The sequence below is a fragment of the Vicugna pacos genome, unplaced genomic scaffold, assembly GCF_048564905.1.
Source record: "Vicugna pacos unplaced genomic scaffold, VicPac4 scaffold_20, whole genome shotgun sequence".
NCBI classification, from domain to species: Eukaryota; Metazoa; Chordata; class Mammalia; order Artiodactyla; family Camelidae; genus Vicugna; species Vicugna pacos.
The window spans coordinates 23,944,303-24,088,481 of record NW_027328741.1 but is presented as its reverse complement, the minus strand read 5'-3'; positions in this window follow the sequence as shown (position 1 = coordinate 24,088,481).

Here is a 144,179-nt window from a genome sequence, read left to right as displayed (position 1 = left end):
CCAATACACATGTAATTTACATTGTTTACATAACCATGGAATTCCGTATTACGAACATGTTTCATGCATCAAGAATTCCTCAAACATGAATTTGCGAGTTGCGAACATGCGCATGACTGATGTTTCAACCACCAAACATGTTACCTATGCACTTTGAAATATTTACTTTCACTTGGATGCTTCTTCCTATCACCAGTGTCAAGAATCACACTTTGATCCCAGAAAATCTCTCTTGGAGCGAATTCTACCCTAGAGATATGTTATTTGAATAGATTCCATCTACATGATATTCCGTGTTCCTTAAATGCTACATACATGACGTATTTGACAAACATGTATTCCTGAGTTGAGTGCATGTGCATTACTAATCTTTCACAAGCTGTCCCTAACACCAGTTTCGAATTCGTGCTTTTTTCACAGAAAAATTATTCTGGGGTGATTTCCACCTAACAGATATGTAATTTACATTAATTCCAACAACATGGCATTCCCGGGTTCCGTACATGCAACATGTATGAAGGATTCGGAAATCATGCGTTTCTGACTTGTGAGCATGTAGATTAGTGTCCTTTCATCCACCGAAACAGGCGTATATAGACTTAGAAATATTTACTGTGACTTCATAGGTTTTTCCTATCTCCAGGTTCTAAATTCGGACATTTGGCACCAGAAAACACTCTTTGAGCGTATTCTCACCAATACAAATGTAATTTACATTGTTTATATAACCAAGGCATTCCTTATTACGAACATGTTTCATGCATCATGGATTCTTCAAACATGATTTTCTCAGTTGTGAACATGCGTATGACTGATGTTCCAAACTCCAAACAAGATACCAAAGCACTCTGAAACATTTATTTTGACTTCATAGCTTATTCCTAACACCAGTTTCAAGAATCACACTTTGATCCCACAAAAACCCTCTTGGAGCTAATTCTACCCTAGAGATATGTAATTTGAATAGATTCCATCTACATGATATTCCGTGTTCCGTACATGCTACATACATGACGGATTCGACAAACATGCATTCCTGAGTTGAGGGTATCTGGATTACAAATCTTTCAACCTCTATAAAAGGAATATTTTCATCTAGACACGTGAACACATTTTCACAAGCTTTCCCTAGCACCAGTTTGGAATTCGTGCTTTTTTCACAGAAAAATAATTCTGGAGCGATTTCCACCTAACAGATATGTAATTTACATGAATTCCATCAACATGGCATTCCGGGTTCCGTACATGCTACATGCATGAGAGATACGAAAACATGAGACTCTGAGTTGTGAGCATGAGGATTATTGAACTTTCATCCACCATACAAGGCATATATACACTTAGAATTATTTACTCTGACTTCATAGGTTTTTTCTATCACAGGTTCTAAAATCTGACATTTGACACCAGAAAAATCTCTTTGAGCGAATTCTCACCAATACACATGTAATTTACATTGTTTACATAACCATGGAATTCCGTATAACGATTATGTTTCATGCATCACGAATTCCTCAAACATGCATTTCTGAGTTGTGAAAATCCGCATGACTGATGTTCCAAACACCAAACAAGTTACCTATGCACTCTGAAATATTTACTTTGACTTGGTAGCATCTTCCTATCACCAGTTTCAAGAATCACACTTTGATCCCACAAAAACCCTCTTAGAGCGAATTCTACCCTAGAGATATGTAATTTGAATAGATTCCATCTACAAGGTATTCCGTGTTTTGTGCATGCTACATATATGACGGATTCGACAAACATACATTCCTGAGTTGAGGTCATCTGGATTACCAATCTTTCATCCTCTATAAAAGGAATATTTTCAACTAGACTCGTGTACACTTTTTCACAAGCTTTACCTAAAACCAGTTTCGAATTCGTGCTTTTTTCACAGAAAAATAGTTCTCGAGCGATTTCAAACTAACAGATATGTAATTTACATGAATTCCAACAACATGGCATTCCGGGTTCCGTACATGCTACATATATGACGGATTTGGCAATCATGCATTTCTGACTTGTGAGCATGTGGATTACTGACCTTCATACTCCGAACACGGCGAATATAAACTTAGACATATTTACTCTGCTTCATAGATTTTTCCTATCAAAAGGTTCTAAAATCGTACATTTGGCACCAGAAAACACTCTTGGAGCGAAATCTCACCAATACACATGTAATTTACATTGTTTACCTAACCATGGCATTCCGTATTACGAACATGTCCATGCAACATGGATTCTTCCAACATGAATTTCTGAGTTGTGAACATGCGCATGACTGATGTTTCAACTACCGAACAAGTTACTTATTCTCTCTGAAATATTTACTTTGACTTTGTAGCTTCTTCCTATCACCAGTTTCAAGAATCACACTTTGATCCCAGAAAAAAACTCTTGGAGCGAATTCTAACCTAGAGATATGTAATTTGAATACATTCCATCTACATGATATTCCGTTTTCATTACATGCTACATACATGACTGATTTGACAAACATGCATTCCTCAGTTGAGAGCATGTGGATTACTAATCTTTCATCCTCTATAAAAGGAATATTTTCATCTAGACACGTGTACAAATTTTGACAAGCTTTCCCTAATATCAGGTTCGAATTCGTGCATTTTTCCAGAAAAATTGTTCTCGAGCGATTTCCACCTAACAGATGTGTAATTTACATGAATTCCAACAACATGGCATTCCGGGTTCCGTACATGCTTCATATGTGACGGATTTGGCAATCATGTGTTTCTGGATTGTGAGCATGTGGATTACTGACCTTTCATCCACAAAACAAGGTGTATATAGGCTTAGAAATATTTACTCGGACTTCATAGTTTTTTCTATCACCAGGTTCTAAAATCGGACATTTGGCACCAGAAAACACTCTTTGAGCGAAATCTCACCAATACACATGTAATTTGCATTGTTTACATAACCATGGATTTCCGTATTACGAACATGTTTCATGCGTCACGGATTCATCAAACATGCATTTCTGAGTTGTGAACATGCGCATGACTGATGTTTCAACCACCAAACATGTTATATATGCACTATGAAATATTTACTTTGACTTCGTAGTTTCTTCCTATCACCAGTTTCAAGAATCACACTTTGATCCCAGAAAAAACCTCTTGGAGCGCATTCTACCCTAGAGATATGTAATTTGAAAAGATTCCATCTACATGATATTCCGTATTCATTACAAGCTACATAAATGACGGATTTGACAAACATGCATTCCTGAGTTGAGAGCATGTGGATTACTAATGTTTCACCCTCTATAAATGGAATATTATCATCTAGACTCGTGTACACATTGTCACAAGCTTTCCCTAAAACCAGTTTCGAATTCGTGCTTTTTTCACAGAAAAATAGTTCTGGAGCGATTTCAAACTAACAGATATGTAATTTACATGAATTCCAACAACATGGCATTCCGGGCTCAGTACATGCTACATATAATATGGATTTGGCAATCATGCGTTTCTGACTTGTGAGCATGTGGATTACTGACCTTTCATCCTCCGAACAAGGCGAATATAATCTTAGACATATTTACTCTGACTTCATAGGTTTTTCCTATCACCAGGTTCTGAAATCGGACATTTGGCTCCAGAAAACACTCTTTGAGCGAATTCTCACCAATACACATGTAATTTACATTGTTTACATAACCATGGCATTCCGTATTACGAACATATCCATGCGTCATGGATTCCTCAAACATGAATTTCTGAGTTGTGAACATGAGCATGAGTGATGTTTCAACTACCAAACAAGTTACCTATGCACTCTGAAATATTTACTTTGACTTTGTAGCTTCTTCCTATCACCAGTTACAAGAATCAAGCTTTGATCCCACAAATACCCTCTTGGAGCGAATTCTTCCTTAGAGATATATAATTTGATTACATTACATCTACATAATATTCCGTGTTCCGTACATGCTTCATACATGACGGATTCGACAAACATGCCTTCCTGAGTTGAGGGCAACTGGATTACTAATCTTTCAACCTTTATAAAAGGAATATTTTCATCTAGACCCCTGTACACATTTTAACATGCTTTCCCTAACACCAGGTTCGAATTCGTGCATTTTTCACAGAAAAATTGTTTTGGAGCGATTTCCACGTAATAGGTAGGTAATTTTCATGAATTCCATCAACATGGCATTCCGGATCCCGTACATGCTACATGCATGACGGATCCGGCAATCATGAGTTTCTGACTTGTGAGTATGTGGATTAATGACCTTACATCCACCAAACAAGGCGTATATACACTAAGAATTATTTACTCTGACTTCATAGATTTATCTATCACCAGGTTCTTAAATCGGACATTTGGCACCAGAAAACACTCTTTGAGCGAAATCTCACCAATAAACATGTAATTTGCATTGTTTACATAACCATGGCATTCCGTATTACGAACATGATTCATGCGTCACGGATTCCTCAAACATGCATTTCTGAGTTGTGAACATGCGCATGACTGATGTTTCAACCGCCAAACAATTTACCTATGCACTCTGAAATATTTACTTTGACTTTGTAGCTTCTTCCTATCACCAGTGTCAAGAATCACACTTTGACCCCGAAAATACACTCTTGGAGCGAATTCTACCCTAGAGATATGTAATTTGAATAGATTCCATCTACATGATATTCCGTGTTCCGTACATGCTACATACATGACGGATTTGACAAACATGCATTTTCAGTTGAGAGCATGTGGATTACTAATCATTCATCCTCTCTAAAAGGAATATATTCATCTTGACACGTTTACACATTTTAACAAGCTTTCCCTAACACCAAGTTCGAATTCGTGCATTTTTCGCAGAAAAATAGTTCTGGAGCGATTTCCACCCAACAGATGTGTAATTTACATGAATTCCAACAACATGGCATTCCGGGTTCCGTATATGCTACATGCATGACGGATTCGGCAATCATGCGCTTTTGACTTGTGAGCATGTGGATTACTGAGCTTTCATCCACCAAACAAGGCGTATATTGGCTTAGAAATATTTACTCGGACTTCATAGTTTTTTTCTATAACCAGGTCCTAAAATAGGACATTAGGTACCAGAAAAACTCTTTGAGCGAATTCTCAACAATATACATGTAATTTACATTGTCTACATATCCATGGCATTCCGTATTCCGAACATGATTCATGCATCATGGATTACTCAAACATGCATTTCTGAGTTGTGAACATGCGCATGACTGATGTTTCAACCACCAAACTAGTTACCTATGCACTTTGAATTATTTACTTTGACTTCGTAGCATCTTCCTATCACCAGTTTCAAGAATCACAATTTGACCCCAGAAAAAACTTCTTGGAGTGAAATCTACCCTAGTGATATGAAATTTGAATAGATTCCATCAACATGGCATTCCGGTTTCTGTACATATTTCATGCATGACGGATTCGACAAACATGGATTTCTGAGTTGTTAACATGTGCATGACTGATGTTTCAACCTCCAAACAAGTTTCCTATGCGCTTTGAATTATTTACTTTGACTTCGTAATTTCTTCCTATCACCAGTTTCAAGAATCACACTTTGACCCCAGAAAAACCCTCTTGAGCGAATTCTACCCAAGAGATATGTAATTTGAATAGATTACATCAACATGATATTCATTGTTCCATACATGCTACAGGCATGATGGATTCGACAAACATGCATTCCTGAGTTGAGAGCATGTGGATTCCTGATCTTTCATTCTCTATAAATGGAATGTTTTCATCTAGACACGTGTACTCATTTTCACAAGCTATCCCTAACACCAGTTTCGAATTCTTGCTTTTTTCATAGAAAAATTCTTCTAGAGCGATTTCCACCTAACAGATATGTAATTTACATGAATTCCGTCAACATGGCATTCCGGGTTCCGTACATGTTATATGCATGACGGATTCAGCAAACATGCGTTTCTGAGTTGTGAGCATGAGGATTAGTGATCTTTCATCCACCAACAAGGCATATAAACACTTAGGAATATTTACTCTGACATCATAGTTTTTTCCTATCAGCAGGTCTTAAAATAGGACATTAGGCACCAGAAAAACTCTTTGAGTGAATTCTCAACAATACACATGTAATTTTCATTGTTTAAATAACCTTGGCATTCCGTATTCCGAACATGTTTCATGCATCACGGATTCTTCAAACATGCATTTCTGAGTTGTGAACACGCGAATGACTCATATTTCAAACACCAAACAAGTTACCTATGCACTTTGAAATATTTACTTGGACTTCGTAGCTTCTTTCTATCACCAGTTTCAAGAATCAAACTTTAATCTCAGAAAAACACTCTTGGTACGAATTCTATCCTAGAGATATATAATTTAAATAGCTTCCATCAACATGAGATTCCGTGCTCAGTACATGCTACATGCATGACGGATTTGACAAACATGCATTCCTGAGTTGAGAGCATTTTCATTACTGATCTTTCATCCTGTATAAAAGGAAAATTTTTATCTAGACACGTGTACACATTTTCACAAGCTTTCGCTAACACCAGTGTCGAATTCTTGCATTTTTCACAGAGAAATACTTCTGGAGCGATTCCAATGAAATAGATATGTAATTTACATGAATTCCATCAAGATGGCATTCCGGGTTACATAAATGCTACATGCATGACAGATACGAAAACTTGAGTCTCTAAGTTGGGAGCATGTGGATTATTGAACTTTCATCCACCATACAACGCATAAATATACTGAGAAATATTTACTCTGACTTTATAGGTTTTTTCTATCACCAGGTTCTAAAATCGGACATTTGACACTAGGAAACACTCTTTGAGCGAATTCTCACCAATACACATGTAATTTACATTGTTTACATAACCATGGAATTCCGTATTACGAACATGTTTCATGCATCAAGAATTCCTCAAACATGAATTTGCGAGTTGCGAACATGCGCATGACTGATGTTTCAACCATCAAACATGTTACCTATGCACTTTGAAATATTTACTTTCACTTGGATGCTTCTTCCTATCACCAGTGTCAAGAATCACACTTTGATCCCAGAAAATCTCTCTTGGAGCGAATTCTACCCTAGAGATATGTTATTAGAATAGATTCCATCTCCATGATATTCCGTGTTCCGTACATGCTACATACATGACGTATTTGACAAACATGCATTCCTGAGTTGAGTGCATATGCATTACTAATCTTTCACAAGCTTTCCCTAACACCAGTTTCGAATTCGTGCTTTTTTCACAGAAAAAGTATTCTGGGGTGATTTCCACCTAACAGATATGTAATTTACATTAATTCCAACAACATGGCATTCCCGGGTTCCGTACATGCTACATGTATGAAGGATTCGGAAATCATGCATTTCTGACTTGTGAGCATGTAGATTAGTGACCTTTCATCCACCGAAACAGGCGTATATAGACTTAGAAATATTTACTGTGACTTCATAGTTTTTTCCTATCTCCAGGTTCTAAATTCGGACATTTGGCACCAGAAAACACTCTTTGAGCGTATTCTCACCAATAAAATTGTAATCTACATTGTTTATATAACCATGGCATTCCGTATTACGAACATGTTTCATGCATCATGGATTCTTCTAACATGAATTTCTCAGTTGTGAACATGCGTATGACTGATGTTCCAACCACCAAACAAGATACCAAAGCACTCTGAAACATTTACTTTGACTTCATAGCTTATTCCTAACACCAGTTTCAAGAATCACACTTTGATCCCACAAAAACCCTCTTGGAGCTAATTCTACCCTAGAGATATGTAATTTGAATAGATTCCATCTACATGATATTCCGTGTTCCGTACATGATACATACATGACGGATTCGACAAACATGCACTCCTGAGTTGAGGGTATCTGGATTACAAATCTTTCATTCTCTATAAAAGGAATATTTTCATCTAGACACGTGAACACATTTTCACAAGCTTTCCCTAGCACCAGTTTGGAATTCGTGCTTTTTTCACAGAAAAATAATTCTGGAGCGATTTCCACCTAACAGATATGTAATTTACATGAATTCCATCAACATGGCATTCTGGGTTCCGTACATGCTACATGCATGAGAGATACGAAAACATGAGTCTCTGAGTTGTGAGCATGAGGATTATTGAACTTTCATCCACCATACAAGGCATATATACACTTAGAATTATTTACTCTGACTTCATAGGTTTTTTCTATCACCAGGTTCTAAAATCTGACATTAGACACCAGAAAAATCTCTTTGAGCGAATTCTCACCAATACACATGTAATTTACATTGTTTACATAACCATGGAATTCCGTATAGCGATTATGTTTCATGCATCACGAATTCCACAAACATGCATTTTTGAGTTGTGAACATCCGCATGACTGATGTTTCAACCACCAAAGAAGTTACCTATGCACTCTAAAATATTTACTTTGACTTGGTAGATTCTTCCTATCACCAGTTTCAAGAATCACACTTTGATCCCACAAAAACCATCTTAGAGCGAATTCTACCCTAGAGATATTTAATTTGAATAGATTCCATCTACATGATATTCCGTATTCATTACATGCTACATACATGACGGATTTGACAAACATGCATTCCTGAATTGAGAGCATGTGGATTACTAATCTTTCATCCTCTATCAATGGAATATTACATCTAGACTCGTGTTCACATTTTCACAAGCTTTCCCTAAAACCAGTTTCGAATTCTTGCTTTTTTCACAGAAATATACTTCTGGAGCGATTTCCACCTAACAGATATGTAATTTACATGTATTCCAACAACATGGCATTCCGGGTTCCGTACATGCTGCATATATGACGTATTTGGCAATCATGCGTTTCTGACTTGTGAGCATGTGGATTATTGACCTTCATACTCCGAACACGGCGAATATAAACTTAGACATATTTTCTCTGACTTCATAAGTTTTTCCTATCACCAGGTTCTAAAATCGGAAATTTGGTACCAGAAAAAGCTCTTTGAGCGATTTCTCACCAGTACACATATAATTTAAATTGTTTACATAACCATGGCATTCCGTATTACGAACATATCCATGCATCATGGATTCCTCAAACATGAATTTCTGAGTTGTGAACATGCGCATGACTGATGTTTCTACTACCAAACAAGTTACCTATGCACTCTGAAATATTTACTTTGACTTTGTAGCTTCTTCCTATCACCAGTTACAAGAATCACACTTTGATCCCAGAAAAACCCGCTTGGAGCGAATTCTAACCTAGAGATATGTAATTTGAATACATTCCATCTACATGATAATCCGTTTTCATTAAATGCTACATACATGACTGATTTGACAAACATGCATTCCTGAGTTGAGAGCATGTGGATAACTAATCTTTCATCCTCTATAAAAGGAATATTTTCATCTAGACACGTGTACACGTTTTCACAAGCTTTCCCTAACACCAAGTTCGAATTCAAGCATTTTTCACAGAAAAATTGTTCTTGAGCGATTTCCAACTAACAGATGTGTAATTTACATGAATTCCAACAACATGGCATTCCGGGTTCCGTACATGCTGCATGTATGACGGATTTGGCAATCATGTGTTTCTGACTTGTGAGCATGTGGATTACTGACCTTTCATCCTCCGAACAAGGTGAATATAAACTTAGACATATTTACTCTGACTTCATAGGTTTTTCCTATCACCAGGTTCTAAAATTGGACATTTGGCAGTAGAAAACTCTCTTTGAGCGAAATCTAAAAAAACACATGTAATTGACCTTGTTTACATAACCATGGCATTCCGTATTACGAACATGTCCATGCATCACGGATTCCTCAAACATGAATTTCTGAGTTGTGAACATGCGCATGACTGATGTTTCTACTACCAAACAAGTTACCTATGCACTCTGAAATATTTACTTTGACTTTGTAGCTTCTTCCTATCACCAGTTACAAGAATCACACTTTGATCCCAGAAAAACCCTCTTGGAGCGAATTCTTCCATAGTGATATCTAATTTGAATAGATTACATCTACATAATATTCCGTGTTCCGTACATGCTACATACATGATGGATTCGAGAAACATGCATTCCTGAGTTGAGGACATCTGGATTACTAACCTTTCATCCTCTATAAAAGGAATAATTTCATCTACACACGTGTACACATTTTAACTAGCTTTCCCTAACACCAGGTTCGAATTCGTGCATTTTTCACAGAAAAATTGTTCTGGTGCGATTTCCACGTAATAGGTATGTAATTTACATGAATTCCATCAACATGGCATTCCGGGTTCCGTACATGCTACATGCATGACGGATTCGGCAATCATGCGTTTCTGACTTGTGAGCATGTGGATTACTGACCTTTCATTCACCAAACAAGGCGTATATACACTAAGAATTATTTACTCTGACTTCATAGTTTCTTCTATCATCAGGTTCTAAAATCGGACATTTGGCACCAAAAAACACTCTTTGAGCGAATTCTCACAAATACACATGTAATTTACATTGTTTACATAACCATGGCATTCCGTATTACGAACATGATTCATGCATCACGGATTCCTCAAACTTAAATTTCTGAGTTGTGAACATGCGCCTGACTGAAATTTCAAACACCAAACAACTTACCTATGCACTTTGATATATTTATTTTGACTTCGTAGTTTCTGCCTATCACCAGTTTTAAGAATCACAGTTTGATCCCCAAAAAACCCTCTTGGAGCGAATTCTACCCTAGAGATTTGTAATTTGAATAGATTCAATCTACATTACTTTCCGTGTTCCTTACATGCTTCATACATGACGGATTTGACAAACATGCATTCCTGAGTTGAGAGCATGTGGATTATTAATCTTTCATCCTCTATAAAAGGAATGTTTTCATCTAGACACGTGTACAGATTTTCACTATCTTTCCCTAACACCAGTTTCGAATTCGTGGTTTTTTCACAGAAAAATAGTTCTGGAGCGATTTCACCTATCAGGTATTTAATTTGAATGAATTCCATCAACATGTCATTCCGTGTTCCGTACATGCTACATTTATGACGGATTCGGCAATCATAAGTTTCTAGATTGTGAGCATGTGGATTACTGACCTTTCATCCACCAAACAAGGTGTATATAGGCTTAGAAATATTTACTCGGACTTCATAGTTTTTTCTATCACCAGGTTCTAAAATCGGACATTTGGCACCAGAAAACACTCTTTGAGCGAAATCTCACCAATACACATGTAATTTGCATTGTTTACATAACCATGGCATTCCGTATTACGAACATGTTTCATGCGTCACGGATTCCTCAAACATGAATTTTTGAGTTGTGAACATGCGCATGACTGATGTTTCAACTAGCAAACATGTTATATATGCACTCTGAAATATTATTTTGACTTCATAGCTTCTTCCTATCACCAGTTACAAGAATCACACGGTGATCCCACAAAAACACTCCTGGAGCGAAATCTTCCTTAGGGATATATAATTTGATTACATTATATCTACATAATATTCCGTGTTCCGTACATGCTTCATACATGACGGATTCGACAAACATGCATTCCTGAGTTTAGGGCATCTGGATTACTAATCTTTCATCCTCTATAAATGGAATATTTTCATCCAGACACGTGTACAAGTTTTCACAAGCTTTCCATAACACCAAGTTTGAATTCATGCATTTTTCACAGAAAAAATTTCTCGAGCGATTTCCACCTAACAGATGTGTAATTTACATGAATTCCAACAACATGGCATTCCGTGTTCCGTACATGCTACATATGTGACGGATTTGGCAATCATGAGTTTCTGACTTGTGAGCATGTGGATTACTGACCTTTCATCCTCCGAACAAGGCAAATATATACTTAGACATATTTACTCTGACTTCATAGGATTTCCTATCACCAGGTTCTAAAATCGTACATTTGGCTCCAGAAAACACTCTTTGAGCGAATTCTCACCAATACACATGTAATTTACATTGTTTACATAACCATGGCATTCCGTATTACGAACATATACATGCATCATGGATTCCTCAAACATGAATTTCTGAGTTGTGAACATGCGCATGACTGATGTTTCAACTACCATCAAGTTACCTATGCACTCTGAAATATTTACTTTGACTTTGTAGCTTCTTCCTATCACCAGTTACAAGAATCACACTTTGATCCCACAAAAACCCTCTTGAGCAAATACTTCCTTAGGGATATGTAATTTGATTACATTACATCTACATAATATTCCGTGTTCCGAACATGCTACATACATGACGGATTCGACAAACATGCATTCCTGAGTTTAGGGCATCTGGATTACTAATCTTTCAACCTCTATAAAAGGAATATTTTCATCTAGACACGTGTACACATTTTAACAAGCTTTCCCTAACACCAGTTGCGAATTCGTGCATTTTTCACAGAAAAATTGTTCTGGAGCGATTTCCACCTTACAGATGTGTAATTTACATGAATTCCAACAACATGGCATTACGGGTTCCGTACATGCTACATGTATGACGGATTCGGCAATCATACATTTCTGGCTTGTGAGCATGTGGATTACTGACCTTTCATCCACCAAACAAGGCGTATATAGGCTTTGAAATATTTACACGGACTTCATAGTTTTTGCTATCACCAGGTTCTAAAATCGGACATTTGGCACCATAAAACACTCTTTGAGCGAAATCTCACCAATACACATGTAATTTGCACTGTTTACATAAACATGACATTCCGTATTACGAACATGTTTCATGCATCACGGATTCCTCAAACATGCATTTCTGAGTTGTGAATATGCACCTGACTGAAGTTTCAACCACCAAACAAGTTACCAATGCACTTGAAATATGTACTTTGACTTCGTAACTTCTTCCTATCACCAGTTTCAAGAATCACACTTTGGTCCCAAAAAAACCCTCTTGGAGCGAATTCTAACCTAGAGATATGTAATTTGAATAGATTCCATCTACATGATATTCCGTGTTCATTACATGCTTCATACATGATGGATTTGACAAACATGCATTACTGAGTTGAGAGCATGTGGATTAATAATCTTTCATCCTCTATAAAAGGAATATTATCATCTAGACTCGTGTACACATTTTCACAAGCTTTCCCTAAAACCAGTTTCGAATTCGTGCATTTTTCACAGAAAAATATTTCGGGAGCGATTTCAAACTAACAGATATGTAATTTACATGAATTCCAACAACATGGCATTCCGGGTTCCATACATGCTACATGTATGACAGATTTTGCAATCACGCGTTTTTGACTTGTGAGCATGTGGATTACTTACCTTTCATCCTCCGAACAAGGTGAATATAAACTTAGACATATTTACTCTGACTTCATAGGTTTTTCCTATCACCAGGTTCTAAAATCGGACATTTGGCTCCAGAAAACACTCTTTGAGCGAATTCTCACCAATACACATGTAATGTACATTGTTTACATAACCATGGCATTCCGTATTACGAACATGTCCATGCATCAGGATTCCTCAAACATGAATTTCTGAGTTGTGAACATGCGCATGACTGATGTTTCTACTACCAAACATGTTACTTATGCACTCTGAAATATTTAGTTTGACTTTGTAGCTTCTTCCTATCACCAGTTACAAGAATCACACTTTGATCACACAAAAACCCTCTTGGAGCGAATTCTTCCATAGTGATATCTAATTTGAATAGATTACATCTACATAATATTCCGTGTTCCGTACATGCTACATACATGATTGATATGAGAAACATGCATTCCTGAGTTGAGGACATCTGGATTACTAACCTTTCATCCTCTATAAAAGGAATAATTTCATCTAGACACGTGTACACATTTTAACAAGCTTTCCCTAACACCAGGTTCGAATTCGTGCATTATTCACAGAAAAATTGTTCTGGTGCGATTTCCACGTAATAGGTATGTAATTTACATGAATTCCATCAGCATGGCATTCCGGGTTCCGTACATGATACATGCATGACGGATTCGGCAATCATGAGTTTCTGACTTGTGAGCATGTGGATTACTGACCTTTCATCCACCAAACAAGGCGTATATACACTAAGAATTATTTACTCTGACTTCATAGATTCTTCTATCATCAGGTTCTAAAATCGGACATTTGGCACCAAAAAACACTCTTTGAGCGAATTCTCACAAATACACATGTAATTTACATTGTTTACATAACCATGGCATTCCGTATTATGAACATGATTCATGCATCACGGATTCCTCAAACTTGAATTTCTGAGTTGTGAACATGCGCCTGACTGAAGTTTCAAACACCAAACAACTTACCTATGCACTTTGATATATTTATTTTGACTTCGTAGTTTCTGCCTATCACCAGTTTTAAGAATCACACTTTGATCCCCAAAAAACCCTCTTGGAGCGAATTCTACCCTAGAGATTTGTAATTTGAATAGATTCAATCTACATTATATTCCGTGTTCCTTACATGCTTCATACATGACGGATTTGACAAACATGCATTCCTGAGTTGAGAGCATGTGGATTATTAATCTTTCATCCTCTATAAAAGGAATATTTTCATCTAGACACGTGTACACATTTTCACTATCTTTCCCTAACACCAGTTTCGAATTCGTGGTTTTTTCACAGAAAAATAGTTCTGGAGCGATTTCACCTAACAGATATTTAATTTGAATGAATTCCATCAACATGGCATTCCGTGTTCCGTACATGCTACATTTATGACGGATTCGGCAATCATAAGTTTCTAGATTGTGAGCATGTGGATTACTGACCTTTCATCCACCAAACAAGGTGTATATACGCTTAGAAATATTTACTCGGACTTCATAGTTTTTTCTATCACCAAGTTCTAAAATCGGACATTTGGCACCAGAAAACACTCTTTGAGCGAAATCTCACCAATACACATGTAATTTGCATTGTTTACATAACCATGGCATTCCGTATTACGAACATGTTTCATGCGTCACGGATTCCTCAAACATGAATTTTTGAGTTGTGAACATGCGCATGACTGATGTTTCAACTAGCAAACATGTTATATATGCACTCTGAAATATTATTTTGACTTCATAGCTTCTTCCTATCACCAGTTACAAGAATCACACGGTGATCCCACAAAAACACTCCTGGAGCGAAATCTTCCTTAGGGATATATAATTTGATTACATTATATCTACATAATATTCCGTGTTCCGTACATGCTTCATACATGACGGATTCGACAAACATGCATTCCTGAGTTTAGGGCATCTGGATTACTAATCTTTCATCCTCTATAAATGGAATATTTTCATCCAGACACGTGTACAAGTTTTCACAAGCTTTCCATAACACCAAGTTCGAATTCATGCATTTTTCACAGAAAAAATTTCTCGAGAGATTTCCACCTAACAGATGTGTAATTTACATGAATTCCAACAACATGGCATTCCGGGTTCCATACATGCTACATGTATGACGGATTTGGCAATCACGAGTTTCTGACTTGTGAGCATGTGGATTACTGACCTTTCATCCTCTGAACAAAGCATATATAGACTTAGACATATTTACTCTGACTTCATAGGTTTTTACTATCTCCAGGTTCTAAAATCGGACATTTGGCTCCAGAAAACACTCTTTGAGCGAATTCTAACCAATACACATGTAATGTACATTGTTTACATAACCATAGCATTCCGTATTACGAACATGTTCATGCATCATGTATTCCTCAAACATGAATTTCTAAGTTGTGAACATGCGCATGACTGATGTTTCAGCCACCAAACTAGTTACCAATGCACTTGAAATATTCACTTTGACTTCGTAGCTTCTTCCTATCACCAGTTTCAAGAATCACACTTTGATCCCAGAAAAACCCGCTTGGAGCGAATTATAACCTAGAGATATGAAATTTGAATACATTCCATCTACATGATAATCCGTTTTCATTAAATGCTACATACATGACTGATTTGACAAACATGCATTCCTGAGTTGAGAGCATGTGGATTACTAATCTTTCATCCTCTATAAAAGGAATATTTTCATCTAGACACGTGTACACGTTTTCACAGGCTTTCCCTAACACCAAGTTCGAATTCATGCATTTTTCACAGAAAAACTGTTCTCGAGCGATTTCCACCTAACAGATGTGTAATTTACATGAATTCCAACAACATGGCATTCCGGGTTCCGTACATGCTGCATATATGACGGATTTGGCAATCATGCGTTTCTGACTTGTGAGCATGTGGATTACTGACCTTTCATCCTCCGAACAAGGTGAATATAAACTTAGACATATTTACTCTGACTTCATAGGTTTTTCCTATCACCAGGTTCTAAAATCGGACATTTGGCAGTAGAAAACTCTCTTTGAGCGAAATCTAAAAAAACACATGTAATTGACATTGTTTACATAACCATGGCATTCCGTATTACGAACATGTCCATGCATCACGGATTCCTCAAACATGAATTTCTGAGTTGTGAACATGCGCATGACTGATGTTTCAACTACCAAACAAGTTATCTATGCACTCTGAAATATTTACTTTGACTTCGTAGATTCCTCCTATCACCAGTTACAAGAATCACACTTTGATCCCACAAAAACCCTCTTGGAGCGAATTCTTCATTAGGGATATGTAATTTGATTACATTACATCTACATAATATTACGTGTTCCGTAAATGCTACATACATGATGGATTTGACAAACATGAATTCCTGAGTTGAGGACATCTGGATTACTAATCTTTCGTCCTCTATATAAGGAATATTTTCATCTAGACACGTGTACACATTTTAAAAAGCTTTTCCTAACAACAGGTTCGAATTCGTGCATTTTTCACAGAAAAATTGTTCTGGAACGATTTCCACCTAACAGATGTGTAATTTACATGAATTCCAACAACATGGCATTCCGGGTTCCATACATGCTACATGTATGACGGATTTGGCAATCACGAGTTTCTGACTTGTGAGCATGTGGATTACTGACCTTTCATCCTCTGAACAAAGCATATATAGACTTAGACATATTTACTCTGACTTCATAGGTTTTTACTATCTCCAGGTTCTAAAATCGGACATTTGGCTCCAGAAAACACTCTTTGAGCGAATTCTAACCAATACACATGTAATGTACATTGTTTACATAACCATAGCATTCCGTATTACGAACATGTTCATGCATCATGTATTCCTCAAACATGAATTTCTAAGTTGTGAACATGCGCATGACTGATGTTTCAGCCACCAAACTAGTTACCAATGCACTTGAAATATTCACTTTGACTTCGTAGCTTCTTCCTATCACCAGTTTCAAGAATCACACTTTGATCCCAGAAAAACCCGCTTGGAGCGAATTATAACCTAGAGATATGAAATTTGAATACATTCCATCTACATGATAATCCGTTTTCATTAAATGCTACATACATGACTGATTTGACAAACATGCATTCCTGAGTTGAGAGCATGTGGATTACTAATCTTTCATCCTCTATAAAAGGAATATTTTCATCTAGACACGTGTACACGTTTTCACAGGCTTTCCCTAACACCAAGTTCGAATTCATGCATTTTTCACAGAAAAACTGTTCTCGAGCGATTTCCACCTAACAGATGTGTAATTTACATGAATTCCAACAACATGGCATTCCGGGTTCCGTACATGCTGCATATATGACGGATTTGGCAATCATGCGTTTCTGACTTGTGAGCATGTGGATTACTGACCTTTCATCCTCCGAACAAGGTGAATATAAACTTAGACATATTTACTCTGACTTCATAGGTTTTTCCTATCACCAGGTTCTAAAATCGGACATTTGGCAGTAGAAAACTCTCTTTGAGCGAAATCTAAAAAAACACATGTAATTGACATTGTTTACATAACCATGGCATTCCGTATTACGAACATGTCCATGCATCACGGATTCCTCAAACATGAATTTCTGAGTTGTGAACATGCGCATGACTGATGTTTCAACTACCAAACAAGTTATCTATGCACTCTGAAATATTTACTTTGACTTCGTAGATTCCTCCTATCACCAGTTACAAGAATCACACTTTGATCCCACAAAAACCCTCTTGGAGCGAATTCTTCATTAGGGATATGTAATTTGATTACATTACATCTACATAATATTACGTGTTCCGTAAATGCTACATACATGATGGATTTGACAAACATGAATTCCTGAGTTGAGGACATCTGGATTACTAATCTTTCGTCCTCTATATAAGGAATATTTTCATCTAGACACGTGTACACATTTTAAAAAGCTTTTCCTAACAACAGGTTCGAATTCGTGCATTTTTCACAGAAAAATTGTTCTGGAGCGATTTCCACATAATAGGTATGTAATTTACATGAATTCCATCAACATGGCATTCCGGGTTCCGTACATGCTACATGCATGACGGAATCGGCAATCATGCGTTTCTGACTTGTGAGCATGTGGATTACTGACCTTTCATCCACCAAACAAGGCATACATAGGCTTTGAAATATTTACAAGGACTTCATTGATTTTGCTATCACCAGGTTCTAAAATCGGACATTTGGCACCAGAAAACACTCTTTGAGCGAAATCTCACCAATACACATGTAATTTGCATTGTTTACATAACCATGACATTCCGTATTACGAACATGTTTCATGCATCACGGATTCCTCAAACATGCATTTCTGAGTTGTGAATATGCGCCTGACTGAAGTTTCAACCACCAAACAAGTTAACAATGCACTTGAAATATTTACTTTGACTTCGTAACTTCTTCCTATCACCACATTCAAGAATCACACTTTAGTCCCAAAAAAACCCTCTTGGAGCGAATTCTAACCTAGAGATATGTAATTTGAATAGATTCAATCTACATGATATTCCGTGTTCATTACATGCTTCATACATGACGGATTTGACAAACATGCATTCCTGAGTTGAGAGCATGTGGATTAATAATCTTTCATCCTCTATAAAAGGAATATTATCATCTAGACTCGTGTACACATTTTCACAAGCTTTCCCTAAAACCAGTTTCGAATTCGTGCTTTTTTCACAGAAAAATATTTCTGGAGCGATTTCAAACTAACAGATATCTAATTTACATGAATTCCAACAACATGGCTTTCCGGGTTCCATACATGCTACATGTATGACGGATTTGGCAATCACGCGTTTCTGACTTGTGAGCATGTGGATTACTGACCTTTCATCCTCTGAACAAAGCATATATAGACTTAGACATATTTACTCTGACTTCATAGGTTTTTACTATCACCAGGTTCTAAAATCGGACATTTGGCTCCAGAAAACACTCTTTGAGCGAATTCTAACCAATACACATGTAATGTACATTGTTTACATAACCATAGCATTCCGTATTACGAACATGTTCATGCATCATGTATTCCTCAAACATGAATTTCTGAGTTGTGAACATGCGCATGACTGATGTTTCAACCACCAAACTAGTTACCAATGCACTTGAAATATTTACTTTGACTTCGTAGCTTCTTCCTATCACCAGTATCAAGAATCACACTTTGAACCCACAAAAACCTTCTTGGAGCGAATTCTAACCTAGAGATATGTAATTTGAATAGATTACATCTAAATAATATTTCGTGTTCCGTACATGCTACATACATGACGGATTCGACAAACATGCCTTCCTTAGTTGAGGGCAACTGGATTACTAATCTTTCATCCTGTATAAAAGGAATATTTTCATCTAGACCCCTGTACACATTTTAACATGCTTTACCTAACACCAGGTTCGAATTCGTGCATTTTTGACAGAAAAATTGTTCTGGAGCGATTTCCACATAATAGGTAGGTAATTTTCATGAATTCCATCAACATGGCATTCCGGATTCCGTACATGCTACATGCATGACGGATCCGGCAATCATGAGTTTCTGTCTTGTGAGTATGTGGATAACTGACCTTACATCCAACAAACAAGGCGTATATACACTAAGAAATATTTACTCTGACTTCATAGTTTTATCTATCTCCAGGTTCTTAAATCGGACATTTGGCACCAGAAAACACTCTTTGAGCGAAATCTCACCAATACACATGTAATTTACATTGTTTACATAACCATGGCATTCCGTATTACGAACATGATTCATGCATCATGGATTACTCAAACTTGAATTTCTGAGTTGTGAACATGCGCATGACTGATATTTCAAACACCAAACAAGTTACCTCTGCACTCTGAAATATTTATTTTGACTTCGTAGCTTCTTCCTATCACCAGTTTCAAGAATCACACTTTGATCCCAGAAAAACCCGCTTGGAGCGAATTATAACCTAGAGATATGTAATTTGAATACATTCCATCTACATGATAATCCGTTTTCATTAAATGCTACATACATGACTGATTTGGCAAACATGCATTCCTGAGTTGAGAGCATGTGGATTACTAATCTTTCATCCTCTATAAAAGGAATATTTTCATCTAGACACGTGTACACGTTTTCACAGGCTTTCCCTAACACCAAGTTCGAATTCATGCATTTTTCACAGAAAAACTGTTCTCGAGCGATTTCCACCTAACAGATGTGTAATTTACATGAATTCCAACAACATGGCATTCCGGGTTCCGTACATGCTGCATATATGACGGATTTGGCAATCATGCGTTTCTGACTTGTGAGCATGTGGATTACTGACCTTTCATCCTCCGAACAAGGTGAATATAAACTTAGACATATTTACTCTGACTTCATAGGTTTTTCCTATCACCAGGTTCTAAAATCGGACATTTGGCAGTAGAAAACTCTCTTTGAGCGAAATCTAAAAAAACACATGTAATTGACATTGTTTACATAACCATGGCATTCCGTATTACGAACATGTCCATGCATCACGGATTCCTCAAACATGAATTTCTGAGTTGTGAACATGCGCATGACTGATGTTTCAACTACCAAACAAGTTATCTATGCACTCTGAAATATTTACTTTGACTTCGTGGATTCCTCCTATCACCAGTTACAAGAATCACACTTTGATCCCACAAAAACCCTCTTGGAGCGAATTCTTCCTTAGGGATATGTAATTTGATTACATTACATCTACATAATATTACGTGTTCCGTAAATGCTACATACATGATGGATTTGACAAACATGAATTCCTGAGTTGAGGACATCTGGATTACTAATCTTTCGTCCTCTATATAAGGAATATTTTCATCTAGACACGTGTACACATTTTAAAAAGCTTTTCCTAACACCAGGTTCGAATTCGTGCATTTTTCACAGAAAAATTGTTCTGGAGCGATTTCCACATAATAGGTATGTAATTTACATGAATTCCATCAACATGGCATTCCGGGTTAGGTACATGCTACATGCATGACGGAATCGGCAATCATGCGTTTCTGACTTGTGAGCATGTGGATTACTGACCTTTCATCCACCAAACAGGGCGTATATACACTAAGAAATATTTACTCTGACTTCATAGATTTTTCTATCACCAGGTTCTAAAATCGGACATTTGGCACCAAAAAACACTCTTTGAGCCAATTCTCACAAATACACATGTAATTTACATTGTTTACATAACCATGGCATTCCGTATTACGAACATGATTCATGCATCACGGATTCCACAAACTTGAATTTCTGAGTTGTGAACATGCACCTGACTGAAGTTTCAAACACCAAACTAGTTACCTATGCACTTTATATATTAATTTTTACTTCGTATATTCTGCCTATCACCAGTTTCAACAATCACACTTTGATCCCAAAAAAACCCTCTTGGAGCGAATTCTACCCTAGAGATATGTAATTGGAATAGATCCCATCTACATGATATTTCGTTTTCCTTACATGCTACATACATGACGGATTTGACAAACATGCATTTTGAGTTGAGAGCATGTGGATTACTAATCTTTCATCCTCTATAAAAGGAATATTTTCATCTAGACACGTGTACACATTTTCACAAGCTTTCCCTAACACCAAGTTCGTATTCATGCATTTTTCACAGAAAAATAGTTCTCGAGCGATTTCCACCTAACAGATGTGTAATTTACATTAGTTCCAACAACATGGCATTCCGGGTTCCGTACATGCTACATGTATGACGGATTCGGCAATCATACGTTTCTAGATTGTGAGCATGTGGATTACTGACCTTTCATCCACCAAACAAGGTGTATATAGGCTTAGAAATATTTACTCAGACTTCATAGTTTTTTCTATCACCAGGTTCTAAAATCGGACATTTGGCACCAGTAAACACTCTTTGAGCTAAATCTCACCAATACACATGTAATTTGCATTGTTTATATAACCATGGCATTCCGTATTACGAACATGTTTCATGCGTCACGGATTCATCAAACATGCATTTCTGAGTTGTGAACATGCGCATGACTGATGTTTCAACCGCCAAATAATTTACCTATGCAATCTGAAATATTTACTTTGACTTTGTAGCTTCTTCCTATCACCAGTTTCAAGAATCACACTTTGATCCCAGAAAAAAACTCTTGGAGCGAATTCTAACCTAGAAATATGTAATTTGAATACATTCCATCTACATGATATTCCGTTTTCATTACATGCTACATACATGACTGATTTGACAAACATGCATTCCTGAGTTGAGAGCATGTGGATTACTAATCTTTCATCCTCCATAAAAGGAATAATTTCATCTAGACACGTGTACAAATTTTGACAAGCTTTCCCTAATATCAGGTTCGAATTCGTGCATTTTTCCAGAAAAATTGTTCTCGAGCGATTTCCACCTAAAAGATGTGTAATTTACATGAATTCCAACAACATGGCATTCCGGGTTCCGTACATGCTTCATATGTGACGGATTTGACAATCATGAGATTCTGGATTGTGAGCATGTGGATTACTGACCTTTCATCCACAAAACAAGGTGTATATAGGCTTAGAAATATTTACTCGGACTTCATAGTTTTTTCTATCACCAGGTTCTAAAATCGGACATTTGGCACCAGAAAACACTCTTTGAGTGAAATCTCACCAATAAACATGTAATTTGCATTGTTTACATAACCATGGCTTTCCGTATTACGAACATGTTTCATGCGTCACGGATTCATCAAACATGCATTTCTGAGTTGTGAACATGCGCATGACTGATGTTTCAACCACCAAACATGTTATATATGCACTATGAAATATTTACTTTGACTTCGTAGTTTCTTCCTATCACCAGTTTCAAGAATCACACTTTGATCCCAGAAAAAACCTCTTGGAGCGAATTCTACGCTAGAGATATGTAATTTGAAAAGATTCCATCTACATGATATTCCGTATTCATTACAAGCTACATACATGACGGATTTGACAAACATGCATTCCTGAGTTGAGAGCATGTGGATTACTAATGTTTCACCCTCTATAAATGGAATATTATCATCTAGACTCGTGTACACATTGTCACAAGCTTTCCCTAAAACCAGTTTCGAATTCGTGCTTTTTTCACAGAAAAATAGTTCTGGAGCGATTTCACCTAACAGATATTTAATTTGAATGAATTCCATCAACATGGCATTCCGTGTTCCGTACATGCTACATTTATGACGGATTCGGCAATCATAAGTTTCTAGATTGTGAGCATGTGGATTACTGACCTTTAATCCACCAAACAAGGTGTAGATATGCTTAGAAATATTTACTCGGACTTCATAGTTTTTTCTATCACCAGGTTCTAAAATCGGACATTTGGCACCAGAAAACACTCTTTGAGCGAAATCTCACCAATACTCATGTAATTTGCATTGTTTACATAACCATGGCATTCCATATTACGAACATGTTTCATGCGTCACGGATTCCTCAAACATGAATTTTTGAGTTGTGAACATGCACATGACTGATGTTTCAACTAGCAAACATGTTATATATGCACTCTGAAATATTATTTTGACTTCATAGCTTCTTCCTATCACCAGTTACAAGAATCACACGGTGATCCCACAAAAACACTCCTGGAGCGAAATCTTCCTTAGGGACATATAATTTGATTACATTATATCTACATAATATTCCGTGTTCCGTACATGCTTCATAAATGACGGATTCGACAAACATGCATTCCTGAGTTTAGGGCATCTGGATTACTAATATTTCAACCTCTATAAATGGAATATTTTCATCCAGACACGTGTACACGTTTTCACAAGCTTTCCATAACACCAAGTTCGAATTCATGCATCTTTCACAGAAAAAATTTCTCGAGCGATTTCCACCTAACAGATGTGTAATTTACATGAATTCCAACAACATGGCATTCCGGGTTCCGTACATGCTACATATGTGACGGATTTGGCAATCATGAGTTTCTGACTTGTGAGCATGTGGATTACTGACCTTTCATCCTCCGAACAAGGCGAATATATACTTAGACATATTTACTCTGCCTTCATAGGTTTTTCCTATCACCAGGTTCTAAAATCGGACATTTGGCAGTAGAAAACTCTCTTTGAGCGAAATCTAAAAAAACACATGTAATTGACATTGTTTACATAACCATGGCATTCCGTATTACGAACATGTCCATGCATCACGGATTCCTCAAACATGAATTTCTGAGTTGTGAACATGCGCATGACTGATGTTTCAACTACCAAACAAGTTATCTATGCACTCTGAAATATTTACTTTGACTTCATAGCTTATACCTATCACCAGTTTCAAGAATCACACTTTGATCCCAGAAAAACCCTCTTGGAGCGAATTCTAACCTAGAGATATGTAATTTGAATAGATTCCATCTACATGATATTCCGTGTTCATTACATGCTTCATACATGACGGATTTGACAAACATGCATTCCTGAGTTGAGAGCATGTGGATTAATAATCTTTCATCCTCTATAAAAGGAATATTATCATCTAGACTCGTGTACACATTTTCACAAGCTTTCCCTAAAACCAGTTTCGAATTCGTGCTTTTTTCACAGAAAAATATTTCTGGAGCGAATTCAAACTAACAGATATGTAATTTACATGAATTCCAACAACATGGCATTCCGGGTTCCATACATGCTACATGTATGACGGATTTGGTAATCACGCGTTTCTGACTTGTGAGCATGTGGATTACTGACCTTTCATCCTCTGAACAAAGCGTATATAGACTTAGACATATTTACTCTGACTTCATAGGTTTTTCCTGTCACCAGGTTCTAAAATCGGACATTTGGCTCCAGAAAACACTCTTTGAGCGAATTCTCACCAATACACATGTAATGTACATTGTTTACATAACCATAGCATTCCGTATTACGAACATGTTCATGCATCATGTATTCCTCAAACATGAATTTCTGAGTTGTGAACATGCGCATGACTGATGTTTCAACCACCAAACTAGTTACCAATGCACTTGAAATATTTACTTTGACTTCGTAGCTTCTTCCTATCACCAGTATCAAGAATCACACTTTGAACCCACAAAAACCTTCTTGGAGCGAATTCTTACCTAGAGATATGTAATTTGAATAGATTACATCTAAATAATATTTCGTGTTCCGTACATGCTACATACATGACGGATTCGACAAACATGCCTTCCTTAGTTGAGGGCAACAGGATTACTAATCTTTCATCCTGTATAAAAGGAATATTTTCATCTAGACCCCTGTACACATTTTAACATGCTTTACCTAACACCAGGTTCGAATTCGTGCATTTTTGACAGAAAAATTGTTCTGGAGCGATTTCCACATAATAGGTAGGTAATTTTCATGAATTCCATCAACATGGCATTCCGGACTCCGTACATGCTACATGCATGACGGATCCGGCAATCATGAGTTTCTGTCTTGTGAGTATGTGGATTACTGACCTTACACCCACCAAACAAGGCGTATATACAGTAAGAAATATTTACTCTGACTTCATAGATTTATCTATCACCAGGTTATTAAATCGGACATTTGGCACCAGAAAACACTCTTTGAGCGAAATCTCACTAATACACATGTAATTTACATTGTTTACATAACCATGGCATTCCGTATTACGAACATGATTCATGCATCATGGATTACTCAAACTTGAATTTCTGAGTTGTGAACATGCGCATGACTGATATTTCAAACACCAAACAAGTTACCTCTGCACTCTGAAATATTTATTTTGACTTCGTAGCTTCTTCCTATCACCAGTTTCAAGAATCACACTTTGATCCCAGAAAAACCCGCTTGGAGCGAATTATAACCTAGAGATATTTAATTTGAATACATTCCATCTACATGATAATCCGTTTTCATTAAATGCTACATACATGACTGATTTGACAAACATGCATTCCTGAGTTGAGAGCATGTGGATTACTAATCTTTCATCCTCTATAAAAGGAATATTTTCATCTAGACACGTGTACACGATTTCACAAGCTTTCCCTAACACCAAGTTCGAATTCATGCATTTTTCACAGAAAAATTGTTCTCGAGCGATTTCCACCTAACAGATGTGTAATTTACATGAATTCCAACAACATGGCATTCCGGGTTCCGTACATGCTGCATATATGACGGATTTGGCAATCATGCGTTTCTGACTTGTGAGCATGTGGATTACTGACCTTTCATCCTCCGAACAAGGTGAATATAAACTTAGACATATTTACTCTGACTTCATAGGTTTTTCCTATCACCAGGTTCTAAAATCGGACATTTGGCAGTAGAAAACTCTCTTTGAGCGAAATCTAAAAAAACACATGTAATTGACATTGTTTACATAACCATGGCATTCCGTATTACGAACATGTCCATGCATCACGGATTCCTCAAACATGAATTTCTGAGTTGTGAACATGCGCATGACTGATGTTTCAACTACCAAACAAGTTATCTATGCACTCTGAAATATTTACTTTAACTTCGTAGCTTCCTCCTATCACCAGTTACAAGAATCACACTTTGATCCCACAAAAACCCTCTTGGAGCGAATTCTTCCTTTGGGATATGTAATTTGATTACATTACATCTACATAATATTACGTGTTCCGTAAATGCTACATACATGATGGAATTGACAAACATGAATTCCTGAGTTGAGGACATCTGGATTACTAATCTTTCGTCCTCTATATAAGGAATTTTTTCATCTAGACACGTGTACACATTTTAACAAGCTTTTCCTAACACCAGGTTCGAATTCGTGCATTTTTCACAGAAAAATTGTTCTGGAGCGATTTCCACATAATAGGTATGTAATTTACATGAATTCCATCAACATGGCATTCTGGGTTCCGTACATGCTACATGCATGACGGATTCAGCAATCATGCGTTTCTGACTTGTGAGCATGTGGATTACTGACCTTTCATCCACCAAACAGGGCGTATATAAACTAAGAAATATTTACTCTGACTTCATAGATTTTTCTATCACCAGGTTCTAAAATCGGACATTTGGCACCAAAAAACACTCTTTGAGCGAATTCTCACAAATACACATGTAATTTACATTGTTTACATAACCATGGCATTCCGTATTACGAACATGATTCATGCATCACGGATTCCACAAACTTGAATTTCTGAGTTGTGAACATGCGCCTGACTGAAGTTTCAAACACCAAACTAGTTACCTATGCACTTTATATATTAATTTTGACTTCGTATATTCTGCCTATCATCAGTTTCAACAATCACACTTTGATCCCACAAAAACCCTCTTGGAGTGAATTCTACCCTAGAGATATGTAATTGGAATAGATCCCATCTACATGATATTTCGTTTTCCTTACATGCTACATACATGACGGATTTGACAAACATGCATTTTGAGTTGAGAGCATGTGGATTACTAATCTTTCATCCTCTATAAAAGGAATATTTTCATCTAAACATGTGTACACATTTTCACAAGCTTTCCCTAACACCAAGTTCGTATTCATGCATTTTTCACAGAAAAATAATTCTCGAGCGATTTCCACCTAACAGATGTGTAATTTACATGAGTTCCAACAACATGGCATTCCGGGTTCCGTACATGCTACATGTATGACGGATTCGGCAATCATACGTTTCTAGATTGTGAGCATGTGGATTACTGACCTTTCATCCACCAAACAAGGTGTATATAGGCTTAGAAATATTTACTCAGACTTCATAGATTTTTCTATCACCAGGTTCTAAAATCGGACATTTGGCACCAGAAAACACTCTTTGAGCTAAATCTCACCAATACACATGTAATTTGCATTGTTTACATAACCATGGCATTCCGAATTACGAACATGTTTCATGCGTCACGGATTCATCAAACATGCATTTCTGAGTTGTGAACATGCGCATGACTGATGTTTCAACCACCAAACATGTTATATATGCAATCTGAAATATTTACATTCACTTCGTAGCTTCTTCCTATCACCAGTTTCAAGAATCATACTTTGATCCCAGAAAAACCCTCTTGGAGCGAATTCTACCCTAGAGATATGTAATTTGAATAGATTCCATCTACATGATATTCCGTGTTCATTACAAGCTACATACATGACGGATTTGACAAACATGCATTCCTGATTTGAGAGCATGTGGTTTACTAATCTTTCATCCTCTATAAAAGGAATATTATCATCTAGAATCGTGTACACATTTTCACAAGCTTTCCCTAAAACTAGTTTCGAATTCGTGCTTTTTCCACAGAAATATTGTTCTGGAGCGATTTCAAACTAACAGGTATGTAATTTACATTAATTCCAACAACATGGCATTCCGGCTTCCGTACATGCTACATATATGACGGAATTGGCAATCATGAGTTTCTGACTTGTGAGCATGGGGATTACTGACCTTTCATTCTCCGAACAAGGCGAATATATACTTAGAAATATTTACTCTGACTTCATAGGTTTTCCTATTACCAGGTTCTAAAATCGGACAAATTTCCTCCAGAAAACACTCTTTGAGCGAATTCTCACCAATACATATGTAATTGACATTGTTTACATAACCATGGCATTCCGTATTACGAACATGTCAATGCATCATGGATTCCTCAAACATGAATTTCTGAGTTGTGAACATGCGCATGACTGATGTTTCAACCACCAAACAAGTTACTTATTCTCTCTGAAATATTTATTTTGACTTTGTAGCTTCTTCCTTTCACCAGTTACAAGAATCACTCTTGATCTCAAAAAACCCTCTTGGAGCGAATTCTAACCTAGTGATGTGTAATTTGAATAGATTCCATCTACATGATATTCCGTGTTCCTTACATGCTACATACATGACTGATTTGACAAACATGCATTTTGAGTTGAGAGAATGTGGATTACTAATCTTTCAACCTCTATAAAAGGAATATTTTCATCTAGACACGTGTACACATTTTCACAAGCTTTCCCTAACACCAAGTTCGAATTCATGCATGTTTCACAAAAAAATTGTTCTCGAGCGATTTCAACCTAACAGATGTGTAATTTACATGAATTCCAACAACATGGCATTCCGGGTTCCGTACATGCTACATGTATGACGGATTTGGCAGTCATGCGTTTCTGACTTGTGAGCATGTGGATTACTGACCTTTCATCCTCCGAACAAGGCGTATATAGACTTAGACTTATTTACTCTGACTTCATAGGTTTTTCCTATCACCAGGTTCTAAAATCGGACATTTGGCACCAGAAAAAACTCTTTGAGCGAAATCTCACCAATACACATGTAATTTGCTTTGTTTATATAACCATGGCATTCCTTACTACGAACATGTTTCATGCATCACGGATTCCTCAAACATGAATTTCTGAGTTGTGTACATGCGCATGACTGATGTTTCAACAACCAAACAAGTTACCTATGCACTCTGAAATATTTACTTTGACTTCGTAGCTTCTTCCTATCAACAGCTTCAAGAATCAGTTTTGATCCCAGAAAAACCCTCTTGGAGCGAATTCTACCCTCGAGATATGTAATTTGAATACATTCCTTCTACATGATATTCCGTGTTCATTACATGCTACATACATGACGGATTTGACAAACATGCATTCCTGAGTTGAGAGGATGTGGATTACTAATCTTTCATCCTCTATAAAAGGAATATTTTCATCTAGACTCGTGCACACATTTTCACAAGCTTTCCCTAAAACCAGTTTCGAATTCGTGCTTTTTTCACAGAAAAATAGTTCTGGAGCGATTTCAACCTTACAGATTTGTAATTTACATGAATTCCAACAACATGGCATTCCGGGTTCCGTACATGCTACATGTATGACGGATTTGGCAATCATGCGTTTCAGACTTGTGAGCATGTGGATTACTGACCTTTCATCCTCCGAAAAAGGCGCATATAGACTTAGACATATTTACTCTGACTTCATAGGTTTTTCCTATCACCAGGTTCTAAAATCGGACATTTGGCAACAGAAAACTCTCTTTGAGCGAAATCTCACCAATACACTTGTAATTTGCATTGTTTACATAACCATGGCATTCCGTACTACGAACATGTTTCATGCATCACGGATTCCTCAAACATGCATTTCTGAGTTGTGAACATGCGCATGACTGATGTTTCAAACACCAAACAAGTTACCTATGCTCTCTGAAATATTTACTTTGACTTCGTAACTTCTTCCTATCACCAGTTTCAATAATCACACTTTGATCCCAGAAAAACCCTCTTGGAGCGAATTCTAACCTAGAGATATGTAATTTGAATAGATTCCATCTACATGATATTCCGTTTTCATTACATACTATATACATGACTGATTTGACATACATGCATTCCTTAGTTGAGACCATGTGGTTACTAATCTTTCATTCTCTATAAAAGGAATATTTTCATCTAGACACGTGTACACATTTTCACAAACTTTCCCTAACACCAAGTTCGAATTCATGCATTTTTCACAGAAAGATTGTTCTCGAGCGATTTCCACCTAACAGATGTGTAATTTACATGAATTCCAACAACATGGCATTCCGGGTTCCGTACATGCTACATGCATGACGGATTCAGCAATCATGCGTTTCTGACTTGTGAGCATGTGGATTACTGACCTTTCATCCACCAAACAGGGCGTATATACACTAAGAAATATTTACCCTGACTTCATAGATTTTTCTATCACCAGGTTGTAAAATCGGACACTTGGCACCAAAAAACACTGTTTGAGCGAATTCTCACAAATACACATGTAATTTACATTGTTTACATAACCATGGCATTCCGGATTACGATCATGATTCATGCATCACAGATTCCTCAAACTTGAATTTCTGAGTTGTGAACATGCGTCTGACTGAAGTTTCAAACACCAAACAAGTTACAAATCCACTTTGATATATTTATTTTGACTTCATAGATTCTGCCTATCACCAGTTTCAAGAATCACACTTGATCTCAAAAAACCCTCTTGGAGCGAATTCTAACCTAGTGATGTGTAATTTGAATAGATTCCATCTACATGATATTCCGGGTTCCTTACATGCTACATACATGACGGATTTGACAAACATGCATTTTGAGTTGAGAGAATGTGGATTACTAAACTTTCAACCTCTATAAAAGGAATATTTTCATCTAGACACGTGTACACATTTTCACAAGCTTTCCCTAACACCAAGTTCGAATTCATGCATGTTTCACAAAAAAATTGTTCTCGAGCGATTTCCACCTAACAGATGTGTAATTTACATGAATTCCAACAACATGGCATTCCGGGTTCCGGAAATGCTACATGAATGACGGATTGACATTCATGCATTTCTGACTTGTGAGCATGTGGATTACTGACCTTTCATCCCTCGAACAAAGCGTATATAGACTTAGATTTATTTAGTCTGACTTCATAGGTTTTTCTTATCACCAGTTTCTATAATCGGACATTTGTCACCAGAAAACAATGTTTGAGCGAATTCTCACCAATACATATGTAATTTACATTGTTTACATAACCATGGCATTCCGTATTTTGAACATGTTTCATGCATCATGGATTACTCAAAGAAGAATTTCTGAGTTGTAAATATGCGCTTGACAGATGTTTCAACCACCAAACATGTTACCTATGGACTCTGATATATTTACTTTGACTTCGTAGCTTCTTCCTATCACCAGTTTCAAGAATCACACTTTGATCCCACAAAAACCTTCATGGAGTGAATACTTGCCTAGAGATATGTAATTTGAATTGTTTACAACTACATAATATTCCGTGTTCCGTACATGCTACATACATGAAGGATTCGACAAACATGCATTCCTGAGTTGAGGGCATCTGGATTACTAATATTTCATCCTCTATATAAGGAATATTTTCATCTAGACACGTGTACACATTTTCACAAGCTTTCCCTAAAACCGGTTTCGAATCCGTGCTTTTATCACAGAAAAATTGTCCTGGAGCGATTTCCACGTAATACGTATGTAATTTACATGAATTCCATCAACATGGCATTCCGGGTTCCGTACATGCTTCATGCATGACGGATTTGGCAATCATGCGTTTCTGACTTGTGAGCATGTGGATTACTGACCTTTCATCCACCAAAAAAGGCGTATATACACTAAGAAATATTTACTGTGACTTCATAGAATTTTCTATCACCAGGTTCTAAAATCGGACATTTGGCACCAAAAAACACTCTTTGAGCGAATTCTCACAAATATACATGTAATTTACATAGTTTACATAACCATGGCATTCCTAACAGACATGTAATTTACATGTATTCCAACAACATGGCATTCCGGGTCCCGTACATGTTACATGTATGACCGATTTGGCAATCATGCGTTTCTGACTTGTGAGCTTGTGGATTACAGACCTTTCACCCTCCGAACAAGGCGTATATAGACTTAGAAACATTTACTCTGACTTCATAGGATTTTCCTATCACCAGGTTCTAAAATCGGACATTTGGCACCAGAAAACACTCTTTGAGCGAATTCTCACCAATACACATGTAATTTACATTGTTTACATAACCATGACATTCCGTATTACGAACATGTTTCATGCGTCACGGATTCCACAAACATGCTTTCTGAGTTGTGATCATGCGCATGACTGATGTTTCAACCACCAAACTAGTTACCTATGCACTCTGAAATATTTACTTTGACTTCGTAGCTTCTTCCTATCACCAGTTTCAAGAATCACACTTTGATCCCAGAAAAACCCTCTTGGAGCGAATTCTACCCTAGAGATATGTAATTTGAATAGATTCCATCTACATGATATTCCGTTTTCATTACATGCTACATAAATGACGGATTTGACAAACATGCATTCCTGAGTTGAGAGCATGTGGATTACTAATCCTTCATCCTCTATAAAAGGAATATTTTCATCTAGACACTTGTACATAGTTTCACAAGCTTTCCCTACCACAAAGTTCGAATTCGTGCATTTTTCAGAGAAAAATAGATCTGGAACAATTTTCACCTAACAGATATGTAATTTACATGAATACCAACAACGTGGCATTCCGGGTTCCGTACATGCTATATGTATGACGGATTTGGCAATCATGCGTTTCTGACTTGTGAGCATGTGGATTACAGACCTTTCATCCTCCGAACAAGACGTATATAGACTTAGATATATTTAATCTGACTTCATAGGTTTTTCCTATCACCAGGTTCTAAAATCGGACATTTGGCACCAGAAAACTCTCTTTGAGCGAAATCTCACCAATACACATGTAATTTGCATTGTTTACATAACCATGGCATTCCTTATTACGAACATGTTTCATGCATCACGGATTCTTCAAACATGCATTACTGAGTTGTGAACATGTGCATGACTGATTTTTCAAACACCAAACAATTTACCTATGCACTTTGAAATATTTATTTTGACTTCGCAGATTCTTCCTAACACCAGATTCAAGAATCACACGGTGATCCCAGAAAAACTCTCTTGGAGCGAATTCTTCCCTAGAGATATGTAATTTGAATAGATTCCATCTACATGAAATTCCGTGTTCTGTACATGCTACATATATGACGGATTTGACAAATGTACATTCCTGAGTTGAGGTCATCTGGATTACTAATCTTTCCTCCTCTATAAACATAATAAATTCATCTAGACACGTGTACACATTTTCACAAGCTTTCCCTAAAACCAGGTTCGAATTCGTGCATTTTTCCCAAAAAAATATTTCTGGAGCGATTTCCACCTAATAAGTATGTAATTTACATGAATCCATCAACATGGCATTCCGGGTTCCGTACATGATACATGCATGACGGATTCGGCAAACATGCATTTCTGACTTTTGAGCATGTGGATTACTGACCTTTCATCCACCAAACAATGCGTATATACACTTAGAATTATTTACTCTGACTTCATAGATTTTTCTATCACCAGGTTCTAAAATCGGACAACTGGCACCTGAAAACACTCTTTGAGAGAATTCTCACAAATACACATGCAATTTACATTGTTTACATAACCATGGCATTCCGTATTACGAACATGTTTCATGCATCACGGATTCTTCAAACTTGAATTTCTGAGTTGTGAACATGCGCATGACTGATGTTTCAACCACCAAACAAGTTACCTATGCACTCTGAAATATTTACTTTGACTTCGTAGCTTCTGCCTATCACCAGTTTCAAGAATCAAACTTTGATCCCACAAAAACCATCTTGGAGCCAATTCTACCCTAGAGATATGTAATTTGAATAGATCCCATCTACATGATATTCCGTGTTCCGTACTTGCTACATATATTACGGATTTGACAAATATAAATTCCTGAGTTGAGTTCATCTGGATTACTAATCTTTCATCCTCTATAAACGTAATAAATTCATCTAGACACGTGTACACATTTTCACAAGCTTTTCCTAAAACCAGGTTCGAATTCGTGCATTTTTTCCAAAAAAATATTTCTGGAGCGATTTCCACGTAATAGGTATGTAATTTACATGAAACCATTAACATGGCATTCCGTGTTCCGTACATGATACATGCATGACGGATTCGGCAATCATACGTTTCTAGATTGTGAGCATGTGGATTACTGACCTTTCATCCACCAAACAAGGCGTATATTCACTTAGAAATATTTTATCTGACTTCATAGGTTTTTCCTACCACCAGGTTCTAAAATCCGACATTTGGCACCAGAAAACACTCTTTGAGCGAAATCTCACCAATACACATGTAATTTGCATTGTTTACATAACCATGGCATTCCATATTTCGAACATGTTTCATGCATCACGGATTCCTCAAACATGCATTTCTGAGTTGTGAACATGCGCATGACTGATGTTTCAACCACCAAACAAGATACCTATGCACTCTGAAATATTTACTTTGACTTGGTAGCTTCTTTCTATCACCAGTTTCAAGAATCACAGTTTGATCCCAGAAAATCCCTCTTGGAGAGAATTCTACCCTAGAGATATGTAATTTGAATAGATTCCATCTACATGATATTCCATGTTCCTTACATGCTACATACATGACGGATTTGACAAACATGCATTTTGAGTTGAGAGCATGTGGATTACTATCTTTCGTCTTCTATAAAAGGAATATTTTCATCTACACACGTGTACACATTTTCACAAGCTTTCCCTAAATCCAGTTTCGAATCCGTGCTTTTTTCACAGAAAAATAGTTGTGGAGCGATTTAAACCTAACAGATGTGTAATTTACATGAATTCCAACAACATGGAATTCCGGGTTCCGTACAATCTAAATGTATGACGGATTCGGCAATCATGCGTTTCTGACTTGTGAGCATGTGGATTACTGACCTTTCATCCACCAAACAAGGCGTATATACACTAAGAAGTATTTACCCTGACTTCATAGATTTTTCTATCACCAGGTTCTAAAATCGGTCATTTGGCACCGAAAACACTCTTTGAGCGAATTCTCACAAATACACATGTAATTTACATTGTTTACATAACCATGGCATTCCATATTACGAACATGATTCATGCATCCCGGATTCCTCAAACTTGAATTTCTGAGTTGTGAACATGCGCCTGACTGAAGTTTCAAACACCAAACAAGTTACCTATGCCCTTTCATATATTTATTTTGACTTCGTAGTTTCTGCCTATCACCAATTTCAAGAATCACACTTTGATGCCAAAAAAACACTCTTGGAGCGAATTCTACCCCAGTGATATGTAATTTGAATAGATTACATCTACATAATATTCCATTTTCCGTACATGCTACATACATGACGGATTCGACAAACATGATTTTCTGAGTTGAGGGCATCTGGATTACTAATCTTTCATTCTCTATAAAAGGAATATTTTCATTTAGATACGTGTACATATTTTCTCAAGCTTTCCCTACCACAAAGTTATAATTCGTGCATTTTTCACAGAAAAATACTTCTGGAGCAATTTTCTCCTAACAGATATGTAATTTACATGAATTCCAACAACATGGCATTCCGGGTTCCGTAGATGCTAAATGTATGTTGGATTCGGCAATCATACGTTTCTGGATTGTGAGCATGTGGATTACTGACCTTTCATCCACCAAACAAGGCGTATATTCACTAAGAAATATTTAATCTGAGTTCATAGATTTTTCCTATCACCAGGTTCTAAAATCTGACATTTGGCACCAGAAAACACTCTTTGAGTAAAATCTCACCAATACATATATAATTTGCATTGTTTAATAACCATGACATTCCGTATTACGAACAAGTTTCATGCATTACGGATTCCTCAAACATGCATTTCTGAGTTGTGAACATGCGCATGACTGATATTTCAAACACCAAACAAGTTACCTATGCACTCTGAAATATTTATTTTGACTTTGTAGCTTCTTCCTATCACCAGTTACAAGAATCACAATTTGATCCCACTAAAACCATCTTGGAGCGAATTATTCCTTAGAGAAATGTAATTAGATTACATTACATCTACATAATATTCCGTGTTCTGTAAATGGTACATACATGATGGATTCGACAAACATGCATTCCTGAGTTGAGGGCATCTGGATTACTAATCTTTCATCCTCTATAAAAGGAATATTTTCATCTAGACACGGGTACACATTTCAAAAAGCTTTCCCTAACACCAGGTTCGAATTCGTGCATTTTTCACAGAAAAATTGTTCTGGAGTGATTTCCAGGTAATAGGTATGTAATTTACATGAATTCCATCAACATGGCATTCCGGGTTCCGTACATGCTACATCCATGACGGATTCGGCAATCATGCGTTTCTGACTTGTGAGCATGTGGATTACTGACCTTTCATCCACCAAACAAGGCGTATATACACTAAGAAACATTTACTCTGACTTCATAGATTTTTCTGTCACCAGGTTCTAAAATCGAACATTTGGCACCAAAAAACACTCTTTGAGCGAATTCTCACAAATACACATGTAATTTACATTGTTTACATAACCATGGCATTCCGTATTACGAACATGATTCATGCATCCCGGATTCCTCAAACTTGAATTTCTGAGTTGTGAACATGTGCCTGACTGAAGTTTCAAACACCCAACAAGTTACATATTCACTTTAATATATTTATTTTGACTTCGTAGTTTCTGCCTATCACCAGTTTCAAGAATCACACTTTGATCCCCAAAAAACCCTCTTGGAGCCAATTTTTCCCTAGAGATATGTAATTTGAATAGATTCCATCTAGATTATATTCCGTGTTGGGTACATGCTACATACATGACGGATTTGACAAACATGCATTTTGAGTTGAGAGCATGTGGATTACTAATCTTTCATCGTCTATAAAAGGAATATTTTCATCTAGACACGTGTACACATTTTCACAAGCTTTCCCTAACACCAAGTTCGAATTCATGCATTTTTCACAGGAAAATTTTTCTGGAGCGATATAAACCTAACAATGTGTAATTTACATGAATTCCTAGAACATGGATGTCCGGGTTCCGTACATGCTACATGTATGACAGATTCGGCAATCATACGTTTCTAGATTGTGAGCATGTGGATTACTGACCTTTCATCCACCAAACAAGGCGTATATTCACTTAGAAATATTTTATCTGACTTCATAGATTTTTCCTACCACCAGGATCTAAAATCCGACATTTGGCACCAGAAAACACTCTTTGAGCGATATCTCACCAATACACATGTAATTTGCATTGTTTACATAACCATGGCATTCCATATTTTGAACATGTTTCATGCATCACGGATTCCTCAAACATAAATTTCTGAGTTGTGAACATGCGCCTGACTGATGTTTCAACCACCAAACAAGTTACCTATGCACTTATATATAATTATTTTGACTTTGTAATTTCTGCCTATCACCAGTTTCAAGAATCATACTTTGATCCCAAAAAAACCCTCTTGGAGCGAAATCTACCCTAGAGATATGTAATTTGAATAGATTCCATCTACATGATATTCCGTGTTCCTTACATGCTCCATATATGACGGATTTGACAAACATGCATTTTGAGTTGAGAGCATGTGGATTACTAATCTTTCGTCCTCTATAAAAGGAATATTTTCATCTAGACACGTGTACACATTTTCACAAGCTTTCCCTAAATCCAGTTTCGAATCCTTGCTTTTTTCACAGAAAAATAGTTCTGGAGCGATTTCCACCTAAAAGATATGTAATTTACATGAATTCCAACAACATGGCATTCCGGGTTCCGTACATGCTACATATATGATGGATTTGGCAATCATGCATTTCTGACTTGTGAGCATGTGGATTACTGACCTTTCATCCTCTGAACAAGGCAAATATAAACTTAGAAATATTTACTCTGACTTCATAGGTTTTTCCTGTCACCAGGTTCTAAAATCCGACATTTGGCACCAGAAAACACTCTTTGAGCGAAATCTCACCAATACACATGTAATTTGCATTGTTAAAATAACCATGGCATACCATATTACGTACATGTTTCATTCATCACGGATTCCTCAAACTTGCATTTCTGAGTTGTGAACATGTGCATGACTTATGTTTCAACCACCAAAAATTTACCTATGCACTTTGAAATATTTATTTTGACTTCGCAGATTCTTCCTAACACCAGATTCAAGAATCACACGGTGATCCCACAAAAACCCTCTTGGTGCGAATTCTACCCCAGAGATATGTAATTTGAATAGATTACATCTACATAATATTCCGTGTTCCGTACATGCTAAATACATGACGGATTCGACAAACATTATTTTCTGAATTGAGGGCATCTGGATTACTAATTTTTCATCCTCTATAAAAGGAATATTTTCATCTAGACACGTGTACAAATTTTCACAAACTTTCCCTACCACAAAGTTCGAATTCATGCATTTTTCACAGAAAAATTTTTCTGGAGCGATTTAAACCTAACAGATGTGTAATTTACATGAATTCCAACAACATGGCATTCCGGGTTCCGTACATGCTACATGTATGACGGATTAGGCAATCATGCGTTTCTGACATGTGAACATGTGGATTACTGACCTTTCATTTACCAAACAAGGCGTATATAGGCTTAGAATTATTTACTCTGACTTCAAAGTTTTTTCTATCACCAGGTTCTAAAATCGGACATTTGGCCCCAGTAAAACACTCTTTGAGCGAAATCTCAACAATACACATGTAATTTGCATTGTTAACATAACCATGGCATTCCGTATCACGAACATGTTTCATGCGTCATGGATTCCTCAAACATGCATTTCTGAGTTGTGAACATGCGCATGACTGATGTTTCAACCACCAAACATGTTATATATGCACTTTAAAATATTTACTTTGACTTCGTAGATTCTTCCTATCACCAGTTTCAAGAATCACACTTTGATCCCAGAAAAACCCTCTTGGAGCGAATTCTACCCTAGAGATATGTAATTGGAATACATTCCATCTACATGATATTCCGTTTTCCTTACATGCTACATTCATGACGGATTTGACAAACATGCATTCCTGAGTTGAGGGCATGTTGATTACTAATCTTTCATCCTCTATAAAAGGAATATTATCATCTAGACTCGTGTACACATTTTCCTAATCTTTCCCTAAAACCAGTTTCGAATTCGTGCTTTTTTCACAGAAAAATAGTTCTGGAGCGATTTCACCTAACAGATATGTAATTTACATGAATTCCAACACCATGGCATTCCGGGTTCCGTACATACTAAATGTATGACGGATTCGGCAATCATGCATTTCTGACTTGTGAGCATGTGGATTACTGACCTTTCATCCACCAAATAAGGCGTATATAGGCTTAGAAATATTTACTCGGACTTCATAGTTTTTTTCTAACACCAGGTTATAAAATCGGACTTTTGGCACCAGAAAACACTCTTTGAGCGAAATCTCACCAATACACATGTAATTTGCATTGTTAACATAACCATGGCATTCCATATTACGAACATGTTTCATGCATCACGGATTCCTCAAACATGCATTTCTGAGTTATGAACATGCGCATGACTGATGTTTCAACCACCAAACAATTTACCTATGCACTTTGAAATATTTATTTTGACTTCGCAGATTCTTCCTAACACCAGATTGAAGAATCACACGGTGATCCCACAAAAACCCTCTTGGAGCGAATTCTACCCCAGAGATATGTAATTTGAATAGATTACATCTACATAATATTCCGTGTACCGTACATGCTACATAAATGACGGATTCGACAAACATGATTTTCTGAATTGAGGACATCTGGATTACTATATTTCATCCTCTATAAAAGGAATATTTTCATCTAGACACGTGTACACATTTTCACAAGCTTCCCCTACCACAATGTTCGAATTCGTGCATTTTTCACAGAAAAATATTTCTGGAACAATTTTCACCTAACAGATATGTAATTTACATGAATTCCAACAAAATGGCATTCCGGGTTCCGGAAATGCTACATGTATGATGGATTGGCATTCATGCATTTCTGATTTGTGAGCATGTGGATTACTGACCTTTCATCCCTCGAACAATGCGTATATAGACTTAGATTTATTTAGTATGACTTCATAGGTTTTTCCTATCACCAGGTTCTAAAATCAGACATTTGTCACCAGAAAACACTGTTTGAGCGAATTCTCACCAATACACATGTAATTTACATTGTTTACATAACCATGGCATTCCGTATTTTGAACATGTTTCATGCATCATGGATTACTCAAAGAAGAATTTCTGAGTTGTAAACATGCGCTTGACAGATGTTTCAACCACTAAACATGTTACCTATGGACTTTGATATATTTATTTTGACTTCGTAGCTTCTTCCTCTCACCAGATTCAAGAATCAAACTTTGATCCCACAAAAACACTCATGGAGCGAATTCTTGCCTAGAGATATTTAATTTGAATAGATTCCATCTACATGATATTCCGTGTTCCTTACATGCTACATACATGACGGATTTGACAAACATGCATTTTGAGTTGAGAGCATGTGGATTACTAATCTTTCATCCTGTATAAAAGGAATATTTTCATCTAGACACGTGTACACATTTTCACAAGCTTTCCCTAACACCAAGTTCGAATTCATGCATTTTTCACAGAAAAATTTTTCTGGAGCGATTTAAACCTAACAATGTGTAATTTACATGAATTCCTAGAACATGGATGTCCGGGTTCCGTACATGCTACATGTATGACAGATTCGGCAATCATACGTTTCTAGATTGTGAGCATGTGGATTACTGACCTTTCATCCACCAAACAAGGCGTATATTCACTTAGAAATATTTTATCTGACTTCATAGGTTTTTCCTACCACCAGGTTCTAAAATCCGACATTTGGCACCAGAAAACACTCTTTGAGCGAAATCTCACCAATACACATGTAATTTGCATTGTTTACATAACCATGGCATTCCATATTTCGAACATGTTTCATGCATCACGGATTCCTCAAACATGCATTTCTGAGTTGTGAACATGCGCATGACTGATGTTTCAACCACCAAACAAGGTACGTATTCACTCTGAAATATTTACTTTGACTTCGCAGCTTCTTTCTATCACCAGTTTCAAGAATCACAGTTTGATCCCAGAAAATCCCTCTTGGAGAGTATTCTACCCTAGAGATATGTAATTTGAATAGATTCCATCTACATGATATTCCGTGTTCCGTACATGCTACATACATGACGGATTCGACAAACATGCATTCCTGAGTTGAGGTCATCTGGATTACTAATCTTTCATCCTCTATAAAAGGAAAATATTCATCTAGACACGTGTACACATTTTCACAAGCTTTCCCTAAAACCGGTTTCGAATCCGTGCTTTTCTCACAGAAAAGTTGTTCTGGAGCGATTTCCACGTAATAGTTATGTAATTTACATGAATTCCATAAACATGGTATTCCGGGTTCCGTACATGCTACATCCATGACGGATTCGGCAATCATGCGTTTCTGACTTGTGAGCATGTGGATTACTGACCTTTCATCCACCAAACAAGGCGTATATACACTAAGAAATATTTACTATGACTTCATAGATTTTTCTATCACAAGGTTCTAAAATCGAATATTTGGAACCAAAAAACACTCTTTGAGAGAATTCTCACAATTACACATGTAATTTACATTGTTTACATAACCATGGCATTCTGTATTACGAACATGATTCATGCATCCCGGATTCCTCAAACTTGAATTTCTGAGTTGTGAACATGTGCCTGTCTGAAGTTTCAAACACCCAACAAGTTACCTATGCACTTTGATATATTTATTTTGACTTCGTAGTTTCTGTCTATCACCAGTTTCAAGAATCACACTTTAATCCCAAAAAAACCCTCTTGGAACGAATTCTACCCTAGAGATATGTAATTTGAATAGATTCCATCTACATGATATTCCGTGTTCCTTACATGCTTCATACATGACGGATTTGACAAACATGCATTTTGAGTTGAGAGCATGTGGATTAATAATTTTTCATCCTCTATAAAAGGAATATTTTCATCTAGACACGTGTACACATTTTCACAAGCTTTCCCTAAATCCAGTTTCGAATCCGTGCTTTTTTCACAGAAAAATTGTTCTGGAGCGATTTCCACCTAACAGATATGTAATTTACATGAATTCCTACAACATGGCATTCCGGGTTCCGTACATGCTACATATATGACGGATTCGGCAATCATGCATTTCTGACTTGTGAGCATGTAGATTACTGACCTTTCATCCTCTAAACAAGGCAAATATAAACTTAGACATATTTACTCTGACTTCATAGGTTTTTCCTTTCACAATGTTCTAAAATCGGACATTTGGCACCAGAAAACACTCTTTGAGCGAAATCTCACCAATGCACATGTAATTTGCATTGTTAACATAACCATGGCATTCCGTATTACGTACATTTTTCATTCATCATGGATTCCTCAAAAATGCATATTTCTGAGTTGTGAACATGCGCATGACTGATGTTTCAAACACCAAACAAGATACCTATGCACTCTGAAATATTTACTTTGACTTCGTAGCTTCTTCCTATGACCAGTTTCAAGAATCACACTTTGATCTCAGAAAAACACTCTTGGAGCAAATTCTACCCTAGAGATATGTAATTTGAATAGATTCCATCTACATGATATTCCGTGTTCATTACTTGCTACATACATGACGGATTTGACAAACATGCATTCTTGAGTTGAGAGCATGTGGATTACTAATCTTTCATCCTCTATAAAAGGAATATTTTCATCTAGACTCGTGTACACATTTTCACAAGCTTTCCCTAAAACCAGTTTCGTATTCGTGATTTTTTCACAGGAAAATATTTCTGGAGCGATTTCCACCTAACAGATATGTAATTTACATGAATTCCAACAACATGGCATTCCGGGTTCCGTACCTGGTACATGTATGACGGATTCGGTAATCATGCGTTTCTGACTTGTGATCATGTGGATTACTGACCTTTCAAACTTCCGAACAAGGCGAACATAAACTTAGACATATTTACTCTGACTTCATAAGTTTTTCCTATCACCAGGTTCTAAAATCAGACATTTGTCTCCAAAAAACTCTCTTTGAGCGAAATCTCACCAATACACATGTAATTTACATTGTTACATAACCATGGCATTCCGTACTACGAACATGTTTCATGCATCACGGATTCCTCAAACATGAATTTCTGAGTTGTGAACATGCGTATGACTGATTTTTCAACCACTAAACAAGTTACCTATGCACTCTGAAATATTTACTTTGACGTCATAGTTTCTTCCTATCACCAGTTTCAAGAATCACACTTTGATCCGAGAAAAACATTCTTGGAGCGAATTCTACCCTAGAGATATGTAATTTGAATATATTCCATCTACATTATATTCCGTGTTCATTTCATGCTACATACATGAATGATTTGACAAACATACATTCCTGAGTTGAGAGCATGTGGATTACTAATCTTTCATCCTCTATAAAAGGAATATTTTCATCTAGACTCGTGTACACATTTTCACAAGCTTTCCCTAAAACCAGTTTCGAATTCGTGCTTTTTTCACAGAAAAATAGTTCTGGAGCAATTTCAACCTAACAGATATGTAATTTACATGAATTCCAACAACATGTCATTCCGGGTTCCGTACATTCTACATATATGACGGATTTGGCAATCATGCGTTTCTGACTTATGAGCATGTGGATTACTGACCTTTCATCCTCCGAACAAGGCGAATATAATCTTAGACATATTTACTCTGACTTCATAGGTTTTTCCTATCACCAGTTTCTAAAATCGGACATTAGGCACCAGAAAACGCTCGTTGAGCGAATTCTCACCAATACACATGTAATTTACATTGTTTACATAACCATGGCATTCCGTATTACGAACATGTCCATACATCATGGATTCCAAACATGAATTTCTGAGTTGTGAACATGCGCCTGACTGAAGTTTCAAACACCAAACAAGTTACCTATGCACTTTGATATATTTATGTTGACATCGTTGTTTCTGCCTATCACCAGTTTCAAGAATCACACTTTGATCCCAAAAAAAACCCTCTTGGAGCGAATTCTCCCATAGAGATATGTAATTTGAATATATTCCATCTACATGATATTCAGTGTTCCTTACATGCTACATACATGACGGATTTGACAAACATTCATTTTGAGTTGAGAGCATGTGGATTACTATCTTTCGTCCTCTAGAAAAGGAATATTTTCATCTAGACACGTGTACAAATTTTCACAAGATTTCCCTACCACAAAGTTCGAATTCGTGCATTTTTCACAGAAAAATAGTTCTGGAGCAATTTTCACCTAACACATATATAATTTACATGAATTCCAACAACATGGCATTCCGGGTTCCGTACATGCTAAATGTATGACGGATTCGGCAATCATGCGTTTCTGACTTGTGAGCATGTGGATTACTGACCTTTCATCCACCAAACAAGGCGTATATACAGTTAGAAATATTTACACTGACTTCATAGGTTTTTCTATCATCAGGTTCTAAAATCGGACATTTGGCACCAAAAACACTCTTTCAGCTAAATCTAACCAATACACATGTAATTTGCATTGTTTACATAACCATGGCATTCCGTATTACGAACATGTTTCATGCGTCACGGATTCCTCAAACATGCATTTCTGAGATGTGAACATGCGCATGACTGAGGTTTCAACCACCAAACATGTTATATATGCACTCTGAAATATTTACTTTGACTTCGTAGCTTCTTCCTATCACCAGGTTCAAGAATCACACTTTGATCCCAGAAAAACCCTCTTGGAGCGAATTCTACCCTAGACATATGTAATTTGAATACATTCCATCTACATGATATTCCGTGTTCATTACATGCTACATACATGGCGGATTTGACAAACATGCATTCCTGAGTTGAGAGCATGTGGATTACTAATCTTTCATCCTCTAAAAAATGAATATTATCATCTAGACTCGTGTACACATTTTCACAAGCTTTCCCTAACACCAGTTACGAATTCGAGGTTTTTTCACAGAAAAATTGTTCTGGAGCGATTTCCACGTAATAGGTATGTAATTTACATGAATTCCATCAACATGGCATTCCGGGTTCCTTACATGCTACATGCATGACGGATTCGGCAATCATGCGTTTCTGACTTGTGAGCATGTGGATTACTGACCTTTCATCCACCAAACAAGGCGTAAATAGACTTAGAAATATTTACTCTGACTTCATAGATTTTTCTATCACAAGGTTCTAAAATCGAATATTTGGAACCAAAAAACACTCTTTGAGAGAATTCTCACAATTACACATGTAATTTACATTGTTTACATAACCATGGCATTCTGTATTACGAACATGTTTCATGCATCACGGATTCCTCAAACTTGAATTTCTGAGTTGTGAACAAGTGCCTGTCTGAAGTTTCAAACACCCAACAAGTTACCTATGCACTTTGATATATTTATTTTGACTTCGTAGTTTCTGTCTATCACCAGTTTCAAGAATCACACTTTAATCCCAAAAAAACCCTCTTGGAACGAATTCTACCCTAGAGATATGTAATTTGAATAGATTCCATCTACATGATATTCCGTGTTCCTTACATGCTACATACATGGCGGATTTGACAAACATGCATTTTGAGTTGAGAGCATGTGGATTAATAATTTTTCATCCTCTATAAAAGGAATATTTTCATCTAGACACGTGTACACATTTTCACAAGCTTTCCCTAAATCCAGTTTCGAATCCGTGCTTTTTTCACAGAAAAATTGTTCTGGAGCGATTTCCACCTAACAGATATGTAATTTACATGAATTCCTACAACATGGCATTCCGGGTTCCGTACATGCTACATATATGACGGATTCGGCAATCATGCATTTCTGACTTGTGAGCATGTAGATTACTGACCTTTCATCCTCTAAACAAGGCAAATATAAACTTAGACATATTTACTCTGACTTCATAGGTTTTTCCTTTCACAATGTTCTAAAATCGGACATTTGGCACCAGAAAACACTCTTTGAGCGAAATCTCACCAATGCACATGTAATTTGCATTGTTAACATAACCATGGCATTCCGTATTACGTACATTTTTCATTCATCATGGATTCCTCAAAAATGCATATTTCTGAGTTGTGAACATGCGCATGACTGATGTTTCAAACACCAAACAAGATACCTATGCACTCTGAAATATTTACTTTGACTTCGTAGCTTCTTCCTATGACCAGTTTCAAGAATCACACTTTGATCTCAGAAAAACACTCTTGGAGCAAATTCTACCCTAGAGATATGTAATTTGAATAGATTCCATCTACATGATATTCCGTGTTCATTACTTGCTACATACATGACGGATTTGACAAACATGCATTCTTGAGTTGAGAGCATGTGGATTACTAATCTTTCATCCTCTATAAAAGGAATATTTTCATCTAGACTCGTGTACACATTTTCACAAGCTTTCCCTAAAACCAGTTTCGTATTCGTGATTTTTTCACAGGAAAATATTTCTGGAGCGATTTCCACCTAACAGATATGTAATTTACATGAATTCCAACAACATGGCATTCCGGGTTCCGTACCTGGTACATGTATGACGGATTCGGTAATCATGCGTTTCTGACTTGTGATCATGTGGATTACTGACCTTTCAAACTTCCGAACAAGGCGAACATAAACTTAGACATATTTACTCTGACTTCATAAGTTTTTCCTATCACCAGGTTCTAAAATCAGACATTTGTCTCCAAAAAACTCTCTTTGAGCGAAATCTCACCAATACACATGTAATTTACATTGTTACATAACCATGGCATTCCGTACTACGAACATGTTTCATGCATCACGGATTCCTCAAACATGAATTTCTGAGTTGTGAACATGCGTATGACTGATTTTTCAACCACTAAACAAGTTACCTATGCACTCTGAAATATTTACTTTGACGTCATAGTTTCTTCCTATCACCAGTTTCAAGAATCACACTTTGATCCGAGAAAAACATTCTTGGAGCGAATTCTACCCTAGAGATATGTAATTTGAATATATTCCATCTACATTATATTCCGTGTTCATTTCATGCTACATACATGAATGATTTGACAAACATACATTCCTGAGTTGAGAGCATGTGGATTACTAATCTTTCATCCTCTATAAAAGGAATATTTTCATCTAGACTCGTGTACACATTTTCACAAGCTTTCCCTAAAACCAGTTTCGAATTCGTGCTTTTTTCACAGAAAAATAGTTCTGGAGCAATTTCAACCTAACAGATATGTAATTTACATGAATTCCAACAACATGTCATTCCGGGTTCCGTACATTCTACATATATGACGGATTTGGCAATCATGCGTTTCTGACTTATGAGCATGTGGATTACTGACCTTTCATCCTCCGAACAAGGCGAATATAATCTTAGACATATTTACTCTGACTTCATAGGTTTTTCCTATCACCAGTTTCTAAAATCGGACATTAGACACCAGAAAACGCTCGTTGAGCGAATTCTCACCAATACACATGTAATTTACATTGTTTACATAACCATGGCATTCCGTATTACGAACATGTCCATACATCATGGATTCCAAACATGAATTTCTGAGTTGTGAACATGCGCCTGACTGAAGTTTCAAACACCAAACAAGTTACCTATGCACTTTGATATATTTATGTTGACATCGTTGTTTCTGCCTATCACCAGTTTCAAGAATCACACTTTGATCCCAAAAAAAACCCTCTTGGAGCGAATTCTCCCATAGAGATATGTAATTTGAATATATTCCATCTACATGATATTCAGTGTTCCTTACATGCTACATACATGACGGATTTGACAAACATTCATTTTGAGTTGAGAGCATGTGGATTACTATCTTTCGTCCTCTAGAAAAGGAATATTTTCATCTAGACACGTGTACAAATTTTCACAAGATTTCCCTACCACAAAGTTCGAATTCGTGCATTTTTCACAGAAAAATAGTTCTGGAGCAATTTTCACCTAACACATATATAATTTACATGAATTCCAACAACATGGCATTCCGGGTTCCGTACATGCTAAATGTATGACGGATTCGGCAATCATGCGTTTCTGACTTGTGAGCATGTGGATTACTGACCTTTCATCCACCAAACAAGGCGTATATACAGTTAGAAATATTTACACTGACTTCATAGGTTTTTCTATCATCAGGTTCTAAAATCGGACATTTGGCACCAGAAAACACTCTTTGAGCTAAATCTACCCAATACACATGTAATTTGCATTGTTTACATAACCATGGCATTCCGTATTACGAACATGTTTCATGCGTCACGGATTCCTCAAACATGCATTTCTGAGATGTGAACATGCGCATGACTGAGGTTTCAACCACCAAACATGTTATATATGCACTCTGAAATATTTACTTTGACTTCGTAGCTTCTTCCTATCACCAGGTTCAAGAATCACACTTTGATCCCAGAAAAACCCTCTTGGAGCGAATTCTACCCTAGACATATGTAATTTGAATACATTCCATCTACATGATATTCCGTGTTCATTACATGCTACATACATGGCGGATTTGACAAACATGCATTCCTGAGTTGAGAGCATGTGGATTACTAATCTTTCATCCTCTAAAAAATGAATATTATCATCTAGACTCGTGTACACATTTTCACAAGCTTTCCCTAACACCAGTTACGAATTCGAGGTTTTTTCACAGAAAAATTGTTCTGGAGCGATTTCCACGTAATAGGTATGTAATTTACATGAATTCCATCAACATGGCATTCCGGGTTCCTTACATGCTACATGCATGACGGATTCGGCAATCATGCGTTTCTGACTTGTGAGCATGTGGATTACTGACCTTTCATCCACCAAACAAGGCGTATATACACTAAGAAATATTTACACTTTCTTCATAGGTTTTTCTATCACCAGGTTCTAAAATCGGACATTTGGCACCAAAAAACACTCTTTGAGCGAAATCTCACCAATACACATGTAATTTGCATTGTTTACATAACCATGGCATTCCGTATTACGAACATGATTCATGCATCACGGATTCCTTAAACATGCATTTCTGAGTTGTGAACATGCGCATGACTGATGTTTCAACCACCAAACAAGTAACCTATGCACTCTGAAATATTTACTTTGACTTCGTAGCTTCTTCCTATCACCAGTTTCAAGAATCACACTTTGATCCCAGAAAAACCCTCTTGGAGCAAATTCTACCCTAGAGATATGTAATTTGAATACATTCCATCTACATGATATTCCGTGTTCATTACATGCTACATACATGGCGGATTTGACAAACATGCATTTTGAGTTGTGAGCGTGTGGAATACTATCTTTCGTCCTCTAGAAAAGAATATTTTCATCTAGACACGTGTACACATTTTCAAAGCTTTCCCTACCACAAAGTTCGAATTCGTGCATTTTTCACAGAAAAATAGTTCTGGAGCAATTTTCACCTAACAGATATGTAATTTACATGAATTCCAACAACATGGCTTTCAGGGTTCCGTACCTGCTACATGTATGACGGATTTCTCAATCATGCGTTTCTAACTTGTGAGCATGTGGATTACTGACCTTTCATCCTCCGAACAAGGCGTATATAGACTTAGACTTATTTACTCTGACTTCATAGGTTTTTCCTATCACCAGGTTCTTAAATCGGATATTTGGCACCAGAAAACTCCCTTTGAGCGTAATCTCACCAATGCACATATAATTTGCATTGTTTACATAACCATGCCATTCCGTATTACGAACATGTTTCATGCATCACGGATTTCTCAAACATGCATTTCTGAGTTGTGAACAAGCACCTGACTAAAGTTTCAAACACCAGACATGTTACCTATGCACTTTGATAAATTTATTTTGACTTCGTAGTTTCTGCCTAGCACCAGTTTCAACAATCACACTTTGATCCCAAAAAAAACCCTCTTGTAGCGAATTCTACCCTAGAGATATGTAATTTGAATAGATTCCATCTACATGATATTCCGTGTTCCCTACATGCTACATACATGACGGATATGACAAACATGCATTTTGAGTTGAGAGCATGTGGATTACTAATCTTTCATCCTCTATAAAAGGAATATTTTCATCTACACACGTGTACACGTTTTCACAAGCTTTCCCTAACACCAAGTTCGAATTCATGCATTTTTGACAGAAAGATTGTTCTCGAGCGATTTCCACCTAACAGATGTTTAATTTACTTGAATTCCAACAACATGGCATTCCGGGTTCCGTACATGCTACATGTATGACGGATTCGGCAATCATACGTTTCTAGATTGTGAGCATGTGGATTACTGACCTTTCATCCACCAAACAAGGTGTATATAGGCTTAGAAATATTTACTCAGACTTCATAGATTTTTCTATCACCAGGTTCTAAAATCGGACATTTGGCACCAGAAAACACTCTTTGAGCTAAATCTCACCAATACACATGTAATTTGCATTGTTTACATAACCATGGCATTCCGAATTACGAACATGTTTCATGCGTCACGGATTCATCAAACATGCATTTCTGAGTTGTGAACATGCGCATGACTGATGTTTCAACCACCAAACATGTTATATATGCAATCTGAAATATTTATATTCACTTCGTAGCTTCTTCCTATCACCAGTTTCAAGAATCATACTTTGATCCCAGAAAAACCCTCTTGGAGCGAATTCTACCCTAGATATATGTAATTTGAATAGATTCCATCTACATGATATTCCGTGTTCATTACAAGCTACATACATGACGGATTTGACAAACATGCATTCCTGATTTGAGAGCATGTGGTTTACTAATCTTTCATCCTCTATAAAAGGAATATTATCATCTAGAATCGTGTACACATTTTCACAAGCTTTCCCTAAAACTAGTTTCGAATTCGTGCTTTTTCCACAGAAATATTGTTCTGGAGCGATTTCAAACTAACAGGTATGTAATTTACATTAATTCCAACAACATGGCATTCCGGCTTCCGTACATGCTACATATATGACGGAATTGGCAATCATGAGTTTCTGACGTGTGAGCATGGGGATTACTGACCTTTCATTCTCCGAACAAGGCGAATATATACTTAGAAATATTTACTCTGACTTCATAGGTTTTCCTATTACCAGGTTCTAAAATCGGACAAATTTCCTCCAGAAAACACTCTTTGAGCGAATTCTCACCAATACATATGTAATTGACATTGTTTACATAACCATGGCATTCCGTATTACGAACATGTCAATGCATCATGGATTCCTCAAACATGAATTTCTGAGTTGTGAACATGCGCATGACTGATGTTTCAACCACCAAACAAGTTACTTATTCTCTCTGAAATATTTATTTTGACTTTGTAGCTTCTTCCTTTCACCAGTTACAAGAATCACTCTTGATCTCAAAAAACCCTCTTGGAGCGAATTCTAACCTAGTGATGTGTAATTTGAATAGATTCCATCTACATGATATTCCGTGTTCCTTACATGCTACATACATGACTGATTTGACAAACATGCATTTTGAGTTGAGAGAATGTGGATTACTAATCTTTCAACCTCTATAAAAGGAATATTTTCATCTAGACACGTGTACACATTTTCACAAGCTTTCCCTAACACCAAGTTCGAATTCATGCATGTTTCACAAAAAAATTGTTCTCGAGCGATTTCAACCTAACAGATGTGTAATTTACATGAATTCCAACAACATGGCATTCCGGGTTCCGTACATGCTACATGTATGACGGATTTGGCAGTCATGCGTTTCTGACTTGTGTGCATGTGGATTACTGACCTTTCATCCTCCGAACAAGGCGTATATAGACTTAGACTTATTTACTCTGACTTCATAGGTTTTTCCTATCACCAGGTTCTAAAATCGGACATTTGGCACCAGAAAAAACTCTTTGAGCGAAATCTCACCAATACACATGTAATTTGCTTTGTTTATATAACCATGGCATTCCTTACTACGAACATGTTTCATGCATCACGGATTCCTCAAACATGAATTTCTGAGTTGTGGACATGCGCATGACTGATGTTTCAACAACCAAACAAGTTACCTATGCACTCTGAAATATTTACTTTGACTTCGTAGCTTCTTCCTATCAACAGCTTCAAGAATCAGTTTTGATCCCAGAAAAACCCTCTTGGAGCGAATTCTACCCTCGAGATATGTAATTTGAATACATTCCATCTACATGATATTCCGTGTTCATTACATGCTACATACATGACGGATTTGACAAACATGCATTCCTGAGTTGAGAGGATGTGGATTACTAATCTTTCATCCTCTATAAAAGGAATATTTTCATCTAGACTCGTGCACACATTTTCACAAGCTTTCCCTAAAACCAGTTTCGAATTCGTGCTTTTTTCACAGAAAAATAGTTCTGGAGCGATTTCAACCTTACAGATTTGTAATTTACATGAATTCCAACAACATGGCATTCCGGGTTCCGTACATGCTACATGTATGACGGATTTGGCAATCATGCGTTTCAGACTTGTGAGCATGTGGATTACTGACCTTTCATCCTCCGAAAAAGGCGCATATAGACTTAGACATATTTACTCTGACTTCATAGGTTTTTCCTATCACCAGGTTCTAAAATCGGACATTTGGCAACAGAAAACTCTCTTTGAGCGAAATCTCACCAATACACTTGTAATTTGCATTGTTTACATAACCATGGCATTCCGTACTACGAACATGTTTCATGCATCACGGATTCCTCAAACATGCATTTCTGAGTTGTGAACATGCGCATGACTGATGTTTCAAACACCAAACAAGTTACCTATGCTCTCTGAAATATTTACTTTGACTTCGTAGCTTCTTCCTATCACCAGTTTCAATAATCACACTTTGATCCCAGAAAAACCCTCTTGGAGCGAATTCTAACCTAGAGATATGTAATTTGAATAGATTCCATCTACATGATATTCCGTTTTCATTACATACTACATACATGACTGATTTGACATACATGCATTCCTTAGTTGAGACCATGTGGTTACTAATCTTTCATTCTCTATAAAAGGAATATTTTCATCTAGACACGTGTACACATTTTCACAAACTTTCCCTAACACCAAGTTCGAATTCATGCATTTTTCACAGAAAGATTGTTCTCGAGCGATTTCCACCTAACAGATGTGTAATTTACATGAATTCCAACAACATGGCATTCCGGGTTCCGTACATGCTACATGCATGACGGATTCAGCAATCATGCGTTTCTGACTTGTGAGCATGTGGATTACTGACCTTTCATCCACCAAACAGGGCGTATATACACTAAGAAATATTTACACTGACTTCATAGATTTTTCTATCACCAGGTTCTAAAATCGGACATTTGGCACCAAAAAACACTCTTTGAGCGAATTCTCACAAATACACATGTAATTTACATTGTTTACATAACCATGGCATTCCGTATTACGAACATGATTCATGCATCACGGATTCCACAAACTTGAATTTCTGAGTTGTGAACATGCGCCTGACTGAAGTTTCAAACACCAAACTAGTTACCTATGCACTTTATATATTAATTTTGACTTCGTATATTCTGCCTATCATCAGTTTCAACAATCACACTTTGATCCCACAAAAACCCTCTTGGAGTGAATTCTACCCTAGAGATATGTAATTGGAATAGATCCCATCTACATGATATTTCGTTTTCCTTACATGCTACATACATGACCGATTTGACAAACATGCATTTTGAGTTGAGAGCATGTGGATTACTAATCTTTCATCCTCTATAAAAGGAATATTTTCATCTAAACATGTGTACACATTTTCACAAGCTTTCCCTAACACCAAGTTCGTATTCATGCATTTTTCACAGAAAAATAATTCTCGAGCGATTTCCACCTAACAGATGTGTAATTTACATGAGTTCCAACAACATGGCATTCCGGGTTCCGTACATGCTACATGTATGACGGATTCGGCAATCATACGTTTCTAGATTGTGAGCATGTGGATTACTGACCTTTCATCCACCAAACAAGGTGTATATAGGCTTAGAAATATTTACTCAGACTTCATAGATTTTTCTATCACCAGGTTCTAAATTCGGACATTTGGCACCAGAAAACACTCTTTGAGCTAAATCTCACCAATACACATGTAATTTGCATTGTTTACATAACCATGGCATTCCGAATTACGAACATGTTTCATGCGTCACGGATTCATCAAACATGCATTTCTGAGTTGTGAACATGCGCATGACTGATGTTTCAACCACCAAACATGTTATATATGCAATCTGAAATATTTACATTCACTTCGTAGCTTCTTCCTATCACCAGTTTCAAGAATCATACTTTGATCCCAGAAAAACCCTTTTGGAGCGAATTCTACCCTAGAGATATGTAATTTGAATAGATTCCATCTACATGATATTCCGTGTTCATTACAAGCTACATACATGACGGATTTGACAAACATGCATTCCTGATTTGAGAGCATGTGGTTTACTAATCTTTCATCCTCTATAAAAGGAATATTATCATCTAGAATCGTGTACACATTTTCACAAGCTTTCCCTAAAACTAGTTTCGAATTCGTGCTTTTTCCACAGAAATATTGTTCTGGAGCGATTTCAAACTAACAGGTATGTAATTTACATTAATTCCAACAACATGGCATTCCGGCTTCCGTACATGCTACATATATGACGGAATTGGCAATCATGAGTTTCTGACTTGTGAGCATGGGGATTACTGACCTTTCATTCTCCGAACAAGGCGAATATATACTTAGAAATATTTACTCTGACTTCATAGGTTTTCCTATTACCAGGTTCTAAAATCGGACAAATTTCCTCCAGAAAACACTCTTTGAGCGAATTCTCACCAATACATATGTAATTGACATTGTTTACATAACCATGGCATTCCGTATTACGAACATGTCAATGCATCATGGATTCCTCAAACATGAATTTCTGAGTTGTGAACATGCGCATGACTGATGTTTCAACCACCAAACAAGTTACTTATTCTCTCTGAAATATTTATTTTGACTTTGTAGCTTCTTCCTATCACCAGTTACAAGAATCACACTTGATCTCAAAAAACCCTCTTGGAGTGAATTCTAACCTAGTGATGTGTAATTTGAATAGATTCCATCTACATGATATTCCGTGTTCCTTACATGCTACATACATGACTGATTTGACAAACATGCATTTTGAGTTGAGAGAATGTGGATTACTAATCTTTCAACCTCTATAAAAGGAATATTTTCATCTAGACACGTGTACACATTTTCACAAGCTTTCCCTAACACCAAGTTCGAATTCATGCATGTTTCACAAAAAAATTGTTCTCGAGCGATTTCAACCTAACAGATGTGTAATTTACATGAATTCCAACAACATGGCATTCCGGGTTCCGTACATGCTACATGTATGACGGATTTGGCAGTCATGCGTTTCTGACTTGTGAGCATGTGGATTACTGACCTTTCATCCTCCGAACAAGGCGTATATAGACTTAGACTTATTTACTCTGACTTCATAGGTTTTTCCTATCACCAGGTTCTAAAATCGGACATTTGGCACCAGAAAACACTCTTTGAGCGAAATCTCACCAATACACATGTAATTTGCTTTGTTTATATAACCATGGCATTCCTTACTACGAACATGTTTCATGCATCACGGATTCCTCAAACATGAATTTCTGAGTTGTGGACATGCGCATGACTGATGTTTCAACAACCAAACAAGTTACCTATGCACTCTGAAATATTTACTTTGACTTCGTAGCTTCTTCCTATCAACAGCTTCAAGAATCAGTTTTGATCCCAGAAAAACCCTCTTGGAGCAAATTCTACCCTCGAGATATGTAATTTGAATACATTCCATCTACATGATATTCCGTGTTCATTACATGCTTCATACATGACGGATTTGACAAACATGCATTCCTGAGTTGAGAGGATGTGGATTAATAATCTTTCATCCTCTATAAAAGGAATATTTTCATCTAGACTCGTGCACACATTTTCACAAGCTTTCCCTAAAACCAGTTTCGAATTCGTGCTTTTTTCACAGAAAAATAGTTCTGGAGCGATTTCAACCTTACAGATTTGTAATTTACATGAATTCCAACAACATGGCATTCCGGGTTCCGTACATGCTACATGTATGACGGATTTGGCAATCATGCGTTTCAGACTTGTGAGCATGTGGATTACTGACCTTTCATCCTCCGAAAAAGGCGCATATAGACTTAGACATATTTACTCTGACTTCATAGGTTTTTCCTATCACCAGGTTCTAAAATCGGACATTTGGCAACAGAAAACTCTCTTTGAGCGAAATCTCACCAATACACTTGTAATTTGCATTGTTTACATAACCATGGCATTCCGTACTACGAACATGTTTCATGCATCACGGATTCCTCAAACATGCATTTCTGAGTTGTGAACATGCGCATGACTGATGTTTCAAACACCAAACAAGTTACCTATGCTCTCTGAAATATTTACTTTGACTTCGTAGCTTCTTCCTATCACCAGTTTCAATAATCACACTTTGATCCCAGAAAAACCCTCTTGGAGCGAATTCTAACCTAGAGATATGTAATTTGAATAGATTCCATCTACATGATATTCCGTTTTCATTACATACTACATACATGACTGATTTGACATACATGCATTCCTTAGTTGAGACCATGTGGTTACTAATCTTTCATTCTCTATAAAAGGAATATTTTCATCTAGACACGTGTACACATTTTCACAAACTTTCCCTAACACCAAGTTCGAATTCATGCATTTTTCACAGAAAGATTGTTCTCGAGCGATTTCCACCTAACAGATGTGTAATTTACATGAATTCCAACAACATGGCATTCCGGGTTCCGTACATGCTACATGCATGACGGATTCAGCAATCATGCGTTTCTGACTTGTGAGCATGTGGATTACTGACCTTTCATCCACCAAACAAGGCGTATATACACTAAGAAATATTTACCCTGACTTCATAGATTTTTCTATCACCAGGTTGTAAAATCGGACACTTGGCACCAAAAAACACTGTTTGAGCGAATTCTCACAAATACACATGTAATTTACATTGTTTACATAACCATGGCATTCCGGATTACGATCATGATTCATGCATCACAAATTCCTCAAACTTGAATTTCTGAGTTGTGAACATGCGTCTGACTGAAGTTTCAAACACCAAACAAGTTACAAATCCACTTTGATATATTTATTTTGACTTCATAGATTCTGCCTATCACCAGTTTCAAGAATCACACTTGATCTCAAAAAACCCTCTTGGAGCGAATTCTAACCTAGTGATGTGTAATTTGAATAGATTCCATCTACATGATATTCCGGGTTCCTTACATGCTACATACATGACGGATTTGACAAACATGCATTTTGAGTTGAGAGAATGTGGATTACTAAACTTTCAACCTCTATAAAAGGAATATTTTCATCTAGACACGTGTACACATTTTCACAAGCTTTCCCTAACACCAAGTTCGAATTCATGCATGTTTCACAAAAAAATTGTTCTCGAGCGATTTCCACCTAACAGATGTGTAATTTACATGAATTCCAACAACATGGCATTCCGGGTTCCGGAAATGCTACATGAATGACGGATTGACATTCATGCATTTCTGACTTGTGAGCATGTGGATTACTGACCTTTCATCCCTCGAACAAAGCGTATATAGACTTAGATTTATTTAGTCTGACTTCATAGGTTTTTCTTATCACCAGTTTCTATAATCGGACATTTGTCACCAGAAAACAATGTTTGAGCGAATTCTCACCAATACATATGTAATTTACATTGTTTACATAACCATGGCATTCCGTATTTTGAACATGTTTCATGCATCATGGATTACTCAAAGAAGAATTTCTGAGTTGTAAATATGCGCTTGACAGATGTTTCAACCACCAAACATGTTACCTATGGACTCTGATATATTTACTTTGACTTCGTAGCTTCTTCCTATCACCAGTTTCAAGAATCACACTTTGATCCCACAAAAACCTTCATGGAGTGAATACTTGCCTAGAGATATGTAATTTGAATTGTTTACAACTACATAATATTCCGTGTTCCGTACATGCTACATACATGAAGGATTCGACAAACATGCATTCCTGAGTTGAGGGCATCTGGATTACTAATATTTCATCCTCTATAAAAGGAATATTTTCATCTAGACACGTGTACACATTTTCACAAGCTTTCCCTAAAACCGGTTTCGAATCCGTGCTTTTATCACAGAAAAATTGTCCTGGAGCGATTTCCACGTAATACGTATGTAATTTACATGAATTCCATCAACATGGCATTCCGGGTTCCGTACATGCTTCATGCATGACGGATTTGGCAATCATGCGTTTCTGACTTGTGAGCATGTGGATTACTGACCTTTCATCCACCAAAAAAGGCGTATATACACTAAGAAATATTTACTGTGACTTCATAGAATTTTCTATCACCAGGTTCTAAAATCGGACATTTGGCACCAAAAAACACTCTTTGAGCGAATTCTCACAAATATACATGTAATTTACATAGTTTACATAACCATGGCATTCCTAACAGACATGTAATTTACATGTATTCCAACAACATGGCATTCCGGGTCCCGTACATGTTACATGTATGACCGATTTGGCAATCATGCGTTTCTGACTTGTGAGCTTGTGGATTACAGACCTTTCACCCTCCGAACAAGGCGTATATAGACTTAGAAACATTTACTCTGACTTCATAGGATTTTCCTATCACCAGGTTCTAAAATCGGACATTTGGCACCAGAAAACACTCTTTGAGCGAATTCTCACCAATACACATGTAATTTACATTGTTTACATAACCATGACATTCCGTATTACGAACATGTTTCATGCGTCACGGATTCCACAAACATGCTTTCTGAGTTGTGATCATGCGCATGACTGATGTTTCAACCACCAAACTAGTTACCTATGCACTCTGAAATATTTACTTTGACTTCGTAGCTTCTTCCTATCACCAGTTTCAAGAATCACACTTTGATCCCAGAAAAACCCTCTTGGAGCGAATTCTACCCTAGAGATATGTAATTTGAATAGATTCCATCTACATGATATTCCGTTTTCATTACATGCTACATAAATGACGGATTTGACAAACATGAATTCCTGAGTTGAGAGCATGTGGATTACTAATCCTTCATCCTCTATAAAAGGAATATTTTCATCTAGACACTTGTACATAGTTTCACAAGCTTTCCCTACCACAAAGTTCGAATTCGTGCATTTTTCAGAGAAAAATAGATCTGGAACAATTTTCACCTAACAGATATGTAATTTACATGAATACCAACAACGTGGCATTCCGGGTTCCGTACATGCTATATGTATGACGGATTTGGCAATCTTGCGTTTCTGACTTGTGAGCATGTGGATTACAGACCTTTCATCCTCCGAACAAGACGTATATAGACTTAGATATATTTAATCTGACTTCATAGGTTTTTCCTATCACCAGGTTCTAAAATCGGACATTTGGCACCAGAAAACTCTCTTTGAGCGAAATCTCACCAATACACATGTAATTTGCATTGTTTACATAACCATGGCATTCCTTATTACGAACATGTTTCATGCATCACGGATTCTTCAAACATGCATTTCTGAGTTGTGAACATGTGCATGACTGATGTTTCAAACACCAAACAATTTACCTATGCACTTTGAAATATTTATTTTGACTTCGCAGATTCTTCCTAACACCAGATTCAAGAATCACACGGTGATCCCAGAAAAACTCTCTTGGAGCGAATTCTTCCCTAGAGATATGTAATTTGAATAGATTCCATCTACATGAAATTCCGTGTTCTGTACATGCTACATATATGACGGATTTGACAAATGTACATTCCTGAGTTGAGGTCATCTGGATTACTAATCTTTCCTCCTCTATAAACGTAATAAATTCATCTAGACACGTGTACACATTTTCACAAGCTTTCCCTAAAACCAGGTTCGAATTCGTGCATTTTTCCCAAAAAAATATTTCTGGAGCGATTTCCACCTAATAAGTATGTAATTTACATGAATCCATCAACATGGCATTCCGGGTTCCGTACATGATACATGCATGACGGATTCGGCAAACATGCATTTCTGACTTGTGAGCATGTGGATTACTGACCTTTCATCCACCAAACAATGCGTATATACACTTAGAATTATTTACTCTGACTTCATAGATTTTTCTATCACCAGGTTCTAAAATCGGACAACTGGCACCTGAAAACACTCTTTGAGAGAATTCTCACAAATACACATGCAATTTACATTGTTTACATAACCATGGCATTCCGTATTACGAACATGTTTCATGCATCACGGATTCTTCAAACTTGAATTTCTGAGTTGTGAACATGCGCATGACTGATGTTTCAACCACCAAACAAGTTACCTATGCACTCTGAAATATTTACTTTGACTTCGTAGCTTCTGCCTATCACCAGTTTCAAGAATCAAACTTTGATCCCACAAAAACCATCTTGGAGCCAATTCTACCCTAGAGATATGTAATTTGAATAGATCCCATCTACATGATATTCCGTGTTCCGTACTTGCTACATATATTACGGATTTGACAAATATAAATTCCTGAGTTGAGTTCATCTGGATTACTAATCTTTCATCCTCTATAAACGTAATAAATTCATCTAGACACGTGTACACATTTTCACAAGCTTTTCCTAAAACCAGGTTCGAATTCGTGCATTTTTTCCAAAAAAATATTTCTGGAGCGATTTCCACGTAATAGGTATGTAATTTACATGAAACCATCAACATGGCATTCCGTGTTCCGTACATGATACATGCATGACGGATTCGGCAATCATACGTTTCTAGATTGTGAGCATGTGGATTACTGACCTTTCATCCACCAAACAAGGCGTATATTCACTTAGAAATATTTTATCTGACTTCATAGGTTTTTCCTACAACCAGGTTCTAAAATCCGACATTTGGCACCAGAAAACACTCTTTGAGCGAAATCTCACCAATACACATGTAATTTGCATTGTTTACATAACCATGGCATTCCATATTTCGAACATGTTTCATGCATCACGGATTCCTCAAACATGCATTTCTGAGTTGTGAACATGCGCATGACTGATGTTTCAACCACCAAACAAGATACCTATGCACTCTGAAATATTTACTTTGACTTGGTAGCTTCTTTCTATCACCAGTTTCAAGAATCACAGTTTGATCCCAGAAAATCCCTCTTGGAGAGAATTCTACCCTAGAGATATGTAATTTGAATAGATTCCATCTACATGATATTCCATGTTCCTTACATGCTACATACATGACGGATTTGACAAACATGCATTTTGAGTTGAGAGCATGTGGATTACTATCTTTCGTCTTCTATAAAAGGAATATTTTCATCTACACACGTGTACACATTTTCACAAGCTTTCCCTAAATCCAGTTTCGAATCCGTGCTTTTTTCACAGAAAAATAGTTGTGGAGCGATTTAAACCTAACAGATGTGTAATTTACATGAATTCCAACAACATGGAATTCCGGGTTCCGTACAATCTAAATGTATGACGGATTCGGCAATCATGCGTTTCTGACTTGTGAGCATGTGGATTACTGACCTTTCATCCACCAAACAAGGCGTATATACACTAAGAAGTATTTACCCTGACTTCATAGATTTTTCTATCACCAGGTTCTAAAATCGGTCATTTGGCACCGAAAACACTCTTTGAGCGAATTCTCACAAATACACATGTAATTTACATTGTTTACATAACCATGGCATTCCATATTACGAACATGATTCATGCATCCCGGATTCCTCAAACTTGAATTTCTGAGTTGTGAACATGCGCCTGACTGAAGTTTCAAACACCAAACTAGTTACCTATGCCCTTTCATATATTTATTTTGACTTCGTAGTTTCTGCCTATCACCAATTTCAAGAATCACACTTTGATGCCAAAAAAACACTCTTGGAGCGAATTCTACCCCAGTGATATGTAATTTGAATAGATTACATCTACATAATATTCCATTTTCCGTACATGCTACATACATGACGGATTCGACAAACATGATTTTCTGAGTTGAGGGCATCTGGATTACTAATCTTTCATTCTCTATAAAAGGAATATTTTCATTTAGATACGTGTACATATTTTCTCAAGCTTTCCCTACCACAAAGTTATAATTCGTGCATTTTTCACAGAAAAATACTTCTGGAGCAATTTTCTCCTAACAGATATGTAATTTACATGAATTCCAACAACATGGCATTCCGGGTTCCGTAGATGCTAAATGTATGTTGGATTCGGCAATCATACGTTTCTGGATTGTGAGCATGTGGATTACTGACCTTTCATCCACCAAACAAGGCGTATATTCACTAAGAAATATTTAATCTGAGTTCATAGATTTTTCCTATCACCAGGTTCTAAAATCTGACATTTGGCACCAGAAAACACTCTTTGAGCAAAATCTCACCAATACATATATAATTTGCATTGTTTAATAACCATGACATTCCGTATTACGAACAAGTTTCATGCATTACGGATTCCTCAAACATGCATTTCTGAGTTGTGAACATGCGCATGACTGATATTTCAAACACCAAACAAGTTACCTATGCACTCTGAAATATATATTTTGACTTTGTAGCTTCTTCCTATCACCAGTTACAAGAATCACAATTTGATCCCACTAAAACCATCTTGGAGCGAATTATTCCTTAGAGAAATGTAATTAGATTACATTACATCTACATAATATTCCGTGTTCTGTAAATGGTACATACATGATGGATTCGACAAACATGCATTCCTGAGTTGAGGGCATCTGGATTACTAATCTTTCATCCTCTATAAAAGGAATATTTTCATCTAGACACGGGTACACATTTCAAAAAGCTTTCCCTAACACCAGGTTCGAATTCGTGCATTTTTCACAGAAAAATTGTTCTGGAGTGATTTCCAGGTAATAGGTATGTAATTTACATGAATTCCATCAACATGGCATTCCGGGTTCCGTACATGCTACATCCATGACGGATTCGGCAATCATGCGTTTCTGACTTGTGAGCATGTGGATTACTGACCTTTCATCCACCAAACAAGGCGTATATACACTAAGAAACATTTACTCTGACTTCATAGATTTTTCTGTCACCAGGTTCTAAAATCGAACATTTGGCACCAAAAAACACTCTTTGAGCGAATTCTCACAAATACACATGTAATTTACATTGTTTACATAACCATGGCATTCCGTATTACGAACATGATTCATGCATCCCGGATTCCTCAAACTTGAATTTCTGAGTTGTGAACATGTGCCTGACTGAAGTTTCAAACACCCAACAAGTTACATATTCACTTTAATATATTTATTTTGACTTCGTAGTTTCTGACTATCACCAGTTTCAAGAATCACACTTTGATCCCCAAAAAACCCTCTTGGAGCCAATTTTTCCCTAGAGATATGTAATTTGAATAGATTCCATCTAGATTATATTCCGTGTTGGGTACATGCTACATACATGACGGATTTGACAAACATGCATTTTGAGTTGAGAGCATGTGGATTACTAATCTTTCATCGTCTATAAAAGGAATATTTTCATCTAGACACGTGTACACATTTTCACAAGCTTTCCCTAACACCAAGTTCGAATTCATGCATTTTTCACAGAAAAATTTTTCTGGAGCGATATAAACCTAACAATGTGTAATTTACATGAATTCCTAGAACATGGATGTCCGGGTTCCGTACATGCTACATGTATGACAGATTCGGCAATCATACGTTTCTAGATTGTGAGCATGTGGATTACTGACCTTTCATCCACCAAACAAGGCGTATATTCACTTAGAAATATTTTATCTGACTTCATAGATTTTTCCTACCACCAGGATCTAAAATCCGACATTTGGCACCAGAAAACACTCTTTGAGCGAAATCTCACCAATACACATGTAATTTGCATTGTTTACATAACCATGGCATTCCATATTTTGAACATGTTTCATGCATCACGGATTCCTCAAACATAAATTTCTGAGTTGTGAACATGCGCCTGACTGATGTTTCAACCACCAAACAAGTTACCTATGCACTTATATATAATTATTTTGACTTTGTAATTTCTGCCTATCACCAGTTTCAAGAATCATACTTTGATCCCAAAAAAACCCTCTTGGAGCGAAATCTACCCTAGAGATATGTAATTTGAATAGATTCCATCTACATGATATTCCGTGTTCCTTACATGCTCCATATATGACGGATTTGACAAACATGCATTTTGAGTTGAGAGCATGTGGATTACTAATCTTTCGTCCTCTATAAAAGGAATATTTTCATCTAGACACGTGTACACATTTTCACAAGCTTTCCCTAAATCCAGTTTCGAATCCTTGCTTTTTTCACAGAAAAATAGTTCTGGAGCGATTTCCACCTAAAAGATATGTAATTTACATGAATTCCAACAACATGGCATTCCGGGTTCCGTACATGCTACATATATGACGGATTTGGCAATCATGCATTTCTGACTTGTGAGCATGTGGATTACTGACCTTTCATCCTCTGAACAAGGCAAATATAAACTTAGAAATATTTACTCTGACTTCATAGGTTTTTCCTGTCACCAGGTTCTAAAATCCGACATTTGGCACCAGAAAACACTCTTTGAGCGAAATCTCACCAATACACATGTAATTTGCATTGTTAAAATAACCATGGCATACCATATTACGTACATGTTTCATTCATCACGGATTCCTCAAACTTGCATTTCTGAGTTGTGAACATGCGCATGACTTATGTTTCAACCACCAAAAATTTACCTATGCACTTTGAAATATTTATTTTGACTTCGCAGATTCTTCCTAACACCAGATTCAAGAATCACACGGTGATCCCACAAAAACCCTCTTGGTGCGAATTCTACCCCAGAGATATGTAATTTGAATAGATTACATCTACATAATATTCCGTGTTCCGTACATGCTAAATACATGACGGATTCGACAAACATGATTTTCTGAATTGAGGGCATCTGGATTACTAATTTTTCATCCTCTATAAAAGGAATATTTTCATCTAGACACGTGTACAAATTTTCACAAACTTTCCCTACCACAAAGTTCGAATTCATGCATTTTTCACAGAAAAATTTTTCTGGAGCGATTTAAACCTAACAGATGTGTAATTTACATGAATTCCAACAACATGGCATTCCGGGTTCCGTACATGCTACATGTATGACGGATTAGGCAATCATGCGTTTCTGACTTGTGAGCATGTGGATTACTGACCTTTCATTTACCAAACAAGGCGTATATAGGCTTAGAATTATTTACTCTGACTTCAAAGTTTTTTCTATCACCAGGTTCTAAAATCGGACATTTGGCCCCAGTAAAACACTCTTTGAGCGAAATCTCAACAATACACATGTAATTTGCATTGTTAACATAACCATGGCATTCCGTATCACGAACATGTTTCATGCGTCATGGATTCCTCAAACATGCATTTCTGAGTTGTGAACATGCGCATGACTGATGTTTCAACCACCAAACATGTTATATATGCACTTTAAAATATTTACTTTGACTTCGTAGATTCTTCCTATCACCAGTTTCAAGAATCACACTTTGATCCCAGAAAAACCCTCTTGGAGCGAATTCTACCCTAGAGAAATGTAATTGGAATATATTCCATCTACATGATATTCCGTTTTCCTTACATGCTACATTCATGACGGATTTGACAAACATGCATTCCTGAGTTGAGGGCATGTTGATTACTAATCTTTCATCCTCTATAAAAGGAATATTATCATCTAGACTCGTGTACACATTTTCCTAATCTTTCCCTAAAACCAGTTTCGAATTCGTGCTTTTTTCACAGAAAAATAGTTCTGGAGCGATTTCACCTAACAGATATGTAATTTACATGAATTCCAACACCATGGCATTCCGGGTTCCGTACATACTAAATGTATGACGGATTCGGCAATCATGCATTTCTGACTTGTGAGCATGTGGATTACTGACCTTTCATCCACCAAATAAGGCGTATATAGGCTTAGAAATATTTACTCGGACTTCATAATTTTTTTTTAACACCAGGTTATAAAATCGGACTTTTGGCACCAGAAAACACTCTTTGAGCGAAATCTCACCAATACACATGTAATTTGCATTGTTAACATAACCATGGCATTCCATATTACGAACATGTTTCATGCATCACGGATTCCTCAAACATGCATTTCTGAGTTATGAACATGCGCATGACTGATGTTTCAACCACCAAACAATTTACCTATGCACTTTGAAATATTTATTTTGACTTCGCAGATTCTTCCTAACACCAGATTGAATAATCACACGGTGATCCCACAAAAACCCTCTTGGAGCGAATTCTACCCCAGAGATATGTAATTTGAATAGATTACATCTACATAATATTCCGTGTACCGTACATGCTACATAAATGACGGATTCGAGAAACATGATTTTCTGAATTGAGGACATCTGGATTACTATCTTTCATCCTCTATAAAAGGAATATTTTCATCTAGACACGTGTACACATTTTCACAAGCTTCCCCTACCACAATGTTCGAATTCGTGCATTTTTCACAGAAAAATATTTCTGGAACAATTTTCACCTAACAGATATGTAATTTACATGAATTCCAACAAAATGGCATTCCGGGTTCCGGAAATGCTACATGTATGATGGATTGGCATTCATGCATTTCTGATTTGTGAGCATGTGGATTACTGACCTTTCATCCCTCGAACAATGCGTATATAGACTTAGATTTATTTAGTATGACTTCATAGGTTTTTCCTATCACCAGGTTCTAAAATCAGACATTTGTCACCAGAAAACACTGTTTGAGCGAATTCTCACCAATACCCATGTAATTTACATTGTTTACATAACCATGGCATTCCGTATTTTGAACATGTTTCATGCATCATGGATTACTCAAAGAAGAATTTCTGAGTTGTAAACATGCGCTTGACAGATGTTTCAACCACTAAACATGTTACCTATGGACTTTGATATATTTATTTTGACTTCGTAGCTTCTTCCTCTCACCAGATTCAAGAATCAAACTTTGATCCCACAAAAACACTCATGGAGCGAATTCTTGCCTAGAGATATTTAATTTGAATAGATTCCATCTACATGATATTCCGTGTTCCTTACATGCTACATACATGACGGATTTGACAAACATGCATTTTGAGTTGAGAGCATGTGGATTACTAATCTTTCATCCTGTATAAAAGGAATATTTTCATCTAGACACGTGTACACATTTTCACAAGCTTTCCCTAACACCAAGTTCGAATTCATGCATTTTTCACAGAAAAATTTTTCTGGAGCGAATTAAACCTAACAATGTGTAATTTACATGAATTCCTAGAACATGGATGTCCGGGTTCCGTACATGCTACATGTATGACAGATTCGGCAATCATACGTTTCTAGATTGTGAGCATGTGGATTACTGACCTTTCATCCACCAAACAAGGCGTATATTCACTTAGAAATATTTTATCTGACTTCATAGGTTTTTCCTACCACCAGGTTCTAAAATCCGACATTTGGCACCAGAAAACACTCTTTGAGCGAAATCTCACCAATACACATGTAATTTGCATTGTTTACATAACCATGGCATTCCATATTTCGAACATGTTTCATGCATCACGGATTCCTCAAACATGCATTTCTGAGTTGTGAACATGCGCATGACTGATGTTTCAACCACCAAACAAGGTACCTATGCACTCTGAAATATTTACTTTGACTTCGCAGCTTCTTTCTATCACCAGTTTCAAGAATCACAGTTTGATCCCAGAAAATCCCTCTTGGAGAGAATTCTACCCTAGAGATATGTAATTTGAATAGATTCCATCTACATGATATTCCGTGTTCCGTACATGCTACATACATGACGGATTCGACAAACATGCATTCCTGAGTTGAGGTCATCTGGATTACTAATCTTTCATCCTCTATAAAAGGAAAATATTCATCTAGACACGTGTACACATTTTCACAAGCTTTCCCTAAAACCGGTTTCGAATCCGTGCTTTTCTCACAGAAAAGTTGTTCTGGAGCGATTTCCACGTAATAGTTATGTAATTTACATGAATTCCATAAACATGGTATTCCGGGTTCCGTACATGCTACATCCATGACGGATTCGGCAATCATGCGTTTCTGACTTGTGAGCATGTGGATTACTGACCTTTCATCCACCAAACAAGGCGTATATACACTAAGAAATATTTACTCTGACTTCATAGATTTTTCTATCACAAGGTTCTAAAATCGAATATTTGGAACCAAAAAACACTCTTTGAGAGAATTCTCACAATTACACATGTAATTTACATTGTTTACATAACCATGGCATTCTGTATTACGAACATGATTCATGCATCACGGATTCCTCAAACTTGAATTTCTGAGTTGTGAACAAGTGCCTGTCTGAAGTTTCAAACACCCAACAAGTTACCTATGCACTTTGATATATTTATTTTGACTTCGTAGTTTCTGTCTATAACCAGTTTCAAGAATCACACTTTAATCCCAAAAAAACCCTCTTGGAACGAATTCTACCCTAGAGATATGTAATTTGAATAGATTCCATCTACATGATATTCCGTGTTCCTTACATGCTTCATACATGACGGATTTGACAAACATGCATTTTGAGTTGAGAGCATGTGGATTAATAATTTTTCATCCTCTATAAAAGGAATATTTTCATCTAGACACGTGTACACATTTTCACAAGCTTTCCCTAAATCCAGTTTCGAATCCGTGCTTTTTTCACAGAAAAATTGTTCTGGAGCGATTTCCACCTAACAGATATGTAATTTACATGAATTCCTACAACATGGCATTCCGGGTTCCGTACATGCTACATATATGACGGATTCGGCAATCATGCATTTCTGACTTGTGAGCATGTAGATTACTGACCTTTCATCCTCTAAACAAGGCAAATATAAACTTAGACATATTTACTCTGACTTCATAGGTTTTTCCTTTCACAATGTTCTAAAATCGGACATTTGGCACCAGAAAACACTCTTTGAGCGAAATCTCACCAATGCACATGTAATTTGCATTGTTAACATAACCATGGCATTCCGTATTACGTACATTTTTCATTCATCATGGATTCCTCAAAAATGCATATTTCTGAGTTGTGAACATGCGCATGACTGATGTTTCAAACACCAAACAAGATACCTATGCACTCTGAAATATTTACTTTGACTTCGTAGCTTCTTCCTATGACCAGTTTCAAGAATCACACTTTGATCTCAGAAAAACACTCTTGGAGCAAATTCTACCCTAGAGATATGTAATTTGAATAGATTCCATCTACATGATATTCCGTGTTCATTACTTGCTACATACATGACGGATTTGACAAACATGCATTCTTGAGTTGAGAGCATGTGGATTACTAATCTTTCATCCTCTATAAAAGGAATATTTTCATCTAGACTCGTGTACACATTTTCACAAGCTTTCCCTAAAACCAGTTTCGTATTCGTGATTTTTTCACAGGAAAATATTTCTGGAGCGATTTCCACCTAACAGATATGTAATTTACATGAATTCCAACAACATGGCATTCCGGGTTCCGTACCTGGTACATGTATGACGGATTCGGTAATCATGCGTTTCTGACTTGTGATCATGTGGATTACTGACCTTTCAAACTTCTGAACAAGGCGAACATAAACTTAGACATATTTACTCTCACTTCATAAGTTTTTCCTATCACCAGGTTCTAAAATCAGACATTTGTCTCCAAAAAACTCTCTTTGAGCGAAATCTCACCAATACACATGTAATTTACATTGTTACATAACCATGGCATTCCGTACTACGAACATGTTTCATGCATCACGGATTCCTCAAACATGAATTTCTGAGTTGTGAACATGCGTATGACTGATTTTTCAACCACTAAACAAGTTACCTATGCACTCTGAAATATTTACTTTGACGTCATAGTTTCTTCCTATCACCAGTTTCAAGAATCACACTTTGATCCGAGAAAAACATTCTTGGAGCGAATTCTACCCTAGAGATATGTAATTTGAATATATTCCATCTACATTATATTCCGTGTTCATTTCATGCTACATACATGAATGATTTGACAAACATACATTCCTGAGTTGAGAGCATGTGGATTACTAATCTTTCATCCTCTATAAAAGGAATATTTTCATCTAGACTCGTGTACACATTTTCACAAGCTTTCCCTAAAACCAGTTTCGAATTCGTGCTTTTTTCACAGAAAAATAGTTCTGGAGCAATTTCAACCTAACAGATATGTAATTTACATGAATTCCAACAACATGTCATTCCGGGTTCCGTACATTCTACATATATGACGGATTTGGCAATCATGCGTTTCTGACTTATGAGCATGTGGATTACTGACCTTTCATCCTCCGAACAAGGCGAATATAATCTTAGACATATTTACTCTGACTTCATAGGTTTTTCCTATCACCAGTTTCTAAAATCGGACATTAGGCACCAGAAAACGCTCGTTGAGCGAATTCTCACCAATACACATGTAATTTACATTGTTTACATAACCATGGCATTCCGTATTACGAACATGTCCATACATCATGGATTCCAAACATGAATTTCTGAGTTGTGAACATGCGCCTGACTGAAGTTTCAAACACCAAACAAGTTACCTATGCACTTTGATATATTTATGTTGACATCGTTGTTTCTGCCTATCACCAGTTTCAAGAATCACACTTTGATCCCAAAAAAAACCCTCTTGGAGCGAATTCTCCCATAGAGATATGTAATTTGAATATATTCCATCTACATGATATTCAGTGTTCCTTACATGCTACATACATGACGGATTTGACAAACATTCATTTTGAGTTGAGAGCATGTGGATTACTATCTTTCGTCCTCTAGAAAAGGAATATTTTCATCTAGACACGTGTACAAATTTTCACAAGATTTCCCTACCACAAAGTTCGAATTCGTGCATTTTTCACAGAAAAATAGTTCTGGAGCAATTTTCAACTAACACATATATAATTTACATGAATTCCAACAACATGGCATTCCGGGTTCCGTACATGCTAAATGTATGACGGATTCGGCAATCATGCGTTTCTGACTTGTGAGCATGTGGATTACTGACCTTTCATCCACCAAACAAGGCGTATATACAGTTAGAAATATTTACACTGACTTCATAGGTTTTTCTATCATCAGGTTCTAAAATCGGACATTTGGCACCAGAAAACACTCTTTGAGCTAAATCTAACCAATACACATGTAATTTGCATTGTTTACATAACCATGGCATTCCGTATTACGAACATGTTTCATGCGTCACGGATTCCTCAAACATGCATTTCTGAGATGTGAACATGCGCATGACTGAGGTTTCAACCACCAAACATGTTATATATGCACTCTGAAATATTTACTTTGACTTCGTAGCTTCTTCCTATCACCAGGTTCAAGAATCACACTTTGATCCCAGAAAAACCCTCTTGGAGCGAATTCTACCCTAGACATATGTAATTTGAATACATTCCATCTACATGATATTCCGTGTTCATTACATGCTACATACATGGCGGATTTGACAAACATGCATTCCTGAGTTGAGAGCATGTGGATTACTAATCTTTCATCCTCTAAAAAATGAATATTATCATCTAGACTCGTGTACACATTTTCACAAGCTTTCCCTAACACCAGTTACGAATTCGAGGTTTTTTCACAGAAAAATTGTTCTGGAGCGATTTCCACGTAATAGGTATGTAATTTACATGAATTCCATCAACATGGCATTCCGGGTTCCTTACATGCTACATGCATGACGGATTCGGCAATCATGCGTTTCTGACTTGTGAGCATGTGGATTACTGACCTTTCATCCACCAAACAAGGCGTATATACACTAAGAAATATTTACACTTTCTTCATAGGTTTTTCTATCACCAGGTTCTAAAATCGGACATTTGGCACCAAAAAACACTCTTTGAGCGAAATCTCACCAATACACATGTAATTTGCATTGTTTACATAACCATGGCATTCCGTATTACGAACATGATTCATGCATCACGGATTCCTCAAACATGCATTTCTGAGTTGTGAACATGCGCATGACTGATGTTTCAACCACCAAACAAGTAACCTATGCACTCTGAAATATTTACTTTGACTTCGTAGCTTCTTCCTATCACCAGTTTCAAGAATCACACTTTGATCCCAGAAAAACCCTCTTGGAGCAAATTCTACCCTAGAGATATGTAATTTGAATACATTCCATCTACATGATATTCCGTGTTCATTACATGCTACATACATGGCGGATTTGACAAACATGCATTTTGAGTTGTGAGCGTGTGGAATACTATCTTTCGTCCTCTAGAAAAGAATATTTTCATCTAGACACGTGTACACATTTTCAAAGCTTTCCCTACCACAAAGTTCGAATTCGTGCATTTTTCACAGAAAAATAGTTCTGGAGCAATTTTCACCTAACAGATATGTAATTTACATGAATTCCAACAACATGGCTTTCAGGGTTCCGTACCTGCTACATGTATGACGGATTTCTCAATCATGCGTTTCTAACTTGTGAGCATGTGGATTACTGACCTTTCATCCTCCGAACAAGGCGTATATAGACTTAGACTTATTTACTCTGACTTCATAGGTTTTTCCTATCACCAGGTTCTTAAATCGGATATTTGGCACCAGAAAACTCCCTTTGAGCGTAATCTCACCAATGCACATATAATTTGCATTGTTTACATAACCATGCCATTCCGTATTACGAACATGTTTCATGCATCACGGATTTCTCAAACATGCATTTCTGAGTTGTGAACAAGCACCTGACTAAAGTTTCAAACACCAGACATGTTACCTATGCACTTTGATAAATTTATTTTGACTTCGTAGTTTCTGCCTAGCACCAGTTTCAACAATCACACTTTGATCCCAAAAAAAACCCTCTTGTAGCGAATTCTACCCTAGAGATATGTAATTTGAATAGATTCCATCTACATGATATTCCGTGTTCCCTACATGCTACATACATGACGGATATGACAAACATGCATTTTGAGTTGAGAGCATGTGGATTACTAATCTTTCATCCTCTATAAAAGGAATATTTTCATCTACACACGTGTACACGTTTTCACAAGCTTTCCCTAACACCAAGTTCGAATTCATGCATTTTTGACAGAAAGATTGTTCTCGAGCGATTTCCACCTAACAAATGTTTAATTTACTTGAATTCCAACAACATGGCATTCCGGGTTCCGTACATTCTACATGTATGACGGATTCGGCAATCATACGTTTCTGGATTGTGAGCATGTGGATTACTGACCTTTCATCCACCAAATAAGGCTTATATAGGCTTAGAAATATTTACTCGGACTTCATAGTTTTTTCTATCACCAGGTTCTAAAATCGGACATTTGGCACCAGGAAACACACTTTGTGCGAAATCTCACCAATACACATGTAATTTGCATTGTTTACATAACCATGGCATTCCGTATTACGAACATGTTTCATGCGTCACGGATTCCTCAAACATGCATTTCTGAGTTGTGAAGATGCGCATGACTGATGTTTCTACCACCAAACTAGTTACCTATGCACTCTGAAATATTTACTTTGACTTCGTAGTTTCTTCCTATCACCAGTTTCAAGAATCACACTTTGATCCCAGAAAAACCCTCTTGGAGCGAATTCTTCCCTAGAGATATGTAATTTGAATACATTCCATCTACATGATATTCCGTGTTCAATACTTGCTACATACCTGACGGATTTGACAAACAAGCATTCCTGAGTTGAGAGCATGTGGATTACTAATCTTTCATCTTCTAAAAAAGGAATATTATCATCTAGACTCGTGTACATATTTTCACATGCTTTCCCTAACACCAGTTTCGAATTCGTGGTTTTTTCACAGAAAAATACTTCTGGAGCGATTTCCATGTAATAGGTATGTAATTTACATGAATTCCATCAACATGGCATTCCGGGTTCCGTACATGCTACATGCATGATGTATTCGGCAATCATGCGTTTCTGACTTGTGAGCATGTGGATTACTGACCTTTCATCCTCCGAACAAGGCGTATATAGACTTAGACATATTTACTCTGACTTCATAGGTTTTTCTATCACCAGGTTCTAACATCGGACATTTGGCACCAAAAAACACTCTTTGAGGGAATTCTAACAAATACACATGTAATTTACATTGTTTACATAACCATGGCATTCCGTATTACGAACATGATTCATGCATCACGGATTCCTCAAACATGCATTTCTGAGTTGTGAACATGCGCATGACTGATGTTTCAACCACCAAACAAGTTACCGATGCACTCTGAAATATTTACTTTGACTTCGTAGCTTCTTCCTATCACCAGTTTCAAGAATCACACTTTGATCCCAGAAATACCCTCTTGGAGCGAATTCTAACCTAGAGATATGTAATTTGAATAGATTCCATCTACATGATATTCCGTGTTCCTTACATGCTACATTCATGACGGATTTGACAAACATGCAATCCTGAGTTGAGAGAATGTGGATTACTAATCTTTCATCCTCTATAAAAGGAAAATTTTCATCTAGACAAGTGTACACATTTTCACAAACTTTCCCTAACACCAAGTTCGAATTCATGCATTTTTCACAGAAAGATTATTCTCGAGCGATTTAAAGCTAACAGATGTGTAATTTACATGAATTCCAACAACATAGCATTCCGGGTTCTGTACATGCTACATGTATGAAGGATTCGGCAATCATATGTTTCTGGCTTGTGAGCATGTGGATTACTGACCTTTCATCCACCAAACAAGACGTATATAGGCTTAGAAATATTTACTCTGACTTCATAGTTTTTTCTATCACCAGGTTCTAAAATCGGACATTTGGCCCCAGAAAACACTCTTTGAGCGAAATCTAACAAATACACATGTAATTTGCATTGTTTACATAACCATGGCATTCCGTATTATGAACATGTTTCATGCATCACGGATTCCTCAAACATGCATTTCTGAGTTGTGAACATGCGCATGACTGATGTTTCAACCACCAAACTAGTTACCTATGCACTGTGAAATATTTACTTTGACTTCGTAGATTCTTCCTATCACCAGTTTCAAGAATCACACTTTGATCCCAGAAAAACCCTCTTGGAGCGAATTCTACCCTAGAGATATGTAATTTGAATACATTCCATCTACATGATATTCCGTGTTCATTACATGCTACATACATGACGGATTTGACAAACATGAATTCCTGTGTTGAGAGCATGTGGATTACTAATCTTTCATCCTCTAAAAAAGGAATATTATCATCTAGACTCGTGTACATATTTTCACAAGCTTTCCCTAACACCAGTTTCGAATTCGTGGTTTTTTCACAGAAATATAGTTCTGGAGCGATTTCCACGTAATAGGTATGTAATTTCCATGAATTCCTTCAACAAGGCTTTCCGGGCTCCTTACATGCTTCATGTATGACGGATTTGGCAATCATACGTTTCTGGATTGTGAGCATGTGGATTACTGACCTTTCATCCACCAAACAAGGCGTATATAGGCTTAGAAATATTTACACTGACTTCAATTTTTTTCTATCACCAGGTTCAAAAATCGGACATCTGGCACCAGAAAACACTCTTTGAGCGAATTCTCACAAATACACATGTAATTTGCATTGTTTACATAACCATGGCATTCCGTAATACGAAGATGATTCATGCGTCACGGATTCCTCAAACATGCATTTCTGAGTTATGAACATGCGCATGACTGATGTTTCAACCACCAAACAATTTATCTATGCACTCTGAAATATTTACTTTGACTTCGTAGCTTCTTCCTATCACCAGTTCAAGAATCACAATTTGATCCCAGAAAAATCCTCTTGGGCAGAATTCTACCCTAGGGATATGTAATTTGTATAGATTCAATCTACATGATATTCCGTGTTCCTTACATGCTACATACATGACAGATTTGACAAACATGCATTCCTGAGTAGAGAGCATGTGGATTACTAGTCTTTCATCCTCTATAAAAGGAATATTTTCATCTAGACACGTGTACACATTTTCACTAGCTTTCCCTCACACCAGTTTCGAATTCGTGCTTTTTTCACAGAAAAATAGTTCTGGAGCGAGTTCACCTACCAGATACGTAATTTACATGATTTCCAACAACATGGCATTCCGGGTTCCGTACATGCTACATGCATGACGGATTCGGCAATCATGCGTTTCTGACTTGTGAGCATGTGGATTACTGACCTTTCATCCACCAAACAAGGCGTATATACACTAAGAAATATTTACCCTGACTTCATAGATTTTTCTATCACCAGGTTATAAAATCGGACATTTGGCACCAAAAAACACTGTTTGAGCGAATTCTCACAAATACACATGTAATTTACATTGTTTACATAACCATGGCATTCCGTATTACGAACATGATTCATGCAACACGGATTCCTCAAACTTGAATTTCTGAGTTGTGAACATGCGTCTGAATGAAGTTTCAAACACCAAACATGTTACAAATGCACTTTGATATATTCATTTTGACTTCATAGATTCTGCCCATCACCAGTATCAAGAATCACACTTAATCTCAAAAAAACCCTCTTGGAGCGAATTCTAAACTAGTGATGTGTAATTTGAATAGATTCCATCTACATGATATTCCGTATTCCTTACATACTACATACATGACGGATTTGACAAACATAAATTCCTGAGTTGAGAGAATGTGGATTATTAATCTTTCATCCTCTATAAAAGGAATATATTCATCTAGACACGTGAACACATTTTCACAATCTTTCCCTAACACCAAGTTCGAATTCATGCATTTTTCACAGAAAAATTATTCTCAAGCGATTTCCACCTAACAGATGTGTAATTTACATGAATTCCAACAACATGGCATTCCGGGTTCCATACATGCTACATGTATGACAGATTCGGCAATTTTACATTTCTGGATTGTGAGCATGTGGATTACTGACCTTTCATCCACCAAACAAGGTGTATTTAGGTTTAGAAATATTTACTCTGACTTCATAGTTTTTTCTATCACCAGGTTCTAAAATCGGACATTTGGCACCAGAAAACACTCTTTGAGCGAAATCTCACCAATACACATGTAATTTGTATTGTTTACATAACCATGGCATTCCGTATTACGAACATGTTTCATGCATCACGAATTCCTCAAACATGCATTTCTGAGTTGTGAACATGCGCATGTCTGATGTTTCAACCACCAAACTAGTTACCTATGCACTCTGAATTATTTACTTTGACTTCGTAGCTTCTTCCTATCACCAGTTTCAAGAATCACACTTTGATCCCAGAACAACACTCTTGGAGCGAATTCTAACCTAGAGATATGTAAATTGAATACATTCCATCTACATGATATTCCGTGTTCATTTCATGCTACATACATGATGGATTTGACAAACATGCATTCCTGAGTTGAGAGCATGTGGATAACTAATCTTTCATCCTCTATAAATGGAATATTATCATCTAGACTCGTGTACACATTTTCACAAACTTTCCCTAACACCAGTTTCGAATTCGTGGTTTTTTCACAGAAAAATAGTTCTGGAGCGATTTCCATGTAATAGGTATGTAATTTACATGAATTCCATCAACATGGCATTCCGGATTCCGTACATGCTACATGCATGACGTATTCGGCAATCATGCGTTTCTGACTTGTGAGCATGTGGATTAATGACCTTTCATCCTCCGAACAAGGCGTATATAGACTTAGACATATTTACTCTGACTTCATAGGTTTTTCTATCACCAGGTTCTAACATCGGACATTTGGCACCAAAAAACACTCTTTGAGAGAATTCTCACAAATACACATGTAATTTACATTGTTTACATAACCATGGCATTCCGTATTACGAACATGATTCTTGCATCACGGATTCCTCAAACATGCATTTCTGAGTTGTGAACATGCGCATGACTGATGTTTCAACCACCAAAGAAGTTACCGATGCACTCTGAAATATTTACTTTGACTTCGTAGCTTCTTTCTATCACCAGTATCAAGAATCACACTTTGATCCCAGAAAAACCCTCTTGGAGCGAATTCTAACCTAGAGATATGTAATTTGAATAGATTCCATCTACATGATATTCCGTGTTCCTTACATGCTACATTCATGACGGATTTGACAAACATGCATTACTGAGTTGAAAGCATTTGGATTACTAATCTTCCATCCTCTATAAAAGGAAAATAATCATCTAGACTCGTGTACATATTTTCACAAGCTTTTCCTAAAACCAGTATCGAATTCGTGGTTTTTTCACAGAAAAATAGTTCTGGAGCGATTTCAACCTAACAGATTTGTAATTTACATGAATTCCAACAACATGGCATTCCGGGTTCCGTACATGCTACATGTATGACGGATTTTGCAATCATGCGTTTCAGACTTGTGAGCATGTGGATTACTGACCTTTCATCCTCCGAACAATGCGTATATAGACTTAGACATATTTACTCTGACTTCATAGGTTTTTCCTATCACCAGGTTCTAAAATCGGACATTTGGCACCAGAAAACACTCTTTGAGCGAAATCTCACCAATACACATGTAATTTGCTTTGTTTACATAACCATGGCATTCCGTACTACGAACATGTTTCATGCAGCACGGATTCCTCAAACATGCATTTCTGAGTTGTGAACATGCGCATGACAGTTGTTTCAACAACCAAACAATTTACCTATGCACTCTGAAATATTTACTTTGACTTCGTAGATTCTTCCTATCACCAGTTTCAAGAATCACACTTTAATCCCAGAAAAACCCTCTTGGAGGGAATTCTAACCTAGACATATGTAATTTGAATACATTCCATCTACATGATATTCCGTTTTCATTACATAATTCATACAGGACTGATTTGACATACATGCATTCCTGAGTTGAGAGCATGTGGATTACTAATCTTTCATCCTCTATAAAAGTAATATTTTCATCTAGACACGTGTACACATTTTCACAAACTTTCCCTAACACCAAGTTCGAATTCATGCATTTTTCACAGAAAGATTGTTCTCGAGCGATTTCCACCTAACAGAAGTGTAATTTACATGAATTCCAACAACATGGCATTCCGGGTTCCTTACATGCTACATGTATGACGGATTCGGCAATCATACGTTTCTGGATTGTGAGCATGTGGATTACTGACCTTTCATCCACCAAACAAGGCGTACATATGCTTAGAAATATTTACTCGGACTTCATAGTTTTTTCTATCACCAGGTTCTAAAATCGGACATTTGGCACCAGAAAACACTCTTTGAGCGAAATCTCACCAATACACATGTTATTTGCTTTGTTTACATAACCATGGCATTCCGTACTACGAACATGTTTCATGCATCACGGATTCCTCAAACATGTATTTCTGAGTTGTGAACATGCGCATGACTGATGTTTCAACCACCAAACAAGTTACCTATGCACTCTGAAATATTTATTTGACTTCGTAGCTTCTTCCTATCACTAGTTTCAAGAATCACACTTAGATCCCAGAAAAACCCTCTTGGAGAGAATTCTACCCTAGAGATATGTAATTTGAATAGATTACATCTACATGATATTCCGTGTTCATTACATGCTACATACATGACGGATTTGACAAACATGCATTCCTGAGTAGAGAGCATGTGGATTACTAGTCTTTCATCCTCTAAAAAAGGAATATTATCATCTAGACTCGTGTACAAATTTTCACAAGCTTTTCCTAAAACCAGTATCGAATTCGTGGTTTTTTCACAGAAAAATAGTTCTGGAGCGATTTCAACCTAACTGATTTGTAATTTACATGAATTCCAACAACATGGCATTCCGGGTTCCGTACATTCTACATGTATGACGGATTTTGCAATCATGCGTTTCTGACTTGTGAGCATGTGGATTACTGACATTTCATCCTCCGAACAAGGCGTATATAGACTTAGACATATTTACTCTGACTTCATAGGTTTTTCCTATCACCAGGTTCTAAAATCGGACATTTGGCACCAGAAAACACTCTTTGAGCGAAATCTCACCAATACACATTTAATTTGCATTGATTACATAACCATGGCATTCCGTACTACGAACATGTTTCATGCAGCACGGATTCCTCAAACATGCATTTCTGAGTTGTGAACATGCGCATGACTGATGTTTCAACCACCAAATAATTTACATATGCACTCTGAAATATTTACTTTGACTTCGTAGCTTCTTCCTATCACCAGTTTCAAGAATCACACTTTGATCCCAGAAAAACCCTCTTGGAGCGAATTCTACCCTAGAGATATGTAATTTGAATAGATTACATCTACATGATATTCCGTGTTCATTACATGCTACATACATGACGGATTTGACAAACATGCATTCCTGAGTTGAGAGCATGTGGATTACTAATCTTTCATTTTCTATAAAAGGAATATTATCATCTAGACTCGTGTACACATTTTCACAATCTTTCCCTAAAACCAGTTTCGAATTCGTGGTTTTTTCACAGAAAAATCGTTGTGGAGAGATTTCAACCTATCAGATTTGTAATTTACATGAATTCCATCAACATGGCATTCCGGGTTCCGTACATGCTACATGTATGACGGATTTGGCAATCATGAGTTTCTGACTTGTGAGCATGTAGATTACTGACCTTTCATCCACCAAACAAGGCGTATATAAGCTTAGAATTATTTACACTGACTTCAATTATTTTTCTATCACCAGGTTCAAAAATCGGACATCTGGCACCAGAAAACACTCTTTGAGAGAATTCTCACAAATACACATGTAATTTGCATTGTTTACATAACCATGGCATTCCGTAATACGAAGATGTTTCATGCGTCACGGATGACTCAATCATGCATTTCTGAGTTGTGAACATGCGCATGACTGATGTTTCAACCACCAAACAAGTTATCTATTCACTCTGAAATATTTACTTTGACTTCGTAATTTCTTCCTATCACCAGTTCAAGAATCACACATTGATCCCAGAAAAATCCTCTTGGGCAGAATTCTACCTTAGGGATATGTAATTTGATTAGATTCAATCTACATGATATTCCGTGTTCCTTACATGCTACATACATGACAGATTTGACAAACATGCATTCCTGAGTAGAGAGCATGTGGATTACTAGTCTTTCATCCTCTATAAAAGGAATATTTTCATCTAGACACGTGTACACATTTTCACTAGCTTTCCCTCACACCAGTTTCGAATTCGTGCTTTTTTCACAGAAAAATAGTTCTGGAGCGATTTCACCTACCAGATACGTAATTTACATGATTTCCAACAACATGGCATTCCGGGTTCCGTACATGCTACATGCATGACGGATTCGGCAATCATGCGTTTCTGACTTGTGAGCATGTGGATTACTGACCTTTCATCCAACAAACAAGGCGTATATACAATAAGAAATATTTACTCTGACTTCATAGGTTTTTCCTGTCACCAGGTTCTAACATCGGACATTTGGCACCAAAAAACACTCTTTGAGAGAATTCTCACAAATACACATGTAATTTACATTGTTTACATAACCATGGCATTCCGTATTACGAACATGATTCATGCGTCACGGATTCCTCAAACATGCATTTCTGAGTTGTGAACATGCGCATGACTGATGTTTCAACCACCAAACAAGTTACCGATGCACTCTGAAATATTTACTTTGACTTCGTAGATTCTTCCTATCACCAGTTTCAAGAATCACACTTTAATCCCAGAAAAACCCTCTTGGAGGGAATTCTAACCTAGACATATGTAATTTGAATACATTCCATCTACATGATATTCCGTTTTCATTACATACTTCATACAGGACTGATTTGACATACATGCATTCCTGAGTTGAGAGCATGTGGATTACTAATCTTTCATCCTCTATAAAAGGAATATTTTCATCTAGACACGTGTACACATTTTCACTAGCTTTCCCTAACACCAGTTTTGAATTCGTGCTTTTTTCACAGAAAAATAGTTCTGGAGCGATTTCACCTAACAGATACGTAATTTACATGAATTCCAACAACATGGCATTCCGGGTTCGGTACATGCTACATGCACGACGGATTCGGCAATCATGTGTTTCTGACTTGTGAGCATGTGGATTACTGACCTTTCATCCACCAAACAAGGCGTATATACACTAAGAAATATTTACCCTGACTTCATAGATTTTTCTATCACAAGGTTATGAAATCGGACATTTGGCACCAAAAAACACTCTTTGAGAGAATTCTCACAAATACACATGTAATTTACATTGTTTACATAACCATGGCATTCCGTATTAGGAACATGATTCATGCATCACGGATTCCTCAAACATGAATTTGTGAGTTGTGAACATGCGCATGACTGATGTTTCAAACACCAAACAAGTTAACGATGCACTCTGAAATATTTACTTTGACTTCGTAGCTTCTTCCTATCACCAGTTTCAAGAATCACACTTTGATCCCAGAAAAACACTCTTGGAGCGAATTCTAACCTAGAGATATGTAATTTGAATAGATTCCATCTACATGATATTCCGTGTTCCTTACATGCTACATTCATGACTGATTTGACAAACATGCATTCCTGAGTTGAGAGCATGTGGATTACTAATCTTTCATCCTCTATAAATGGAAAATTTTCATCTAAACACGTGTACACATTTTCACAAACTTTCCCTAACACCTAGTTCGAATTCATGCATTTTTCACAGAAAGAATGTTCTCGAGCGATTTAAACCTAACAGATGTATAATTTACATGAATTCCAACAACATAGCATTCCGGGTTCCGTACATGATACATGTATGACGGATTCGGCAATCATATGTTTCTGGCTTGTGAGCATGTGGATTACTGACCTTTCATCCACCAAACAAGTCGTATATAGGCTTAGAAATATTTACTCTGACTTCATAGTTTTTTCTATCACCAGGTTCTAAAATCGGACATTTGGCCCCAGATAACACTGTTTTAGCGAAATCTAACAAATACACATGTAATTTGCATTGTTTACATAACCATGGCATTCCGTATTACGAACATGTTTCATGCGTCAGGGATTCCTCAAACATGCATTTCTGAGTTGTGAACATGCGCATGACTGATGTTTCAAACACCAAACTAGTTACCTATGCACTCTGAAATATTTACTTTGACTTCGAATCTTCTTCATATCATTAGTTTCAAGAATCACACTTTGATCCCAGAAAAACACTCTTGGAGCGAATTCTATGCTAGAGATATGTAATTTGAATAGATTCCATCTACATGATATTCCGTGTTCATTACATGCTACATACATGACGGATTTGACAAACATGCATTCCTGAGTTGAGAGCATGTGGATTACTAATCTTTCATCCTCTATAAAAGGAATATAATCATCTAGACTCGTGTACAAATTTTCACAAGCTTTTCCTAAAACCAGTATCGAATTCGTGGTTTTTTCACAGAAAAATAGTTCTGGAGCGAATTCAACCTAACAGATTTGTAATTTACATGAATTCCAACCACATGGCATTCCGGGTTCCGTACATGCTACATGTATGACGGATTTTGCAATCACGAGTTTCAGAATTGTGAGCATGTGGATTACAGACCTTTCACCCTCCGAACAAGGCGTATATAGACTTAGACATATTTACTATGACTTCATAGGTTTTTCCTATCACCAGGTTCTAAAATCGGACATTTGGCACCAGAAAACACTCTTTGAGCGAAATCTCACCAATACACATGTAATTTGCATTGTTTACATAACCATGGCATTCCATACTACGAACATGATTCATGCAGCACTGATTCCTCAAACATGCATTTCTGAGTTGTGAACATGCGCATGACTGATGTTTCAACCACCAAACAAGTTACCTATGCACTCTGAAATATTTACTTTGACTGCGTAGCTTCTTCCTATCACCAGTTTCCAGAATCACACTTTAATCCCAGAAAAACCCTCTTGGAGGGAATTCTAACCTAGACATATGTAATTTGAATACATTCCATCTACATGATATTCCGTTTTCATTACATAATTCATACAGGACTGATTTGACATACATGCATTCCTGAGTTGAGAGCATGTGGATTACTAATCTTTCATCCTCTATAAAAGTAATATTTTCATCTAGACACGTGTACACATTTTCACAAACTTTCCCTAACACCAAGTTCGAATTCATGCATTTTTCACAGAAAGATTGTTCTCGAGCGATTTCCACCTAACAGATGTGTAATTTACATGATTTCCAACAACATGGCATTCCGGGTTCCGTACATGCTACATGTATCACGGATACAGCCATCATAAGTTTCTGGATTGTGAGCTTGTGGATTAATGAGTTTTCATCCACCAAACAAGGTGTACATAGGCTTAGAAATATTTACTCGGACTTCATAGTTTTTCTATCACCAGGTTCTAAAATCGGACATTTGGCACCAGAAAACACTCTTTGAGCGAAATCTCACCAATACACATGTTATTTGCATTGTTTACATAACCGTGGCATTCCGTACTACGAACATGTTTCATGCATCACGGATTCCTCAAACATGTATTTCTGAGTTGTGAACATGCGTATGACTGATGTTTCAACCACCAAACAAGTTACATATGCACTCTGAAATATTTACTTTGACTGCGTAGCTTCTTCCTATCACCAGTTTCAAGAATCACACTTTGATCCCAGAAAAACACTCTTGGAGCGAATTCTACCCTAGAGATATGTAATTTGAATTGATTACATCTACATGATATTCCGTGTTCATTACATGCTACATACATGACGGATTTGACAAACATGCATTCCTGAGTTGAGAGCATGTGGATTACTAATCTTTCATCCTCTATAAAAGGAATATAATCATCTAGACTCGTGTACAAATTTTCACAAGCTTTTCCTAAAACCAGTATCGAATTCGTGGTTTTTTCACAGAAAAATAGTTCTGGAGCGAATTCAACCTAACAGATTTGTAATTTACATGAATTCCAACCACATGGCATTCCGGGTTCCGTACATGCTACATGTATGACGGATTTTGCAATCACGAGTTTCAGAATTGTGAGCATGTGGATTACAGACCTTTCACCCTCCGAACAAGGCGTATATAGACTTAGACATATTTACTATGACTTCATAGGTTTTTCCTATCACCAGGTTCTAAAATCGGACATTTGGCACCAGAAAACACTCTTTGAGCGAAATTTCACCAATACACATGTAATTTGCATTGTTTACATAACCATGGCATTCCATACTACGAACATGATTCATGCAGCACTGATTCCTCAAACATGCATTTCTGAGTTGTGAACATGCGCATGACTGATGTTTCAACCACCAAACTAGTTACCTATGCACTCTGAAATATTTACTTTGACTTCGTAGCTTCTTCCTATCACCAGTTTCCAGAATCACACTTTAATCCCAGAAAAACCCTCTTGGAGGGAATTCTAACCTAGACATATGTAATTTGAATACATTCCATCTACATGATATTCCGTTTTCATTACATAATTCATACAGGACTGATTTGACATACATGCATTCCTGAGTTGAGAGCATGTGGATTACTAATCTTTCATCCTCTATAAAAGTAATATTTTCATCTAGACACGTGTACACATTTTCACAAACTTTCCCTAACACCAAGTTCGAATTCATGCATTTTTCACAGAAAGATTGTTCTCGAGCGATTTCCACCTAACAGATGTGTAATTTACATGATTTCCAACAACATGGCATTCCGGGTTCCGTACATGCTACATGTATCACGGATACAGCCATCATAAGTTTCTGGATTGTGAGCTTGTGGATTAATGAGTTTTCATCCACCAAACAAGGTGTACATAGGCTTAGAAATATTTACTCGGACTTCATAGTTTTTCTATCACCAGGTTCTAAAATCGGACATTTGGCACCAGAAAACACTCTTTGAGCGAAATCTCACCAATACACATGTTATTTGCATTGTTTACATAACCGTGGCATTCCGTACTACGAACATGTTTCATGCATCACGGATTCCTCAAACATGTATTTCTGAGTTGTGAACATGCGTATGACTGATGTTTCAACAACCAAACAAGTTACATATGCACTCTGAAATATTTACTTTGACTGCGTAGCTTCTTCCTATCACCAGTTTCAAGAATCACACTTTGATCCCAGAAAAACACTCTTGGAGCGAATTCTACCCTAGAGATATGTAATTTGAATTGATTACATCTACATGATATTCCGTGTTCATTACATGCTACATACATGACGGATTTGACAAACATGCATTCCTGAGTTGAGAGCATGTGGATTACTAATCTTTCATTTTCTATAAAAGGAATATTATCATCTAGACTCGTGTACACATTTCCACAAGCTTTCCCTAAAACCAGTTTCGAATTCGTGGTTTTTTCACAGAAAAATAGTTGTTGAGCGATTTCAACCTAACAGATTTGTAATTTACATGAATTCCAACAACATGGCATTCCGGGTTCCGTACATGCTACATATATGACGGATTTGGCAATCATGAGTTTCTGACTTGTGAGCATGTAGATTACTGACCTTTCATCCACCAAACAAGGCGTATATAGGCTTAGAAATATTTACACTGAGTTCAATTTTTTTTCTATCACCAGGTTCAAAAATCGGACATCTGGCACCAGAAAACATCTTTGAGAGAATTCTCACAAATACACATGTAATTTGCATTGTTTACATAACCATGTCATTCCGTAATACGAAGATGTTTCATGCGTCACGAATGACTCAATCATGCATTTCAGAGTTGTGAACATGCGCATGACTGATGTTTCAACCACCAAACAAGTTATCTATGCACTCTGAAATATTTACTTTGACTTCGTAGCTTCTTCCTATCACCAGTTCAAGAATCACACTTTGATCCCAGAAAAATCCTCTTGGGCAGAATTCTACCCTAGGGATATGTAATTTGAATAGATTCAGTCTACATGATATTCCGTGTTCCTTACATGCTACATACATGACAGATTTGACAAACATGCATTCCTGAGTAGAGAGCATGTGGATTACTAGTCTTTCATCCTCTATAAAAGGAATATTTTCATCTAGACACGTGTACAGATTTTCACTAGCTTTCCCTCACACCAGTTTCGAATTCGTGCTTTTTTCACAGAAAAATTGTTCTGGAGCGATTTCACCTACCAGATACGTAATTTACATGATTTCCAACAATAAGGCATTCCGGGATCCGTACATGCTACATGCATGACGGATTCGACAATCATGCGTTTCTGACTTGTGAGCATGTGGATTACTGACCTTTCATCCACCAAACAAGGCGTATACACACTAAGATATATTTACTCTGACTTCATAGGTTTTTCTATCACCAGGTTCTAACATCGGACATTTGGCACCAAAAAACACTCTTTGAGAGAATTCTCACAAATACACATGTAATTTACATTGTTTACATAACCATGGCATTCCGTATTACGAACATGATTCATGCGTCACGGATTCCTCAAACATGCATTTCTGATTTGTGAACATGCGCATGACTGATGTTTCAACCACCAAACAAGTTACCGATGCACTCTGAAATATTTACTTTGACTTCGTAGCTTCTTCCTATCACTAGCTTCAAGAATCACACTTTGATCCCAGAAAAACACTCTTGGAGCGAATTCTAACCTAGAGATATGTAATTTGAATAGATTCCATCTACATGATATTCCATGTTCCTTACATGCTAAATTCATGACGGATTTGACAAACATGCATTCCTGAGTTGAGAGCATGTGGATTAATAATCTTTCATCCTCTATAAAAGGAATATAATCATCTAGACTCGTGTACACATTTTCAAAATCTTTTCCTAAAAGCAGTATCGAATTCGTGGTTTTTTCATAGAAAAATAGTTCTGGAGCGATTTCAACCTAACAGATTTGTAATTTACATGAATTCCAACAACATGGCATTCCGGGTTCCGTACATGCTACATGTATGACGGATTTTGCAATCATGCGTTTCAGACTTGTGAGCATGTGGATTACTGACCTTTCATCCTCCGAACAAGGCGTATATAGACTTAGACATATTTACTCTGACTTCATAGGTTTTTCCTATCACCAGGTTCTAAAATCGGACATTTGGCACCAGAAAACACTCTTTGAGCGAAATCTCACCAATACACTTGTAATTTGCATTGTTTACATAACCATGGCATTCCGTACTACGAACATGATTCATGCAGCACTGATTCCTCAAACATGCATTTCTGAGTTGTGAACATGCGCATGACTGATGTTTCAACCACCAAACAATTTACCTATGCACTCTGAAATATTTACTTTGACTTCGTAGCTTCTTCCTATCACCAGTTTCAAGAATCACACTTTAATCCCAGAAAAACCCTCTTGGAGCGAATTCTAACCAAGACATATGTAATGTGAATACATTCCATCTACATGATATTCCGTTTTCATTACATACTTCATACAGGACTGATTTGACATACATGCATTCCTGAGTTGAGAGCATGTGGATTACTAATCTTTCATCCTCTATAAAAGGAATATTTTCATCTAGACACGTGTACACATTTTCACAAACTTTCCCTAACACCAAGTTCGAATTCATGCATTTTTCACAGAAAAATAGTTCTGGAGCGATTTCACCTAACAGATACGTAATTTACATGATTTCCAACAACATGGCATTCCGGGTTCCGTACATGCTACATGCATGACGGATTCGGCAATCATGCGTTACTGACTTGTGAGCATGTGGATTACTGACCTTTCATCCACCAAACAAGGCGTATATACACTAAGAAATATTTACCCTGACTTCATAGATTTTTCTATCACCAGGTTATAAAATCGGACATTTGGCACCAAAAAACACTGTTTGGGCGAATTCTCACAAATACAAATGTAATTTACATTGTTTACATAACCATGGCATTCCGTATTACGAACATGATTCATGCATCACGGATTCCTCAAATTTGAATTTCTGAGTTGTGAACATGCGTCTGACTGAAGTTTCAAACACCAAACAAGTTACAAATGCACTTTGATATATTCATTTTGACTTCATAGATTCTGCCCATCACCAGTTTCAAGAATCACACTTGATCTCAAAAAAACCCTCTTGGAGCGAATTCTAACCTAGTGATGTGTAATTTGAATAGATTCCATCTACATGATATTCCGTGTTCCTTACATGCTACATACATGAAGGATTTGACAAACATGCATTCCTGAGTTGAGAGAATGTGGATTACTAATCTTTCATCCTCTATAAAAGGAATATTTTCATCTAGACACGTGTACACATTTTCACAATCTTTCCCTAGCACCAAGTACGAATTCATGCATTTTTCACAGAAAAATTATTCTCGAGCGATTTCCACCTAACAGATGTGTAATTTACATGAATTCCAACAACATGGCATTCCGGGTTCCGTACAGGCTACATGTATGACGGATTTGGCAATCATGCGTTTCTGACTTGTGAGCATGTGGATTACTGACCTTTCATCCTCCGAACAAGGCGTATATAGACTTAGACATATTTACTCTGACTTCATAGGTTTTTCCTATCACCAGGTTCTAAAATCGGACATTTGGCACCAGACAACTCTCTTTGAGCGAAATCTCACCAATACACATGTAATTTGCATTGTTTACATAACCATGGCATTCCGTATTACGAACATGTTTCATGCGTCACGGATTCCTCAAACATGCATTTCTGAGTTGTGAACATGCGCATGACTGATGTTTCAAACACCAAACATGTTATATATGCACTCTGAAATATTTACTTTGACTTCGTAGCTTCTTCCTATCACCAGTTTCAAGAATCACACTTTGATCCCAGAAAAACCCTCTTGGAGCGAATTCTACTCTAGAGATATTTAATTTGAATACATTCCATCTACATGATATTCCGTGTTCATTACATGCTACATATATGACGGATTTGACAAACATGCATTCCTGAGTTGAGAGCATGTGGATTACTAATCTTTCATCCTCTATAAAAGGAATATTATCATCTAGACTCATGCACACATTTTCACAAGCTTTCCCTGAAACCAGTTTCGAATTCGTGTTTTTTTCACAGAAAAATATTTCTGGAGCGATTTCAACCTAACAGATTTGTAATTTACATGAATTCCAACAACATGGCATTCCGGGTTCCGTACATGATACATGTATGACGGATTTGGCAATCATGAGTTTCAGACTTGTGAGCATGTGGATTACTGACCTTTCATCCTCCGAAAAAGGCATATATAGACTTAGACATATTTACTCTGACTTCATAAGTTTTTCCTATCACCAGGTTCTAAAATCGGACATTTGGCACCAGAAAACACTCTTTGAGCGAAATCTCACCAATACACATGTAATTTGCATTGTTTACATAACCATGGCATTCAGTACTACGAACATGATTCATGCAACACGGATTCCTCAAACTTGAATTTCTGAGTTGTGAACATGCGTCTGACTGAAGTTTCAAACACCAAACAAGTTACAAATGCACTTTGATATATTTATTTTGACTTCATAGATTCTGCCCATCACCAGTTTCAGGAATCACACTTGATCTCAAAAAAACCCTCTTGGGGCGAATTCTAACCTAGTGATGTGTAATTTCAATAGATTCCATCTACATCATATTCCGTGTTCCTTACATGCTACATACATGACGGATTTGACAAACATGCATTTTGAGTTGAGAGAATGTGGATTACTAATCTTTCATCCTCTATAAAAGGAATATTTTCATCTAGACACGTGTACACATTTTCACAAACTTTCCCTAAAACCAGTTTCGAATTCGTGGTTTTATCAAAGAAAAATATTTCTGCAGCGATTTCAAACTAACAGAATTGTAATTTACATGAATTCCAACAACATGGCATTCCGGGATCCGTACATGCTACATGTATGACGGATTTGGCAATCATGCGTTTCTGACTTGTGAGCATGTGGATTACTGACCTTTCATCCTCCGAACAAGGCTTATATAGACTTAGAAATATTTACTCTGACTTCATAGTTTTTTCCTATCACCAGGTTCTAAAATCAGACATTTGGCACCAGAAAACACTCTTTGAGCGAAAACTCACCAATACACATGTAATTTGCATTGTTTACATAACCATGGCATTCCATACTTCGAACATGTTTCATGCATCACGGATTCCTCAAACATGTATTTCTGAGTTGTGAACATGCGCATGACTGATGTTTCAACCACCAAACATGTTATATATGCACTCTGAAATATTTACTTTGACTTCGTAGCTTCTTCCTATCACCAGTTTCAAGAATCACACTTTGATCCCAGAAAAACCCTCTTGGAGCGAATTCTAACCTAGAGATATGTAATTTGAATACATTCCATCTACATGATATTCCGTGTTCATTACATGCTACATACATGACGGATTTGACATACATGCATTCCTGAGTTGAGAGCATGTGGATTACTAATCTTTCATCCTCTATAAAGGAATATTATCATCTAGACTCGTGCACACATTTTCACAAGCTTTCCCTAAAACCAGTTTCGAATTCGTGGTTTTTTCACAGAAAAATAGTTCTGGAGCGATTTCAACCTAACAGATTTGTAATTTACATGAATTCCAACAACATGGCATTCCGGGTTCCGTACATGATACATGTATGACGGATTTGGCAATCATGCGTTTCAGACTTGTGAGCATGTGGATTACTGACCTTTCATCCTCCGAAAAGTGCATATATATACTTAGACATATTTACTCTGACTTCATAAGTTTTTCCTATCACCAGGTTCTAAAATCGGACATTTGGCACCAGAAAACACTCTTTGAGCGAAATCTCAGCAATACACATGTAATTTGCATTGTTTACATAACCTTGGCATTCCGTACTATGAACATGTTTCATGCATCACCGATTTCTCAAACATGCATTTCTGAGTTGTGAACATGCGCATGACTGATGTTTCAACCACCAAACAAGTTACCTATGCACTCTGAAATATTTACTTTGACTTCGTAGCTTCTTCCTATCACCAGTTTCAAGAATCACACTTTAATCCCAGAAAAACCCTCTTGGAGGGAATTCTAACCTAGACATATATAATTTGAATACATTCCATCTACATGATATTCCGTTTTCATTACATACTTCATACAGGACTGATTTGACATACATGCATTCCTGAGTTGAGAGCATGTGGATTACTAATCTTTCATCCTCTATAAAAGGAATATTTTCATCTAGACACGTGTACACATTTTCACAAACTTTCCCTAACACCAAGTTCGAATTCATGCATTTTTCACAGAAAGATTGTTCTCGAGCGATTTCCACCTAACAGATGTGTAATTTCCATGATTTCCAACAACATGGCATTCCGGGTTCCGTACATGCTACATGTATCACGGATACAGCAATCATAAGTTTCTGGATTGTGAGCATGTGGATTAATGACCTTTCATCCACCAAACAAGGCGTACATAGGCTAAGAAATATTTACTCGGACTTCATAGTTTTTTCTATCACCAGGTTCTAAAATCGGACATTTGGCACCAGAAAACACTCTTTGAGCGAAATCTCACCAATACACATGTTATTTGCATTGTTTACATAACCGTGGCATTCCGTACTACGAACATGTTTCATGCATCACGGATTCCTCAAACATGTATTTCTGAGTTGTGAACATGCGCATGACTGATGTTTCAACCACCAAACAAGTTACATATGCACTCTGAAATATTTACTTTGACTGCGTAGTTTCTTCCTATCACCAGTTTCAAGAATCACACTTTGATCCCAGAAAAACCCTCTTGGAGCGAATTCTACCCTAGAGATATGTAATTTGAATAGATTCCATCTACATGATATTCCGTGTTCATTACATGCTACATACATGACGGATTTGACAAACATGCATTCCTGAGTTGAGAGCATGTGGATTACTAATCTTTCATTTTCTATAAAAGGAATATTATCATCTAGACTCGTGTACACATTTTCACAAGCTTTCCCTAAAACCAGTTTCGAATTCGTGGTTTTTTCACAGAAAAATAGTTGTGGAGCGATTTCAACCTAACACATTTGTAATTTACATGAATTCCAACAACATGGCATTCCGGGTTCAGTACATGCTACATATATGACGGATTTGGCAAGCATGAGTTTCTGACTTGTGAGCATGTAGATTATTGACCTTTCATCCACCAAACAAGGCGTATATAGGCTTAGAAATATTTACACTGACTTCAATTTTTTTTCTATCACCAGGTTCAAAAATCGGATATCTGGCACCAGAAAACACTCTTTGAGAGAATTCTCACAAATACACATGTAATTTGCTTTGTTTACATAACCATGGCATTCCGTACTACGAACATGTTTCATGCAGCACGGATTCCTCAAACATGCATTTCTGAGTTGTGAACATGCGCATGACAGTTGTTTCAACAACCAAACAATTTACCTATGCACTCTGAAATATTTACTTTGACTTCGTAGCTTCTTCGAATCACCAGTTTCAAGAATCACACTTTAATCCCAGAAAAACCCTCTTGGAGGGAATTCTAACCTAGACATATGTAATTTGAATACATTCCATCTACATGATATTCCGTTTTCATTACATAATTCATACAGGACTGATTTGACATACATGCATTCCTGAGTTGAGAGCATGTGGATTACTAATCTTTCATCCTCTATAAAAGTAATATTTTCATCTAGACACGTGTACACATTTTCACAAACTTTCCCTAACACCAAGTTCGAATTCATGCATTTTTCACAGAAAGATTGTTCTCGAGCGATTTCCACCTAACAGATGTGTAATTTACATGAATTCCAACAACATGGCATTCCGGGTTCCTTACATGCTACATGTATGACGGATTCGGCAATCATACGTTTCTGGATTGTGAGCATGTGGATTACTGACCTTTCATCCACCAAACAAGGCGTACATATGCTTAGAAATATTTACTCGGACTTCATAGTTTTTTCTATCACCAGGTTCTAAAATCGGACATTTGGCACCAGAAAACACTCTTTGAGCGAAATCTCACCAATACACATGTTATTTGCTTTGTTTACATAACCATGGCATTCCGTACTACGAACATGTTTCATGCATCACGGATTCCTCAAACATGTATTTCTGAGTTGTGAACATGCGCATGACTGATGTTTCAACCACCAAACAAGTTACCTATGCACTCTGAAATATTTATTTGACTTCGTAGCTTCTTCCTATCACTAGTTTCAAGAATCACACTTAGATCCCAGAAAACCCTCTTGGAGAGAATTCTACCCTAGAGATATGTAATTTGAATAGATTACATCTACATGATATTCCGTGTTCATTACATGCTACATACATGACGGATTTGACAAACATGCATTCCTGAGTAGAGAGCATGTGGATTACTAGTCTTTCATCCTCTAAAAAAGGAATATTATCATCTAGACTCGTGTACAAATTTTCACAAGCTTTTCCTAAAACCAGTATCGAATTCGAGGTTTTTTCACAGAAAAATAGTTCTGGAGCGATTTCAACCTAACTGATTTGTAATTTACATGAATTCCAACAACATGGCATTCCGGGTTCCGTACATTCTACATGTATGACGGATTTTGCAATCATGCGTTTCAGACTTGTGAGCATGTGGATTACTGACATTTCATCCTCCGAACAAGGCGTATATAGACTTAGACATATTTACTCTGACTTCATAGGTTTTTCCTATCACCAGGTTCTAAAATCGGACATTTGGCACCAGAAAACACTCTTTGAGCGAAATCTCACCAATACACATTTAATTTGCATTGATTACATAACCATGGCATTCCGTACTACGAACATGTTTCATGCAGCACGGATTCCTCAAACATGCATTTCTGAGTTGTGAACATGCGCATGACTGATGTTTCAACCACCAAATAATTTACATATGCACTCTGAAATATTTACTTTGACTTCGTAGCTTCTTCCTATCACCAGTTTCAAGAATCACACTTTGATCCCAGAAAAACCCTCTTGGAGCGAATTCTACCCTAGAGATATGTAATTTGAATAGATTACATCTACATGATATTCCGTGTTCATTACATGCTACATACATGACGGATTTGACAAACATGCATTCCTGAGTTGAGAGCATGTGGATTACTAATCTTTCATTTTCTATAAAAGGAATATTATCATCTAGACTCGTGTACACATTTTCACAAGCTTTCCCTAAAACCAGTTTCGAATTCGGGTTTTTTTCACAGAAAAATAGTTGTGGAGAGATTTCAACCTATCAGATTTGTAATTTACATGAATTCCATCAACATGGCATTCCGGGTTCCGTACATGCTACATGTATGACGGATTTGGCAATCATGAGTTTCTGACTTGTGAGCATGTAGATTACTGACCTTTCATCCACCAAACAAGGCGTATATAAGCTTAGAATTATTTACACTGACTTCAATTTTTTTTCTATCACCAGGTTCAAAAATCGGACATCTGGCACCAGAAAACACTCTTTGAGAGAATTCTCACAAATACACATGTAATTTGCATTGTTTACATAACCATGGCATTCCGTAATACGAAGATGTTTCATGCGTCACGGATGACTCAATCATGCATTTCTGAGTTGTGAACATGCGCATGACTGATGTTTCAACCACCAAACAAGTTATCTATTCACTCTGAAATATTTACTTTGACTTCGTAGCTTCTTCCTATCACCAGTTCAAGAATCACACATTGATCCCAGAAAAATCCTCTTGGGCAGAATTCTACCTTAGGGATATGTAATTTGAATAGATTCAATCTACATGATATTCCGTGTTCCTTACATGCTACATACATGACAGATTTGACAAACATGCATTCCTGAGTAGAGAGCATGTGGATTACTAGTCTTTCATCCTCTATAAAAGGAATATTTTCATCTAGACACGTGTACACATTTTCACTAGCTTTCCCTCACACCAGTTTCGAATTCGTGCTTTTTTCACAGAAAAATAGTTCTGGAGCGATTTCACCTACCAGATACGTAATTTACATGATTTCCAACAACATGGCATTCCGGGTTCCGTACATGCTACATGCATGACGGATTCGGCAATCATGCGTTTCTGACTTGTGAGCATGTGGATTACTGACCTTTCATCCAACAAATAAGGCGTATATACACTAAGAAATGTTTACTCTGACTTCATAGGTTTTTCTATCACCAGGTTCTAACATCGGACATTTGGCACCAAAAAACACTCTTTGAGAGAATTCTCACAAATACACATGTAATTTACATTGTTTACATAACCATGACATTCCGTATTACGAACATGATTCATGCGTCACGGATTCCTCAAACATGCATTTCTGAGTTGTGAACATGCGTATGACTGATGTTTCAACCACCAAACAAGTTACCGATGCACTCTGAAATATTTACTTTGACTTCGTAGCTTCTTCCTATCACCAGTTTCAAGAATCACACTTTAATCCCAGAAAAACCCTCTTGGAGGGAATTCTAACCTAGACATATGTAATTTGAATACATTCCATCTACATGATATTCCGTTTTCATTACATAATTCATACAGGACTGATTTGACATACATGCATTCCTGAGTTGAGAGCATGTGGATTACTAATCTTTCATCCTCTATAAAAGTAATATTTTCATCTAGACACGTGTACACATTTTCACAAACTTTCCCTAACACCAAGTTCGAATTCATGCATTTTTCACAGAAAGATTGTTCTCGAGCGATTTCCACCTAACAGATGTGTAATTTACATGATTTCCAACAACATGGCATTCCGGGTTCCGTACATGCTACATGTATCACGGATACAGCCATCATAAGTTTCTGGATTGTGAGCTTGTGGATTAATGACTTTTCATCCACCAAACAAGGTGTACATAGGCTTAGAAATATTTACTCGGACTTCATAGTTTTTCTATCACCAGGTTCTAAAATCGGACATTTGGCACCAGAAAACACTCTTTGAGCGAAATCTCACCAATACACATGTTATTTGCATTGTTTACATAACCGTGGCATTCCGTACTACGAACATGTTTCATGCATCACGGATTCCTCAAACATGTATTTCTGAGTTGTGAACATGCGTATGACTGATGTTTCAACCACCAAACAAGTTACATATGCACTCTGAAATATTTACTTTGACTGCGTAGCTTCTTCCTATCACAAGTTTCAAGAATCACACTTTGATCCCAGAAAAACCCTCTTGGAGCGAATACTACCCTAGAGATATGTAATTTGAATTGATTACATCTACATGATATTCCGTGTTCATTACATGCTACATACATGACGGATTTGACAAACATGCATTCCTGAGTTGAGAGCATGTGGATTACTAATCTTTCATTTTCTATAAAAGGAATATTATCATCTAGACTCGTGTACACATTTCCACAAGCTTTCCCTAAAACCAGTTTCGAATTCGTGGTTTTTTCACAGAAAAATAGTTGTTGAGCGATTTCAACCTAACAGATTTGTAATTTACATGAATTCCAACAACATGGCATTCCGGGTTCCGTACATGCTACATATATGACGGATTTGGCAATCATGAGTTTCTGACTTGTGAGCATGTAGATTACTGACCTTTCATCCACCAAACAAGGCGTATATAGGCTTAGAAATATTTACACTGACTTCAATTTTTTTTCTATCACCAGGTTCAAAAATCGGACATCTGGCACCAGAAAACATCTTTGAGAGAATTCTCACAAATACACATGTAATTTGCATTGTTTACATAACCATGTCATTCCGTAATACGAAGATGTTTCATGCGTCACGAATGACTCAATCATGCATTTCTGAGTTGTGAACATGCGCATGACTGATGTTTCAACCACCAAACAATTTACCTATGCACTCTGAAATATTTACTTTGACTTCGTAGCTTCTTCCTATCACCAGTTTCAAGAATCACACTTTAATCCCAGAAAAACCCTCTTGGAGCGAATTCTAACCAAGACATATGTAATGTGAATACATTCCATCTACATGATATTCCGTTTTCATTACATACTTCATACAGGACTGATTTGACATACATGCATTCCTGAGTTGAGAGCATGTGGATTACTAATCTTTCATCCTCTATAAAAGGAATATTTTCATCTAGACACGTGTACACATTTTCACAAACTTTCCCTAACACCAAGTTCGAATTCATGCATTTTTCACAGAAAAATAGTTCTGGAGCGATTTCACCTAACAGATACGTAATTTACATGATTTCCAACAACATGGCATTCCGGGTTCCGTACATGCTACATGCATGACGGATTCGGCAATCATGCGTTACTGACTTGTGAGCATGTGGATTACTGACCTTTCATCCACCAAACAAGGCGTATATACACTAAGAAATATTTACCCTGACTTCATAGATTTTTCTATCACCAGGTTATAAAATCGGACATTTGGCACCAAAAAACACTGTTTGGGCGAATTCTCACAAATACAAATGTAATTTACATTGTTTACATAACCATGGCATTCCGTATTACGAACATGATTCATGCATCACGGATTCCTCAAATTTGAATTTCTGAGTTGTGAACATGCGTCTGACTGAAGTTTCAAACACCAAACAAGTTACAAATGCACTTTGATATATTCATTTTGACTTCATAGATTCTGCCCATCACCAGTTTCAAGAATCACACTTGATCTCAAAAAAACCCTCTTGGAGCGAATTCTAACCTAGTGATGTGTAATTTGAATAGATTCCATCTACATGATATTCCGTGTTCCTTACATGCTACATACATGAAGGATTTGACAAACATGCATTCCTGAGTTGAGAGAATGTGGATTACTAATCTTTCATCCTCTATAAAAGGAATATTTTCATCTAGACACGTGTACACATTTTCACAATCTTTCCCTAGCACCAAGTACGAATTCATGCATTTTTCACAGAAAAATTATTCTCGAGCGATTTCCACCTAACAGATGTGTAATTTACATGAATTCCAACAACATGGCATTCCGGGTTCCGTACAGGCTACATGTATGACGGATTTGGCAATCATGCGTTTCTGACTTGTGAGCATGTGGATTACTGACCTTTCATCCTCCGAACAAGGCGTATATAGACTTAGACATATTTACTCTGACTTCATAGGTTTTTCCTATCACCAGGTTCTAAAATCGGACATTTGGCACCAGACAACTCTCTTTGAGCGAAATCTCACCAATACACATGTAATTTGCATTGTTTACATAACCATGGCATTCCGTATTACGAACATGTTTCATGCGTCACGGATTCCTCAAACATGCATTTCTGAGTTGTGAACATGCGCATGACTGATGTTTCAAACACCAAACATGTTATATATGCACTCTGAAATATTTACTTTGACTTCGTAGCTTCTTCCTATCACCAGTTTCAAGAATCACACTTTGATCCCAGAAAAACCCTCTTGGAGCGAATTCTACTCTAGAGATATTTAATTTGAATACATTCCATCTACATGATATTCCGTGTTCATTACATGCTACATATATGACGGATTTGACAAACATGCATTCCTGAGTTGAGAGCATGTGGATTACTAATCTTTCATCCTCTATAAAAGGAATATTATCATCTAGACTCATGCACACATTTTCACAAGCTTTCCCTGAAACCAGTTTCGAATTCGTGTTTTTTTCACAGAAAAATATTTCTGGAGCGATTTCAACCTAACAGATTTGTAATTTACATGAATTCCAACAACATGGCATTCCGGGTTCCGTACATGATACATGTATGACGGATTTGGCAATCATGAGTTTCAGACTTGTGAGCATGTGGATTACTGACCTTTCATCCTCCGAAAAAGGCATATATAGACTTAGACATATTTACTCTGACTTCATAAGTTTTTCCTATCACCAGGTTCTAAAATCGGACATTTGGCACCAGAAAACACTCTTTGAGCGAAATCTCACCAATACACATGTAATTTGCATTGTTTACATAACCATGGCATTCAGTACTACGAACATGATTCATGCAACACGGATTCCTCAAACTTGAATTTCTGAGTTGTGAACATGCGTCTGACTGAAGTTTCAAACACCAAACAAGTTACAAATGCACTTTGATATATTTATTTTGACTTCATAGATTCTGCCCATCACCAGTTTCAGGAATCACACTTGATCTCAAAAAAACCCTCTTGGGGCGAATTCTAACCTAGTGATGTGTAATTTCAATAGATTCCATCTACATCATATTCCGTGTTCCTTACATGCTACATACATGACGGATTTGACAAACATGCATTTTGAGTTGAGAGAATGTGGATTACTAATCTTTCATCCTCTATAAAAGGAATATTTTCATCTAGACACGTGTACACATTTTCACAAACTTTCCCTAAAACCAGTTTCGAATTCGTGGTTTTATCAAAGAAAAATATTTCTGCAGCGATTTCAAACTAACAGAATTGTAATTTACATGAATTCCAACAACATGGCATTCCGGGATCCGTACATGCTACATGTATGACGGATTTGGCAATCATGCGTTTCAGACTTGTGAGCATGTGGATTACTGACCTTTCATCCTCCGAACAAGGCGTATATAGACTTAGACATATTTACTCTGACTTCATAGGTTTTTCCTATCACCAGGTTCTAAAATCGGACATTTGGCACCAGAAAACACTCTTTGAGCGAAATCTCACCAATACACTTGTAATTTGCATTGTTTACATAACCATGGCATTCCGTACTACGAACATGATTCATGCAGCACTGATTCCTCAAACATGCATTTCTGAGTTGTGAACATGCGCATGACTGATGTTTCAACCACCAAACAATTTACCTATGCACTCTGAAATATTTACTTTGACTTCGTAGCTTCTTCCTATCACCAGTTTCAAGAATCACACTTTAATCCCAGAAAAACCCTCTTGGAGCGAATTCTAACCAAGACATATGTAATGTGAATACATTCCATCTACATGATATTCCGTTTTCATTACATACTTCATACAGGACTGATTTGACATACATGCATTCCTGAGTTGAGAGCATGTGGATTACTAATCTTTCATCCTCTATAAAAGGAATATTTTCATCTAGACACGTGTACACATTTTCACAAACTTTCCCTAACACCAAGTTCGAATTCATGCATTTTTCACAGAAAAATAGTTCTGGAGCGATTTCACCTAACAGATACGTAATTTACATGATTTCCAACAACATGGCATTCCGGGTTCCGTACATGCTACATGCATGACGGATTCGGCAATCATGCGTTACTGACTTGTGAGCATGTGGATTACTGACCTTTCATCCACCAAACAAGGCGTATATACACTAAGAAATATTTACCCTGACTTCATAGATTTTTCTATCACCAGGTTATAAAATCGGACATTTGGCACCAAAAAACACTGTTTGGGCGAATTCTCACAAATACAAATGTAATTTACATTGTTTACATAACCATGGCATTCCGTATTACGAACATGATTCATGCATCACGGATTCCTCAAATTTGAATTTCTGAGTTGTGAACATGCGTCTGACTGAAGTTTCAAACACCAAACAAGTTACAAATGCACTTTGATATATTCATTTTGACTTCATAGATTCTGCCCATCACCAGTTTCAAGAATCACACTTGATCTCAAAAAAACCCTCTTGGAGCGAATTCTAACCTAGTGATGTGTAATTTGAATAGATTCCATCTACATGATATTCCGTGTTCCTTACATGCTACATACATGAAGGATTTGACAAACATGCATTCCTGAGTTGAGAGAATGTGGATTACTAATCTTTCATCCTCTATAAAAGGAATATTTTCATCTAGACACGTGTACACATTTTCACAATCTTTCCCTAGCACCAAGTACGAATTCATGCATTTTTCACAGAAAAATTATTCTCGAGCGATTTCCACCTAACAGATGTGTAATTTACATGAATTCCAACAACATGGCATTCCGGGTTCCGTACAGGCTACATGTATGACGGATTTGGCAATCATGCGTTTCTGACTTGTGAGCATGTGGATTACTGACCTTTCATCCTCCGAACAAGGCGTATATAGACTTAGACATATTTACTCTGACTTCATAGGTTTTTCCTATCACCAGGTTCTAAAATCGGACATTTGGCACCAGACAACTCTCTTTGAGCGAAATCTCACCAATACACATGTAATTTGCATTGTTTACATAACCATGGCATTCCGTATTACGAACATGTTTCATGCGTCACGGATTCCTCAAACATGCATTTCTGAGTTGTGAACATGCGCATGACTGATGTTTCAAACACCAAACATGTTATATATGCACTCTGAAATATTTACTTTGACTTCGTAGCTTCTTCCTATCACCAGTTTCAAGAATCACACTTTGATCCCAGAAAAACCCTCTTGGAGCGAATTCTACTCTAGAGATATTTAATTTGAATACATTCCATCTACATGATATTCCGTGTTCATTACATGCTACATATATGACGGATTTGACAAACATGCATTCCTGAGTTGAGAGCATGTGGATTACTAATCTTTCATCCTCTATAAAAGGAATATTATCATCTAGACTCATGCACACATTTTCACAAGCTTTCCCTGAAACCAGTTTCGAATTCGTGTTTTTTTCACAGAAAAATATTTCTGGAGCGATTTCAACCTAACAGATTTGTAATTTACATGAATTCCAACAACATGGCATTCCGGGTTCCGTACATGATACATGTATGACGGATTTGGCAATCATGAGTTTCAGACTTGTGAGCATGTGGATTACTGACCTTTCATCCTCCGAAAAAGGCATATATAGACTTAGACATATTTACTCTGACTTCATAAGTTTTTCCTATCACCAGGTTCTAAAATCGGACATTTGGCACCAGAAAACACTCTTTGAGCGAAATCTCACCAATACACATGTAATTTGCATTGTTTACATAACCATGGCATTCAGTACTACGAACATGATTCATGCAACACGGATTCCTCAAACTTGAATTTCTGAGTTGTGAACATGCGTCTGACTGAAGTTTCAAACACCAAACAAGTTACAAATGCACTTTGATATATTTATTTTGACTTCATAGATTCTGCCCATCACCAGTTTCAGGAATCACACTTGATCTCAAAAAAACCCTCTTGGGGCGAATTCTAACCTAGTGATGTGTAATTTCAATAGATTCCATCTACATCATATTCCGTGTTCCTTACATGCTACATACATGACGGATTTGACAAACATGCATTTTGAGTTGAGAGAATGTGGATTACTAATCTTTCATCCTCTATAAAAGGAATATTTTCATCTAGACACGTGTACACATTTTCACAAACTTTCCCTAAAACCAGTTTCGAATTCGTGGTTTTATCAAAGAAAAATATTTCTGCAGCGATTTCAAACTAACAGAATTGTAATTTACATGAATTCCAACAACATGGCATTCCGGGATCCGTACATGCTACATGTATGACGGATTTGGCAATCATGCGTTTCTGACTTGTGAGCATGTGGATTACTGACCTTTCATCCTCCGAACAAGGCTTATATAGACTTAGAAATATTTACTCTGACTTCATAGTTTTTTCCTATCACCAGGTTCTAAAATCAGACATTTGGCACCAGAAAACACTCTTTGAGCGAAAACTCACCAATACACATGTAATTTGCATTGTTTACATAACCATGGCATTCCATACTTCGAACATGTTTCATGCATCACGGATTCCTCAAACATGTATTTCTGAGTTGTGAACATGCGCATGACTGATGTTTCAACCACCAAACATGTTATATATGCACTCTGAAATATTTACTTTGACTTCGTAGCTTCTTCCTATCACCAGTTTCAAGAATCACACTTTGATCCCAGAAAAACCCTCTTGGAGCGAATTCTAACCTAGAGATATGTAATTTGAATACATTCCATCTACATGATATTCCGTGTTCATTACATGCTACATACATGACGGATTTGACATACATGCATTCCTGAGTTGAGAGCATGTGGATTACTAATCTTTCATCCTCTATAAAGGAATATTATCATCTAGACTCGTGCACACATTTTCACAAGCTTTCCCTAAAACCAGTTTCGAATTCGTGGTTTTTTCACAGAAAAATAGTTCTGGAGCGATTTCAACCTAACAGATTTGTAATTTACATGAATTCCAACAACATGGCATTCCGGGTTCCGTACATGATACATGTATGACGGATTTGGCAATCATGCGTTTCAGACTTGTGAGCATGTGGATTACTGACCTTTCATCCTCCGAAAAGTGCATATATATACTTAGACATATTTACTCTGACTTCATAAGTTTTTCCTATCACCAGGTTCTAAAATCGGACATTTGGCACCAGAAAACACTCTTTGAGCGAAATCTCAGCAATACACATGTAATTTGCATTGTTTACATAACCTTGGCATTCCGTACTATGAACATGTTTCATGCATCACCGATTTCTCAAACATGCATTTCTGAGTTGTGAACATGCGCATGACTGATGTTTCAACCACCAAACAAGTTACCTATGCACTCTGAAATATTTACTTTGACTTCGTAGCTTCTTCCTATCACCAGTTTCAAGAATCACACTTTAATCCCAGAAAAACCCTCTTGGAGGGAATTCTAACCTAGACATATATAATTTGAATACATTCCATCTACATGATATTCCGTTTTCATTACATACTTCATACAGGACTGATTTGACATACATGCATTCCTGAGTTGAGAGCATGTGGATTACTAATCTTTCATCCTCTATAAAAGGAATATTTTCATCTAGACACGTGTACACATTTTCACAAACTTTCCCTAACACCAAGTTCGAATTCATGCATTTTTCACAGAAAGATTGTTCTCGAGCGATTTCCACCTAACAGATGTGTAATTTCCATGATTTCCAACAACATGGCATTCCGGGTTCCGTACATGCTACATGTATCACGGATACAGCAATCATAAGTTTCTGGATTGTGAGCATGTGGATTAATGACCTTTCATCCACCAAACAAGGCGTACATAGGCTAAGAAATATTTACTCGGACTTCATAGTTTTTTCTATCACCAGGTTCTAAAATCGGACATTTGGCACCAGAAAACACTCTTTGAGCGAAATCTCACCAATACACATGTTATTTGCATTGTTTACATAACCGTGGCATTCCGTACTACGAACATGTTTCATGCATCACGGATTCCTCAAACATGTATTTCTGAGTTGTGAACATGCGCATGACTGATGTTTCAACCACCAAACAAGTTACATATGCACTCTGAAATATTTACTTTGACTGCGTAGTTTCTTCCTATCACCAGTTTCAAGAATCACACTTTGATCCCAGAAAAACCCTCTTGGAGCGAATTCTACCCTAGAGATATGTAATTTGAATAGATTCCATCTACATGATATTCCGTGTTCATTACATGCTACATACATGACGGATTTGACAAACATGCATTCCTGAGTTGAGAGCATGTGGATTACTAATCTTTCATTTTCTATAAAAGGAATATTATCATCTAGACTCGTGTACACATTTTCACAAGCTTTCCCTAAAACCAGTTTCGAATTCGTGGTTTTTTCACAGAAAAATAGTTGTGGAGCGATTTCAACCTAACACATTTGTAATTTACATGAATTCCAACAACATGGCATTCCGGGTTCAGTACATGCTACATATATGACGGATTTGGCAAGCATGAGTTTCTGACTTGTGAGCATGTAGATTATTGACCTTTCATCCACCAAACAAGGCGTATATAGGCTTAGAAATATTTACACTGACTTCAATTTTTTTTCTATCACCAGGTTCAAAAATCGGATATCTGGCACCAGAAAACACTCTTTGAGAGAATTCTCACAAATACACATGTAATTTGCTTTGTTTACATAACCATGGCATTCCGTACTACGAACATGTTTCATGCAGCACGGATTCCTCAAACATGCATTTCTGAGTTGTGAACATGCGCATGACAGTTGTTTCAACAACCAAACAATTTACCTATGCACTCTGAAATATTTACTTTGACTTCGTAGCTTCTTCGAATCACCAGTTTCAAGAATCACACTTTAATCCCAGAAAAACCCTCTTGGAGGGAATTCTAACCTAGACATATGTAATTTGAATACATTCCATCTACATGATATTCCGTTTTCATTACATAATTCATACAGGACTGATTTGACATACATGCATTCCTGAGTTGAGAGCATGTGGATTACTAATCTTTCATCCTCTATAAAAGTAATATTTTCATCTAGACACGTGTACACATTTTCACAAACTTTCCCTAACACCAAGTTCGAATTCATGCATTTTTCACAGAAAGATTGTTCTCGAGCGATTTCCACCTAACAGATGTGTAATTTACATGAATTCCAACAACATGGCATTCCGGGTTCCTTACATGCTACATGTATGACGGATTCGGCAATCATACGTTTCTGGATTGTGAGCATGTGGATTACTGACCTTTCATCCACCAAACAAGGCGTACATATGCTTAGAAATATTTACTCGGACTTCATAGTTTTTTCTATCACCAGGTTCTAAAATCGGACATTTGGCACCAGAAAACACTCTTTGAGCGAAATCTCACCAATACACATGTTATTTGCTTTGTTTACATAACCATGGCATTCCGTACTACGAACATGTTTCATGCATCACGGATTCCTCAAACATGTATTTCTGAGTTGTGAACATGCGCATGACTGATGTTTCAACCACCAAACAAGTTACCTATGCACTCTGAAATATTTATTTGACTTCGTAGCTTCTTCCTATCACTAGTTTCAAGAATCACACTTAGATCCCAGAAAACCCTCTTGGAGAGAATTCTACCCTAGAGATATGTAATTTGAATAGATTACATCTACATGATATTCCGTGTTCATTACATGCTACATACATGACGGATTTGACAAACATGCATTCCTGAGTAGAGAGCATGTGGATTACTAGTCTTTCATCCTCTAAAAAAGGAATATTATCATCTAGACTCGTGTACAAATTTTCACAAGCTTTTCCTAAAACCAGTATCGAATTCGAGGTTTTTTCACAGAAAAATAGTTCTGGAGCGATTTCAACCTAACTGATTTGTAATTTACATGAATTCCAACAACATGGCATTCCGGGTTCCGTACATTCTACATGTATGACGGATTTTGCAATCATGCGTTTCAGACTTGTGAGCATGTGGATTACTGACATTTCATCCTCCGAACAAGGCGTATATAGACTTAGACATATTTACTCTGACTTCATAGGTTTTTCCTATCACCAGGTTCTAAAATCGGACATTTGGCACCAGAAAACACTCTTTGAGCGAAATCTCACCAATACACATTTAATTTGCATTGATTACATAACCATGGCATTCCGTACTACGAACATGTTTCATGCAGCACGGATTCCTCAAACATGCATTTCTGAGTTGTGAACATGCGCATGACTGATGTTTCAACCACCAAATAATTTACATATGCACTCTGAAATATTTACTTTGACTTCGTAGCTTCTTCCTATCACCAGTTTCAAGAATCACACTTTGATCCCAGAAAAACCCTCTTGGAGCGAATTCTACCCTAGAGATATGTAATTTGAATAGATTACATCTACATGATATTCCGTGTTCATTACATGCTACATACATGACGGATTTGACAAACATGCATTCCTGAGTTGAGAGCATGTGGATTACTAATCTTTCATTTTCTATAAAAGGAATATTATCATCTAGACTCGTGTACACATTTTCACAAGCTTTCCCTAAAACCAGTTTCGAATTCGGGTTTTTTTCACAGAAAAATAGTTGTGGAGAGATTTCAACCTATCAGATTTGTAATTTACATGAATTCCATCAACATGGCATTCCGGGTTCCGTACATGCTACATGTATGACGGATTTGGCAATCATGAGTTTCTGACTTGTGAGCATGTAGATTACTGACCTTTCATCCACCAAACAAGGCGTATATAAGCTTAGAATTATTTACACTGACTTCAATTTTTTTTCTATCACCAGGTTCAAAAATCGGACATCTGGCACCAGAAAACACTCTTTGAGAGAATTCTCACAAATACACATGTAATTTGCATTGTTTACATAACCATGGCATTCCGTAATACGAAGATGTTTCATGCGTCACGGATGACTCAATCATGCATTTCTGAGTTGTGAACATGCGCATGACTGATGTTTCAACCACCAAACAAGTTATCTATTCACTCTGAAATATTTACTTTGACTTCGTAGCTTCTTCCTATCACCAGTTCAAGAATCACACATTGATCCCAGAAAAATCCTCTTGGGCAGAATTCTACCTTAGGGATATGTAATTTGAATAGATTCAATCTACATGATATTCCGTGTTCCTTACATGCTACATACATGACAGATTTGACAAACATGCATTCCTGAGTAGAGAGCATGTGGATTACTAGTCTTTCATCCTCTATAAAAGGAATATTTTCATCTAGACACGTGTACACATTTTCACTAGCTTTCCCTCACACCAGTTTCGAATTCGTGCTTTTTTCACAGAAAAATAGTTCTGGAGCGATTTCACCTACCAGATACGTAATTTACATGATTTCCAACAACATGGCATTCCGGGTTCCGTACATGCTACATGCATGACGGATTCGGCAATCATGCGTTTCTGACTTGTGAGCATGTGGATTACTGACCTTTCATCCAACAAATAAGGCGTATATACACTAAGAAATGTTTACTCTGACTTCATAGGTTTTTCTATCACCAGGTTCTAACATCGGACATTTGGCACCAAAAAACACTCTTTGAGAGAATTCTCACAAATACACATGTAATTTACATTGTTTACATAACCATGACATTCCGTATTACGAACATGATTCATGCGTCACGGATTCCTCAAACATGCATTTCTGAGTTGTGAACATGCGTATGACTGATGTTTCAACCACCAAACAAGTTACCGATGCACTCTGAAATATTTACTTTGACTTCGTAGCTTCTTCCTATCACCAGTTTCAAGAATCACACTTTAATCCCAGAAAAACCCTCTTGGAGGGAATTCTAACCTAGACATATGTAATTTGAATACATTCCATCTACATGATATTCCGTTTTCATTACATAATTCATACAGGACTGATTTGACATACATGCATTCCTGAGTTGAGAGCATGTGGATTACTAATCTTTCATCCTCTATAAAAGTAATATTTTCATCTAGACACGTGTACACATTTTCACAAACTTTCCCTAACACCAAGTTCGAATTCATGCATTTTTCACAGAAAGATTGTTCTCGAGCGATTTCCACCTAACAGATGTGTAATTTACATGATTTCCAACAACATGGCATTCCGGGTTCCGTACATGCTACATGTATCACGGATACAGCCATCATAAGTTTCTGGATTGTGAGCTTGTGGATTAATGACTTTTCATCCACCAAACAAGGTGTACATAGGCTTAGAAATATTTACTCGGACTTCATAGTTTTTCTATCACCAGGTTCTAAAATCGGACATTTGGCACCAGAAAACACTCTTTGAGCGAAATCTCACCAATACACATGTTATTTGCATTGTTTACATAACCGTGGCATTCCGTACTACGAACATGTTTCATGCATCACGGATTCCTCAAACATGTATTTCTGAGTTGTGAACATGCGTATGACTGATGTTTCAACCACCAAACAAGTTACATATGCACTCTGAAATATTTACTTTGACTGCGTAGCTTCTTCCTATCACCAGTTTCAAGAATCACACTTTGATCCCAGAAAAACCCTCTTGGAGCGAATACTACCCTAGAGATATGTAATTTGAATTGATTACATCTACATGATATTCCGTGTTCATTACATGCTACATACATGACGGATTTGACAAACATGCATTCCTGAGTTGAGAGCATGTGGATTACTAATCTTTCATTTTCTATAAAAGGAATATTATCATCTAGACTCGTGTACACATTTCCACAAGCTTTCCCTAAAACCAGTTTCGAATTCGTGGTTTTTTCACAGAAAAATAGTTGTTGAGCGATTTCAACCTAACAGATTTGTAATTTACATGAATTCCAACAACATGGCATTCCGGGTTCCGTACATGCTACATATATGACGGATTTGGCAATCATGAGTTTCTGACTTGTGAGCATGTAGATTACTGACCTTTCATCCACCAAACAAGGCGTATATAGGCTTAGAAATATTTACACTGACTTCAATTTTTTTTCTATCACCAGGTTCAAAAATCGGACATCTGGCACCAGAAAACATCTTTGAGAGAATTCTCACAAATACACATGTAATTTGCATTGTTTACATAACCATGTCATTCCGTAATACGAAGATGTTTCATGCGTCACGAATGACTCAATCATGCATTTCTGAGTTGTGAACATGCGCATGACTGATGTTTCAACCACCAAACAAGTTACATATGCACTCTGAAATATTTACTTTGACTGCGTAGCTTCTTCCTATCACCAGTTTCAAGAATCACACTTTGATCCCAGAAAAACCCTCTTGGAGCGAATACTACCCTAGAGATATGTAATTTGAATTGATTACATCTACATGATATTCCGTGTTCATTACATGCTACATACATGACGGATTTGACAAACATGCATTCCTGAGTTGAGAGCATGTGGATTACTAATCTTTCATTTTCTATAAAAGGAATATTATCATCTAGACTCGTGTACACATTTCCACAAGCTTTCCCTAAAACCAGTTTCGAATTCGTGGTTTTTTCACAGAAAAATAGTTGTTGAGCGATTTCAACCTAACAGATTTGTAATTTACATGAATTCCAACAACATGGCATTCCGGGTTCCGTACATGCTACATATATGACGGATTTGGCAATCATGAGTTTCTGACTTGTGAGCATGTAGATTACTGACCTTTCATCCACCAAACAAGGCGTATATAGGCTTAGAAATATTTACACTGACTTCAATTTTTTTTCTATCACCAGGTTCAAAAATCGGACATCTGGCACCAGAAAACATCTTTGAGAGAATTCTCACAAATACACATGTAATTTGCATTGTTTACATAACCATGTCATTCCGTAATACGAAGATGTTTCATGCGTCACGAATGACTCAATCATGCATTTCTGAGTTGTGAACATGCGCATGACTGATGTTTCAACCACCAAACAAGTTACATATGCACTCTGAAATATTTACTTTGACTGCGTAGCTTCTTCCTATCACCAGTTTCAAGAATCACACTTTGATCCCAGAAAAACCCTCTTGGTGCGAATTCTACCCTAGAGATATGTAATTTGAATAGATTCAATCTACATGATATTCCGTGTTCCTTACATGCTACATACATGACGGATTTGACAAACATGCATTCCTGAGTTGAGAGCATGTGGATTACTTATCTTTCATCCTCAATAAAATGAATATTATCATATAGACTCGTGTATACATTTTCACAAGCTTTCCCTAAAACCAGTTTCGAATTCGTGGTTTTTTCACAGAAAAATTGTTCTGGAGCGATTTCCACGTAAAAGGTATGTAATTTACATGAATCCATCAACATGGCATTCCGGGTTCCGTACATGCTACATGCATGTTGGATTCGGCAATCATGCGTTTCTGACTTGTGAGCATGTGGATTACTGACCTTTCATCCCTCGAACAAAGCGTATATAGGCTAAGAAATATTTACACTGACTTCATAGGTTTTTCTATCACCAGGTTCTAAAATCGGACATTTGGCACCAGAAAACACTCTTTGAGCGAATTCTCACAAATACACATGTAATTTACATTGTTTACATAACCATGGCATTCCGTATTATGAACATGAATAATGCATTAGGGATTCCTCAATCTTGAATTTCTGAGTTGTGAACATGTGCCTGACTCAAGTTTCAAACACCCAACAATTTACCTATTCACTTTGATATATTTATTTTGTCTTCGTAGCTTCTTCCTATCACCAGTTTCAAGAATCACACTTTGATCCCAGAAAAAACCCTCTTGGAGAGGATTCTAACCTAGAGATATGTAATTTGAATAGATTCCATCAAGATGATATTCCGTGTTCCTTACATGCTACATACATGACGGATTTGACAAACATGCATTTTGAGTTGAGAGCATGTGGATTATTTATCTTTCATACTCTATAAAAGGAATATTTTCATTTAGTCACTTGTACACATTTTCACAAGCTTTTCCTAACACCAAGTTCGAATTCATGCATTTTTCACAGAAAAATTTTTCTGGAGCGATTTAAACCTAACAGATGTGTAATTTACATGAATTCCAACAACATGGCATTCCGGGTTCCGTACATGATACATGTATGACGGATTTGGCAATCATGCGTTTCTGACTTGTGAGCATGTGGATTACTGACCTTTCATCCTCCGAACAAGGCGTATATAGGCTTAGAATTATTTACTCTGACTTCATAGGTTTTTCCTATCACCAGGTTCTAAAATCGGACATTTGGCACCAGAAAACACTCTTTGAGCGAAATCCCACCAATACACATGTAAATTGCATTGTTTACATAACCATGGCATTCCGTATTTCGAACATGTTTCATGCGTCACAGATTCCTCAAACATGCATTTCTGAGTTGTGAACATGCGCATGACTGATATTTCAACCACCAGACATGTTATATATGCACTCTGAATTATTTACTTTGACTTCGTAGATTCTTCCTTTCACCAGTTTCAAGAATCACTCTTTGATCCCAGAAAAACCCTCTTGGAGCGAATTCTACCCTAGAGATATGTAATTTGAATAGATTCCATCTACATTATATTCCGTGTTCTTTACATACTACATACATGACGGATTTGACAAACATGCATTCCTGAGTTGAGAGAATGTGGATTACTAATCTTTCATCCTCTATAAAAGGAATATTATCATCTAGACTCGTGTACACATTTTCACAAGCTTTCCCTGAAACCAGTTTCGAAATCGTGGATTTTCACAGAAAAATATTTCTGGAGCGATTTCAACCTAACAGAATTGTAATTTACATGAATTCCAACAACATGGCATTCCGGGATCCGTACATGCTACATGTATGACGGATTTGGCAATCATGCATTTCTGACTTGTGAGCATGTGGATTACTGACCTTTCATTCACCAAACAAGGCGTATATAGGCTAAGAAATATTTACTCTGACTTCATAGATTTTTCTATCACCAGGTTCTAAAATCCGACATTTGACACCAGAAAACACTCTTTGAGCGAAATCTCACCAATACACTTGTAATTTGCATTGTTTACATAACCATGGCATTCCGTACTACGAACATGATTCATGCAGCACGGATTCCTCAAACATGCATTTCTGAGTTGTGAACATGCGCATGACTGATGTTTCAACCACCAAACAATTTACCTATGCACTCTGAAATATTTACTTTGACTTCGTAGCTTCTTCCTATCACCAGTTTCAAGAATCACACTTTAATCCCAGAAAAACCCTCTTGGAGCGAATTCTAACCAAGACATATGTAATGTGAATACATTCCATCTACATGATATTCCGTTTTCATTACATACTTCATACAGGACTGATTTGACATACATGCATTCCTGAGTTGAGAGGATGTGGATTACTAATCTTTCATCCTCTATAAAAGAATATTTTCATCTAGACACGTGTACACATTTTCACAAACTTTCCCTAACACCAAGTTCGAATTCATGCATTTTTCACAGAAAGTTTGTTCTCGAGCGATTTCCACCTAACAGATGTGTAATTTACATGAATTCCAACAACATGGCATTCCGGGTTCCGTACATGCTACATGTATCACGGATACGGCAATCATAAGTTTCTGGATTGTGAGCATGTAGATTACTGACCTTTCATCCACCAAACAAGGCGTATATAGGCTTAGAAATATTTACACTGACTTCAATTTTTTTCTATCACCAGGTTCAAAAATCGGACATCTGGCACCAGAAAACACTCTTTGAGAGAATTCTCACAAATACACATGTAATTTGCATTGTTTACATAACCATGGCATTCCGTACTACGAACATGTTTCATGCATCACGGATTCCTCAAACATGTATTTCTGAGTTGTGAACATGCGCATGACTGATGTTTCAACCACCAAACAAGTTACATATGCACTCTGAAATATTTACTTTGACTGCGTAGCTTCTTCCTATCACCAGTTTCAAGAATCACACTTTGATCCCAGAAAAACCCTCTTGGAGCGAATTCTACCCTAGAGATATGTAATTTGAATAGATTCAATCTACATGATATTCCGTGTTCCTTACATGCTACATAAATGACGGATTTGACAAACATGCATTCCTGAGTTGAGAGCATGTGGATTACTAATCTTTCATCCTCTATAAAATGAATATTATCATATAGACTCGTGTATACATTTTCACAAGCTTTCCCTAAAACCAGTTTTGAATTCGTGGTTTTTTCACAGAAAAATTGTTCTGGAGCGATTTCCACGTAAAAGGTATGTAATTTACATGAATTCCATCAACATGGCATTCCGGGTTCCGTACATGCTACATGCATGTTGGATTCGGCAATCATGCGTTTCTGACTTGTGAGCATGTGGATTACTGACCTTTCATCCCTCGAACAAAGCGTATATAGGCTAAGAAATATTTACACTGACTTCATAGGTTTTTCTATCACCAGGTTCTAAAATCGGACATTTGGCACCAGAAAACACTCTTTGAGCGAATTCTCACAAATACACATGTAATTTACATTGTTTACATAACCATGGAATTCCGTATTATGAACATGAATAATGCATTAGGGATTCCTCAATCTTGAATTTCTGAGTTGTGAACATGTGCCTGACTCAAGTTTCAAACACCCAACAATTTACCTATTCACTTTGATATATTTATTTTGTCTTCGTAGCTTCTTCCTATCACCAGTTTCAAGAATCACACTTTGATCCCAGAAAAAACCCTCTTGGAGAGGATTCTAACCTAGAGATATGTAATTTGAATAGATTCCATCAAGATGATATTCCGTGTTCCTTACATGCTACATACATGACGGATTTGACAAACATGCATTTTGAGTTGAGAGCATGTGGATTACTTATCTTTCATACTCTATAAAAGGAATATTTTCAGTTAGACACGTGTACACATTTTCACAAGCTTTCCCTAACACCAAGTTCGTATTCATGCATTTTTCACAGAAAAATTTTTCTGGAGCGATTTAAACCTAACAGATGTGTAATTTACATGAATTCCAACAACATGGCATTCCGGGTTCCGTACATGATACATGTATGACGGATTTGGCAATCATGCGTTTCTGACTTGTGAGCATGTGGATTACTGACCTTTCATCCTCCGAACAAGGCGTATATAGGCTTAGAATTATTTACTCTGACTTCATAGGTTTTTCCTATCACCAGGTTCTAAAATCGGACATTTGGCACCAGAAAACACTCTTTGAGCGAAATCCCACCAATACACATGTAATTTGCATTGTTTACATAACCATGGCATTCCGTATTTCGAACATGTTTCATGCGTCACAGATTCCTCAAACATGCATTTCTGAGTTGTGAACATGCGCATGACTGATATTTCAACCACCAGACATGTTATACATGCACTCTGAATTATTTACTTTGACTTCGTAGATTCTTCCTATCACCAATTTCAAGAATCACTCTTTGATCCCAGAAAAACCCTCTTGGAGCGAATTCTACCCTAGAGATATGTAATTTGAATAGATTCCATCTACATTATATTCCGTGTTCTTTACATACTACATACATGACGGATTTGACAAACATGCATTCCTGAGTTGAGAGAATGTGGATTACTAATCTTTCATCCTCTATAAAAGGAATATTATCATCTAGACTCGTGTACACATTTTCACAAGCTTTCCCTGAAACCAGTTTCGAAATCGTGGATTTTCACAGAAAAATATTTCTGGAGCGATTTCAACCTAACAGAATTGTAATTTACATGAATTCCAACAACATGGCATTCCGGGATCCGTACATGCTACATGTATGACGGATTTGGCAATCATGCATTTCTGACTTGTGAGCATGTGGATTACTGACCTTTCATTCACCAAACAAGGCGTATATAGGCTAAGAAATATTTACTCTGACTTCATAGATTTTTCTATCACCAGGTTCTAAAATCGGACATTTGACACCAGAAAACACTCTTTGAGCGAAATCTCACCAATACACATGTAATTTGCATTGTTTACATAACCATGGCATTCCGTATTACGAACATGATTCATGGGTCACGGGTTCCTCAAACATGCATTTCTGAGTTGTGAACATGCGCATGACTGATGTTTCAACCACCAAACAAGTTACCGATGCACTCTGAAATATTTAATTTGACTTCGTAGCTTCTTTCTATCACCAGTTTCAAGAATCACACTTTGATCCCAGAACAACCCTCTTGGAGCGAATTCTAACCTAGAGATATGTAATTTGAATACATTCCATCTACATGATATTCCGTGTTCATTACATGCTACATACATGACGGATTTGACAAACATGCATTCCTGAGTTGAGAGCATGTGGATTACTAATCTTTCATCCTCTATAAACGGAATATTATCATCTAGACTCGTGTACACATTTTCACAAGCTTTCCCTAACACCAGTTTCGAATTCGTGGTTTTTTCACAGAAAAATAGTTCTGGAGCGATTTCCATGTAATAGGTATGTAATTTTCATGAATTCCATCAACATGGCATTCCGGGTTCCGTACATGCTACATGCATGACGTATTCGGCAATCATGCGTTTCTGACTTGAGAGCATGTGGATTACTGAACTTTCATCCTCCAAACAATGCGTATATAGACTTAGACATATTTACTCTGACTTCATAGGTTTTTCTATCACCAGGTTCTTACATCGGACATTTGGCACCAAAAAACTCTCTTTGAGAGAATTCTCACAAATACACATGTAATTTACTTTGTTTACATAACCATGGCATTCCGTATTACGAACATGATTCATGCATCAAGGATTCCTCAAACATGCATTTCTGAGTTGTGAACATGCGCATGACTGATTTTTCAACCACCAAAGAAGTTACCGATGCACTCTGAAATATTTACTTTGACTTCGTAGCTTCTTCCTATCACCAGTTTCAAGAATCACACTTTGATCCCAGAAAAACCCTCTTGGAGCGAATTCTAACCTAGACATATGTAATTTGAATAGATTCCATCTACATTATATTCCGTGTTCCTTACATGCTACATTCATGACGGATTTGACAAACATGCATTCCTGAGTTGAGAGCATGTGGATTACTAATCTTTCATCCTCTATAAAAGGAAAATTTTCATCTAGACACGTGTACACATTTTCACAAACTTTCCCTAACACCAAGTTCGAATTCATGCATTTTTCACAGAAAGATTGTTCTCGAGCGATTTAAACCTAACAGATGTGTAATTTACATGAATTCCAACAACATAGCATTCCGGGTTCCGTACATGCTACATGTATGACGGATTCGGCAATCATATGTTTCTGGCTTGTGAGCATGTGGATTACTGACCTTTCATCCACCAAACAAGTCTTATATAGGCTTAGAAATATTTACTCTGACTTCATAGTTTTTTCTATCACCAGGTTCTAAAATCGGACATTTGGCAACAGAAAACACTCTTTGAGCGAAATCTAACAAATACACATGTAATTTGCATTGTTTACATAACCATGGCATTCCGTATTACGAACATGTTTCATGCGTCACGGATTCCTCAAACATGCATTTCTGAGTTGTGAACATGCGCATGACTGATGTTTCAACCACCAAACTTGTTACCAATGCACTCTGAAATATTTACTTTGACTTCGTAGCTTCTTCCTATCTCCAGTTTCAAGAATCACACTTTGATCCCAGAAAAACCCTCTTGGAGCGAATTCTACCCTAGAGATATGTAATTTGAATACATTCCATCTACATGATATTCCGTGTTCATTACATGCTACATACATGACGGATTTGAAACATGCAATCCTGAGTTGAGAGCATATGGATTACTAATCTTTCATCCTCTAAAAAAGGAATATTATCATCTAGACTCCTGTACATATTTTCACAAGCTTTCCCTACCACAAAGTACGAATTCGTGCATTTTTCAGAGAAAAATAGTTTTGGAACAATTTTCACCTAACAAATATGTAATTTACATGAATTCCATCAACATGGCATTCCGGGTTCCGTACATGCTAAGTGTATGACGGATTCGGCAATCATGCGTTTCTGACTTGTGAGCATGTGTATTACTGACTTTTCATCCACCAAAAAAGGCGTATAATCACTAAGAAATATTTAATCTGAGTTCATAGGTTTTTCCTATCACCAGGTTCTAATATCCGGCATTTGGCACCAGAAAACACTCTTTGAGCGAAATCTCACCAATACAAATGTAATTTGCATTGTTTACATAACCATGGCATTCCGTATTACGAACATGTTTCATGAATCACGGATTCCTCAAACTTCAATTTCTGAGTTGTGAACATGCGCCTGACTGAAGTTTCAAACACCAAACAAGTTACCTATGCACTTTGATATATTTATTTTGACTTTGTAGTTTCTGCCTATCACCGGTATCAAGAATCACACTTTGATCGCAGAAAAACCCTCTTGGAGCGAATTCGTCCCTAGACATATGTAATGTGAATAGATTCCATCTACATGATATTCCGTGTTCCTTACATGCTACATTCATGACGGATTTGACAAAAATGCATTCCTGAGTTGAGAGCATGTGGATTACTAATCTTTCATCCTCTTCAAAAGGAATATTTTCATCTAGACACGTGTACACGTTTTCACAAACTTTCCCTACCACCAAGTTCGAATTCATGCATTTTTCACAGAAAGATTGTTCTCGAGCGATTTAAACCTAACAGATGTGTAATTTACATGAATTCCAACAACATGGCATTCCGGGTTCCGTACATGCTAAATGTATGACGGATTCGGCAATCATACGTTTCTTGATTGTGAGCATGTGGATTACTGACCTTTAATCCACCAAACAAGGTGTATATAGGTTTAGAAATATTTACTCTGACTTCATAGTTTTTTCTATCACCAGGTTCTAAAATCGGACATTTGGCACGAGAAAACACTCTTTGAGCGAAATCTAACAAATACACATGTAATTTGCATTGTTTACATAACCATGGCATTCCGTATTACGAACATGTTTCATGCGTCACGGATTCCTCAAACATGCATTTCTGAGTTGTGAACATGCGCATGTCTGATGTTTCAACCACCAAACTAGTTACCTATGCACTCTAAAATATTTACTTTGACTTCGTAGCTTCTTCCTATCACCAGTTTCAAGAATCACACTTTGATCCCAGAACAACCCTCTTGGAGCGAATTCTAACCTAGAGATATGTAATTTGAATACATTTCATCTACATGATATTCCGTGTTCATTTCATGCTACATACATGGCGGATTTGACAAACAAGCATTCCTGAGTTGAGAGCATGTGGATTACTAATCTTTCATCCTCTATAAAAGGAATATTATCATCTAGACTCGTGTACACATTTTCACAATCTTTCCCTAACACCAGTTTCGAATTCGTTGTTTTTTCACAGAAAAATAGTTCTGGAGCGATATCCATGTAATAGGTATCTAATTTACATGAATTCCATCAACATGGCATTCCGGGTTCCGTACATGCTACATGCATGACGTATTCGGCAATCATGCGTTTCTGACTTGTGAGCATGTGGATTACTGACCTTTCATCCTCCGAACAAGGCGTATATAGACTTAGACATATTTACTCTGACTTCATAGGTTTTTCTATCACCAGGTTCTAACATCGGACATTTGGCACCAAAAAACACTCTTTGAGAGAATTCTCACAAATACACATGTAATTTACATTGTTTACATAACCATGGCATTCCGTATTACGAACATGATTCATGCATCATGGATTCCTCAAACATGCATTTCTGAGTTGTGAACATGCGCATGACTGATGTTTCAACCTCCAAACCAGTTACCGATGCACTCTGAAATATTTACTTTGACTTCGTAGCTTCTTCCTATCACCAGTTTCAAGAATCACACTTTGATCCCAGAAAAACCCTCTTGGAACGAATTCTAACCTAGAGATATGTAATTTGAATAGATTCCATCTACATGATATTCCGTGTTCCTTACATGCTTCATTCATGACGGATTTGACAAACATGCATTCCTGAGTTGAGAGAATGTGAATTACTAATCTTTCATCCTCTATAGAAGGAAAATTTTCATCTAGACACGTGTACACATTTTCACAAACTTTCCCTAACACCAATTTCGAATTCATGCATTTTTCACAGAAAGATTGTTCTCGAGCGATTTAAACCTAACAGATGTGTAATTTACATGAATTCCAACAACATAGAATTCTGGGTTCCGTACATGCTACATGTATGACGGATTCGGTAATCATATGTTTCTGGCTTGTGAGCATGTGGATTACTGACCTTTCATCCACCAAACAAGTCGTATATAGGCTTAGAAATATTTACTCTGACTTCATAGTTTTTTCTATCACCAAGTTCTAAAATCGGACATTTGGCCCCAGAAAACACTCTTTGAGCGAAATCTAACAAATACACATGTAATTTGCATTGTTTACATAACCATGGCATTCCGTATTACGAACATGTTTCATGCGTCACGGATTCCTCAAACATGCATTTCTGAATTGTGAACATGCGCATGACTGATGTTTCAAACACCAAACTAGTTACCTATGCACTCTGAAATACTTACTTTGACTTCGTAGCTTCTTCCTATCATTAGTTTCAAGAATCACACTTTGATCCCAGAAAAACACTCTTGGAGCGAATTCTATGCTAGAGATATGTAATTTGAATAGATTCCATCTACATGATATTCCGTGTTCATTACATGCTACATACATGACGGATTTGACAAACATGCATTCCTGAGTTGAGAGCATGTGGATTACTAATCTTTCATCCTCTATAAAAGGAATATAATCATCTAGACTCGTGTACACATTTTCACAAGCTTTTCCTTAAACCAGTATCGAATTCGTGGTTTTTTCACAGAAAAATAGTTCTGGAGCGATTTCAACCTAACAGATTTGTAATTTACATGAATTCCAACCACATGGCTTTCCGGGTTCCGTACATGCTACATGTATGACGGATTTTGCAATCATGAGTTTCAGACTTGTGAGCATGTGGATTACAGACCTTTCACCCTCCGAACAAGGCGTATATAGACTTAGACATATTTACTATGACTTCATAGGTTTTTCCTATCACCAGGTTCTAAAATCGGACATTTGGCACCAGAAATCTCTCTTTGAGCGAAATCTCACCAATACACATGTAATTTGCATTGTTTAAATAACCATGGCATTCCGTACTACGAACATGATTCATGCAGCAATGATTCCTCAAACATGCATTTCTGAGTTGTGAACATGCGCATGACTGATGTTTCAACCACCAAACAAGTTACCTATGCACTCTGAAATATTTACTTTGACTTCGTAGCTTCTTCCTATCACCAGTTTCAAGAATCACACTTTAATCCCAGAAAAACCCTCTTGGAGGGAATTCTAACCTAGACATATGTAATTTGAATAGATTCCATCTACATTATATTCCGTGTTCCTTACATGCTACATTCATGACGGATTTGACAAACATGCATTCCTGAGTTGAGAGCATGTGGATTACTAATCTTTCATCCTCTATAAAAGGAAAATTTTCATCTAGACACGTGTACACATTTTCACAAACTTTCCCTAACACCAAGTTCGAATTCATGCATTTTTCACAGAAAGATTGTTCTCGAGCGATTTAAACCTAACAGATGTGTAATTTACATGAATTCCAACAACATAGCATTCCGGGTTCCGTACATGCTACATGTATGACGGATTCGGCAATCATATGTTTCTGGCTTGTGAGCATGTGGATTACTGACCTTTCATCCACCAAACAAGTCTTATATAGACTTAGAAATATTTACTCTGACTTCATAGTTTTTTCTATCACCAGGTTCTAAAATCGGACATTTGGCCCCAGAAAACACTCTTTGAGCGAAATCTAACAAATACACATGTAATTTGCATTGTTTACATAACCATGGCATTCCGTATTACGAACATGTTTCATGCGTCACGGATTCCTCAAACATGCATTTCTGAGTTGTGAACATGCGCATGACTGATGTTTCAACCACCAAACTTGTTACCAATGCACTCTGAAATATTTACTTTGACTTCGTAGCTTCTTCCTATCTCCAGTTTCAAGAATCACACTTTGATCCCAGAAAAACCCTCTTGGAGCGAATTCTACCCTAGAGATATGTAATTTGAATACATTCCATCTACATGATATTCCGTGTTCATTACATGCTACATACATGACGGATTTGAAACATGCAATCCTGAGTTGAGAGCATATGGATTACTAATCTTTCATCCTCTAAAAAAGGAATATTATCATCTAGACTCCTGTACATATTTTCACAAGCTTTCCCTACCACAAAGTACGAATTCGTGCATTTTTCAGAGAAAAATAGTTTTGGAACAATTTTCACCTAACAAATATGTAATTTACATGAATTCCATCAACATGGCATTCCGGGTTCCGTACATGATACATGCATGACGGATTCGGCAAACATGCATTTCTGACTTGTGAGCATGTGTATTACTGACCTTTCATCCACCAAAAAAGGCGTATATACACTAAGAAATATTTAATCTGAGTTCATAGGTTTTTCCTATCACCAGGTTCTAATATCCGGCATTTGGCACCAGAAAACACTCTTTGAGCGAAATCTCACCAATACAAATGTAATTTGCATTGTTTACATAACCATGGCATTCCGTATTACGAACATGTTTCATGAATCACGGATTCCTCAAACTTCAATTTCTGAGTTGTGAACATGCGCCTGACTGAAGTTTCAAACACCAAAGAAGTTACCTATGCACTTTGATATATTTATTTTGACTTTGTAGTTTCTGCCTATCACCGGTATCAAGAATCACACTTTGATCGCAGAAAAACCCTCTTGGAGCGAATTCGTCCCTAGACATATGTAATGTGAATAGATTCCATCTACATGATATTCCGTGTTCCTTACATGCTACATTCATGACGGATTTGACAAAAATGCATTCCTGAGTTGAGAGCATGTGGATTACTAATCTTTCATCCTCTTCAAAAGGAATATTTTCATCTAGACACGTGTACACGTTTTCACAAACTTTCCCTACCACCAAGTTCGAATTCATGCATTTTTCACAGAAAGATTGTTCTCGAGCGATTTAAACCTAACAGATGTGTAATTTACATGAATTCCAACAACATGGCATTCCGGGTTCCGTACATGCTAAATGTATGACGGATTCGGCAATCATACGTTTCTTGATTGTGAGCATGTGGATTACTGACCTTTAATCCACCAAACAAGGTGTATATAGGTTTAGAAATATTTACTCTGACTTCATAGTTTTTTCTATCACCAGGTTCTAAAATCGGACATTTGGCACGAGAAAACACTCTTTGAGCGAAATCTAACAAATACACATGTAATTTGCATTGTTTACATAACCATGGCATTCCGTATTACGAACATGTTTCATGCGTCACGGATTCCTCAAACATGCATTTCTGAGTTGTGAACATGCGCATGTCTGATGTTTCAACCACCAAACTAGTTACCTATGCACTCTAAAATATTTACTTTGACTTCGTAGCTTCTTCCTATCACCAGTTTCAAGAATCACACTTTGATCCCAGAACAACCCTCTTGGAGCGAATTCTAACCTAGAGATATGTAATTTGAATACATTTCATCTACATGATATTCCGTGTTCATTTCATGCTACATACATGGCGGATTTGACAAACAAGCATTCCTGAGTTGAGAGCATGTGGATTACTAATCTTTCATCCTCTATAAAAGGAATATTATCATCTAGACTCGTGTACACATTTTCACAATCTTTCCCTAACACCAGTTTCGAATTCGTTGTTTTTTCACAGAAAAATAGTTCTGGAGCGATATCCATGTAATAGGTATCTAATTTACATGAATTCCATCAACATGGCATTCCGGGTTCCGTACATGCTACATGCATGACGTATTCGGCAATCATGCGTTTCTGACTTGTGAGCATGTGGATTACTGACCTTTCATCCTCCGAACAAGGCGTATATAGACTTAGACATATTTACTCTGACTTCATAGGTTTTTCTATCACCAGGTTCTAACATCGGACATTTGGCACCAAAAAACACTCTTTGAGAGAATTCTCACAAATACACATGTAATTTACATTGTTTACATAACCATGGCATTCCGTATTACGAACATGATTCATGCATCATGGATTCCTCAAACATGCATTTCTGAGATGTGAACATGCGCATGACTGATGTTTCAACCTCCAAACCAGTTACCGATGCACTCTGAAATATTTACTTTGACTTCGTAGCTTCTTCCTATCACCAGTTTCAAGAATCACACTTTGATCCCAGAAAAACCCTCTTGGAACGAATTCTAACCTAGAGATATGTAATTTGAATAGATTCCATCTACATGATTTTTGTGTTCCTTACATGCTACATTCATGACGGATTTGACAAACATGCATTCCTGAGTTGAGAGAATGTGAATTACTAATCTTTCATCCTCTATAGAAGGAAAATTTTCATCTAGACACGTGTACACATTTTCACAAACTTTCTCTAACACCAATTTCGAATTCATGCATTTTTCACAGAAAGATTGTTCTCGAGCGATTTAAACCTAACAGATGTGTAATTTACATGAATTCCAACAACATAGAATTCTGGGTTCCGTACATGCTACATGTATGACGGATTCGGTAATCATATGTTTCTGGCTTGTGAGCATGTGGATTACTGACCTTTCATCCACCAAACAAGTCGTATATAGGCTTAGAAATATTTACTCTGACTTCATAGTTTTTTCTATCACCAAGTTCTAAAATCGGACATTTGGCCCCAGAAAACACTCTTTGAGCGAAATCTAACAAATACACATGTAATTTGCATTGTTTACATAACCATGGCATTCCGTATTACGAACATGTTTCATGCGTCACGGATTCCTCAAACATGCATTTCTGAATTGTGAACATGCGCATGACTGATGTTTCAAACACCAAACTAGTTACCTATGCACTCTGAAATACTTACTTTGACTTCGTAGCTTCTTCCTATCATTAGTTTCAAGAATCACACTTTGATCCCAGAAAAACACTCTTGGAGCGAATTCTATGCTAGAGATATGTAATTTGAATAGATTCCATCTACATGATATTCCGTGTTCATTACATGCTACATACATGACGGATTTGACAAACATGCATTCCTGAGTTGAGAGCATGTGGATTACTAATCTTTCATCCTCTATAAAAGGAATATAATCATCTAGACTCGTGTACACATTTTCACAAGCTTTTCCTAAAACCAGTATCGAATTCGTGGTTTTTTCACAGAAAAATAGTTCTGGAGCGATTTCAACCTAACAGATTTGTAATTTACATGAATTCCAACCACATGGCATTCCGGGTTCCGTACATGCTACATGTATGACAGATTTTGCAATCATGAGTTTCAGACTTGTGAGCATGTGGATTACAGACCTTTCACCCTCCGAACAAGGCGTATATAGACTTAGACATATTTACTATGACTTCATAGGTTTTTCCTATCACCAGGTTCTAAAATCGGACATTTGGCACCAGAAATCTCTCTTTGAGCGAAATCTCACCAATACACATGTAATTTGCATTGTTTAAATAACCATGGCATTCCGTACTACGAACATGATTCATGCAGCAATGATTCCTCAAACATGCATTTCTGAGTTGTGAACATGCGCATGACTGATGTTTCAACCACCAAACAAGTTACCTATGCACTCTGAAATATTTACTTTGACTTCGTAGCTTCTTCCTATCACCAGTTTCAAGAATCACACTTTAATCCCAGAAAAACCCTCTTGGAGGGAATTCTAACCTAGACATATGTAATTTGAATACATTCCATCTACATGATATTCCGTTTTCATTACATACTTCATACAGGACTGATTTGACATACATGCATTCCTGAGTTGAGAGCATGTGGATTACTAATCTTTCATCCTCTATAAAAGGAATATTTTCATCTAGACACGTGTACACATTTTCACAAACTTTCCCTAACACCAAGTTCGAATTCATGCATTTTTCACAGAAAGATTGTTCTCGAGCGATTTCCACCTAACAGATGTGTAATTTCCATGATTTCCAACAACATGGCATTCCGGGTTCCGTACATGCTACATGTATCACGGATACAGCAATCATAAGTTTCTGGATTGTGAGCATGTGGATTAATGACCTTTCATCCACCAAACAAGGCGTACATAGGCTAAGAAATATTTACTCGGACTTCATAGTTTTTTCTATCACCAGGTTCTAAAATCGGACATTTGGCACCAGAAAACACTCTTTGAGCGAAATCTCACCAATAAACATGTTATTTGCATTGTTTACATAACCGTGGCATTCCGTACTACGAACATGTTTCATGCATCACGGATTCCTCAAACATGTATTTCTGAGTTGTGAACATGCGCATGACTGATGTTTCAACCACCAAACAAGTTACATATGCACTCTGAAATATTTACTTTGACTGCGTAGCTTCTTCCTATCACCAGTTTCAAGAATCACACTTTGATCCCAGAAAAACCCTCTTGGAGCGAATTCTACCCTAGAGATATGTAATTTGAATAGATTACATCTACATGATATTCCGTGTTCATTACATGCTACATACATGACGGATTTGACAAACATGCATTCCTGAGTTGAGAGCATGTGGATTACTAATCTTTCATTTTCTATGAAAGGAATATTATCATCTAGACTCGTGTACACATTTTCACAAGCTTTCCCTAAAACCAGTTTCGAATTCGTGGTTTTTTCACAGAAAAATAGTTGTGGAGCGATTTCAACCTAACACATTTGTAATTTACATGAATTCCAACAACATGGCATTCCGGGTTCAGTACATGCTACATATATGACGGATTTGGCAAGCATGAGTTTCTGACTTGTGAGCATGTAGATTATTGACCTTTCATCCACCAAACAAGGCGTATATAGGCTTAGAAATATTTACATTGACTTCAATTTTTTTTCTATCACCAGTTTCAAAAATCGGATATCTGGCACCAGAAAACACTCTTTGAGAGAATTCTCACAAATACACATGTAATTTGCATTGTTTACATAACCATGGCATTCCGTAATACGAAGATGTTTCATGCGTCACGAATGACTCAATCATGCATTTCTGAGTTGTGAACATGCGCATGACTGATGTTTCAACCACCAAACAAGTTATCTATGCACTCTGAAATATTTACTTTGACTTCGTAGCTTCTTCCTATCACCAGTTCAAGAATCACACTTTGATCCCAGAAAAATCCTCTTGGGCAGAATTCTACCCTAGGGATATGTAATTTGAATAGATACAATCTACATGATATTCCGTGTTCCTTACATGCTACATACATGACAGATTTGACAAACATGCATTCCTGAGTAGAGAGCATGTGGATTACTAGTCTTTCATCCTCTATAAAAGGAATATTTTCATCTAGACACGTGTACAGATTTTCACTAGCTTTCCCTCACACCAGTTTCGAATTCGTGCTTTTTTCACAGAAAAATTGTTCTGGAGCGATTTCACCTACCAGATACGTAATTTACATGATTGCCAACAACATGGCATTCCGGGATCCGTACATGCTACATGCATGACGGATTCGGCAATCATGCGTTTCTGACTTGTGAGCATGTGGATTACTGACCTTTCATCCACCAAACAAGGCGTATATACACTAAGAAATATTTACTCTGACTTCATAGGTTTTTCTATCACCAGGTTCTAACATCGGATATTTGGCACCAAGAAACACCCTTTGAGAGAATTCTCACAAATACACATGTAATTTACATTGTTTACATAGCCATGGCATTCCGTATTACGAACATGGTTCATGTGTCACGGATTCCTCAAACATGCATTTCTGAGTTGTGAACATGCGCATGACTGATGTTTCAACCACCAAACAAGTTACCGATGCACTCTGAAATATTTACTTTGACTTCGTAGCTTCTTCCTATCACTAGCTTCAAGAATCACACTTTGATCCCAGAAAAACACTCTTGGAGCGAATTCTAACCTAGAGATATGTAATTTGAATAGATTCCATCTACATGATATTCCATGTTCCTTACATGCTACATTCATGACGGATTTGACAAACATGCATTCCTGAGTTGAGAGCATGTGGATTACTAATCTTTCATCCTCTATAAAAGGAATATAATCATCTAGACTCGTGTACACATTTTCACAAGCTTTTCCTAAAACCAGTATCGAATTCGTGGTTTTTTCATAGAAAAATAGTTCTGGAGCGATTTCAACCTAACAGATTTGTAATTTACATGAATTCCAACAACATGGCATTCCGGGTTCCGAACATGCTACATGTATGACGGATTTTGCAATCATGCGTTTCAGACATGTGAGCATGTGGATTACTGACCTTTCATCCTCCGAACAAGACGTATATAGACTTAGACATATTAACTCTGACTTCATAGGTTTTTCCTATCACCAGGTTCTAAAATCGGACATTTGGCACCAGAAAACACTCTTTGAGCGAAATCTCACCAATACATTTGTAATTTGCATTGTTTACAAAACCATGGCATTCCGTACTACGAACATGATTCATGCAGCACGGATTCCTCAAACATGCATGTCTGAGTTGTGAACATGCGCATGACTGATGTTTCAACCACCAAACAATTTACCTATGCACTCTGAAATATTTACTTTGACTTCGTAGCTTCTTCCTATCACCAGTTTCAAGAATCACACTTTAATCCCAGAAAAACCCTCTTGGAGCGAATTCTAACCTAGACATATGTAATGTGAATACATTCCATCTACATGATATTCCGTTTTCATTACATACTTCATACAGGACTGATTTGACATACATGCATTCCTGAGTTGAGAGCATGTGGATTACTAATCTTTCATCCTCTATAAAAGGAATATTTTCATCTAGACACGTGTACACATTTTCACAAACTTTCCCAAACACCAAGATTGAATTCATGCATTTTTCACAGAAAGTTTGTTCTCGAGCGATTTCCACCTAACAGATGTGTAATTTACATGAATTCCAACAACATGGCATTCCGGGTTCCGTACATGCTACATGTATCACGGATACGGCAATCATAAGTTTCTGGATTGTGAGCATGTAGATTACTGACCTTTCATCCACCAAACAAGGCGTATATAGGCTTAGAAATATTTACACTGACTTCAATTTTTTTCTATCACCAGGTTCAAAAATCGGACATCTGGCACCAGAAAACACTCTTTGAGAGAATTCTCACAAATACACATGTAATTTGCATTGTTTACATAACCATGGCATTCCGTAATACGAAGATGTTTCATGCGTCACGAATGACTCAATCATGCATTTCTGAGTTGTGAACATGCGCATGACTGATGTTTCAACCACCAAACAAGTTATCTATGCACTCTGAAATATTTACTTTGACTTCGTAGCTTCTTCCTATCACCAGTTCAAGAATCACACTTTGATCCCAGAAAAATCCTCTTGGGCAGAATTCTACCCTAGGGATATGTAATTTGAATAGATTCAATCTACATGATATTCCGTGTTCCTTACATGCTACATACATGACAGATTTGACAAACATGCATTCCTGAGTAGAGAGCATGTGGATTACTAGTCTTTCATCCTCTATAAAAGGAATATTTTCATCTAGACACGTGTACAGATTTTCACTAGCTTTCCTTCACACCAGGTTCGAATTCGTGCTTTTTTCACAGAAAAATTGTTCTGGAGCGATTTCACCTACCAGATACGTAATTTACATGATTTCCAACAACATGGCATTCCGGGTTCCGTACATGCTACATGCATGACGGATTCGGCAATCATGCGTTTCTGACTTGTGAGCATGTGGATTACTGACCTTTCATCCACCAAACAAGGCGTATATACACTAAGAAATATTTACTCTGACTTCATAGGTTTTTCTATCACCAGGTTCTAACATCGGATATTTGGCACCAAGAAACACTCTTTGAGAGAATTCTCACAAATACACATGTAATTTACATTGTTTACATAACCATGGCATTCCGTATTACGAGCATGATTCATGCATCATGGATTCCTCAAACTTGAATTTCTGAGTTGTGAACATGCGTCTGACTGAAGTTTCAAACACCAAACAAGTTACAAATGCACTTTGATATATTCATTTTGACTTCATAGATTCTGCCCATCACCAGTTTCAAGAATCACACTTGATCTCAAAAAAACCCTCTTGGAGAGAATTCTAACCTAGTGATGTGTAATTTGAATAGATTCCATCTACATGATATTCCGTGTTCCTTACATGCTACATACATGAAGGATTTGACAAACATGCATTCCTGAGTTCAGAGAATGTGGATTACTAATCTTTCATCCTCTATAAAAGGAATATTTTCATCTAGACACGTATACACATTTTCACAATCTTTCCCTAACACCAAGTTCGAATTCATGCATTTTTCACAGAAAAATTATTCTCGAGCGATTTCCACCTAACAGATGTGTAATTTACATGAATTCCAACAACATGGCATTCCGGGTTCCGAACAGGCTACATGTATGACGGATTTGGCAATCATGCGTTTCTGACTTGTGAGCATGTGGATTACTGACCTTTCATCCTCCGAACAAGGCGTATATAGACTTAGACATATTTACTCTGACTTCATAGGTTTTTCCTATCACCAGGTTCTAAAATCGGACATTTGGCACCAGAAATCTCTCTTTGAGCGAAATCTCACCAATACACATGTAATTTGCATTGTTTACATAACCATGGCATTCCGTATTACGAACATGTTTCATGCGTCACGGATTCCTCAAACATGCATTTCTGAGTTGTGAACATGCGCATGACTGATGTTTCAAACACCAAACATGTTATATATGTACTCTGAAATATTTACTTTGACTTCGTAGATTCTTCCTATCACCAGTTTCAAGAATCACACTTTGATCCCAGAAAAACCCTCTTGGAGCGAATTCTATCCTAGAGATATGTAATTTGAATTGATTCCATCTACATGATATTCCGTGTTCATTACATACTACATACATGACGGATTTCACAAACATGCATTGCTGACTTGAGAGCATGTGGATTACTAATCTTTCATCATCTATAAAATGAATATTATCATCTAGACTCGTGTACACATTTTCACAAGCTTTCCCTAAAACCAGATTCGAATTCGTGGTTTTTTCACAGAAAAATTGTTCTGGAGCGATTTCAACCTAACAGATATGTAATTTACATGAATTCCAACAACATGACATTTCGGGTTCCGTACATGCTACATGTATGACGGATTCGGCAATCATAAGTTTCTGGATTGTGTGTATGTGGATTACTGACCTTTCATCCACCAAACAAGGCGTATATAGGCTTAGAAATATTTACTCTGACTTCAAAGTTTTTTCTATCACCAGGTTCTAAAATCGGGTATTTGTCACCAGAAAACACTCTTTGATCGAAATCTCACCAAAACACATGTAATTTGCATTGTTTACATAACCATGGCATTTCGTAATACGAAGATGTTTCATGCGTCACGGATGACTCAAACATGCATTTCTGAGTTGTGAACATGCGCATGACTGATGTTTCAACCACCAAACAAGTTAACTATGCACTTTGAAATATTTACTTTGACTTCGTAGCTTCTTCCTATCAACAGTTCAAGAATCACTCTTTGATCCCAGAAAAATCCTCTTGGGCAGAAATCTACCCTAGGGATATGTAATTTGAATAGATTCAATCTACATGATATTCCGTGTTCCTTACATGCTACATACATGACAGATTTGACAAACATACATTCCTGAGTAGAGAGCATGTTGATTACTTATCTTTCATCCTCTATAAAAGGAATATGTTCATCTAGACACGTGTACACATTTTCACTAGCTTTCCCTAACACCAGTTTCGAATTCGTGCTTTTTTCAGAGATAATTAGTTCTGGAGCGATTTCACCTAACAGATACGTAATTTACATGAATTCCAACAACATGGCATTCCGGGTTCCGTACATGCTACATGCATGACGGAATAGGCAATCATGCGTTTCTGACTTGTGAGCATGTGGATTACTGACCTTTCATCCACCAAACAAGGCGTATATAGGCTTAGAAATATTTACACTGACTTCATCGGTTTTTCTATCACCAGGTTCTCAAATCGGACATTTGGCACCAGAAAACACTCTTTGAGCGAAATCTCACCAATACACATGTAATTTGCATTGTTTACATAACCATGGCATTCCGTATTGCGAACATGTTTCATGCGTCATGGATTCCTCAAACATGCATTTCTGAGTTATGAACATGCGCATGACTGATATTTCAAACACCAAGCATGTTATATATGCACTCTGAAATATTTACTTTGACTTCGCAGCTTCTTCCTATCACCAGTTTCAAGAATCACACTTTGATCCCAGAAAAACCCTCTTGGAGCGAATTCTAACCTAGAGATATGTAATTTGAATACATTCCATCTACATGATATTCCGTGTTCATTACATGCTACATACATGACGGATTTGACAAACATGCATTCCTGAGTTGAGAGCATGTGGATTACTAATCTTTCATCCTCTAAAAAGGAATATTTTCATCTAGAAACATGTACACATTTTCACAAGCTTTCCCTAACACCAAGTTCTAATTCATGCATTTTTCACAGAAAAATGGTTCTCGAGCGAATTCCACCTAACAGATGTGTAATGTACATGAATTCCAACAACATGGCATTCTGGGTTCCGTACATGCTACATGTATGACGGATTCGGCAGTCATACGTTTCTGGATTGTGAGCATGTGGATTACTGACCTTTCATCCACCAAACAAGGTGTATATAGGCTTAGAAATATTTACTCGGACTTCATAGTTTTTTCTATCACCAGGTTCTAAAATCGGACATTTGGCACCAGAAAACACTCTTTGAGCTAAATCACACCAATACACATGTAATTTGCATTGTTTACATAACCATGGCATTCCGTATTACGAACATGTTTCATGCGTCACGGATTCCTCAAACATGCATTTCTGAGTTGTGAACATGCGCATGACTGATGTTTCAACCACCAAACATGTTATATATGCACTCTGAAATATTTACTTTGACTTCGTAGCTTCTTCCTATCACCAGTTTCAAGAATCACAGTTTGATCCCAGAAAAACCCTCTTGGAGCGAATTCTACCCTGGAGATATGTAATTTGAATAGATTTCATCTACATGATATTCCGTGTTCATTGCATGCTACATACATGACGGATTTGACAAACATGCATTCCTGAGTTGAGAGCATGTGGATTACTAATCTTTCATCCTCTATAAAATGAATATTATCATATAGACTCGTGTATACATTTTCACAAGCTTTCCCTAAAACCAGTTTCGAATTCATGGTTTTTTCACAGAAAAATTGTTCTGGAGCGATTTCCACTTAAAAGGTATGTAATTTACATGAATTCCATCAACATGGCATTCCGGGTTCCGTACATACTACATGCATGATGTATTCGGCAGTCATGCGTTTCTGACTTGTGAGCATGTGGATTACTGACCTTTCATCCCTCGAACAAAGCGTATATAGGCTTTGAAATATTTACACTGACTTCATAGTTTTTTCTATCACCAGGTTCTAAAATCGGACATTTGGCACCAGAAAACACTCTTTGAGCGAATTCTCACAAATACACATGTAATTTACATTGTTTACATAGCCATGGCATTCCGTATTACGAACATGATTCATGCATCACGGATTCCTCAAACATGCATTTCTGAGTTGTGAACATGCACATGACTGATATTTCAACCACCAAACAAGTTACCGATGCACTCTGAAATATTTACTTTGACTTCGTAGCTTCTTCCTATCACCAGTTTCAAGAATCACACTTTGATCCCAGAATAACCCTCTTGGAGCGAATTCTAACCTAGAGATATGTAATTTGAATAGATTCCATCTACATGATATTCCGTGTTCCTTACATGCTACATTCATGACGGATTTGACAAACATGCATTCCTGAGTTGAGAGCATGTGGATTACTAATCTTTCATCCTCTATAAATGGAAAATTTTCATCTAGACACGTGTACACATTTTCACAAACTTTCCCTAACACCAAGTTCGAATTCATGCATTTTTCACAGAAAGATTGCTCTCGAGCGATTTAAACCTAACAGATGTGTAATTTACATGAATTCCAACAACATAGCATTCCGGGTTCTGTACATGCTACATGTATGACGGATTCGGCAATCATATGTTTCTGGCTTGTGAGCATGTGGATTACTGACCTTTCATCCACCAAACAAGTCGTATATAGGCTTAGAAATATTTACTCTGACTTCATAGTTTTTTCTATCACCAGGTTCTAAAATCGGACATTTGGCCCCAGAAAACACTCTTTGAGCGAAATCTAACAAATACACATGTAATTTGCATTGTTTACATAACCATGGCATTCCGTATTACGAACATGTTTCATGCGTCACGGATTCCTCAAACATGCATTTCTGAGTTGTGAACATGCGCATGACTGATGTTTCAACCACCAAACTTGTTACCAATGCACTCTGAAATATTTACTTTGACTTCGTAGCTTCTTCCTATCTCCAGTTTCAAGAATCACACTTTGATCCCAGAAAAACCCTCTTGGAGCGAATTCTACCCTAGAGATATGTAATTTGAATACATTCCATCTACATGATATTCCGTGTTCATTACATGCTACATACATGACGGATTTGAAACATGCATTCCTGAGTTGAGAGCATGTGGATTACTAATCTTTCATCCTCTAAAAAAGGAATATTATCATCTAGACTCGTGTACATATTTTCACAAGCTTTCCCTACCACAAAGTACGAATTCGTGCATTTTTCAGAGAAAAATAGATTTGGAACCATTTTCACCTAACAGATATGTAATTTACATGAATTCCATCAACATGGCATTCCGGGTTTCGTACATGCTAAGTGTATGACGGATTCGGCAATCATGCGTTTCTGACTTGTGAGCATGTGTATTACTGACCTTTCACCCACCAAAAAAGGCGTATATACATAAGAAATATTTAATCTGAGTTCATAGGTTTTTCCTAACACCAGGTTCAAAAATCCGGCATTTGGCACCAGAAAACACTCTTTGAGCGAAATCTCACCAATACAAATGTAATTTGCATTGTTTACATAACCATGGCATTCCGTATTACGAACATGTTTCATGAATCACGGATTCCTCAAACTTCAATTTCTGAGTTGTGAAAATGCGCCTGACTGAAGTTTCAAACACCAAAAAATTACCTATGCACTTTGATATATTTATTTTGACTTTGTAGTTTCTGCCTATCACCGGTATAAAGAATCACACTTTGATAGCAGAAAAACCCTCTTGGAGCGAATTCGTCCCTAGACATATGTAATGTGAATAGATTCCATCTACATGATATTCCGTGTCCCTTACATGCTACATTCATGACGGATTTGACAAAAATGCATTCCTGAGTTGAGAGCATGTGGATTACTAATCTTTCATCCTCTTTAAAAGGAATATTTTCATCTAGACACGTGTACACGTTTTCACAAACTTTCCCTACCACCAAGTTCGAATTCATGCGTTTTTCACAGAAAGATTTTTCTCGAGCGATTTAAACCTAACAGATGTGTAATTTACATGAATTCCAACAACATGGCATTCCGGGTTCCGTACATGCTAAATGTATGACGGATTCGGCAATCATACATTTCTTGATTGTGAGCATGTGGATTACTGACCTTTAATCCACCAAACAAGGTGTATATAGGTTTAGAAATATTTACTCTGACTTCATAGTTTTTTCTATCACCAGGTTCTAAAATCGGACATTTGGCACGAGAAAACACTCTTTGAGCGAAATCTAACAAATACACATGTAATTTTCATTGTTTATATAACCATGGCATTCCGTATTACGAACATGTTTCATGCGTCACGGATTCCTCAAACATGCATTTCTGAGTTGTGAACATGCGCATGTCTGATGTTTCAACCACCAAACTAGTTACCTATGCACTCTGAAATTTTTACTTTGACTTCGTAGCTTCTTCCTATCACCAGTTTCAAGAATCACACTTTGATCCCAGAACAACCCTCTTGGAGCGAATTCTAACCTACAGATATGTAATTTGAATACATTTCATCTACATGATATTCCGTGTTCATTTCATGCTACATAAATGGCGGATTTGACAAACATGCATTCCTGAGTTGAGAGCATGTGGATTACTAATCTTTCATCCTCTATAAAAGGAATATTATCATCTAGACTCGTGTACACATTTTCACAAGCTTTCCCTAACACCAGTTTCGAATTCGTGGTTTTTTCACAGAAAAATAGTTCTGGAGCGATATCCATGTAATAGGTATCTAATTTACATGAATTCCATCAACATGGCATTCCGGGATCTGTACATGCTACATGCATGACGTATTCGGCAATCATGCGTTTCTGACTTGTGAGCATGTGGATTACTGACCTTTCATCCTCCGAACAAGGCGTATATACACTAAGAAATATTTACTCTGACTTCATAGGTTTTTCTATCACCAGGTTCTAACATCGGACATTTGGCACCAAAAAACACTCTTTGAGAGAATTCTCACAAATACACATGTAATTTACATTGTTTACATAACCATGGCATTCCGTATTACGAACATGATTCATGCATCACGGATTCCTCAAACATGCATTTCTGAGTTGTGAACATGCGCATGACTGATGTTTCAACCACCAAACCAGTTACCGATGCACTCTGAAATATTTACTTTGACTTCGTAGCTTCTTCCTATCACCAGTTTCAAGAATCACACTTTGATCCCAGAAAAACCCTCTTGGAGCGAATTCTAACCTAGAGATATTTAATTTGAATAGATTCCATCTACATGATATTCCGTGTTCCTTACATGCTACATTCATGACGGATTTGACAAACATGTATTCCTGAGTTGAGAGAATGTGAATTACTAATCTTTCATCCTCTATAGATGGAAAATTTTCATCTAGACACGTGTACACATTTTCACAAACTTTCCCTAACACCAAGTTCGAATTCATGCATTTTTCACAGAAAGATTGTTCTCGAGCGATTTAAACCTAACAGATGTGTAATTTACATGAATTCCAACAACATAGCATTCCGGGTTCCGTACATGCTACATGCATGACGGATTCGGCAATCATGAAGTTCTGACTTGTGAGCATGTGGATTACTGACCTTTCATCCACCAAAAAATGCGCATATAAACTTAGAATTATTTACTTTGACTTCATAGGTTTTTCTATCACTAGGTTCTAAAATCAGACTTCTGGCACCAGAAAACACTCTTTGAGCGAATTCTCACAAATACACATGAAATTTATATTGTTTACATAACCATGGCATTCCGTATTACGAACATGTTTCATGCATCACGGATTCCTCAAACTTGAATTTCTGAGTTGTGAAAATGCGCATGACAGATGTTTCAACCACCAAACAATTTGCTTATGCACTATGAAATATTTATTTTGACTTCGTTGCTTCTTCCTATCACCAGTTTCAAGAATCACACTTTGATCCCAGAAAAACCCTCTTGGAGCGAATTCTTCCCTTGACATATGTAATTTGAATAGATTCCATCTACATGATATTCCGTGTTCCTTACATGCTACATACATGACGGCTTTGACAAACATACATTCCTGAGTTGAGTGCATTTGGATTACTAATCTTTCATCCTCTAAAAAAGCAAAACTTTCATCTAGACACGTGTACACATTTTCACAAGCTTTCCCTAACACCAGGTTCGAATTCGTGAATTTTTCACAGAAAAATAGTTCTGGAACGATTTCCACCATACAGATATGTAATTTATATGTATTCCAACAACATGGCATTCCGGGTCCCGTACATACTACATGTATGATGGATTTGGGAGTCATGCGTTTCTGACTTGTGAGCATGTTGATACAGACCTTTCACCCTCCGAACAAGGCGTATATAGACTTAGAAATATTTACTCTGACTTCATAGGTTTTTCCTATCACCAGGTTCTAAAATCGGACATATGGCACCAGAAAACACTCTTTGAGCGAATTCTCACCAATACACATGTAATTTACATTGTTTAAATAACCATGGAATTCCGTATTACGAGCATGTTTCATGCATCACGGATTCTTCAAACATGCATTTCTGAGATGTGAACATGCGCTTAACTGATATTTCAACCACCAAACAAGTTACCTATGCACTCTGAAATATTTATTTTGACTTCGTAGCTTCTTCCTATCACCAGTTTCAAGAATCACACTTTGATCCCAGAAAAACCCTCTTGGAACGAATTCTTCCCTAGACATATGTAATTTGAATAGATTCCATCTACATGATATTCCGTGTTCCTTACATGCTACATACATGACGGCTTTGACAAACATGCATTCCTGAGTTGAGAGCATGTGGATTACTAGTCTTTCATCCTCTAAAAAAGGAATATTATCATCTAGACTCGTGTACAAATTTTCACAAGCTTTTCTTAAACCAGTATCGAATTCGAGTTTTTTTCACAGAAAAATAGTTCTGGAGCGATTTCAACCTAACTGATTTGTAATTTACATGAATTCCAACAACATGGCATTCCCGGTTCCGTACATTCTACATGTATGACGGATTTTGCAATCATGCATTTCAGACTTGTGAGCATGTGGATTACTGACATTTCATCCTCCGAACAAGGCGTATATAGACTTAGACATATTTACTCTGACTTCATAGGTTTTTCCTATCACCAGGTTCTAAAATCGGACATTTGGCACCAGAAAACACTCTTTGAGCGAAATCTCACCAATACACATTTAATTTGCATTGATTACATAACCATGGCATTCCGTACTACGAACATGTTTCATGCAGCACGGATTCCTCAAACATGCATTTCTGAGTTGTGAACATGCGCATGACTGATGTTTCAACCACCAAATAAGTTACATATGCACTCTGAAATATTTACTTAGACCTTGTAGCTTCTTCCTATCACCAGTTTCAAGAATCACACTTTGATCCCAGAAAAACCCTCTTGGAGCGAATTCTACCCTAGAGATATGTAATTTGAATAGATTACATCTACATGATATTCCGTGTTCATTACATGCTACATACATGACGGATTTGACAAACATGCATTCCTGAGTTGAGAGCATGTGGATTACTAATCTTTCATTTTCTATAAAAGGAATATTATCATCTAGACTCGTGTACACATTTTCACAAGCTTTCCCTAAAACCAGTTTCGAATTCGTGGTTTTTTCACAGAAAAATAGTTGTGGAGAGATTTCAACCTATCAGATTTGTAATTTACATGAATTCCATCAACATGGCATTCCGGGTTCCGTACATGCTACATGTATGACGGATTTGGCAATCATGAGTTTCTGACTTGTGAGCATGTAGATTACTGACCTTTCATCCACCAAACAAGGCGTATATAAGCTTAGAATTATTTACACTGACTTCAATTTTTTATCCTTTAACCAGGTTCAAAAATCGGACATCTGGCACCAGAAAACACTCTTTGAGAGAATTCTCACAAATACACATGTAATTTGCATTGTTTACATAACCATGGCATTCCGTAATACGAAGATGTTTCATGCGTCACGGATGACTCAATCATGCATTTCTGAGTTGTGAACATGCGCATGACTGATGTTTCAACCACCAAACAAGTTATCTATTCACTCTGAAATATTTACTTTGACTTCGTAGCTTCTTCCTATCCCCAGTTCAAGAATCACACATTGATCCCAGAAAAATCCTCTTGGGCAGAATTCTACCTTAGGGATATGTAATTTGAATAGTTTCAATCTACATGATATTCCGTGTTCCTTACATGCTACATACATGACAGATTTGACAAACATGCATTCCTGAGTAGAGAGCATGTGGATTACTAGTCTTTCATCCTCTATAAAAGGAATATTTTCATCTAGACACGTGTACACATTTTCACTAGCTTTCCCTCACACCAGTTTCGAATTCGTGCTTTTTTCCCAGAAAAATAGTTCTGGAGCGATTTCACCTACCAGATACGTAATTTACATGATTTCCAACAACATGGCATTCCGGGTTCCGTACATGCTACATGCATGACGGATTCGGCAATCATGCATTTCTGACTTGTGAGCATGTGGATTACTGACCTTTCATCCAACAAACAAGGCGTATATACACTAAGAAATATTTACTCTGACTTCATAGGTTTTTCTATCACCAGGTTCTAACATCGGATATTTGGCACCAAAAAACACTCTTTGAGAGAATTCTCACAAATACACATGTAATTTACATTGTTTACATAACCATGGCATTCCGTATTACGAACATGATTCATGGGTCACGGATTCCTCAAACATGCATTTCTGAGTTGTGAACATGCGCATGACTGATGTTTCAACCACCAAACAAGTTACCGATGCACTCTGAAATATTTACTTTGACTTCGTAGATTCTTCCTATCACCAGTTTCAAGAATCACACTTTAATCCCAGAAAAACCCTCTTGGAGGGAATTCTAACCTAGACATATGTAATTTGAATACATTCCATCTACATGATATTCCGTTTTCATTACATACTTCATACAGGACTGATTTGACATACATGCATTCCTGAGTTGAGAGCATGTGGATTACTAATCTTTCATCCTCTATAAAAGGAATATTTTCATCTAGACACGTGTACACATTTTCACTAGCTTTCCCTAACACCAGTTTCGAATTCGTGCTTTTTTCACAGAAAAATAGTTCTGGAGCGATTTCACCTAACAGATACGTAATTTACATGAATTCCAACAACATGGCATTCCGGGTTCGGTACATGCTACATGCACGACGGATTCGGCAATCATGCGTTTCTGACTTGTGAGCATGTGGATTACTGACCTTTCATCCACCAAACAAGGCGTATATACACTAAGAAATATTTACCCTGACTTCATAGATTTTTCTATCACAAGATTATGAAATCGGACATTTGGCACCAAAAAACACTCTTTGAGAGAATTCTCACAAATACACATGTAATTTACATTGTTTACATAACCATGGCATTCCGTATTAGGAACATGATTCATGCATCACGGATTCCTCAAACATGAATTTCTGAGTTGTGAACATGCGCATGACTGATGTTTCAACCACCAAACAAGTTACCGATGCACTCTGAAATATTTACTTTGACTTCGTAGCTTCTTCCTATCACCAGTTTCAAGAATCACACTTTGATCCCAGAAAAACACTCTTGGAGCGAATTCTAACCTAGAGATATGTAATTTGAATAGATTCCATCTACATGATATTCCGTGTTCCTTACATGCTACATTCATGACTGATTTGACAAACATGCATTCCTGAGTTGAGAGCATGTGGATTACTAATCTTTCATCCTCTATAAATGGAAAATTTTCATCTAAACACATGTACACATTTTCACAAACTTTCCCTAACACCTAGTTCGAATTCATGCATTTTTCACAGAAAGAATGTTCTCGAGCGATTTAAACCTAACAGATGTATAATTTACATGAATTCCAACAACATAGCATTCCGGGTTCCGTACACGCTACATGTATGACGGATTCGGCAATCATATGTTTCTGGCTTGTGAGCATGTGGATTACTGACCTTTCATCCACCAAACAAGTCGTATATAGGCTTAGAAATATTTACTCTGACTTCATAGTTTTTTCTATCACCCGGTTCTAAAATCGGACATTTGGCCCCAGATAACACTGTTTTAGCGAAATCTAACAAATACACATGTAATTTGCATTTTTTACATAACCATGGCATTCCGTATTACGAACATGTTTCATGCGTCACGGATTCCTCAAACATGCATTTCTGAGTTGTGAACATGCGCATGACTGATGTTTCAAACACCAAACTAGTTACCTATGCACTCTGAACTATTTACTTTGACTTCGAAGCTTATTCATATCATTAGTTTCAAGAATCACACTTTGATCCCAGAAAAACACTCTTGGAGCGAATTCTATGCTAGAGATATGTAATTTGAATAGATTCCATCTACATGATATTCCGTGTTCATTACATGCTACATACATGACGGATTTGACAAACATGCATTCCTGAGTTGAGAGCATGTGGATTACTAATCTTTCATCCTCTATAAAAGGAATATAATCATCTAGACTCGTGTACAAATTTTCACAAGCTTTTCCTAAAACCAGTATCGAATTCGTGGTTTTTTCACAGAAAAATAATTCTGGAGCGATTTCAACCTAACAGATTTGTAATTTACATGAATTCCAACCACATGGCATTCCG